This window comes from Coregonus clupeaformis, unplaced genomic scaffold, assembly GCF_020615455.1.
Source record: "Coregonus clupeaformis isolate EN_2021a unplaced genomic scaffold, ASM2061545v1 scaf1199, whole genome shotgun sequence".
Classification (NCBI taxonomy): Eukaryota; Metazoa; Chordata; class Actinopteri; order Salmoniformes; family Salmonidae; genus Coregonus; species Coregonus clupeaformis.
In genome coordinates, this window is record NW_025534653.1 from 6 (window position 1) to 144,184 (window position 144,179).

A 144,179-nucleotide genomic window follows, 5' to 3' on the forward strand; every position below is an offset into this window, starting at 1 on the left:
ACTATTAAAATAATCATTCCCCCAATAGTCTTTCTTGGTTTCAGTATTTCTGACCTGGATTAATCCATAATATGGTTAACATGATGATGCAGCTCAGAGTCCCCCAAAATCCCCAAAACCGCCATCCCAATCCTGTCCCTGACTCACCTGCCTGGTACTTCCCCATACCCACACCTCTATAAACACCCCACAGTGATGAAAGGTCGGGGTAGGGTTTCTTCGTTAACAGCGTTTACCCCCAAACCCTAATGGTCAGTTCTTCTCTTTAACTCTGTGTGTGTTCAACAGTGTTGGTATGTGGGCCTACCTTTTTGCAGTGGGTAACGTGGACCCAAGTGGCTCTCTCAGCTATTCTTATAGCGAAGGCAGTTACCAATAGGACTTGGTATGGTCCCTCCCAGCGTGACTGCTTTCTATCCCTTTTCCTCAACGATTGGATCCACACCCAGTCTCCAGGTTATATATTATGAATCACCTTGTCCTTTAATTCTCCTGTAGGACACAAATTCTTAGACATACGGTTAATGAACAATTTTCCCATGTGTTCTGCTAGTGTATTCTCTAGTTCTATGTCTGCCTGTCTGGTCCTGCCAACTGTGGCATTCTGTAAGGTCTTCCAAACACTTTCTCAAAGGGGGATAACCCATCTTTATCTGGGGTTACTCTAATTTTCTTCCCTTCACTCCGTGATAACTCTATAAAATCAATTTCCAATTGCTGGAAGGGGTACTTAGCCGGAGGATACTCACCCTGAGGTGCCATTTGTCTGCCCTGGTGATTATTTTGAGCACAGATAACACATCTTGAACAAAAGTTTAATTTTAATTTTTTATAATTAGTAATCCTGTATGCAACAAAGTGTTGTCTAATCTGCTCTACCATCCATCCCTCCTCTTGACACATGTCACTGCCCATGTGTCAATATTACCACCTACCTAAACAATCACTTAGGTAATATTGGTAATTTATCATACAATTGCCATCCCTTATTTATTTTTGAGACTGTCCCTTGCTTCTTTATTGCTCCTATCTTTCTGATCTCATTACTAAATAAATGATCTAGGTAATAGCTGTTTCGCATTAGATTGTGCCTTCCTCTGATTACTGCAGCTCATTGCATTAATTTAGTTTCAAATACCAACTTGTTGTTTATTAAAGCATAATAAAAATTAAATTTAAATGACAACATTTGATAATACCTCAACTTACTTCTATCCCGTAAAAGTAATCCAAGATTAGTACAATTGACTAGCAACAGGTATCCCTCATTCAGGGAAAGCTCTCTCTCTCTTCTGTTATTTATGGTTCAAATCATATATATTATTACCAAATTATAATCTTCTTCACACTTTTCACAGTATTATAAATTACCCTCAACTTGGTAAAATAAACTATCTTAAAGTCCTCCTCTCATGCCTTTAGAATTTACCAGTGTGGATGATTAATTAACACCAGAAAGTCAAAACAAAGTTCAGAGGCAATTTGAAATTATTAAACGAACTGTTCCATCCCATAGTATACTAAACATTACCATAATTCTAAATATTTCATAAATGTTACTTATCCCAAGTGTTCATTAAGTCCTCATGACATTTATTCTCATAAGAAATCATATATCCTAACTCCATTAAACTGCTAACCCTATCACTGGGCAACATTCCAATGAGATAAGCGAATCTCTTTCTTCTGGAAGAGAAATTATTCATTTTGTTAACCTTCAATTACCATCAGTAATCTAAAGATGGTAAGTACACACAAAACATGATACAGATATCCCCAGTCCTAACTCATCAATAATCGTTTGTATCAATCTAAGTCCTCATAACTAATCCATAAAACCACTCAAAATTTATTGAGTATACTATGATTATGTTTAATTGATTACCCTTCAGATCATATCCTCTTTAAATCTCACAATGATTATTGAACCCCTAAATCTGCTATCAACACCATAGGAAAATCTGTCTCCCCTTCTATTGTTCCTGTCGCCCCTGTAAATGTCATATTTCATTCATTAGCCAATACAATCACATACTCTGTGTAAGTAAGACATTATATTTTATCCCAGGCATCCCCTTAACATAATGCTATAGGAGACTTCCATCAATCCTGGAAGACACTATATAATACCACGTTTCATTAAGTTCACTACACCTTCTAATATAAACCTATAACCCCTTTCTATTAATTTAATCATTGCAACCTGTTGCATTGATGTTATTAAAATATAAAGCTATTGTTTAATAACTTCATACTTATAACCAATGTTTACAACTCTTTTACCCGCGAACTAGAACCATAATTTTTTTTTCTCATTTTAAATAATTGTCCCAACTCTATAGCAATTTTCAGTTCGCTATTCAATTTCTTTAACTGTTCTCTCTGATTAGGCCCTAATTAATAAAATAAATACTTGCTATCGTTGATAAGCATACATTTATTTTTATTCCTATCATTTGAACTATGTACTGTCTCTAACCCCCCCCCCCCCGCTCCTTCCTACACAACGGGGGAAGCGCGGGGACCTGCCCTAATCATCTTCCTTCTTACGAAATCATGTCATTAGTACTTGTAACCACAACCCATTACTACTTAAAAACATATTTTCATAGACATAACTAGAATATTTATCTACTTAAGCTATCTAATTCAACCTTTCACATTTCTCAATCCACCTAGTAATCTAGGTCCATAGCCCCAATGCGAAAGCTTTACCCACTGTCCCTACCTAGGTTCAAACCAGGGACCCTCTACATACATTGCCAGTCACTCCACAAAATCTGCGATCCTTTCAAGGCACGCCAAACAACCACGCTCTGTATACTTATAAGGTATCAGGCTGGTTGTCTTCTCCTGCTCTGGGGTTTGGCAGGGCTATTAAGGGATAGGATCGCTCCATCTTACCCTTACATTGCATTTGTTTAATCATGGATTCCAGTTTAATTACATCAAGTATTTCTCGTCCCCAGTAAATTCTGGGACCTCTTGTGAGGATTTGCCCCCCATGGTTGGTACTGTTAAAAATCCCTTAGCCAGCCCCACCTGACTCTTCTCCGTCTGTCTCCTCTACCTCTATTGCTGACTTTCCATATTTGTACCTCATATGTTATTATTCTTATGTTTGCTGCCACTGTATATTCCCGTATGTAACATCCCCTTATTTTGTATCTGTTTTCCTGTGGTTCTCTTTCTAATCTTTGTCTCGGCATTCCTCCTCCAGCCCCTTCTTCCTCATAGGGAGGTGGGGCCGGTGGGGGGGCGAGATTATTCCCCTGCACTCTCCTTCTCCTCACTACGTACTCATCATCTGGATTTTCTCTCCATGCCTGGTCTGCCAAGTTTGGATATAACCTTTCTGCCCTCTGCTCTGGGGGAGGCACTGAGACCTCAACCTTCACTTCTCTTTCACTCTCACTCACTTCACTTTTCTTCCTGCCTTCTTCCTGCTTTCTAGCTTCTACTAGCCACACCCTGGCTGTTTCTAAGCCCTCTCTTTTCTGTTTCTTTAGATCAGTACCACAATTTACATGCATTTGTTTAATCATGGATTCCAGTTTAATTACATCAAGTATTTCTCGTCCCCAGTAAATTCTGGGACCTCTTGTGAGGATTTGCCCCCCATGGTTGGTACTGTTAAAAATCCCTTAGCCACCTCTTCTATATAACAAGTCAATATAACAAGTAATTCAAAACAGCTTCACACCACAACACCTGGAATCACCCCTCCCTGTATAGGTATTCTTGACTAGTCTCCCAGAATTATCTCCTACTCTACGGAGGAATTTATCCCCACAATGAAATCTTGACAATTCCTGACAGTCTCATACAACAGGAATGGGTTCTCCCACTTCTCTATACAACCACCTGGAAGTTTATTTTGGTAATGGCCTATTACCTTGAATCGTTACGGACCCACCAACCTTAAATTGTCTACAACCTTAAATCGGCTACCGGCTACAACCTTAAATCGGCTACCGGCTACAACCTTAAATCGGCTACCGGCTACAACCTTAAAATTGGCTACAACCTTAAATCGGCTACCGGCTACAACCTTAAATCGGCTACCGGCTACAACCTTAAAATTGGCTACAACCTTAAATCGGCTACCGGCTACAACCTTAAATCGGCTACCGGCTACAACCTTAAATTGGCTACCTTAAAATGGCTACGCATTGATCAATTTGCTACTTTAAATTATGACGTTACCCTCAGTCAATATTTTAGCAAGTTCTCAAATCAATTTCACCAAGTAATGAATAAAGACTACTCACCTTATCCTTGCAGCCAAGATTCAATGTAGGTTTGGATTCCGTCACCGTCTCTGTCATTAATCAGGTGTCCTCTGGCCTGTCTTAACCCTTAATGTCAAAGGGCAGGACTTTCTATTTACGAATGTATCATTCGCCCGTCAACGGTTTTCAGAGTTACCTGGAATGACAGAGACAGGTATTGGATTCCGAGCTCGAAGGACCAAGCTGTTATGTGAATTATTTATCAAACTATTCTGTGTCTCTGTGCGTCTCCCAAAAGGTTGTAAGTCTTTTGGGATTTAAGTAACGGACAGAGTCCCGATCTGCATAGTCAGAGATCTTTATTCATTGAGAATTCTGCCATCACAATTTCAGAGTCCATCTTTTATACTCATGCGTCATACAAAAAATCCCTCCCCTCTGTAGGCGGGCTATAGTTTTCCACTCTAAAACCCCTTAAGTAAAACCGGACACAGGTCTCACGGGGGCCTCACACCTCAGGGTGTCCCAGCTAGAGAGTGGTCAGCTGCCTCCGTCACTGAGTGGTCAAGCAAGTTTCTCTGGTGTCCTAGGGCAGTCTCTCTCTCTCTCTCTCTCTGGGCTATCCCAGCTGGACACTCCTAAGAGCCCCTGGTACAGCACGTCACTGAGTGGCCAGAACAGACTGCTGACTGAGTGGTCCTGCATGTCTCTACGGTCTGGTCGATCCTACCTGAGAGTGAATGGACAGTATGGTCTCCCCTGGGGTCTCCCTATCGCTGAGGTACTCTAGCTGGGGTCTCCACAGAGCCCCCTGGTCCTGCCTACAGATAGCTGAGTAGTCAGCCAAGTCTCTATGGTGTCTCCCACGGGGGTCTCTCTTCCCTCTCTGGCTGTCCTGGAGGATGGATGGATGAACTGGGCTCGATGACCATGTGAAATGTGTTGTACCTGAAGTAGCGAACTGTCATCAGAAAGAGCTGAGCACCACTGGGAGAGAGGAGAGACTGCTGAGCACACAGCTTTCATAAACATCTATGAACAAACAGGCATGCAAACCGCAAACAGCCAACAGCTAACAGCCAACTTACATCTATAGCTTCTAAAATAAAGCTGTGCCATTATTACTAATATCCATCAATACCTTGAATAAATGCATACACACACGCGTGTAAACACAAACAACAGTATCAACAGCCTTACATTACTCAAAACAACAACCGTACAAGAGTCTACATCTCAACTGCAGTCACACCAACACACAGCATTGCTTGTTTCAGTAAATGGCATTTCATTGCTCCAGTCTGTTTGTGTGGGTTGTGACTAACAACAACAGCTATTTCTGTTGAAGGAGGATTTCCTTCAAGTAAATGTTGATGTTTGCATGTCTGCTCCAAGGACAGTAAGTCTCCATGAGTCCATATGAGTGTCTGTCTAAGACATGTCTATGTCCCTACGGCCAGTGTCTTCAGTAGTGGTAGAAGGCCTATTCCCCTGTGGACTGCTCTACCTACATTAGGGTTAACATAGGCTAAGGTAGCCCTTTCCTGCAGTCAATTACCAAAAGCACAATCTATGGCCTCATGGGTGGAATATTATTAATATTTTTCATAATTAGTAAAGATTTTTTTTAAAATTAAACAACGAAAATCCGGTGTTTCTATGTCAAATGGTTTTGTTATATTTCAGTCTTCTGTGATGTATATAAAGTGTAATATTATGATGCAAACTCAAAATTGAATACATTTCAACTCTATATCTGACATAGTACAGGTGTCTTTTTTTTTTCAAGCCCAAAACCATGTGTGTGAGGTGTATATGTTTGTTTCGAAGTAGATTTGTTTAAGACTACCAAGAATCCCTCTGTGTGACCCTGATTTAGCCCACTGCAGTAAAAAGGTTTTTAAGTCAGAGAGAGATGGAGAGAGAGAGAGGGTATTCTCAGATGGACTACACTAGTGTCACCAGGTTAAAACAGGCTAAGTTAGCATCACCTATCTGTCATGTACTGTATCGTCTTCCTCAAGGTTCTGATGTGTCCATCTAACAAGACTACAAGGGTGTACAGTAGCTAGAGTATGTGGTCAAGTTGCTCTAATACTGAGAAAGTAAAAGGAGGTAGTCAAACACTATCGCTCTGATGTAATGCTCTTATACTGAGACTACATCATTTCTGCTCTTAATGTCAGAGAAAGATTGAGAGAGAGAGGCGATTGAGAGATGTAGAGGTGGAGAGAGAGATGTTTTTACTACGTTTAAAAAAATACCTTTAATGGCCAATTTAAGGCACAAACTTTACATCATTGTAATTGACGTAAAAAGTAAAAACCAAGCCCCCCTCTTCGTCCACTGTACATAAAACCCCCTGATTCCCAACACCTCAGCCGAGCCCGCACCAGCCTCAGCAGCATAGCTCTGTATAGTAGCCTCAGCAGCATAGCTCTATATAGTAGCCTCAGCAGCATAGCTCTATATAGTAGCCTCAGCAGCATAGCTCTGTATAGTAGCCCCAGCAGCATAGCTCTGTATAGTAGCCCCAGCAGCATAGCTCTATATAGTAGCCTCAGCAGCATAGCTCTGTATAGTAGCCCCAGCAGCATAGCTCTGTATAGTAGCCTCAGCAGCATAGCTCTGTATAGTAGCCCCAGCAGCATAGCTCTGTATAGTAGCCTCAGCAGCATAGCTCTATATAGTAGCCCCAGCAGCATAGCTCTATATAGTAGCCTCAGCAGCATAGCTCTGTATAGTAGCCCCAGCAGCATAGCTCTATATAGTAGCCTCAGCAGCATAGCTCTATATAGTAGCCTCAGCAGCATAGCTCTATATAGTAGCCCCAGCAGCATAGCTCTATATAGTAGCCTCAGCAGCATAGCTCTATATAGTAGCCCCAGCAGCATAGCTCTATATAGTAGCCCCAGCAGCATAGCTCTATATAGTAGCCTCAGCAGCATAGCTCTATATAGTAGCCCCAGCAGCATAGCTCTATATAGTAGCCCCAGCAGCATAGCTCTATATAGTAGCCCCAGCAGCATAGCTCTGTATAGTAGCCTCAGCAGCATAGCTCTGTATAGTAGCCTCAGCAGCATAGCTCTATATAGTAGCCCCAGCAGCATAGCTCTGTATAGTAGCCCCAGCAGCATAGCTCTATATAGTAGCCCCAGCAGCATAGCTCTGTATAGTAGCCCCAGCAGCATAGCTCTATATAGTAGCCCCAGCAGCATAGCTCTATATAGTAGCCCCAGCAGCATAGCTCTGTATAGTAGCCCCAGCAGCATAGCTCTATATAGTAGCCCCAGCAGCATAGCTCTGTATAGTAGCCCCAGCAGCATAGCTCTGTATAGTAGCCCCAGCAACATAGCTCTGTATAGTAGCCCCAGCAACATAGCTCTGTATAGTAGCCCCAGCAGCATAGCTCTGTATAGTAGCCCCAGCAGCATAGCTCTGTATAGTAGCCCCAGCAACATAGCTCTGTATAGTAGCCCCAGCAGCATAGCTCTATATAGTAGCCCCAGCAGCATAGCTCTGTATAGTAGCCCCAGCAACATAGCTCTGTATAGTAGCCCCAGCAACATAGCTCTGTATAGTAGCCCCAGCAGCATAGCTCTATATAGTAGCCCCAGCAGCATAGCTCTAGGGTCCGTACAACCCACCCCTGCATCTGATGCTTCCTGTTTTCCATACTGCCATCTTCGCCTGCACCAACAAGTAAGTAGCTAAACAGTCCCTCTGCCTGTTCACTACCCTGAACCTAGGCCCTCCAACGTATAGGTCTAGTGTCAGCCCCAAGCCTAGCCCTGTACGCCACCCACCCCGGACAGAAAACTGCCCTGCCAGTCAGGAACAAATACAAAACAAATGTCCTCCTCCCCACAAAAAAAACACCACACGATCCGTGAATAATCCTTCACTGTAGATCAGCAGTACTCTTCTCTATGGAGGCTTATACAGGGAGAGAGAGAGAGAGAGAGAGAGAGTGGGGTAACTTTACATCACATATCTGTCATGGCCCCTCTCCTGTCCCTAATGATAAGGTCAGAGATGTGGATGACACGCGTGTTTACTGGAATGTAGCTTCATGTACATGTGATATACAGTATTTTTATTTGTTTCAATTCAGCACTTTATGGTTACTGCATGCTGACCTCTTTTAATATAAGATAAGATAGTACTTTATTAATTGATAGTACTTTATTCATGTATAGTACTTTATTCATTTAAAGTACTTTATTATTCTGTTAGTCTTTAGATCCACTGGGATTTCAGAAGTTTCTGAATCCATCACATTGTGTTTAACGTCATGACTCGTAATCGGTCTCCCAATTCCTCTGTAATTCCCACACTTATGACTTTCCCAAAGAGGCCGAGCTCAGAATTCTGAGGGTGTTACCTCGATCCCTCTATCCTTCTATCCCTGTATCCCTCTATCTCTCTATCCCTGTATCCGAGTTTGGGATCTAAAGCAGGGATAAAGGGATGGAGACGGAGGGAAGGAGAGAGATAGATAGAGTTGTCTTCCGGGAGTCTCCTGTCAGGTTAGAGGGAGTTAGACGTGCCTTAGAGAGCTCCTGTTCTACCTCCCCAGATTAACTACAGATTATCAGATTAACACACAGAGACCAGTCAAAGATTAGACCAGAGGAGATGTGTTTAGCCTGAGCATCCAGTGCTCCCCTGGAGTCCTAATGGAGACATTGGATTGAACACACACACACACACACACACACACACACACACACACACACACAAATGCAGGCACAGGCACACATTAACACACACACACGTGCGCATACACACGCACACACATACACACACACTCACACACACACACACACTCAAATGGAGACATGAATACACAGCTGGGGGCTTCAAAGCATGATGTTTTATCCTGACTTGAGGATGTACATGGGGGCTCAGGGGAAGTGGGTTTAGGAGACATACACATACATGCATTACACACACACACATAGGTGGATTGTGGCGGGATGTAGAGAGGAGTGTGTGAGGAGTCCACTGGGACACACTCTAAACCCTTCGACAGAGGCACAGATCACCTTTTATCTCCTAATGTAGGTTTTCACACGCTCTAATGTATACATCTCTTCTTCTCCTCCTTTCTTCCTCTCTCTTCCCCTCTCCCCCAGGTCTCCGGTTGAGTTTCAGAACGCGAGCGTCAGACGGCCTGCTCCTCTGTGCTGTGTCTCCTGGAAACCAAGAGGAGTACCTGGCTCTGCAGATCCACAATGGACGCCCCTACTTCCTGTTTGACCCACAGGTAATAAACTACAAATATGTCCATCTTTCCTGTTTCACCCATAGGTAACATACTACAAACATGTCCGTCCTTCCGGTTTGACCCACAGGCAAACTACAAACATGGCCGTTGCAGATTAAAGTACCCTCAACCTTCACATTTCAGATGTTTCTTCTAGGTGTGATACTATAGAATAGATAGCCAGTATATTATTTGTGTATCAAAAAATATGTATATCCCAATAACTGTTGTCTGATACTAGATGGTTTAGTATGAGGGAAAAAACTGATTACTGAGGAACGTAAAGAGATTTCCAGTCTGATTTCCAGGTTTCCAGTTGAGTCACTGATGATTTTCAAATTCCTGTGACTTATTAAATCCGCATTGTGTTCCATGTGGGGAACATTATGACTTATTCATCTGATAAATCCTATTGGTGGGGGGAACATTATGAATTCTTCATCTGATAAATCCTATCGTTGGGGGGAACATTATGACTTCTTCATCTGATAAATCCTATCGTTGGGGGGAACATTATGACTTCTTCATCTGATAAATCCAATCGTTGTTGGGAACATTATGACTTCTTCATCTGATAAATCCAATCGTTGGGGGGAACTTTATGACTTCTTCATCTGATAAATCCAATCGTTGGGGGGAACATTATGACTTCTTCATCTGATAAATCCAATCGTTGTTGGGAACATTATGACTTCTTCATCTGATAAATCCAATCGTTGGGGGAAACATTATGACTTCTTCATCTGATAAATCCTATCGTTGGGGGGAACATTATGACTTCTTCATCTGATAAATCCAATCGTTGTTGGGAACATTATGACTTCTTCATCTGATAAATCCTATCGTTGGAACATTATGACTTCTTCATCTGATAAATCCTATCGTTGGGGGGAACATTATGACTTCTTCATCTGATAAATCCAATCGTTGTTGGGAACATTATGACTTCTTCATCTGATAAATCCAATCGTTGGGGGGAACATTATGACTTCTTCATCTGATAAATCAAATCGTTGGGGGGAACATTATGACTTCTTCATCTGATAAATCAAATCGTTGGGGGGAACATTATGACTTCTTCATCTGATAAATCCAATCGTTGGGGGGAACATTATGACTTCTTCATCTGATAAATCCAATCGTTGGGGGGAACATTATGACTTCTTCATCTGATAAATCCAATCGTTGGGGGGAACATTATAACTTCTTCAACTGATAAATCGTATCGGCAACCTCCTCTTTTTTTCTTCATTCAAGAGAAACATTCAAAGTGTGTCAGCCTCCAATTAACTCCTTCCCTGCAGTCACGGCACATGCATACCAATCCCTAGCTAATTAGGCTACAGCCACACACACGCATATACACACACTCTCGACTCAATTGCTCTTATGATGAAAGCGATGATGGCAGACGATTTCACGCGAGTGTCCGTCAGACCACCAACTGTCTTTCCTCCCCAATAACCACCCTCACACACACACACACACACACACGATCGCACACACACACACTCAATAAGGACCTCTTCCTCCAGCTCCGCAGCAGCATTCCCAAACACATTTAGTTAGGCTAGTTTGGTAATTAACACTAGGAGTGGTGTCGCAGTCGATTAATGTCCCCTGATAGCTCCCCCATTAGTTCCCCCATTAGCCAATTCAACAGGCCTAATGGGATTACCACCACGGGGGACCTAATTTGGCGTGACACAGGAAACTGGTATGCTCCCCCCACCACCACCACACACACACACTTTCTAATGATGGAATGAATGAGCATTTTATGAAACACAGTCTCATAGAGGGATGTTTAGCTACTGTAGTGTTAGAGCTATCACTAATCATGCCTCTCCTCTCCTCTCGAGTTACAGTTGTCTTTTTAAACACTGGTTAGGGAGCACTGGGTATCTGTGTGGAATATGACACACACACCCCCCGCCCCCAGCCATACAGTAGCTATATATGATTTAGGCCGGGATTGTTGACAAATGAAAAGGTAATTTATGTTTGAGTGTGTTTACTTAAAATAACGTTCTACGCATTGCAATGCACTTGATGACAATGTGCCTTTGATTGAATCCCGGCCTTGCTCTTAACTGAATGTTATAGCAAGTAACAAAGAGGAGTATGTTTTTAACAGAAGTCCACAATAGGGATAGGCATGTACATTCACATTATTTTACTCGAATAATGTAATGAAAAATCGAATCTATTTTTAGAACACAAGGCCCGCACTGTAAAAAAAATATGTGCGCATTTATCAATATGCCAACAGTGCGCAACAATGTCTAATTTATCATAACCATTACAGAAATCAAATCCTAATTGCTAAATTGCCCCATATATATTCAGTCAATAAAAAAAACAAGTGTCACTTAAGATGAATTTATTGAAACCGAAATATCAACTGGTTATATTATATCATGGAACACAATCTTCTTGTAGAAGCCTATGGCTGTGCAATGGCATAGCCTTGTTTTGTTAATTTAGCAGACAATGCGCTCTTATTTCCCGAACCCTTATCACAGTCAAGACACACCTATTTTATAGTAAAAAAAACATGATGTAATATAACAGAATAAAATAAAATAAAATATTTTTCCAAATGTTTTTTTGTTGCCATTGTGAAGTGATGCGCATCTCCAGTCTGGAACAGTTATTCTGAGTAATCATTTGAAACAGGGCTCAATTTGGTGAGTTGAAAGAAGAAGAAAAGATGTAGGGGTACAAACCAAAATCTGTCTTCTTTTCGATATAGACGTTCAATTTAGTTTATTCTGCCTGTTGTTTGGATTAACAATTCCTCATTGCATGGTGATGAATTACGGCCACGACATCTGTTTGGTGAGTAGGCCTTGGCTTAATGATTCTGATGAAAATACGCTCTATTGTCTTTATCAAACTAATGTTTTTGCATATTTTCAGTGTGGAACCTGTCTATGTTTAGGGGGGTTATAGCCTAGGCTAACCAATTCTAAATGGCACTAGCAGTTCGTTAAGTAGCCTTAAGCGGAAAATATACTGGACGCAATTATTCCAAAACTCCAGTTCGTTGTTGGAACACATATTTCCCTACTACAATCAAGAAGTCCATTTGGAATTTATGATAAAACTGTAATTATTTAGCAAGGAATGTAGCTTGTGTATCCCATCAGTTAGATATGTTTTTATAGGCATTTTTTTCAAGTATGCCTAACAGGAACATGTTAGCACTCAGCACTCAGCACGCGTGTGTAGAGGGAGCAGTCGGAACACAATTTAGTGAGTGACACGGAGGGGAAAGGGAATTTAGGGAGAAGAACTGTGTGATGTTTGGTTTGGTAAAAAATTTTTTGTGCCCCTTAAATACAAATGGAACACTAGAGTTAAAGCAAATGAACGTTGTCTTCAAGACAAAACATTTTCGAGACACATTTTCACTTGCCTGTTCGGGCAGCCATAATGCACATTCCACCAGATAGTTTTACAGTATTTGGAGAGAAAAAACCTCCTGCTTAAAGATAAATTTTAGATGTCCGTTCGAGTACTTGATTACACATGCCCATCCCTAGTACACAAGATCAAGCTTTTCCGGTCAATGTTCAATAAAAGTCTAGGGTGCCAATGAGGCATGCGTTTTAAGTATGTAACATATGTAAACGAAACAATATGTCATTAGAATCTGGGTCAACATGACAAGATAATGATCTGACTAATGTTGTTATTAATACATGTAAATAACACACACCCACACACACACAGTAAATATACTCTGGCATGTGCAACGAGCGTTTGACAGCATTCTCTGTGTCAGTGTGATAAAGGTGCTAAGCAGGGAAGATCCACAAACAGCATGTATACAATATAGCCTCAAAGAAAAACCTGCACACTGCTCTTGCCAGTATGACTTAAGATTATTAAACACATCGGCCTCTGTGGTCAGTGACAGTATAGCCTAACACAAAGACACAGAGAAGGGTTCTAGTTGAGTCAGTTAGGAGGTCCTTTTTATGCTTCCTGATAGTGAGAGAGAATGAATAAATAAATACATGAATAATGGGAAAGTGACCGTGTGTGTGTGTGTGCATGCGGTCATGTGTGTATTTGTTTGTGTGTGGTAACCCACCCTAACAAAGTAAATTCCCTGTGTTCTCTATACGGTAAGAGATTGGGTTCAACCCCCCAAGGTTGCCAGGGCTGACTCCCCTAATGGCAGCCTTATGTGTGGGGCAGCACTTTGGATAAGTGCTCTTTATCTGGCAACCGGAAGTGGGCATAGCTATCTCCATCAGCTTTCACTCCCAAATACACTTTATTAAAGAGAGAGGGGGCGGTGGGGCACACGCACACACACACATACACACCTAACCCCTTTCTCTATTATTCCAGAGAAGGCAGAGTTGGATTCATCGGTTCTAGAAGGAGTGTTTAGTAGTGTTGCACGGTATAACAAAACTACTTTTTATAGTTTCGGTACTAACATTTTTGTTACTTCTGTCAAATGTGTCTCACGTCATATACAGATTGAGAGGATCGAGTCTGTGTAGTAATTTGTCTGAATCTAAACTAGCCAGATTACTTGTGCTTGTGCATGCAGCTGACACAGCGCAAGCCACTTTTGAGAAGCAAGTGAGAGGAGAGAGAAAAATGCAGACAGCATGGCTTCTTCTTCTTCTTCTTTTCCAACTAAAACATCATACCTCAACGCCCGCAGCTTGTTGACAAAAACTGGCTGCAGAAGCAAACTGTGGGAATACTTTGATTACAGAGCAGATGATGAGGACCAGCCCACCGAAACAACTAAACAAAATGTGTTCCAAAGCAGTGCAAGGGAGGTTTAGTTCCAAAACGACATAAAAAACAATTTTACATATGACATTTGCATTGCAATGTTGTCGTTATTCTACTAAATTTGAATTGTTTTTGAGTGACAATGACATGAACATATATTCAGCATGACATTCATGTGAGCATTATAATATCATTACACAACACAAAAGTCATGTGTAATGCACTCATAACTTGACAGCAATATACACTACCGTTCAAAAATGTGTCACTTAGAAATGTCCTTGTTTTCCATGAAAACATACATGAAATGAGTTTGAATAGGACATATAGCAAAATGAATAGGACATGTAGACATTGACAAGGTTAGAAATAACGATTTTTAATTGAAATAATAATTGTGTCCTTCAAACTTTGCTTTCGTGAAAGAATCCTCCATTTGCAGCAATTACAGCCTTGCAGACCTTTGGCATTCAAGTTGTCAATTTGTTGAGGTAATCTGAAGAGATTTCACCCCATGCTTCCTGAAGCACCTCCCACAAATTGGATTGGCTTGATGGGCACTTCTTACTTACCATACGGTCAAGCTGCTCCCACAACAGTGTCACGCCCTGACGTATAGAACTCTTGTTAGTTGAGTCAGGGTTTGGAAGTTCTATGTTATTATTTCTATGTTTACGATCTAGGTATTGTATTTCTATGTTTGGCCGGGTGTGATTCCCAATCAGAGACATCTGTCGCTCGTTGTCTCTGATTGGGGATCATACTTAAGTAGTCTGTTTGCCTACCTTAGTTGTGGGATCTTGTTCCGTGTTTAGGCTTGTATGTGTATAGCCTGAGGACTTCACGTTACGTTTTTTATTGTTTTGTTGTATGTTTATTTGAGTTAAATAAACATGTTCGCATACCACGCTGCACCTTGGTCTGACCCGTCTCTCAACGATCATGACAGAAGATCCCACCAAACGAGGACCAAGCAGTGTGCCCAGGAGCAGCAGACACCCTGGACACAGGTGGGGAAGAGTTTTTGGACATGGGAGGAGATTTTGGCAGGTAAAGGACCCTGGGCGAAGGAGGAGGCCCAGGCAGGAGAGGAACACAGAAGGCGCCGGCCGAGGAGGAAGCCCGAGAGACAGCCCCAATAAAAAATGTTTGGGGGGGCTAAAAGGGCGGTCGGGGATCGATAGAGAAGAGCCCCGACCACTGCACTCGTGGGGGCTCAAGGAGGAGTCCTCACTGGAGGAGGACTGGGCATGGAGAGTAAAAGACTGGTACAGTTGGAGATCTCTAACGACAGTTCCCCGTCCGGTACACCTCGTGCCTGCGTCTCGCACCAAGCTAGTGGTGCGTGTTCACAGTCCGGTACGGCCCGTGCCTGCTCCTCGCACCAGACCAGTGGTGCGTGTTCCCAGTCCGGTACGGCCCGTGCCTGCTCCTCGCTTCAAACCAGTGGTGCGTGTCGCCAGCCCGGTACGCCCCGTACCTGCTCCCCGCACCAGGCCAGTGGTGCGTGTTCCCAGTCCGGTACGGCCCGTGCCTGCTCCTCGCACCAGACCAGTGATGCGCGTCCCCAGTCCGTCCCGGTCCGTTCCTGCTCCTCGCACCAGACCTGTGGTGCGTGTTCCCAGTCCAGTACGGCCCGTCCCTGCTCCTCGCACCAAACCAGTGGTGCGTGTCTCCAGCCCGGTACGCCCCGTACCTGCTCCCCGCACCAGGCCAGTGGTGCGTGTCTCCAGTCCGGCCCGGCCCGTGCCTGCACCTTGCACCAAGCCAGTGGTGCATGTTCCCAGTCCGGTACGGCCCGTGCCTGCTCCTCGCACCAGACCAGTGGTGCGCGTCCCCAGTCCGGCCTGGCCCGTTCCTGCTCCTCGCACCAGACCTGTGGTGCGTGTCTCCAGTCCGGCCCAGCCCGTTCCTGCTCCTCGCACCAAGCCAGTAGTGTGTGTTCCCAGTCCAGTACGGCCCGTCCCTGCTCCTCGCACCAAACCAGTGGTGCGTGTCGCCAGCCCGGTACGCCCCATACCTGCTCCCCGCACCAAGCCAGGGGTGCATGTTCCCAGTCCAGTACGGCCCGTCCCTGCTCCTCGCACCAAACCAGTGGTGCGTGTCGCCAGCCCGGTACGCCCCATTCCTGCTCCCCGCACCAAGCCAGTGGTGCGTGTTCCCAATCCAGTACGGCCCGTCCCTGCTCCTCGCACCAAACCAGTGGTGCGTGTTGCCAGCCCGGTATGCCCCGTACCTGCTCCCCGCACTATGCCAGTGGTGCGTGTCTCCAGTCCGGCCCGGCCCGTGCCTGCACCTCGCACCAAGCCAGTGGTGCGTGTTCCCAGTCCGGTACGGCCCGTGCCTGCTCCTCGCATCAGACCAGTGGTGCGCGTCCCCAGTCCGGCCCGGCCCCCTCCTGCTCCTCGCACCAGACCAGTGGTGCGTGTTCCCAGTCCGGCCCGGCCCGTTCCTGCTCCTCGCACCAAGCCAGTGGTGCGTGTTCCCAGTCCGGCACGGCCCGTGCCCGTTCCACCGGTGCCTGGTCCAACACCGGTCAGCTGCTCCACTCCTGGGTCAGAGCAGTCCGCTCCATCGGTGCCCAGTCCAGCTCCGGTTAGCGGATCCACTCTGGAGCCAGAGCAGTCTGCTCCATCGGTGCCCGGTCCAGCTCCGGTCAGCGGTTCCACTCCGGGGTCAGAGCAGTCCGCTCCACCGGTGACCAGTCCAGCTCCGGTCAGCGGATCCATTCCGGAGCCAGAGCAGTCCGCTCCACCGGTGCCCAGTCCAGCTCCGGTCAGCGGGTCCACTCCGGAGCCAGAGCAGTCCGCTCCACTTGGGACCAGTTCAGCTCCGGTCAGCGGCTCCACTTCAGACCCAGAAGTCAGCCCCTCTCCAGGGTCGGGGCCTCCCACACCAGGGTCCAGACAGGGCTTGGTGCATCGCGGGAGGATTACCCTGTTATGTCAGGTTTGTGCGGTCGGAGTCCACACCTTTGGTGTGGAAGTTCTATGTTATTATTTCTATGTTTACGATCTAGGTATTGTATTTCTATGTTTGGCCGGGTGTGATTCCCAATCAGAGACAGCTGTCGCTCATTGTCTCTGATTGGGGATCATACTTAAGTAGCCTGTTTGCCTACCTTAGTTGTGGGATCTTGTTCCGTGTTTAGGCTTGTATGTGTATAGCCTGAGGACTTCATGTTACATTGTTTATTGTTTTGTTGTATGTTTATTTGAGTTAAATAAACATGTTCGCATACCACGCTGCACCTTGGTCTGACCCGTCTCTCAACGATCGTGACAAACAGCTCAATAGGGTTGAGATCCGGTGACTGTGCTGGCCACTCCATTATAGACAAAATACCAGCTGACTGCTTCTTCCCTAAATAGTTATTGGAGCTGTGCTTTGGGTCATTGTCCTGTTGTAGGAGAACATTGGCTCCAATCAAGCACCGTCCACAGGGTATGGCATGGTGTTGCAAAATGGAGTGATAGCCTTCCTTCTTCAAGATCCCTTTTACCCTGTACAAATCTCCCACTTTACCACCACCAAAGCACCCCCAGACCATCACATTGCCTCCACCATGCTTGACAGATGGCATCAAGCACTCCTCCAGCATCTTTTCATTTGGTCTGCGTCTCACAAATGTTCTTCTTTGTGATCCGAACACCTCAAACTTTGATTCGTCTGTCCATAACACTTTTTTTCCAATCTTCCTCTGTCCAGTGTCTGTGTTAATCTTTTATTTTTATTGGCCAGTCTGAGATATGGCTTTTTCTTTGCAACTCTGCCTAGAAGGTCAGCATCCCGGAGTCGCCTCTTCATTGTTGACGTTGAGACTGGTGTTTTGCGGGTACTATTTAATGAAGCTGCCAGTTGAGGACCTGTGAGGCATCTGTTTCTCAAACTAGACACTAATGTATTTGTCCTCTTGCTCAGTTGTGCACCGGGGCCTCCCACTCCTCTTTCTATTCTGGTTAGAGCCAGTTTGCACTGTTCTGTGAAGGGATTAGTACACAGCGTTGTATGAGATCTTCAGTTTCTTGGCAATTTCTCACATGGAATAGCCTTAATTTCTCAGATCAAGAATAGACTGACGAGTTTCAGAAGAAAATTATTTGCTTCTGGCCATTTTGAGCCTGTAATCGAAACCACAATTGCTGATGCTCCAGATACTCAACTAGTCTCAAGAAGGCCAGTTGTATTGCTTCTTTAATCAGCACAACAGCTTTCAGCTCTGCTAGCATAATTGCAAAAGGGTTTTCTAATGATCAATTAGCCTTTTAAAATGATCAACTTGGATTAGCAAACACAACGTGCCATTGGAACACAAGACTGATGGTTGCTGATAATCGGCCTCTGTACGCCTATGTAGATATTCCATAAAAAATCAGCTGTTTCCAGCTACAATAGCAATTTACAACATTAACAATGTCTACACTGTATTTCTGATCAATTTGATGTTATTTTAATGGACAAAAAAATTGCTTTTCTTTCGAAAACAAGGACATTTCTAAGTGACCCCAAACTTTTGAACGGTAGTGTATTTCAACTATATCGCGTTTGTCTGGGCTTGCTAGCAGTAGCCACTAGCCAGCCAGCAGCCATGGGTGGAGCATTGCACCCTGGGAAGTGAAATGCACTCTGGGAATCATAGTATGCTGTGTAAAATCCATTGTATTTCTATGCCATGTAAACTATTGCAATATAGAATCTTTAGAAATTAGCTTCAAAGTGTTTTTATGATGTTTTGGACCTAAACTATTTGTTTAATACATACAATTATACTGAACAAAAATATAAACCCAACATGCAACAATTTCAAAGATTTTACTGAGTTACAGTTCATGCAAGGAAATCAGTCAATTCAAATACATTTATTAGGCCCTAATCTATGGATTTCACATGATTGGGCAGGGTCGCAGCCATGGGTGCCACCCACTGGGGAGCCAGGCCCAGCCAATCAGAATTAGTTTTTCTCCACAAAAGGGCTTTATTACTGACAGAAATACACCTCAGTTTCATCAGCTGTCCGGATGGCTGGTCTCAGATGATCCCGCAGGTGAAGAAGCCAGATGTGGAGGTCCTGGGCTGGCGTGGTTACACATGATCTGTGGTTGTGAGGCCAGTTGGATGTACTGCCAAATTCTCTAAAACGACGTTGGAGGTGGCTTATGGTAGAGAAATGAACATTTAATTATATGGCAACAGCTTTGGTGGACATTCCAGCAGTCAGCATGCCAATTGCACGGTTCCTCAAAACCTGAGACATCTGTGGCATTATGTTGTGTGACAAAACTGCACATTTTAGAGTGGCCTTTTATTGTCCCCAGCACAAGGTTCACCTGTGTAATGATCATGCTGTTTAATCAGCTTCTTGATATGCCACACCTGTCAGGTGGATGGATTATCTTGGCAAAGGAGAAATGCTCACTAACAGGGATGTAAACATTTGAGAAAAAAACGCTTTTTGTGCGTATGGTATATATATGGAATCTTATATTTCAGCTCATGAAACATGGGATCAACACTTTACATGTTGCGTTTAAATTTTTGTTCAGTATATTTAGCTGTAATTAGTAATTAATCATAGGTCTAATTCATGTAATTTGACCCAATATTATGACCATAGATGAGCAAATTAACCCTGATACAGTATGTATCAAATAACATTTTAAAACAGTGTATATGTAATTGTAAAATAATTTTGGCTGCTCTGAGTATGGTTTTGCATGAGGAAAATTGAAGTTGTTCTTCTGTTATTTAATGCAGTGTTTTATTTTTGAATATCGAATATCATTTTGGTATTGAGTATTGTTTCGGTATGGAGTGTCATGATACTAAACCTTGTATCGGTATCAAAGTAAAAAATCTGGTATCGTTATAATAATAGTGTTTAGTGTATAAAGGCCATACACACTCACAGACACACACACACACACACACACACACACACACACACACACACACACACACACACACACGGTTTGGCCCTATAGGTAATGAAATTGAGCCCTAGACCCAGCCAAGCAGCCCAGCAGATGGACAGAGAGACTGAAGAGGCTTTTTGGGAGTATGACAGAATTGACCCCTCTGATCTCACAGGACCTTAATGAAACCTCCTGAAAGGAGGGAGGAAAGGAGGGAGGGACAGAAGGAAAGAGAGTGAAAGGAGGGATGGATAAAGAGAGATATTAGAAAAGACACAGGACAGATTTTGACAGTGTAAAATATCAACTCTAGTATTAGAGTGTATTATTCCCATTAGTTGAAGCAGCATACATACAAAACATGAAAACTGTATATGCCCAGCAATACAATCGCATTATCTGACACGGTCCCAACTGGTTTAGAAAGAGCTGAGTTTCTGAAGTTATACAATCTGGTATGACAACAACACAGCTTCAATATGCCTCACCCAGAGAGAGAGAGGCTTTTCCATGCCAATACTAGTCATTACAGTATTAATTGTATTAATATATTATTATCCTTATCATTATTATTGCTTTAACAGTCTAGTAGGCCTATATTCCTGTCTTATTTGGTCATCCTTGCTATATGTTTGCTTTGACAATGTAAGTTTTTTACTTTCCATGTCAATAAAGTATATTGAATTGAATAGAAAATTGAGAGAAGGAGACAGAGGGAGGAGACGGAGAGACAGACAGAGAGACAGAGGGAGGAGACGGAGAGACAGACAGAGACAGAGGGAGGAGACGGAGAGACAGACAGAGACAGAGGGAGGAGACGGAGAGACAGACAGAGAGAGAGGGAGGAGACGGAGAGACAGACAGAGACAGAGGGAGGAGACGGAGAGACAGACAGAGAGAGAGGGAGGAGACGGAGAGACAGACAGAGACAGAGGGAGGAGACGGAGAGACAGACAGAGAGACAGAGGGAGGAGACGGAGAGACAGACAGAGACAGAGGGAGGAGACGGAGAGACAGACAGAGAGACAGAGGGAGGAGACGGAGAGACAGACAGAGACAGAGGGAGGAGACAGAGAGACAGACAGAGACAGAGGGAGGAGACGGAGAGACATACAGAGAGAGAGGGAGGAGACGGAGAGAGAGAGCGGGGGAGAGGGAGGAGACAGAGGGAGGAGACAGAGAGGCAGAAGGAGGGGACGGGGTGAGAGACAGCGGGAGGAGACAGAGAGACAGAGAGAGGGGACGGAGAGAGAGAGAGGGGGAGACAGAGGGAGGAGACAGAGAGACAGACAGAGAGACAGAGGGAGGGGAGGGAGAGAGAGAGAGGGCGACAGAGAGACAGAGGGAGGGGAGGGAGAGAGAGAGAGGGCGACAGAGAGACAGAGGGAGGGGACGGAGAGAGAGAGGGAGACAGAGGGAGGAGACAGAGAGTCAGAGGGAGGGGACGGAGAGAGAGAGGGAGACAGAGGAAGGAGACAGAGAGATAGAGGTAGGGGACGGAGAGAGAGAGAGGGGGAGACAGAGGGAGGAGACAGAGACACAGAGGGAGGGGACAGAGAGAGAGAGAGGGGGAGACAGATGGAGGAGACAGAGAGAGAGACAGAGAGAGGAGACGGAGAGACAGAGGGAGGGGACGGAGAGAGAGAAAGGGAGACAGAGGGGGAGACAGAGAGACAGAGGGAGGGGACGGAGAGAGAGAGAGAGGGGGAGACAGAGGGAGGAGACAGAGACAGAGGGAGGGGACGGTAGAGAGAGAGGGGGAGACAGATGGAGGAGACAGAGAAAGAGACAGAGGGAGGAGACGGAGAGAGAGAGAGGGGGAGAGGGAGAGAGACGATAAGAGAGAGAGGGAGAGACAGAGAGGGAGGAGACAGAGAGACAGACAGAGAGACAGAGGGAGGAGACGGAGAGAGAGAGAGGGGGAGAGAGATGGAAAGAGAGAGAGGTAGAGAGAGAGAGTTTGTCCCGTCCTCGCCCCGTCCTGTCCTGTCCTGTTGTGGTGGGTGTTGTTAAGTAGACATGTGTGCTGTCTACTGGGTAGTAAAGGTGTCAGGATGCTGATATACCTTGGCATTCATACATATATTGATCTCATCATTAAATCTTCATCACACAGCAAAATGCACCGCTTTGTTGTGGGTGGGTGTGTGTGTGTGTGCGCCTCTTCTCTCTCTGCAGAGTGCCCATCTCGCCTGCTAAGTGCCGATACTGATGATGCCATGCATACTTCAGAAGAAATCACGCACGCACACGCACACACACACACACACAGACACACACAGACAGACAGACAAACAAACACACACACACACACACTCACACACACACACACACACAGACAGACAGACAGACAGACATTTACATTTACATTTTAGTCATTTAGCAGACGCTCTTATCCAGAGCGACTTACAGTTAGTGAGTGCATACATTTTTCATACTACAGACAGACAGACAAACACACACACACATGGCCAAGTGTAGGTGTGTATGTGACTTCTCTGTCTCCTCTCCCAGGGCTGGGCAGTGGGAGTGGGAGTGGAGGGTGACGGGGGAAGGAGCTACAACGATGGCCAGTGGCACAGCGTCATGGCAACCAGGAAACAGGCTGTGGGAACGATCATTGTGGATGATCAATACCAAGGTAACACTCACTGTGGTTAGGAATGTCATATTCACCGTGTGTGTGTGTGTTTTAAGCCCAGGCTCTCCTGGGTTCAATTGAGGTATTATCCAGGTTAATCTGATCACCGTCTGTGTGATTAGAAACATTTGAATACTCTAGCTCTGCACTTCCTCTCCGCTCCTCCTCTTCCTCTCCGCTCCTCCTCCTCTTCCTCTCCGCTCCTCCTCCTCCTCTTCTTCTCTTCTCCTCCTCTTCCTCTCTTCTCCTCCTCTTCCTCTCCGCTCCTCCTCCTCCTCCTCTCCCTCTCCTCTACTCAACCTGCACTCATACGGACCACAGGAACCCAGTAAACTGAGTATGTGTGTGTTGGTCTCTCTCTGTTTGTCTCATTCTCTCTGATTATGTGTTCTACAGTGGAGCTAAATTCACCTTGTACATAACATGGTTATATAGCCTCATATATCACAAGAGAATATGTATGCTGTTAATGATACGCTTCTGTCCCTAACTCTTCTCTCTCCTTCCTTCCTTCCCTCCCTCCCTCCCTCCCTCCCTCATCTAGGTAATGCATCAGCCTCCAGCGGTAGTACCATTATAGGGGAGAACACAGGGGTGTTCATCGGGGGGCTACCAGAGGACTTCACTCTACTCAGACAAGACTCAGGTAGGTACACTCACAATCACACATAATTGGTTTGTTCCTAGTGAAATACTGTAATAAGGAAACATTGTAGGAATTGGAATGACATAAAAGTCTCTCTCTCTCTCTCTCTCTCTCTCTCTCTCTCTCTCTCTCTCTCTCTCTCTCTCTCTCTCTCTCTCTCTCTCTCTCTCTTTCTCTCTCACACACTCACACCCTCCTCTCTCGCCCCTCTCTCGCTCTCTCTCTCTCTAGGCGATGCTCAGTTGGTACAACAGGCGTTCTCTGGTTGCCTTAGAGACGTGCAGGTGAAGATGATTGACAACCCCTCTGAGGTGTGGCAGCCTCTTGATTGGTCCAGAGCCACAGAGAGGGTGGTGGCCTATGAGAGCTGGGAGGGATGCCCCGCCCACACAGAGGAGGGGGCCCACTTCTTGGGACAAGGTAGCAACAAAGACCGTTTAGAACTAAGAGGCCTCACTCTCTAGTGACTTCCTGGTTTGAAGAAGAAAATCATGTTAAAGTCATTTTTAGTGAAATCTTGATATCCTCTATTATCTTTGTAACTGGCCAGTGAGGTTTGTTAAAAATACAGTATAACTGAGCAAAGACAGTAAGAATCAAGAGACTTGTTAGCGTTATGTTGTATTGTCGTATATACTTGAATGTGTGTGTGTGTGTGTCCTGTGTTAGGGTTTCTAGAGTTGAGTAAAGAGGTGTTCAGTGGAGGAGAAGACTTTGACATCTCCTTTGAGTTCAGGACGGACCAACTTAACGCTCTACTGCTGTTCTCCTACAACACACACACCTCTGATTATATACTGGTAAGTACACACACACACACACCCACACACACACACACACACACACACACACACACACACACACACACACACACACACACACACACACACACTAACCTCTCTTCTCTGTCCCAGGCTGAGTTGGAAGGAGGTATGCTGTCATTGGTTCTATCCTGGCGTGGTCACATGACCGAGCTGAGCATGTGGGCGGGGCTTAGCTACTGCGACGGGGGCTGGAACCAACTCTCATTGGTCAAACAGGGAGCTGTTATCTCAGCCTCCATCAATGATTGGTCAGAACAGCTGAGGGAGGTGGCAGGGGGGGAGTTAGGGGTGGACTCACCCCTCTACCTGGGAGGAGTGCCTCCTGAACTAAACCATGGAGCTCTGGTTAGCCACAGTCACAGACATGGTGAGAACTCACACACACACACACCTAGCTCACCTCTACCTCCCCCATCTCACCCCCACCTTCTCTCCTCTCCTGGGAAGGTCTGGGAGGGTGTGTGAGGGGTGTAACAATTCGGAGTGGTCCCATTACCGGTTCCGGTGGTGTACCGGATATTTCTGCCGTTAGTCTGTCTGCCGCCACCCGCCGCTCTGTTAGGATCAATCTGGATGGCTGCCCAGCAACCGACAGCATCTTCTATTGCCGTGGCAATGACTCTGTACTGGTGTACACGGGCCGAGAGACACAGGCCAGTGACCTGGGAGTACAGCCTTTTACAGGTAACACACCTACTGACACACACACCCAGGCACACACACACACAGACAGATGGACACACAGACACGTTGATAAGATGGCGCCGTACTGCATTGCCGCTGCTCCAACCTAACTTTATCTAAGACTGATAAATAGCTTATAAAATATCTAGGACTATCTGAGTTAACCTTGTATCCTTGTTGACCTTATCAACCTTTTATTTTTTGTTTTGCACTATCTCTATGGACACTCACAGGGCCCTACACACTCACACACACACTCACTCCATCATCTTCTCACTCACGCATAATATGCATATACATTTATACTGAGTCTACACACACGCACACCCACTCACATACAAGCTGCTGCTACTCTGTTTATCTTATGTCCTGTTGCCTAGTCACCTTACCCCTATACATATCTACCTCCATCACTCCAGTATCCCTGCACATTGTAAATATGGTATTTGAACTGACCCTGTATATAGTATGCTTACTTACTTAGTTATTGTGTTCTTCATATTTCTTCGTATTTCTTGTGTGTTTTTTCTAGTATTACATTGTTATTGATTATTGTATTGTTGGGTTTTGAGTTTGCAAGAAAGGCATTTCACTGTAATTGTGCATGTGACATTAAAACTTGATGTCACATGCACGCGCATGCACGCGCGCACACACACACACACACACACACACACACACACACACACACACACACACACACACACACACACACACACACACACACACACACACACACACACACACACACACACATACACCCTAAACCAGACAGTCCAGTGACCCCATGAAGACAGAGCAGAGGTCCGAACAGTCACGTCCATACACTATGTTCTCTCCATCAGCACTATTCTAGAAGTGGACAAAGACTCAGCAAGCAGCTTCCCTAATGTGCTTTACTGGTTCTGTGTAAATATAGATGGACCACTTTCTATAGGCCTTCATACCCCTGTCTGTCTGTCTACCTACCTACCTACCCCTGTCTCTGTCTGTCTGTCTGTCTGTCTGTCTGTCTGTTTGTTTCTCTCTCTCTCTCTCTCTCTCTCTCTCTCTCTCTCTCTCTCTCTCTGTCTCTCTGTCTGTCTGTCTGTCTCTGTCTGTCTGTCTACCTACCTACCTACCTACCTACCTACCTACCTACCTACCTACCTACCTACCCCCTGTCTGTCTGTCTGTTTGTTTCTCTCTCTCTCTCTCTCTCTCTCTCTCTCTCTCTCTCTCTCTCTCTCTCTCTCTCTCTCTCTCTCTCTCTCTCTCTCTCTCTCTCTCTCTCTCTCTCTCTCTCTCTCTCTCTCTCTCTCTCTCTCTCTCTCTCTCTCTTTCTCTGTCTGTCTGTCTGTCTGTCTGTCTGAACAGAATATAGCAGCACAGCAGAGATTCAGCTACTACCTGCCTGGTGTTCCATAGCATCACTGTCCGTCCTTAGTCACACAGTTAGATCACGTGTTTGTGTGTGTAATCTTGAATATGTGATGATTTTACGTGTGTGTGTGCGTCTGTCTGTGTACATGCGTGTGTGTGTGTGCACGTTTCTGTGTGTGCGCACTTGTCTGTGTGTGTATATGTGTAGAGTACCTGTACAGGGTGGTGGCATCGGGAGAGGGGGGATGGACCACAGGACCCTGGGAACGTGGGCGCAGCCGGGAAACAGGTAACACTCACCTGGAACACTATGTTCATGTCTGGTAGGATGTGTGACACTCAGAGATCAGAGAGAGAGAGGGGGGGGGGGAACAAGGGGGGGTAGAGAGAGAGAGACAGAGTGATAGACAGAGAGAAGAGAGAGATACAGAGTGATAGACAGTGACAAGAGAGAGAGAGAGGGGGGAGAGAAGGGGGGTAGAGAGAGACAGAGACAGAGTGATAGAGAGAAGAGAGAGACAGAGTGATAGACAGAGAGAAGAGAGCAGAAAAAGAGAGAAAGACAGAGCAGAGAAAACAAGACAGAGATAATATAACAATACACATTACAACAACAGCCTTTACCTCCTTCTCTCTCTCTCTCTCTCTCTCTCTCTCAATTCAATTCAATTCAATTTAAGGGCTTTATTGGCATGGGAAACATGTGTTAACATTGCCAAAGCAAGTGAAGTAGATAGTAAACAAAAGTGAAATAAACAATAAATATTAACAGTAAACATTACACTCAGAAGTTTCAAAAGAATAAAGACATTTCAAATGTCATAGTATGTATATATACAGTGTTGTAACAATGTGCAAATAGTTAAAGTACAAATGGGAAAATAAATAAACATAAATATGGGTTGTATTTACAATGGTGTTTGTTCTTCACTGGTTGCCCTTTTCTTGTGGCAACAGGTCACAAATCTTGCAGCTGTGATGGCACACTGTGGTTTTTCACCCAGTAGATAAGGGAGTTTATCAAAATTGGGTTTGTTTTCGAATTCTTTGTGGATCGCTGTAATCTGAGGGAAATATGTGTCTCTAATATGGTCATACATTTGGCAGGAGGTTAGGAAGTGCAGCTCAGTTTCCACCTCATTTTGTGGGCAGTGTGCACATAGCCTGGCTTCTCTTGAGAGCCAGGTCTGCCTACGGCGGCCTTTCTCAATAGCAAGGCTATGCTCACTGAGTCTGTACATAGTCAAAGCTTTCCTTAAATTTGGGTCAGTCACAGTGGTCAGGTATTCTGCCACTGTGTACTCTCTGTTTAGGGCCAAATAGCATTCTAGTTTGCTCTGTTTTTTTGTTTGTTCTTTCCAATGTGTCAAGTAATTCTCTTTTTGTTTTCTCATGATTTGGTTGGGTCTAGTTGTGTTGTTGTTGTTGTTGTCCTGGGGCTGTGTGGGGTCTGTTTGTGTTTGTGAACAGAGCCCCAGGACAAGCTTACTTAGGGGACTCTTCTCCAAGTTCATCTCTCTGTAGGTGATGGCTTTGTTATGGAAGGTTTGGGAATCGCTTCCTTTTAAGTGGTTATAGAATTTAACGGCTCTTTTCTGGATTTTGATAATTAGCGGGTATTGGCCTAATTCTGCTCTGCATGCATTATTTGGTGTTTTACATTGTACACGGAGGATGTTTTTGCAGAATTCTGCATGCAGAGTCTCAATTTGGTGTTTGTCCCATTTTGTGAATTCTTGGTTGGTGAGCGGACCCCAGACCTCAGAACCATAAAGGGCAATGGGTTCTATAACTGATTCAAGTATTTTTAGCCAGATCCTAATTGGTATGTCAAATTTTATGTTCCTTTTGATGGCATAGAAGGCCCTTCTTGCCTTGTCTCTCAGATCTCTCTCTCTCTCTCTCTCTCTCTCTCTCTCTCTCTCTCTCTCTCTCTCTCTCTCTCTCTCTCTCTCTCTCTCTCTCTCTCTCTCTTCCTCTCCGGTAGACCTCCCTGTTATTAGTTAGTGTCATAGTTTTCAGGCGTGCCCATTCTCCATCCTGCTGTTAGCAGGCCAGTATGTGTTCCAGTCACCCAGATGAGATGGAGAGGCCTGATATCTTATCATATGTTCCTCTGCCACAGCAGTCCTGTCACACACACTGGGAGCTGCTCACTATCTCGCTCACTACAACACCCAGACAAATAAACGTGTTTGTGTGGCTGGGGGGTATTGTGTGTGTGTGTGTGTGTGTGTGTGTGTGTGCCTACGTTTACATGGCAGAATAGGGTGAATTCAGGGCCATATATACAACATATAACACACATTATACAAATCCTACAATTACATCATGATAAATCATATGAGTGATATTGCCCATGTTAACTGAGATTGATAATCCTTGTATAGGGAGACACCAGAGGATTTCCCTTTTACTCTGGTATTTCTGTTAAAGACTGTTGACCTGGGATGACCTGCTACGTTACTGTTACATCACATAGGGCTCCTGCTATGTCTCTCCCTGCCTTGCCAACCATCATCATTAATACTGGGAGAGAGAGGGAGGAAGAGAGGGGGTAATAGGGAGCGAGAGGCAGGGAGGAGGAGGAGAGAGGGGCAGAGAGGCTGATTGCTGTGAAATATGGTCTATGTATTAAATTAGGGCTGAAAAAGTTACAACTCTAATAAATTGTATTTATGCTAATGGTTAGATATGATTTAGTGGCTCTATTAAAGTGAAGAATATGTGGGCTGCTTTTCTTTAGGCTGACACTCTCTCCTTCTCTCACCCTCTCTCTTAATTTCTCTTCTCTCTTTCCCACCCTTTTTTTGTTTTATCTCTCTCCCTAAATGTCCTTTTTCTCTTCTTTCTTTGTCTTTTTTTATCCTCTCCCTCTCTCTCTCTCTCTCTTTCTCTCTCTCTCTCTCTCTCTCTCTCTCTCTTTCTCTCTCTTTCTCTCTCTTTCTCTCTCTCTCTCTCTCTCTCTCTCTCTCTCTCTCTCTCTCTCTCTCTCTCTCTCTCTCTCTCTCTCTCTCTCTCTCTCTCTCTCTCTCTCTACTCTCTCTCTGTCTCTCTGTCTCTCTCTCTCTCTCTCTCTCTCTCTCTCTCTCTCTCTCTCTCTCTCTCTCTCTCTCTCTCTCTCTCTCTCTCTCTCTCTCGCTCTCTCTCTCTCTCTCTCTCTCTCTCTCTCTCTCTCTCTCTCTCTTGCTCTCCCTCTCTCTCCCTCTCCCTCTCTCCCCCCTTTCTCTCTCCAGTCCCCCAGAGTGTTGCCCCTCCCTCTAGTCTCCAGAGTGGGAGTGGCTTCAGTGTCCAGGTGAGCTGGGCCCCACCCCTCCAGGTGAGAGGAGTGATTGATAGGTACGAGCTGAGGGCCTACGACCTGGATCATCCTGACTCAACACCTGTTACTGCCTCCTACCTGTCAACTGGTAACCACACAAGTAAGACACACACACACTTGCATAAATGCATACATGCACAGAGGCACGCACACACACACGGTAGGAGGCAGTAAGGCGATAAGGCCGTCCTAATTTATGATGGTCCTGACATCCGACGCAGAATTACTCTGACAGATAAAAACAGAGGAAGCAAATGAGTGTGTAATGGGAGTAGAGTGGGGCTAGGGCCTAATTGAATTAAAAGACGGGTGAGTGAGAAGAGAGGGAGAGAGAGCGAGAGAGAGAAAGAGAGAGACACCTGGCCAATTGCAGCACGGCAGAGAGGCAGTTTAGCGCCAGTAGTCCCGCAGCCCAGTCAACACGACAGCCATCTATCCGGCACGAGCAAGCCAGAGAGCCACTCAGAGATCTCCCACTTCCTCCCTCCCTCTCTTCCTCCCCTCGACCCCTTCACACAGCCTGCCTGCCTGAGTCTCTTCTCCTCTGGTATGAATACATCTAGAGAGAGGAGAGGGCACTCCCCTGGGGGAATACCCTGGAAAACCAGAGAAAGATGGGCGGGGGGGGGTTGATGAATGCAGGAATGAGAGGAGGAGCGGAGGAGAAGAAGAAGGGAGTAATGGTGTAGCAGGAGTGACTCCCTCTCTCTCTACTGCTCTCTTTCTGCTATATATCTCTACCTTCTTATTTCATCCCTCTCTCCCTTCTCCCCTTTCCCTTTCCCTGCCCCCCCCCCCTCTCTCTCTCTTCAATGTGTGAGTAATGTGCTAGATATCAGTATTTGATAATAAAGCTGGTGCCTATTAAGAGAAGTGATGGTTATGTTATGCTGCGTTTGGAAAGCCTACACATTAACACCACTCTAGTCTGCACAGAAGAGGAGGAAGGCTTGAAATATGGAAAAGAAAAGGGTGACACTTGCCTCCCTGTCCCCTTGTCCTCTCTCTCTCTCTCTCTCTCACTCTCTCTCGCTTGCTCTCTCTCTCTCTTTGATTTGCTGTGCCTATTTCTCTCTTTCTTTCTCTCTCTCTCTCTCTCTCTCTCTCTCTCTGCTCTCTCTCTCTCTCTCTCTCTCTCTCGCTCTCCCTCTCTCTCTCTCTCTCTTTGATTTGCTCTGCCTATTTCCTTCACTCTCATTCTCTGTCTCTCTGTCTAGGCCTGTTGGAGGGTCTGACTCCGTTTACACGCTACGTTGTCACGGTTACAGCGTGCACCCGGGCTGGCTGTACCGAGAGTCCCCGTGATGACAGTAGAGATGGAGATGGGGGGTGGAGCATCAACACTCGGGAAGAGGGTACAATACACACACACACACACACACACACACACACACACACACACACACACACACACACACACACACACACACACACACACACACACACTCCTCTAATGAATGTTAAAACCAGGATGAAGCGTGTACAGTGAAGGCCATCTGAAATGGGCTGGATCCATTTAACTAGAACCACTATGCTCTTTCTTAATGACACATTGCACTAAGACTGTAATCACTCCATCGCTTAGGAGGAGGCTGTTCGAATGGCTGTGTGTGTTTGTGTGGACGGAGGGCTGTGTATAAGAATATAGCAGCTGGGTGTGTATAGAGTGTATAAGAATGTGAGTTGTGGATGGTTAGATTAGGCTCCAGGGGTCACTTAGGGTTAAGGAGTGAGTGTGTTCTCATAAATGTACTGGCCAGTATGTAGGTGTGGTTTTTGAGTGAAGTGTGGACTAGTAAAATCTAGTTATTACTGTCCAAAGAAGGTGGTTTGGTAGGAGTTTGCACTATTCAGTAAGTAGGTTAAGTTTGTTGGTCAGTGAAGGTGGTTGAATTGGAGTATGAGCTAGTTAGTGAATGAGTATGTAATAGTTAAGGAGTGAGTGAGTGTCAGTTAATGAATAAGTGTGTATATGTTGAATGGTGGTTCAATAGTACTGCATACATGTAGATAAGGTTTCTAAGCATTAGGGGGGAGGGGAATGGCAGAGTGGTATAGAGAGATGAATGCAGCACTAGCATTAATGGGCTGCATCTTTAATACCTCTAATACTGATCGATGTCCTCTTTAATTGCTCTTCCATTGTTCAGGCTGCAGGCCTGTCATTACAGCAGGCAGCTAGAGAAGATTAATTAATTAATGCCTTCCTTTACCCAGGGATCTAGTCCTGTGTAGCTCAGTTGGTAGAGCATGGCGCCTGCAACGCCAGAGATGTAGGTTTGATTCCCACGGGGGACCAGTATGAAAATGAATGCTCTCACTAAACTGTAAGTTGCTCTGGATAAGAGCGTCTGCTAAATGACTAAAATGTAAATGGGTCACCACTCTGGTGGTGGGGGGAGGATGCGAGAAGATTGGACAGTAGAGAGGATAAAATCAAGAATCAAACACTGCATTAAGAAATATTTCACACTTTTCTTTTCAGAGAGCGGTGGAGAGAAAGACAGAACAAGAGGGAAAGAGGACACCAGAGAGAGAGAGAGGGAGAGAGGGAGAGAGGGGAGAGGCTGAAACAAACAGTGGGAATAAAGACAGAATAATTGATTATACCCCTCCCTCTGATGGTCTGAAAAAGCTGGCTGCTCTCTCTCTCTCTCTCTCTCTCTCTCTCTCTCTCTCTCTCTCTCTCTCTCTCTCTCTCTCTCTCTCTCTCTCTCTCTCTCTCTCTCTCTCTCTCTCTCTCTCTCTCTCTCTCTCTCTCTCTCTCTCCTCTTTCCCTCTAATATGGTACCTATCTCATAGTGGTAGAGGGTAGAGCTAAAGCACCAGCACAGCGTCACACGGCTGAGTAATCCTCTAGCGTCTAGCTAACACTGAGTTTGGAGCAGGCAGGTAGAGGGGCAGCCTTGGTGGGGGGTCCTGAGCCCTCCGCGGCTGTACAGTGAGCTATGCAGGCAGCTTTTCAGGCCGTCATCCATTAATCTAGGTTGAGCTAAATAGCCTTGTTTAAGAGCTAATATGACGGTAGGGGTCAGTGTGCAGTAGGAAAATCAATTTGAAGTGGATGTGATTTAAAAAAGTGAGATTATACAGTGCCTTGTAAAAGTATTCATCCCCCTTGCCGTTTTTTCCCTATTTTGTTGCATTACAACCTGTAATTTAAATGGATTTTTATTTGGATTTAATGTAATGGACATACACAAAATAGTCCAAATTGGTGAAGTGAAATGAAAAAAATTACTTGTTTCAATAAATTAGAAAAAATAAATAACAGAAAAGTGGTGCGTGCATATGTATTCACCCCCTTTGCTATGAAGCCCCTAAATAAGATCTTTGTTTGTTAAATAAAGTCCACCTGTGTGCAATCTAAGTGTCATATGATATCAGTATATATACACCTGTTCTGAAAGGACCCAGAGTCTGCAACACCACTAAGCAAGGGGCACCACCAAGCAAGCGGCACCATGAAGACCAAGGAGCTCTCCAAACAGGTCAGGGACAAAGTTGTGGAGAAGTACAGATCAGGGTTGGGTTAAAAACATTATCCGAAACGTTGAATATTTACATTTTTATATTTTTGTCATTTAGCAGACGCTCTTATCCAGAGCGACTTACAGTTAGTGAGTGCATACATTTTCATACTTGGCCCCCGTGGGAAACGAACCCACAACCCTGGCGTTGCAAGCGCCATGCTCTACCAACTGAGCTACAGGGAACATCCCACAGAGCACCATTAATGGAAAGAATATGGCATCACAACAAACCTGCCAAGAGAGGGCCGCCCACCAAAACTCACGGACCAGGCAAGGAGGGCATTAATCAGAGAGGCAACAAAGAGACCAAAGATAACCCTGAAGGAGCTGCAAAGCTCCACAGCGGAGATTGGAGTATCTGTCCATACTCAACTTTAAGCCGTACACTCCACAGAGCTGGGCTTTACGGAAGAGTGGCCAGAAAATAAATAAACACGTTTGGTGTTCGCCAGAAGGCATGTGGGAGACTCCCCAAATATATGGAAGAAGGTACTCTGGTCAGATGAGACTAAAATTGAGCTTTTTGGCCATCAAGGAAAACGCTATGTCTGGTGCAAACCCAACACCTCTCAGCACCCCAAAAACACCATCCCCACAGTGAAGCATGGTGGTGGCAGCATCATGCTGTGGGGATGTTTTTCATTGGCAGGGACTGGAAAACTGGTCAGAAATGAAAGAATGATGGATGGCGCTAAATACAGGGAAATTCTTGAGGGAAACCTGTTTCAGTCTTCCAGAGATTTGAGACTGGGACAGAGGTTCACCTTCCAGCAGGAAAATGACCCTAAGCATACTGCTAAAGCAACACTTGAGTGGTTTAAGGGGAAACATTTAAATGTCTTGGAATGGCCTAGTCAAAGCCCAGACCTCAATCCAATTGAGAATCTGTGGAATGACTTAAAGATTGCAGATTGGCAGAAATCCCAGTGGCTAGATGTGCCAAGCTTATAGAGACATACCCCAAGAGACTTGCAGCTGTAATTGCTGCAAAAGGTGGCTCTACAAAGTATTGACTTTGGGCGGGTGAATAGTTATGCACGCTCAAGTTTTCTGATTTTTTGTCTTATTTCTTGTTTGTTTCACAATAAAACATATTTTGCATCTTCAAAGTGGTAGGCATGTTGTGTAAATCAAATGATACAAACCCCCCCCAAAATCAATTTAAATTCCAGGTTGTAAGGCTACAAAATAGGAAAAATGGGGGGTGAATACTTTCGCAAGCCACTGTAGTATTGATTCTCGCCGAGTGAAATTTAAACATTGTTCTGTCAGGAGAGACCGGAGTAACAACTAGACTCTGTTTCTGTCACACACACACACACACACACACACACACACACACACACACACACACACACACACACACACACTCCTGACATGGTACTAGGGAGCAAATACCCTGGATCATATTGTTCTTCATCTCTCCCTCTTCTCACCACTTTCTTATGATGTATCCATGTCTGTTGTGTTGTGTATGCCTGTATGCTGCAAAGCCCCGTTCCCTAAGGAAAAACGGTGATGTGGCATTACTCTAAAAAAAGTTATATATTACTTAGCTATTACCCGTTATTTAGTTCAACAGTAATGAATTACTTTACGTATTACTCCCTGGGAAACGTAATTCGTTAGACTACTCGTTATATCACTTTTGCGTTACACCCCAAAACAGTGTGCGTCCTCACTCAATGTAAACAATGTCAACGTTACGTTACATAGGCCTATACACAAATATATTTTTTAAATATAGAGACCTGTTGTGAACGGACCCGAGGACAGCTAGACCCATTCCGTATAAACCTGGTTGGATCCAGATCCGATCCGAGCGAGTGAGGGAAGCAGCAGAAAAGTCAATTTTTAAGCTACTGTATTAACCATAGCTGATAAAGCGCGAGGGAGAGGAGGTAGAGAGAGGTGACGCTCTAGCACGGGCTGTGCTGTGTGTGTAGGCTACATCGAGTGTGAGCGAGTGACATGGGGAACAGGGAGGAGGGAGGGAGAGATGAGAGACAGCAACCAACCAAACTGACTCGCGCTATAGTAGACTAATAGCTGCTATAGCTAGGTTATTTATCCATTATCCATTATTTATTAATATTTACTCCAGGTTACGGTGGTCCGTCCAGACGAGGAAAGGGTGTTTCGCCCCTTCAAACCAGTGCCTCCACACGGTCAGGGCTGGGACAACAGCCAACAGCTCCCGATCACCAACGTCGTAGTTCTGCTCCGCCGGGCTGAGCTTCTTGGAGAAGAAGGCACAGGGGCGGAGCTTGCGTGGCGTGCCCAAGCGTTGCGATAGGACAGCGCCTATCCCTACCTCGGACGCATCCACCTCCACTACGAACGGTAGTGATGGATCGGGGTGGGCCAGTACCGGGGCTGAGGTGAACAGACCCCTCAGGTTACTGAAAGCCCTGTCATTCTCAGCAGACCAGCGGAGCCGGGATGGCCCACCCTTCAACAGAGATGTAATGGGAGCTGTGACCTTGCTAACGCCCCGGATAAACCTCCGATAGTAGTAGGCAAAGCCAATAAAGTGCTGCACCTCCTTTACCGTGGTTGGAGTCGGCCAATTACGCACGGCTGAAATGCGATCTCCCTCCATCTCCACATCTGAGGTGGTAATGCGGTGTCCGAGGAAGGAGACAGACTATTGCCTTGGCATAAAGGTCATATTCCAACAGTCGGGCCAGCACTTTGCGAACCAGGGACACATGCTCTGCGCGCGTAGCGGAATACACCAGAATGTCATCGATGTAGACCACTACACCGTGACCAAGCATGTCCCAAAACACCTCGTTCACAAAGGACTGGAAGACGGATGGAGCATTCATCAATCCGTACGGCATCACCAGGTATTTGTAATGCCCCGTGGTTGTGCTGAATGCTGTCTTCCACTCGTCCCCCTTGTCGGACACGCACCAGGTTGTACACACTACGGAGATCTAATTTTGTGAAGAAGCGCGCCCCATGCATTGACTCAATCACCGAAGGAATGAGGGGGAGAGGATAACTAAATCGTATCGTCCTCTTGTTCAGTGATCGGTAATCAATGCAAGGGCGCAAACCGCCATCTTTCTTCTTCACAAAAAATTAACTTGAGGAGGCGGGCGAAGTGGAGGGACGTATAAACCCCTGGCACAGGGACTCGATGAGTATGTCTCCATAGCCTCCGTTTCAGCCTGTGACAGGGGATACACATGACTCCTGGGAGGCACAGCGTCTACCCGGAGGTTTATCACGCAATCCCCCGCCCGATGAGGTGGTAACTTGGTCGCCTGTGTTTTGGAAAACGCTTGCGCCAAATCGAGGTATTCGGGGGGAATGCGCACGGTGGAGGTACTGTCTGGACTTTCCACCGTGGTTGCTCCAACGGAAACACTGAGACACCTACCCTGACACTCTCGCGACCACCCCGTGAGAACCCTCTGCGGCCATGAAAAGGTGGGGTTGTGGAGTGCTAACCAAGGGATACCTAACACAACAGGGAAAGCAGGAGACTCAATAAAAGAGTATTGTGGGTAACCATAGTGACTGGTGCTGTAACCTCCTTAACAAACCCAGACCCTAATGGTCGACTGTCAAGTGCTCTGATGAGGAGTAGAATGAATAGGGGAACCAATGGAATGTCTAGACTGTGTGAAAATGACCTGTCCATAAAGTTCTCAGCTGCGCCTGAATTGACCAGCGCCTTACACTGGGGAACTACAATGTAATCAAGAAAGTGGATGGGTAGGGTACATTGCGCAGCAGAGGGCTCTGAACGAGTGTGAGTGTGGGACGTCCTCTGGCCGCCAGCAGGTTGTCCAACCGGATGGCCATGTCCACCAGTTGAGTGAAGGACAACATGTCCTCCCGTAGATGGCACTGGAAGTGGTCCACCCGGACCCAGCTGCTAGAGTCCGGAACTCCAGGGCGAAGTCCTGCGCGGTCCTCGTCCCCTGACTCAGGTGGACCAGCCGTTCAAAGACAGCCCAAAAGAGGCGAGCGAACTCCCCGTAGTTGTCCAACGCGGCTCCTCCTTCATTCCAGACCGCGTTGGCCCACTCCAGGGTTTCCCCGAGAGGCAGGAGTCAAGGGCGGACACCTTTTCCCGCTCCGATGGGGCCGGGCTGATGCTGGAATAGTAGAGCTCCAGTTGGAGGAGAAATCCCTGGCAGGGAGCAGCTGTCCCGTCGAAATCCCGTGGTCGGGATATATGGATCCCTCTGGGTGCTGGGGTGTGGGTGGCTGGATCCGGTCGTCCAGCTGGTCCTGACAGATCGGGTCCTCTTCTCTCCAGCCGTTGGACGACCTGGAGAACCCGATCCATCGCTTCTCCCAAGCTGGCTAGCATCGTCGAATGCTCCTGGACCCGTGCCACGACTCCAGGCATGCGCTCCTCTCCTGCTGACTCCATAGCGGGTGGGTGATTCTGTGATGGGGGATTTGAAGGAGTCAGGCGCAGGAGGGTAAATCACAGAATACAGAGTTTATTCTGGAATATAGAGTTACGCAGAATTGCGTCAAACAGTCCAGTGCGCAAAGCAGGCGCACTGGAACCAAACAGGCACACGGGGAAAAATATACCCCGGCAATACAAAATACACGGAGCTCAACGGAGCTACACTCTCCTCACACTAAACAATCACCCACAAGGACAAGGGGGCAGAGGGAACACTTATACAGGTACTAATGAGGGGATATGAACCAGGTGTGTGTAATAGACAAGACAAAACAAATGGAATGATGAGAATGTGATGCGGCAGTGGCTAGAAGGCCGGTGACGACGAACGCCGAAGCCTGCCCGAACAAGGAGAGGAGGCAGCTTTGGAGGAAGTCGTGACAGCAGCGATGGGACAAGACTGTAACTACCAATTGGATATCACGAAATTGGGGAGAAAAAGGGGTAAAAGTACAATAATAATAATAATAATAATTAGTGATAATCATATCAGATCTGACCCAGACCCGTGCCATCTGGATCTGGCCTTGGGTATTCGGGTACAGGTGGATCCATGAAGACCTCTAATGTTTCTAGCAGTGGAAAGGTTTAATATTACTCGATACCGCAAAATGTAATATTATTACTCTAATGCGTTACCTCCAACACTGAAAATAAAGCATTCCATTCTATTATATTCTGTTCCATTCTATTCTGTTTTATTCTGTTCTATTCTATTATAAAATGTAAAGTCCCCGTCTGTCCCTGCAGTTCCAGAGGATGTGTCCCCTCCCAGTGCTGTGTCGACCCCCTCCTCTCTGGCTGTGTCCTGGGGTCCCCCTGCCAGACCCAATGGCCTCATCACTGACTACCTGCTATACCACAATGGACAACTACTCTACCAAGGGAACAACACACACCTCAATATCACTGGTGAGAGGAGAGAACGACAGAGAGAGAGAGAGAGAGAGAGAGAGAGAGAGAGAGAGAGGAGAGAGAGAAGCAAGAGAGAGAGAGTGTGAGAGGGAGTGAGAGAAAAGAGTGAGAGAGAGAAGAGAGAGAGAGAGATAGAGAGTGAGAGAGAGGAGAGAGAGAGAAGAGAGAGAGAGAGAAGAGTGAGTGAGAGAGAGAGAGAGAGAGAGAGAGAGAAGAGTGAGAGAGAGAGAGAAGATAGAGAGCGAGAGTGTGTGTGTGTGTGTGTGTGTGTGTGTGTGTGTGTGTGTGTGTGTGTGTGTGTGTGTGTGTGTGTGTGTGTGTGTGTGTGTGGATAGTCCTGCCACTGCTTCCCTGTCAGTGCAGAGGGATGAGTGCTACATGAAAGAGGGAAGAGTGAAGAAAAACTAAATGAAAAGGGGGATTAGCATTTGAAAGAGACAGTGCATTTCTAACTTGCCAGGGGAATAACACACACATACACACACACACACACTCTCTCTCTCTCTCTCTCTCTCTCTCTCTCTCTCTCTCTCTATCTCACACACACACACACATTGAGTTGGGTAGTGTGTGTGATGTGCTGTTAATAGTGAGTGGTAATAGCGGAGCATGGTATTATCAGTAATGTGGTAATACAGTGTGTCTGATGTTCATAGTGATTATGAGGATTATGAGTGTGGTAATGATATGGGCTTAATGCCATTACAGATACAGTGCTGTATTACGGTCACCTCCTACACAGTATCCCTACTCTGGAGAAGGACAAAAGGCTGTATAGGCAATACAAATGTATGTACTAAAAGAAAATTAAACACTTCACCTATACTTAATGTAAAAATAATTAAAAGAAAAATGAATTAACAAATTGTAGATACAATTCGCTGTATGTCAGTAGTCTGTCCAGGAAGGAGAGATTTAAGCATGTTTCACACCAGATTTAGGATCTGTTTTATGGTAGATTTAACTATGAAGTAAGTCTACTCCAGCCCCATCCTCTCTTCCCCTATAGTTCTCTTCCTCTCATTCCTTCCATCTCTTACCCCACCCTCTCCTCTCTCCTCTCTCCTCTCTCCTCTCTCCTCTCTCCTCTGTGTGTGTGTGTATGTGTGTGTGTGTGTTGGCAGAGCATTGCCGTGGACCCCCTGCTGAGAGTTTGGATTCTCTGGCATTCTCTTCTCCATTCTCATTTTCTTCTCTCTCTGTTCTCTCCCCTTCCTCCTTTCACTCTCCTCCTCTCTTCCTTCTTTTCTTCCTCTCTTTCCCTTCTGTGCCCAATTCTCTACCCTTTCTTTCTCCCCCTTCCTCCTCCTTTCTCTCATCTCCTCTCTCTCCCTCCTTCCTCCCTCTGGAAAGTATTTCCTCATCTTCAAGGAGAGAGGCTCCTTCTCTTTGAAACACAGTCAGGCGCCCTGCCGCCTGCCTAACACTACAAATAACCAACAAATCAGCCCACTATGGGCTCGCTGTGTGTGTGTGTGTGTATGTGTGTGGGTGTGTGTGTGTGTGTGTGTGAGTGCGTGCGTGTGTGTGTGTGCCCCTGTGTGTGTATGTATACAACCCCTTGTCCTATTCCCTATAGTGGAAATCCTGAAGGGTGGTATAGTGTCTGCGGACTGAAAATATGTATGTATCTGCTTTCTTTTGGACTTCCAGACTATGTTTCTGTCAGCCTGATCACTACAAATAGACATTGATTTTGGACGTTTAAAAAGGTCCTGAAAAAGCTGTGAGAATAGTTGATGATACTTGATGGTATGAGGTCGGTTGATTTGCAGAGCCTTCCCCAAACTACGTTTTGTTTTTTGCCCTAGCACTACACAGCTGATTCAAATGATCAAAGCTTGATGATTAGTTGATTATTTGAATCAGCTGTGTAGTGTTAGGGCAAAAACCAAAACGTGCAACCCCTGGGGTCCCGAGGACCGAGTTTGGGAAACCCTGGCGTATACTGTTAACCTTTGAGTTGTTTCTGTTTTAACCTTGTATTCGTGGAATTAATGAGTCAAAAATAGACGTTCATCCATAATACATTGAATTTCGAAGGGAAGTTATGAGATATTGTTGGTTTCTGTATGAACCATTCTGAAGCATCTGTTAAAAATGTATGTGTGTTGCAGGTTTAGGTGTGTATTCTCCCCATGTGTTCGTGCTGAGTGTGTGTACGGCGGTGGGCTGCTCTAACAGCTCCCAGGTCACCCAGCTCACCTCCCAGCAGCCACCTGGAGACATGCAGCCTCCCATCCTCACCGTGCTAGACTCCCGCACCGTCTACATACAGTAAGTACACACACACCCCTACTGAGTAGTACACACACACACACACACACACCTCTACAAATCAAATCAAAGTTTATTTGTCGCGTACACAGATTTGCAGATGTTATCGCAGGTGCAGTGAAATGCTTGTGTTTCTAGTTCCAACAGTGCAGCAATATAGAAATTAAGAAATATCAGAACGAGCAATGTCAGAGACCGGAAATAAAACAAAATATATATATATAGATATAATGTTGTGTAAAGACGGTACGGACAGTATATTAATAGAAAAGGTGTGTACAGCAGTAGTTAAATAGGAGGAGCCATGACTAGAATACATAAACACATCTACTGAGGAGTCAAATCAAAATCAAATCAACTTTTATTTGTCACAAGCGCCAAATACAACAAGTGTAGACTTTACAGTTAAATGCTTACTTACGAGCCCTTTCCCAACAATGGTAGGGGTTGAAAAGCAGACACACACACACTCACGTGCACACACACGTGTATATATTACACACATACACATAAATATAACTGCACCACCTATGTTACTACATAATAGTAAAATAAAATAAAACTTGGATACATTCAGTAAGTATCTTGAATGTCTATGATCCTCAAAGTGGAGATGTTGTTTATAGATTCTGTATAGGATTAGGTGTGTAACTGCTCCATACACACCACTGAGGTACAGCATATGGATGTGTGTGTGTATCTCTGAGCAGGGTAATATAGTCATAAACAACTCTCTGTGTCATTGAATATGACACCTTTAGAAAGGCTGTGGACTTATAGGTAGATAGATGGCTTCAGACTGCATGGCATTGACTGTCCTCCAACACTGGAGAGAGAGAGAGAGAGACACCGAGAGAGAGAGAGTGACACCGAGCGAGAGCGAGAGAAATTGAAAGTTATTGAGAGCGGGGAGGTAGAGGGGGAAAAAAAAAAGGGAGGGGGAACAGAGAGAATGGAGAAAGGGATGAAACTGACCGGAGAGAGAGATGGACTATAGAGAGAACACAATGATAATAGAAGTAGGAGAAGAGGGAGGGATACTGAGAGAATGAAAGTGGTAAATAGGGTGTGTTTGTGGGTGTGTTTGTGAGTATGTGTGTGTCGGGGTGGCGGGAGTCGGCTTTCTGAATGAAAAGGCAGAGGGTGAACTTCTGAAGTCCTGTTTAGTACGCAGAATATTCTCCTGCACTTGACCTCTCACCTACAGACAGAGAGAGAGAGAGAGAGAGAGAGACAGAGAGTGGAACTGTATCTGTATGAGTCTCTGTATCATAGGGTGTGTGTGTGTGTGTGTGTGTGTGTGTGTGTGTGTGTGTGTGCCATTAGAGCCCCTGACCACCATCACTTAAGACACACAGCAGGAGGGCAGCACGCCACACACACACACCAGAGAGAGGGTGGAGAAGAAAGCAGGAGAGGGTGAATGAATAAGTCAGAATAAAGAAAAGTGAATGCAGACAGTGTGTCGGAGGGAGAGTGAGGCCAGCAGGTTAGGTTGAGATGCACTGATCTCTCTTTCAGGGAAATGTCAGCACTTTACCTATGATCACACAAGGTAAATGGTAGGGGTGTGAACGTTAAAACGTTTACACGAAACTGGGATCCTTAACATTAAAATCAAAGTGCAGTTATCACAAAACATATTATTTTCAGTGTCATAGCCTAACTAGACGATAGGCTATAAAGGCCTGGGAATTTAAATTGATTAAATTAAGATTTTGTGTCACTGGCCTACACACAATACCCCATAATGTCAAATTATTAAAAAAAATTTAAAGCTGAAATGTCTTGAGTCAATAAGTATTCAACCCCTTTGTTATGGCAAGATTAAATATGTTTAGGAATAAAAATGTGCTTAACAAGTCACATAATAAGTTGCATGGACTCACTCTGGGTGCAATAATAGTGTTTAACATGATTTTTGAATGACTACCTCATCTCTGTATCCACACATACAATTATCTGTAAGGATCTCAGTCGAGCAGTGAATTTCAACTACTGGTTCAACCACAAAGACCAGGGAGGTTTTCCAATGCCTCACAAAGAAGGGAACCTATTGGTAGATAAAAATAAATAAAATACATTGAATATCCCTTTGAGCATGGTGAAGTTATTAATTACATTTTGGATGGTGTATCAATACACCCAGTCACTACAAAGATACAGGCGTCCTTCCTAACTCAGTTGCCAGAGAGGAAGGAAACTGCTCAGGGATTTCACCATGAGGCCAATGGTGAATTACAGAGTTTAATGGCTGTGATAGGATAAAACTGAGAATGGATCAACAACATTGTAATACTCCACAATACTAACCTAATTGACAGAGTGAAAAGAAGGAAGCCTTTACAAAATATAAATATTCCAAAACATGCATCCTGTTTGCAACAAGGGACTAAAGTAATAGTGCAAAAAAATGTGGCAAAGCAATTAACTCTTTTGTCCTGAATACAATGTGTTATGTTTGGGGTAAATCCAATACAACACATTACGGAGTACCACTCTCCATATTTTTAAGCATAGTGGTGGCTGCATCATGTTATTTGTATGCTTGTAATCGTTCAGGACTGGGGAGTTTTTCAGGATAAAAAAGAAACGGAATGGAGCTAAGCACAGGCATAATCCAAGAGGAAAACCTGGTTCACTCTGTTTTCCACCAGACACTGGGAGATGAATTCACCTTTCAGCAGGACAATAACCTACAACACAAGGCCAAATATACGCTGAGTTGCTTACCAAGAAGACAGTGAATGTTCCTGAGTGGCCGAGTTACAGTTTTGACTTAAATCTGCTTGAAAATCTATCTATGGCAAGACTTGAAAATGGTTGTCTAGCAATGATCAACAGCCAATTTGACAGAGCTTGAAGTATTTTGAAAAGAATAATGGCCAAATATTGTACAATCCAGGTGTGCAAAGCTCTTAGAGACTTACCCAGAAAGACTCGCAACTGTAATCGCTGCCAAAGGTGATTCTAACATGTATTGACTCAGGGATGTGAATACTTAAGTAAATTAGTTTTTTCTGTATCTTATTTTCAATCAATTTTCAAAAATGCCTAAAAACATGTTTTCACTTTGTATTGATGGGTTATTGCGTGTAGATGGGTGAGATGTTTTACTTATTTAATACATTTTTAATTCAGGCTGTAACACAAAATGTGGAATAAGTCAATGGGTATGAATACTTTCTGAAGGCACTGTATGTGCACCACGGTTCTTTCTGCATGCCCCCTTCTCTCTCTCCCTCGCGCTGGCAGGATCACATTAGTGGAAACCAAGACAGTTCTCAGGGCAGGCCTGGTTGTCGAGTCGTTTGGGACAATTTTAGCTAGCCTCAACCCTTTCCTCACCTTAACCGAATTCTCCTAACCTGCCATGTTAATTCTCCTAACCTGTTGTGTAAGTTCTCCTAACCTGCTACGAAAAGTAACTTCTGCTAGTCAAAACCGGCAGACCTGCCCTGAAAATAGTATTGGTTTCCACTAGAGCCATACAGCCTCGCGATGGCTCTTTCTCTTCACTAATGGTGCAAGTGTGTGTTTAGTCTTCAGTATTTTGCGTGTAGAATACCCTAGCCTATTCATTGATTATAGGCACTGCTTTACTGAAGTTGCGAGACATTGCAAGCCAATAAATTGTGAGATACAGCATTCCATTGCAAGATACAGCTTTTGATTGCTGATAGATAGGCCTAGTGCGCGGTTATGACGCTGTCTGCCTGGTGGCCGACCTGCCTATACTGTGTCCCTCCCCTCTCTCTCCGTCCCTCCCTCGCTAGCTTGCTATGAAAGATGTAAGTGTTCGTGTTGTCGGAAGTATGACAACTAATCAGTCTCCGCCATTCCAACACTAATGAATCTTAGGAGTTGATTTCTAGGGGAATCGAATCTTGACATTCAGAAGTCAATGAATCAATTATTTTGGAGTCGACTCTCCAAAATGGCAGAGAAAGGCAAGCGACAGCAGCGAAGTCAATGCTTTGAGATGTTAAATGAGAAGCAAATGCAAACTCTGCGAGTTAGAATTGTGGTACAGTAATGGTAGTACAGGTGCAATGCTTAACCATCTGAAAGGGACATACCTTGAGACCCACACCGTTGCTAGCAGCAGCAGCACAGCTGCATTGTGAATTCGCGTGGTATTTTATTAATTCTTCTTATCGTTTTAATGGAAAACAGAATAAAAAATTGCTGTTTAAACGTTAAGAAATGTTTTCCATTTGTCACATCCCTAGTAAACGGACAAGGAGAATACATAGAGGAGATAGGAGTACACGGACCCACACACACACAAAGCGAGAGATATTTATTTTTAGAAAAGGGAGACTGGTGAGAGAAAGAAGTGATGACAGGAAGAAATGGAGAGAGAATAGAGAGAGAAAAAAGAAAAAGAGGAGCTTTGCTGTAATTTGACATTAAAGATTATATCTCTCTCTCTCTGTTTCTCTCCTTTGATGCTGCAGCTGTGGCCTGTGAGCTGAGAGGTATTGCCTTGTTAGCAGAATCCTAATAGACGAGGTGGAGGGATCATACGTGTTCAATATTCTTTTGTTGTGTTGCAATCTGCCTGTGAGAAAGGTTGAGAGGCCTGCCTGCTGGATATGCACAAAACAATATCAGCAGAAACACATTCTCCTCTACCCCCCCGCCCTCGCTTGGCCACACACACACACAGGCCACGCTGCGTTTCTGTCCAACACACGCTTACAGTACACACACTACACTCATCAGATTTAGTGTTTCCAATGTTGAAATCTCAATTTGTTACTCTTCGAAATTAATACATACTATAGCTTTTAATAGGTGTCAATTTCACATTTATATTAGCCTATATAATGTGTTTGCTCTGTATTTTCTTGTGAGTTGTTTCTAAACAGCCTTATTTTGAAATAAATTATTAAATCACTGTATAAAAAATCCTCTCTGGTTTCACTTCTGGTTTCACTACCCACAATGATATAATGAATTACTGCCACTATTGACACAGTATAAATCAGCTGAGTAATGTGATAGATTAGTTAGTCAGGCTAATTGTACAGTAACACACTCATTAGTCATACCAACCACTGGATACATTCATCACTTCTCAAAATGGTTCACATTGAAGGTGTGACTGGTGGTCCTAGGGGGGGCGAGGTCTCTCCTGAGCCCTGGGCCAATTAGAAAAATGAGTGGTCCTAAGGAGTGGTGCCTATTGGGTCTTAGGCCAATTAGAATTGAAAGTGCTCCTAACGGAGTGGCCTTCTATGGGGGTGTGGGCCAATTAGAACAAGAACACATAAATGCCTGTAATGTTTGGGAAATTAATTATTGTTAATAACAAAGAAAAATATATGTGTCCGGTTTGGTACGTGTATTGTGTATGGTGTTTTGGTGTTGAGTTGGTGTAGTTTCTTATGGGGTAAGGTTTCACTGGAGTTTTGTTGTGGTTTTAAGTCAGTTAAGATGTCTCAATAAAGAGCATCACAAGTCAAGTCTCTCTCTCTCCCTCCCTTGTTCCCTCTCTCTCTCTCTCTCTCTCTCTCTCTCTCTCTCTCTCTCTCTCTCTCTCTCTCTCTCTCCCCCTCCCTCCTTCCCTCTCTCTCTCTCTCTCTCTCTCTCTCTCTTTTCCTCTCCCCCACTCTCTCGCTCTCTCTTTTGACTGGTAGTGTACAGTGGGGGAAAAAATTATTTTGTCAGCCACCAATTGTGCAAGTTCTCCCACTTAAAAAGATGAGAGAGGCCTGTAATTTTCATCATAGGTACACATCAACTATGACAGACAAAATGAGAAATGGTGGAAAATAAGTATTTGGTCAATAACAAAAGTTTCTCAATACTTTGTTATATACCCTTTGTTGGCAATGACACAGGTCAAACGTTTTCTGTAAGTCTTCACAAGGTTTTCACACACTGTTGCTGGTATTTTGGCCCATTCCTCCATGCAGATCTCCTCTAGAGCAGTGATGTTTTGGGGCTGTCGCTGGGCAACACAGACTTTCAACTCCCTCCAAAGATTTTCTATGGGGTTGAGATCTGGAGACTGGCTAGGCCACTCCAGGACCTTGAAATGCTTCTTACGAAGCCACTCCTTCGTTGTCCGGGCGGTGTGTTTGGGATCATTGTCATGCTGAAAGACCCAGCCACGTTTCATCTTTAATGCCCTTGCTGATGGAAGGAGGTTTTCACTCAAAATCTCACGATACATGGCCCCATTCATTCTTTCCTTTACACGGATCAGTCGTCCTGGTCCCTTTGCAGAAAAACAGCCCCAAAGCATGATGTTTCCACCCCCATGCTTCACAGAAGGTATGGTGTTCTTTGGATGCAACTCAGCATTCTTTGTCCTCCAAACACGACGAGTTGAGTTTTTACCAAAAAGTTATATTTTGGTTTCATCTGACCATATGACATTCTCCCAATCCTTTTCTGGATCATCCAAATGCACTCTAGCAAACTTCAGACGGGCCTGGACATGTACTGGCTTAAGCAGGGGGACACGTCTGGCACTGCAGGATTTGTGTCCCTGGCGGCGTAGTGTGTTACTGATGGTAGGCTTTGTTACTTTGGTCCCAGCTCTCTGCAGGTCATTCACTAGGTCCCCCCGTGTGGTTCTGGGATTTTTGTCACTGTTCTTGTGATCATTTTGACCCCACGGCGTGAGATCTTGCGTGGAGCCCCAGATCGAGGGAGATTATCAGTGGTCTTGTATGTCTTCCATTTCCTAATAATTGCTCCCACAGTTGATTTCTTCAAACCAAGCTGCTTACCTATTGCAGATTCAGTCTTCCCAGCCTGGTGCAGGTCTACAATTTTGTTTCTGGTGTCCTTTGACAGCTCTTTGGTCTTGGCCATAGTGGAGTTTGGAGTGTGACTGTTTGAGGTTGTGGACAGGTGTCTTTTATACTGATAACAAGTTCAAACAGGTGCCATTAATACAGGTAACGAGTGGAGGACAGAGGAGAAGTAGAAGTTACAGGTCTGTGAGAGCCAGAAATCTTGCTTGTTTGTAGTTGACCAAATACTTATTTTCCACCATAATTTGCAAATAAATTCATTAAAAATCCTACAATGTGATTTTCTGGATAAAAAAATTCTCAATTTGTCTGTTATAGTTGGCGTGTACCTATGATGAAAATTACAGGCCTCTCTCATCTTTTTAAGTGTGTTGCTGACTAAATACTTTTTTCCCCCACTGTATATATACATTACATTCTCAGCATCAACAAAACCCTCTATCTTGTTAAGTGTGTTCAGTTGTGTTGGCTGCGCCCACTAATTGGCCACACCTGATCTTAATGAGTGCTTCTTTAATTTAAAATTGGGTCTGTTTGAAAATACTAAAATGAACAGCTTTGTATGCATAAAAAATGTGGCATGCTATCTCCATCCTGGTGTCGCAGTGGATTAATTCCATGGATAGAAAACTGAAAGTTATAGGTTTGAATCTCACTGATGCTGTGTCACAAAAAACAATTATGTGTTTGCATGATCAATGCCTAAGGAACATCATTTCCATGTGTCCTATCTGTGCTTGTAGTAAAAAAAAGGTTTGCCCAAAATAATCTAGCAGTGTTATTAAAATTCTTATTGAAACATTCAGGGAAAGTTTTAAGGAACCAGAATAAAACGTTCTCAGAACCTCCCTGCAACCTAAAAATAAACGTTCCCAGAATAGACAAAATGTTCACTTCTATTCTCAGTTTTACCAGTCAAGACATGTATGGCTTCGTTCCCACAACCAATGTGAAACCAAAAACATATGTCCACCCAACTTCCAAGGAACCAAATGTGCTAGCTGGGTAAACCATGGAAAGTCAACCCCAGCAGAGTATGTGTGTGTTTTCGTCTGGCCTGATAAAGACTGTCTGAAGAGCCAGGGGGTCTCTGCCACACCCACACACACACACACACAATGTGGCAGCATAGTGGTCGGGGAAATGGACCAGTAAAAAGGAGGTATGTGGAACTTACTCAGGCCTCGATGAAAGTCCTGCTATATTAAGAGAATACATACTGTATATATTGATACGCTCTCCCTCTCTCTCTCTCTTCCTCTCCCTCCCTCTCCTTTCCCCTCCCTCCCTCCCTCCCTCCCTACCTCCCTCCCTCCCTCCCTCTCTCTCTCTATCTTTCTTTCTTTCTTTCCCTCCCTCCCTCCTCCCTCCCTCCTCCTCCTCCCTCCCTCCCTCCTCCCTCCCTCCCTCCCTCCCTCTCCCTTTCCTCACCCTCCCTCCCTCTCTCTCTCTATCTTTCTTTCTTCCCTCCTCCCTCCCTCCCTCCCTCCCTCCCTCCCTCCCTCTCCCTTTCCTCCACCCCACCCTCCTCCCTCCCTCCCTCCCTCCCTCCCTCTCCCTTTCCTCCACCCCCGCCCTCCCTCCCTCTCTCTCTCCAGGTGGTCTCGTCCTGAGCAGGTGAATGGTGTGTTAGAGTTCTACAGTGTGTACCTGTCAGTAGAAGGGGAGGAGCCAGTGTGTGTGTATAACAGCTCTGAACTGTTTGAAGACCACACCCTCCGTAACCTGACACCAGGCACCACCTACAGCTTCACTGTATCTGTGAGTACACACATATACACTCTCAGTTAAATATGAGGATTATATTATACTGTATAATGTATTACATTTAATAACAAATTATTAAATATATTAATGTTATTACATTTATACGTAACTTTATGCGTTCAAACGAAACACTCATCTTTATTTTGTAAACCTTGTTTCCTGTTTGTGTGCGTGTGCATGTTTATATGTGTGTGTGTGTTTCCCATGTGTTTAGGCGTGTACGGGAGGAGGCTGTTCCGTCAGCCCCCCTAGCGAGGCTCACACAGAGGAGACCACCCCTGAAAACATCCCTGCCCCCTACGTCACCCCTCTCTCCCCCCACGCCCTCAACATCACCTGGACACCCCCAGACACACCCAACGGTAAGGAGGTGGGTAGGGGGAGGGGGTATGATGTGGGAATGAGGAACAATTGATAATTGGTTAGCGTGACAGAGGAAAATATATTAATTGTTTACCATTGGCTGTATAAATTCATATTATATATACTAGATATACTAGACATGGTACCCAACCCTGTTCCTGGAGAGCTACCCTCCTGTAGGTTTTCACTCCAACCCTAATCTAGCAGACCTGATTTTAGTAATCAGCTGGCTGAATCAGGTGAGTTACAACTGGGGTTGGAGTAAAAACCTACAGGAGGGTAGTTCTCCAGGAACAGGGTTGGAGAGCCCTGGTATCTATAGTACATACCATATGTACTACATACTAGACACTTGATTCCAAACTAGTTGGTCAATTAAAGAATCATAGGTGGAGGGGGAGGTTGGGCAGGGATGACATACTGAGGTACACACACTTTGTATTTGTACACTCACCTCCAGCTCCACCTATGACAGTGACATTTTTACAAAAATGGGAGATGTTTACCAAAATTGAGGGATGCTAGTCACACATCACAAATATGTTCTGGAATACTGCACACGTCACAGACACTTTTAGATAAGTGATTGTAAAATTATTGTGAATATGGAGGGAGAGAGAGAGAGAGAAAGGGAGAGAGACAGAGTGAGAGAGAGACAGAGAGAGAGAGGGGGGAGAGAGAGAGAGAGAGAGAGAGAGAGAGAGGGGGAGAGAGCGAGAGAGAGCGTTGGTAAGAGCTTTCTGCTTCTTTAAGTGGATGGCAAGTGCTCTCTTTTGACTGAAGCTGGGAACTGCAGGCTGGGAACACAGAGGAGAGAGCTGCCTATCTCATACACACACACACACATAAAAAGCACGTACATAATCAGACATTATTCGTTTCGTAATGTTCACTTTGTTTTATATGATGTATTATAACAGCTGTAAACATAGCTCAAGTACAAACGCTGACTATCTGTTATTTAGTAGATGCACTTATCAGAACAACGTATGGTAAGTGTATACAACAAAGAGGACAGGATGTCTTAAAAAACAACCATCACATGTAAACCTCCTCTGAGTTAGATATGAAATGTAGTTGTTGGTATCATAGAGACTATAAGAGGAATGCCATCTGTAGCAACACATTTGTTGTCAGGGGATGCTCAAAGACAGCGCAACGATGTCTGTACACTATGTGCAGTCACATTATGGTTTGGTACATGCTTTTAGGAGAAAATACACAGCTAAAAATGAGACTTAATTTGCTCTTGTCAAAATTATATGGTAATCAATACTCTTATTTCCAAAATAAAATATGTTCGCTTTCTGTGCTGAAAATGTTGATATCTAACAAACGTATACGTTGTTTTATTCAAACACTTTAATTGCATGTGTCTGCCAAACAAATAAATATATGCATATTTTTATCAAAGATCACACTAGTTTCTGTAACCTTCCCATCAGGGTTGAGCTCAATTCAGAATTTTTAAATTGACTCCCATTCAACTCATGAGTTGAAATTCAAATTGAATTGGCCAGAGGATGTAGAATTAAAATTTGAGTTTGAGTGACAGGAAGTAGAATTTAATTCAGTCAATTTTTTTTAGAAATTCCTCTCATAGAACATAAGAGTTTCATTGAATCTGACAGGTCACACTTCCAGATACCAAATAATATATAACTTTTCTCTGGAAACAATATTCATATACTCTTTTAACCTTAGTGCTTAGAATAGCCAATTATATTTTCTCAACAAGGCTGTAACGTAACAAAATGTGGAAAAAGGGAAGGGATCTGAATACTTTCCGAATGCACTGTATATTTGTATAGACTACACCTACAGTAATATAGAACAGAAAAGGTATTTGAATTTCACTGAATTCAATTCTATTTCCTTTCATTCAAATTCTAATTGCAATTCTGTATCCTGTTTAACCCTTTACACTCGTGGGAATTGGCCTACATATATATAGGGCTAAATGTAAATGTTTCTTACAGAAGAAATATGAAAAGCATATGCACAACCGTGGTAGTAATTGAAAGGGAACAGTTTGGAGATTATGGGACAATTATTAGAACAAAGGTCAGGACACAACAGTTCACCTGACACAAGACTGAATCCAAACATTACACTGTTGATTTTATGTGCATTTGACACACATATTCTCTGGATATTTTGTATACCTTTTAGCTAGTAGTTCAGAAAGTAGCGCTCACGAGACAAAAGTGGTCCCCAAAAATGGTGTACTACATCACATATGTGCAGATACTGTATGTGCACCACGTCGTGGTCTCTCTCTGTCACTCAAATGGCAAGGGGCTGTAGTTCGTTGGCTGGAACTCTAATTGCTAGGGGGCACGTGGGGGAAAATTTAGGGAAAATGGGACTGCACAGCTTCCAGTAAATAGTCGCTTTCAAACTAGGGATTTCGTGGCTAATTGAGTTAAGACAGTAATTCTGCTCATAGATTATGCATGTATGAACTACACATTGACACATCCAGCCCAAAGTGGGGGGTTTTCAAAATACTTAGTAGTCGCCAAAGTTAGAATGCACAGTTTCACATGTTCAGTGTGTGTGTATAGTGTGTGTACGATGTGTAAAGCATGTGTGTGTGTGTGTGTTGTGAAAGATGTGTGTATAATACATAGTGTGTATAATATAGTGTGTGTGCATTTGGCTCCATAAATCCTAAACTCCTATTAGACGTGATAAATTACAGCATTGCTAATCTGACAGCCATTTAATTTGAAAAAAACTTTAATCACAATTACCCGATTATCTCAAACTTAAAACGCCTTCCAAATACTTTAATTCTTCATAAAGAATGCTTTGTATTTTTCGTCTGGCTGCTTGTAATGTGGAGTCAATATGGACCCCATACGATTTGCTTGGTTCCACACTACTAGAAGTCTGGAGGAGTTTTTCACAATTTTCCTAGGGATTTGTTGGCTAATCCCGCTGGAGATTAAAGTGTGGGAAACATGGAGACAAGCTGGAGAATAAACCTGTTATGCATTAGGCTTCATATCAACCTGGGCTTATTACAACACTCTCACAGCCACCGATTCACTGGCTCTGCTGCCCAAATGGTAACCTATTCCCTATGGAGCTATGGAGCCCTATGGGGCTCTGGTCAAAAGTAGTGCACTAATTAGGGAATAAGAAGGCATTTGGGATGCACACCAGCTGACTATGGGACATATTAAGTGTGGAGATGTATTACTGTCTGCTTTGTGTCTTCATTTCTTTACACAGACGTGAAATGGTTTTCTCTGGGCAGACGCATAATTAAAACAGAAAAGGTTCTTACCACAAACATGATCTTTTGAGCCCCGTATGGAGGGAAAAGAGACATGCTGTTTCCTTATGTGCCTGTAATAATGTTAGGATAATTCCTTGTGATTTCGTTTACTGACAGGGTGTGTGTGTGTGTGTGTCCCTTGCATGTGTGTGTGTGTGTCCTTGTGTCCCTGCATGTGTGTGTGTGTGTCCTTGTCTGTGTGTCCTTGCATGTGTGTGTGTGTGTGTTCCTCTCCTCTAGGAGTGATCAGCAGCTATGGAGTGTGGATGAACGGTGTGCTGGTCCAGAACTCTTCCTCCCTGTGGTTCTCTGTTGACCACCTGTCTCCCTGGAGTCTACACAGCTTTAGAGTACAGGCCTGCACCTCACAGGGCTGTGCCCTGGGACCACTGGTGAGTCACACACACACACTCACACAACCATACAAACACACACACACACACACACATGATTACACATACACACACATTCACTGTCACGCACACCCACTTATTTTTATTAAATTATTTTAATAAAAGCCGCTCAACAACTACATCACATAAGTCATCTAACAGACTCTCATCCAGAGCGACACACAGAAGCAACCAGGTTCAACACACACTTACATGTAGTGTTTATGCGCTAAGCCTTTAGTTGCATACGCACATTTGCATTATGATAATGCTGCTGACGTGTGTGTGTGTGTGTGTGTGTGTGTGTGTGTGTGTGTGTGTGTGTGTGTGTGTCAGCTGGCAGGCGTTATAAAGGTGATCGATTCTAGAGTTCAATAAATGGCCGTCTGGTGACGATGACATTTGGGAGAAATGTCACTCAGGGAGTCAGGGCCTGGGATGGGCTGGGCTCTTCTCCAATATGGCTAAACATATTTAGTGTCATACACAGATCTGCCAACGCAGCACTGCATGGGCTAAGGAGGGGAGGGCAGAGTGAGGTACAGAGGGGAGGGGGCTAGAGGACAATGGAAGATAGCAGGGGCAGGGGAGGTAGAGGGGCAGGGGAGACAGGGAGGGATGCGGGGAGATTTCTGTGAAAGCACTTTTCACTAACAATTTGTTTGATTGATTACTGATGATGACGATAATAATGTATCTCTCCATGCGTGTGTGTGTTTGTCCAGGTGGAGAGGCGAACGTTGGAGATGGCCCCAGTAGGTCCCGTGGTGCTGGATGTTGGTAGTGAAGGACCGACCTCTCTCAGGGCCAAGTGGAGCCAACCAGCCAAACCTAATGGGAACATCACCTATACTCTACTGTACTCACACACAGGTAACACACACACACACACGTATGAACGTACAGACACAAGCAAGCCTGCACACAGACGCACACACACACACACGCACTCTACACAAAACTAGGTAACACACACACTTTGCACACTTAATAAATATTTGCTTTAAGGTGATTTCTATAATGAATTGTTATAAAGATTTAATGCCCACTCAACAACAGCCTACTAAGCATGACAGCAATAAAGATTGCATCTCGAAAAGCGACTTAATAACGACAATGAAATTAAGACAGAATGGGCTATTTTGCCTGTTTGTAATTTGCGTGGTGTGTATTGTCAGCGGTATTTGTGATGTAAAAAGTGCTTATTTGATAAAAGTTCTAGACAGGGGTTAAGTGCCACTTCACTCGGTCAGCTTCTGGCCCGGACTCACAGAGTAATCATCATAGACACACGCGCAAGCACACACACACACACTCTCTCACACACATTCTCTCTCACACACACACTCAATAAAGCAGATATACACTCCTCTACGTATTAATTTGGACAATGAAGCTAAAACTTTTAATTTGTCTCTATACTCCAGCATTTTAGATTTGAGATCAAATGTTTCATATGAGGCGAAAGTACAGAATGTCACCTTTTATTTGAGGGTATTTTTATACATATGAGCAGTGTTTCTCTGTAACTTTCTCACTCATCATTATTCACGATTCATTCATGATATCCGTAATCATAGTAGCATCCACATTAATGTAGAAGTGTTCTGAAACATATTATATTCTTATTTACAATAAAAGTGACTCCAAAATGACACAATACAATATTTACCATTAATTTCTAATGCATCTAAGTATTCAGACCCCTTGGATTTTGTCACATTTTATTGTGTTACAGAGTGGGATAAAAATGTATTGAATTGTCATTTTTTGTCAAATAAATCAAATAAACCTCTGGGATCGACTACAGCGGTGAGTCTTCTTTGGCAAGTCTATAAAAGAGCTTTGCTCACCTGGATTGTGAAATATTTGCCCGTTATTCCTTTCAGAATTCTTCAAGCTCTGTCGAGATGTAGGGCATCATTGCTAGACAGCCATTTTTAAGTCTTGCCATAGATTTTCATGTAGATTTACAGTGGGGCAAAAAAGTATTTAGTCAGCCACCAATTGTGCAAGTTCTCCCACTTAAAAAGATGAGAGAGGCCTGTAATTTTCATCATAGGTACACGTCAACTATGACAGACAAATTGAGAAAAAAAAATCCAGAAAATCCCATTGTAGGATTTTTAATGAATTTATTTGCAAATTATGGTGGAAAATAAGTATTTGGTCACCTACAAACAAGCAAGATTTCTGGCTCTCACAGACCTGTAACTTCTTCTTTAAGAGGCTCCTCTGTCCTCCACTCGTTACCTGTATTAATGGCACCTGTTTGAACTTGTTATCAGTATAAAAGACACCTGTCCACAACCTCAAACAGTCACACTCCAAACTTCACAATGGCCAAGACCAAAGAGCTTTCAAAGGACACCAAAAACAAAATTGTAGACCTGCACCAGGCTGGGGAAGACTGAATCTGCAACAGGTAAGCAGCTTGGTTTGAAGAAATCAACTGTGGGAGCAATTATTAGGAAATGGAAGACATACAAGACCACTGATAATCTCTCCCTCGATCTAGGGGCTCCATGCAAGATCTCACCCCGTGGGGTCAAAATGATCACAAGAGCGGTGAGCAAAAATCCCAGAACCACACGGGGACCTAGTGAATGACCTGCTGAGAGCTGGGACCAAAGTAACAAAGCCAACCATCAGTAACACACTACGCCGCCAGGGACTCAAATCCTGTAGTGCGAGACGTGTCCCCCCTGCTTAAGCCAGTACATGTCCAGGCCCGTCTGAAGTGCATTTGGATGATCCAGAAGAGGATTGGGAGAATGTCATATGGTCAGATGAAACCAAAATATAACTTTTTGGTAAAAACTCAACTCGTCATGTTTGGAGGACAAAGAATGCTGAGTTGCATCCAAAGAACACCATACCTACTGTGAAGCATGGGGTTGGAAACATCATGCTTTGGGTCTGTTTTTCTGCAAAGGGACCAGGACGACTGATCCGTGTAAAGGAAAGAATGAATGGGGCCATGTATCGTGAGATTTTGAGTGAAACCCTCCTTCCATCAGCAAGGGCATTGAAGATGAAACGTGGCTGGGTCTTTCAGCATGACAATGATCCCAAACACACCGCCCGGGCAACGAGGGAGTGGCTTCGTAAGAAGCATTTCAAGGTCCTGGAGTGGCCTAGCCAGTCTCCAGATCTCAACCCCATAGAAAATCTTTGGAGGAGTTGAAAGTCTGTGTTGCCCAGCGACAGCCCCCAAAACATCACTGCTCTAGAGGAGATCTGCATGGAGGAATGGGCCAAAATACCAGCAACAGTGTGTGAAAACCTTGTGAAGACTTACAGAAAACGTTTGACCTGTGTCATTGCCAACAAAGGGTATATAACAAAGTATTGAGAAACTTTTGTTATTGACCAAATACTTATTTTCCACCATCATATGCCAATAAATTCATAAAAAATCCTACAATGTGATTTTCTGGAATTTTTTTTCTAATTTTGTCTGTCATAGTTGACGTGTACCTATGATGAAAATGACAGGCCTCTCTCATCTTTTTAAGTGGGAGAACTTGCACAATTGGTGGCTGACTAAATACTTTTTTTCCCCACTGTAAGTTAAAATTGTAACTTGGTACTCAGGAACATTCACTCTCCTTGGTAAGCAACTCCAGTGTAGATTTGGCCTTGTGTAATTTCCTCTCCCAGTCTCTGGTGTAAAGCAGACTGAAGCAGGTTTTCCTCTAGGATTGTGCCTGTGCTTAGCTCCATCCCGTTTCTTTTTATCCTGAAAAACTCCCCAGTATTTGCCGATGTCAAGCATACCCATACCATGATGCAGCCACCACCATGTTTGAAAATAAGGAGGCAGTTACTCAGTGATGTGTTGTGTTGGATTTGCCCCAAACATAAGGCTTTGCATTTAGGTCATACATTTTTGTTGCATACAAGATGCAAGTTTTCGAATATATTTCTATTTTTCTTTTCACTCTGTCATTTAGGTCATTATTGTGGAGTCACTACAATTTTGTTGATCCATCCTCAGTTTTCTCCTATCACAGCCATTAAACTCTGTAGTGTTGATGTGTAGTTTAATACATCATCCACAGCATAATTAACTTGAAAGCTTCAAGTTCCTCGGCGTACACATCACTGACAATCTGAAACGGTCCACCCACACAGACAGCTATTTGCTGCTGTCAAAGCTATTTGCTGCTCTGGCATCCCAATGGTGGAACAAGCTCCCCCACGACGCCAGGACAGCGGAGTCACTGACCACCTTCCGGAGACACTTGAAACCCTACCTCTTTAAGGAATACCTGGAATAGTATAAAGTAATCCTTATACCCCCCTCCCCCACCCCCCCCCATTTAAAAAAAAGTGGTTGTCCCACTGGCTATCATAAGTTGAATGCACCAATTTGTAAGTCGCTCTGGATAAGAGCGTCTGCTAAATTATGTAAATGTAAATGTAAAATGTAAGAAGGCGCAGCAGCACCTCTTCAAACTCAGGAGGCTGAAGAAATTTTGCTTGGTCCCTAAGACCCTCAGAAACTTTTACAAATGCACAATTGAGAGCATCCTGTCGGGCTGTATCACCGCCTGGAACCGCAGGGCTCTCCAGAGGGTGGTACGGTCTGGCCAACGTGTCACCGGGGGCACACTGCCTGCCCTCCAGGAAACCTACAGCACCCGATGTCACAGGAAGGGCAAACAGATCATCAAGGACATCAACCACCCTGTTCACCCCGCTATCATCCAGAAGGCGACGTCAGCACAGGTGGATCAAAGCTGGGACCGAGAGACTGAAAAACAGCTTCTATCTCAAGGCCATCAGACTGTTAAATAGCAATCACTAGCCGGCAACCAACAGGCTACTCAACCCTGCACCTTAGAGGCTGCTGCCCTATATACATAGACATGGAATCACTGGCCACTTTAATAATGGAACACTAGTCACTTTAATAATGTTTACATACTGCTTTACTCATCTCATATGTACAGTGCATTCGGAATATATTCAGACTCCTTCACTTTTTCCACATTTTGTTACGTTACAACCTTATTCTAAAATGGATTAAATAAAACATTTTCCTCATCAATCTACACACAATACCCCATAATGGCAAAGCGAAAGCAGGTTTTTAGAAATTGTTGCAAAATTTATTAAAAATAAAAACTGAAACATAAGTATTCAGACCCTTTGCCATGAGACTAGAAATTGAGCTCAGGTGTATCCTGTTTCCATTGATCATCCTTGAGATGTTTCTACAACTTGATTGGATTCCACCTGTGGTAAATTCAATTGATTGGACATGATTTGGAAAGGCACACACCTGTCTATATAAGGTCCCACAGTTTAAAGTGCATGTCAGAGCAAAAACCAAGCCATGAGGTCGAAGGAATTGTCCGTAGAGCTCCGAGACAAGATTGTGTCGAGGCACAGATCTGGAGAAGGGTACCAAAAAATGTTGGCAGCATTGAAGGTCCCCAAGAACACAGTGGTCTCCATCATTCTTAAATGGAATAAGTTTGGAACCACCAAGACTCTTCCTAGAGCTGGCCACCTAGCCAAACTGAGCAATCGGCGGAGAAGGGCCTTGGTCAGGGAGGTGACCAAGAACCCGAAGGTCACTGTGACAGAGCTCCAGAGTTCCTCTGTGGAGATGGGAGAACCTTCCAGAAGGACAACATCTCTGCGGGACTCCACCAATCAGGCCTTTATGAGTGGCCAGACGGAAGCCACTCCTCAGTAAAAGGCACATGACAGCCCACTTGGAGTTTGCCAAAAGGCACCTAAAGGACTCTCAGACCATGAGAAACAAGATTTTCTGGTCTGATGAAACCAAGATTGAACTCTTTGGCCTGAATGCCAAGCGTCACGTCTGGAGGAAACCTTGCACCATCCCTACGTTGAAGCATGGTGGTGGCAGCATCATGCTGTGGGGATGTTTTTCAGTGGCAGGGACTGGGAGACTAGTCAGGATCGAGGGAAAGATGAACGGAGCAAAGTACAGAGAGATCCTTGATGAAAACCTGCTCCAGAGCGCTCAGGACCTCAGACTGGGGTGAAGGTTCACCTTCCAACAGGACAATGACCCTAAGCACACTGCCAAGACAACGCGGGAGTGGCTTTGGGACGAATCTCTGAATGTTCTTGAGTGGCCCAGCCAGAGCCCGGACTTGAACCTGATCTAACATCTCTGGAGAGACCTGAAAATAGCTGTGCAGCGACGCTCCCCATCCAACCTGACAGAGCTTGAGAGGATCTGCAGAGAAGAATGGGAGAAACTTCCCAAATACAGGTGTGCCAAGCTTGTAGCGTCATACCCAAGAAGACTCGAGGCTGTAATTGCTGCCAAAGGTGATTCAACAAAGTACTGAGTAAAGGGTCTGAATACTGATATTTCAGTGTTTTATTTTTAATAAATTTGAAAAAAAGATTAAAATCAGTTTTTGCTTTGTCATTATGGGGTATTGTGTGTAGATTGATGAGGGGGGAAAAAAACAATGTAATCAATTTTAGAATAAGGCTGTAACGTACCAAAATGTGGAAAAAGTCCAGAGGTCTGAATACTTTCCAAATGCACTGTATATACTGTATTCTATTCTACTGTATTTAGTCAATCCCACTCCGACATTGCTCGTCCTAATATTTATATATTTCTTAATTCCATGCTTTTACTTTTAGGTTTGTTTTATTGTGAATTGTTATGTACTGCTGCACTGTTGGAGCTAGGAACACAGGCATTTCGCTTCACCCGCAATAACATCTGCTAAATATGTGTATGTGACCAAAACAATTTGATTTGATTTGATCATTATTAACTTGACCATGCTTAAAGTCATAATCACTGTCTGATTTGTTATTGTTACACATCTATCAATCACTGCCCTTCTTTATGAGGCTTTCAAAAAGCTCCCTGAATTTTTTTATCTGTGCTGGAAATTCGATACTTGACTGAGGGAAAGGGGTTCTACTTCATACCTTTCAGACCGTCAGTGCGGTTGAAAGTATGGATATCCCTCGCGCTCCACACACTGTTTCTTATTTCTTCTCGCAAAGTTGGCTTAGCCGTATCGTGCAAATTGACTGCTCCGCTGCTCCCATTTTTCGGATTGCATCTTCCCAGGTCCCGGTAGGGTAAGCTAAACTCTGTGTGAGTTGTGTGTACTGTCAGTATGTCACCAACAGCCTGTGACCTGTGGGTCAGAGCGCAAAATTCGCCCTCCAAGGCTAACCTATGCCTTTTATCGGAGGATATTGGGCTTCCTTGTCTTGTGCTGACTTAGCCCACCAGCTAGTGTGTGTGTTGGCCACCGTACTCCTGTGCTAACCTTGTCAAAATATCCTCCACTGCTGTGCTTGTTATCGAGGCCACCGGGCACTAGTCGTCCTTCGACTATTTAAAACTCGAACGGGTCACTTCCGTAGATAACCACGTCTAGGAAGGTTGTTAGCCTAGCCAGCTATAAAATGCTGGTATTACTAGCATGCTACAAACTAGCTAGCTAGCTTACCAACTCAACCTAGCTGCTACTGTGTGTTGTCAGCTTGGCTTACGTCTTTTGCATAAATAAGCCTATGTTTAAACATGATATCGCTCCTGCTCCAGCCCTGTGGTCAAAGCTAGGCTCACCCAAAACTATTTTGCGGGTGCTGTACAGCTCCCGCCAGATTATTGTAGCTCTACCCCTTACTGTATATTGTGGTAGCTGTTGTATGCAGTCTCCGGTTACTATTATATTACTTAATGTGACTAATTAGTTTATTGCATAAGAAATATTTTATATTTATATTTAATAATTTATTTTCTTCACATTCTGAGCTGAGAGAACACCGGATCACCATGATGCTGGGCATGCATGGCTGCTCCTCATGTGGAGCTGAACTACAAGTAGAGGATGGTCATGACCTGTGCCCCACCTGCTTAGGCGTTGGCCACCTGCATGAGGCCCTTTCTGACCCCTGCATTAACTATGCCATCCGGCCTGTGAAGGTGAGGGAAGCGCAGCTAGCCAGAGTTGAGGGCCTGGTTTTCTGCCCCCCCAACCCCACAAACAGGCGTGGGGGCAGAAACTGAATGGTGGGGGTCGGCCATCTGCCGATTTACCCAGCAGCACCAGACCTACTGGGCATCCCACTCCTCAAACCCATTGGTGGTGATGACCCTCTCACAGGGGTAGAGGCTGCTGTTCCGACGCCGTCCCCACCATTTTCAGGGATCAGAATGACTTCAGTCACAGAACCCCTGAAAGCTTGCACCCTCAACCAGGAGATTACATCTCTGCTGGAGAAGGGCACGATCATAAGAGTAAAAGCATCAGAACAGCAAGATGGCTTTTACTCAACCTATTTCCTGGTTCAGAAGAAAGACGGAGGCTTCCGTCCAGTTCTGGATTTAAAACGGTTCAATGTCTTCCTAAAAGTTCTCCCCTTTCACATGTTGCGGACGGTCAACATTCTCCAGACCGTAGCCACAGGGGAATGGTTCACGTCCCTGGACTTAAAATATGCTTACTTTCACGTTCCTGTGTTACCGGAAACAAAGGCATTTTCTGTGGTTCACCATTCCAGGGCCAGGCATACCAGTTTGCGGTATTACCCTTCGGTCTCTCCCTGGCTCCTTGCGTCTTCACAAGATGTGTGAGCGCAGCCCTGAGCTCCCTCCACCTACAGGGGATCAAGATCCTTCCTTACCTCGACAACTGGCTCATCTGCGCCTCCTCTCACGAGTGTGCGGCCGAGGTCACAGCGCTGACACTGACCCACGTCACCACACTGCCAAAAGGTCACCTTTATTGGCATGGCTCTGAACTCCCGCACTATGAGGCATGTATAACACCTCAGCGCGTGGACAGCATTCTTCTTGTTCTGCAACAATTCCAGTTGAATGCATTGGTGAAGGTACGAACGCTCCAACAACTGATGGGCATGCTCACGGCAGCCTCCGCGGTGACACCGATAGGCCTGCTGTCTTTAAGGCCAGTGTGGAGGTGACAAGGGCTTGCTACTCTGCGGCCGTGGAGGAAGAGAGCCAACCTGACTACAGGTGTCCCTCTCGGATCAATTACGGCAAGGCGGGAAGTAGTGACGACCGACGCTTCACTAACAGGCTGGGGAGCAGTGTGGCAACACAGGTCTGTACAGTGGGAGTGGTGCCCCCGCTGGAGGAAAGAGCACATCAACGTGCTAGAACTTCAGACAGTTTACCTAGCCCTGAATCACTTTCTGCCGGTTCACAAACATGTCCTGATACGATCAGACAATACATCGACAGTGTTCCACATCAACCATCAAGGGGGAACGAGTTCTGTACAATCCCCACAGGTGGCCCAACAACTCTTGATATGGGCCCTACCACATCTGGGTGAATGGACACTTCACCCACAAGTAGTGAAGATGATATGGCAGCGGTTCGGAACAGCACACATGGACCTGTTCGCCCAAGATCCCCCTGGGCATGGACGCCTTAGCTCACACAACAGTATGCTTTCCCTCTGACCCCCCTGATCTTAGCAACGCTGTACAGGGTCTCTCAGGCTCAGCACAGGCTGCAGCTTGTAGCCCCCAGATGGTCAGGGAGACCCTGGTTTCCAACCCTCCTCAGTCTTCTGGAGGGAGAGCCATGGCAGCTCCCTCACAGACAGGACCTGCTCTCACAGTTGGACGGCAGGAAATGGCATCTCAGCCCAGACCAACTACAGCCCCAGCCTAGACCAACTACAGCTATGGGTGTGGCCTCTGAAGAGCTCGACCCTCTACTAATCGGCTACGATCCTGCTATTATCGAGACGTTACAGAACGCCAGAGCCCCATCGACTAGGATGATGTATGCTGGTCGCTGGAAGCTGTTTACCGAATGCTGCTCTACCAGGGCAGAGGAACCGGTGTCCTGCTCTGTACCTATTATACAGAGCTTCCTTCAGAAACCTTTGGACTCAGGTCACTCTGCCTCTACCTTGAAGGTGTATGCCTCAGCTATATCGGCTAACCATTTACACATTGATGGAAAATCGGCAGGGGCCCACTACCTCATCTGCCAATTCTTACAAGTTGTCCACCGGCTGCATCCCCCCAGGACCGTCCGCACGGCATCCTGGGATCTGCCACTAGTATTGGAGGCTTTGACAAAACCATTTTATCTCTGAAAACGGCTTTCCTCTTTGCTATTTCATCAGTGAAACGTGTGAGTGAGCTCCACACGCTCTCTATGAGCCCGGTCTGCCTAAGATGGAAGGCAGACGACCTAGGCGTGACCTTATGGCCCAATCCAGCCTTTTTGCCTAAGGTTTTATCACCTCTTCACATCAATCAAGCCATCGAGCTGGCGGCCTACTGCCCCCCTCCTTTCCAGAATGAGGAGGAGGAGCGAGCAAATCTCCTGTGTCCAGTCCGTTCCCTCAAACGCTATACGCAAGCCTCGGAGCACTACAGGAAGTCAGACCAGCTGTTTCTGTGCTTCGTTGGGAAGTCAAAAGGCCTAGCATTGTCCAAGCAGAGGCTTTCACACTGGGTTATGGATGTCATCACTCAGGCCTACAAGGATGTAGGGCTCCCTGTCCCAGAAGGTTTGATATGTCACTCGACCAGAAGTGTAGCCACATCCTGGGCTGTGCTGAGAGGTGTCCCCCTGAATGAGATGTGTACAGCTGCTACCTGGTCGTCGCCCTGCATGTTCTCAAGATTTTACAAGGTCAATGTCGCATCCTGCCACACCATGGACTCTGCCATTCTTCCAGTGGCACTGGCGCATTAATCAGAGGTTAGTAGTGCTATTCCTCGTGACCTTGTTGGTATCAGTCATCCATACTTTCAACCGTACTGACGGTTGAAAGGTATGAAGGAGAGCGGAAGTTACGAATGTAACTATGGTTCTACGAATACCTGGAAGATCATCAGTACTTTCCTGTCACTCTGAATCTTTTGGGCGAGAAGATTCTTTGAGACAGTGCGTGGTCTGACATACGGTTTTATATGAACCGCGGGGGCACGTCCTACCACGCTGTCACATCACTTTGTTGTTATTATTACTCGACCTGCGCAGAGCACGAGGGATATAATCCATACTTTCAACCGTACTGACGGTCTTCCAGGTATTCGTAGAACCATAGTTACGTTCGGAACTTCCGATATCTAGTCAGTTGCATTTAACCCAACCCCTCTGAATGAGAGCGGTGCGGAGGGCTGTCCTAAATGACGTCCACCGTTATCAGTGCCCACGGAGCAGTTGTTGTGGGGGTTAACTGCCTTGCTCAAGGGCAGAACAGCAGATTTTTCCACCTTGTCGGCTCGGGGATTCAAACAAGCAACCTTTCGGTTACTGTCCCAAAGCTCTAACCGCTAGGCTGCCTGCCTCTCAGATGGGCCTTACAGATGGTGTATGTATGGGGGACATAGGAAGGGTTAGTCATTCAAAAATAATGTCAACCCCTATTTCACACAGAGTCCATTTAACTTATTATGAGATGTGTTAAGCCAAATTTTACTCCTTACTTAATTTAGGATTGCCTAAACAAAGGGGAAACTACTATATTTTAGTTATGATTTTGTTATTTATCTTTAAAATAATATAATTTTTCTTCCACTTTGACATTACAAAGTATTTTGTGTAATTGTTGACAAAAAATGACAATTCAATCACATAAATAGCTTACATTTCTAAACAGTAAAACAGCTATGTATGAAAGTACCCTCAAATAAAAGGTGACATTCTGTACTGTCGCTTCATATGAAACATTTGATCTCAAATCTAAAATGCTGGAGTATAGAGACAAATTAAAGGTTTTAGCTTCACTGTCCAAATAAATACGAAGGGGAGTGTATACAATTTTTTAAAACAGACGATATAGGTAGAGAGGGGAGTTGAGAGTGAAACAGAGAGGGGTGAAGGCACACGAGGACAGCTAGAGGAGGAGAGTAGATAGTCGGTGGTAGTAATCAGTGTGTAGAGATGGTAGTGACCTCTCTCTCAGTGAGCAGAGAGACCTGTGTGTTACAGCACAGCTTTGATGTCTCCTCTGTAGCTCAGCTGGTAGAGCACGGCGCTTGTAACGCCAAGGTAGTGGGTTCGATCCCCGGGACCACCCATACACAAAAATGTATGCACGCATGACTGTAAGTCGCTTTGGATAAAAGCGTCTGCTAAATGGCATATTATTTATATTTATTACAGGAACACACAGATTAGGACAAGTGCGGAGAGGGATGAGAGCCAGGGAAGAAAGAGAAATATGGAATATTACTCTGGCTACCCTTTTGATACACACTGCCTTTATCTGTGTGTCGAGATCTTTGTGTGTGTGTGTGTGTGTGTGTGTGTGTGTGTGTGTGTGTGTGTGTGAGTGTGCATGCGCGCCTAGTGATGTAGAAGATTGTGTAGATGTGCATGTCTTAATATTCAGGACCTTTCTTTTCCTTTGAGCGTCCTACAGTAACCCTCTCTGTGTATCCATCACAGGCCTCCCCTCCCTTCCCATCTTCTCCTCCTCTATGTCCAGACTAAGGGCCCAGTAGCAGTGTAATGGTCCTGTACATGTTAGTATGGTAGTAAAACTGGCCCTTATGTCACAGACAGCCAGGAGGGACCTATTACACATGACAGGCCTGATCAACAGACACACACACACACACACAGTGTGATGGCGAGAGAGAGAGCTATTCCCCCTGACAAGGCTGGTCAAGAGGCCCAGACCAAGCCAAGCATTATTAAATATTGACTCATGTTGTGATTTATGTAGAGCTGTAGGAAGAAAGCTCTTTTCAATCACTTTCTATTCCTCACTGCTGAAAATCAGCCATCACTCTCTCTCTGTCGGGAAATATAGCACATGTCCACGGCAGCCTTTTACTCATGAGAGAGGGAGTGAGAGGGAGAGAGAGAGAGAGAGAGAGAGAGTGCAAGAGAGATATAGATAAGTAGATGGAGAGAGCGAAGGAGAGAGAGAAAGGAGAGAGAGAAAGAGAGTGAGGAAATGCAGAAGAAAACACACTTGCCGTTAATAAAACTGAGACGGATGCTTTCATGTTAGCGTTTCATTTTACAAACTGCCAACAGCAGACTAGGTAAATTGGAAGCAATTATAAGATTTAGAAAGCGGACCAGGGCCGGGGAGTTGGGGAGAGAGAGGGCTGTCTGGGGAAACCAAATCGCGTTAATTCATTAAGCTTGTTTATTTTTGCTTAAGCTGTGAAATGTTATCAGTTTTTTTTTTTTTTTGCTTTCTGTGTTTTCAGCACTAATAGAAAATGAGGAGTTGTGCCAAAGTTAGCAGTGCGGTAGCACAGCAGTCTCTCAGTCTTTCTTTCTCTCTCTCTCTTTCTCCCTCTCTCTTTCTCCTTCTGTATCTCTTTCTCTCCTTTCCTTTCCTCTTTCTTTACCTCTCTCTACGTCTCTCTCTCTCTCGCTTTCTCCTCGCTGCTCTTTCATCCAACTCTCTTTCCCATCCCGCCTCCTCCCTGCTCCTCCCCTTCTCCCCCCTCTCCTCTCTTCCTCCTCCTCCCTTCCCCTATAGGTCCAGTGAGATCTAAGTGAAATAAATTCCTATTTAATGTGTGCATGGGGCCGTATATCCTCAGATGGATTGCATTACTGTAAGTGGTGGTGTCTAGGGACCATGATGGTCAACCCCTGACCTGCCTGCCTGTCTGAATGTGTGTGTGTGTGTGTGTCTATGTGTGCGCGTGTGCGTGGTGGGGGACAAAGTGTGGTGGATTATCGATTGATCTGTAACATTTTCATTAGCAGGTGTCAAATGGGGGATCATATATAAACCATATGTGTCTGATATACAGCATGGCTCTCTGTGTGTGGTTGTATTCATCTATCGAACCTCTGTTATCTTTTAGATAGATCAGGGACCAAAGGTTAAAGCCCTTCTGGCATGTTAATGGTAATGCACCATACTTATTTCCCTAAAGAACTGTAAAGTAAATATCTTTCTGTCTCTCCTTCACATGTGACGAGGTCTGCTTCAAACAACATGAATTCAAAACTAGGATACTGATGATTCAGGTTCTCTCTCTCTCTCTCTCTCTCTCTCTCTCTCTCTCTCTCTCTCTCTCTCTCTCTCTCTCTCTCTCTCTCTCTCTCTCTCTCTCTCTCTCTCTCTCTGTCTATATCTCTCTCCCCCTCTCTCTCTCTCCATCTCTCTCTCTCTCTCTCTCTCTCTCTCTCTCTCTCCATCTCTCTCTCTCTCTCTCTCTCTCCATCTCTCTCTCTCTCTCTCTCTCTCTCTCTCTCTCTCTCTCTCTCTCTCTCTCTCTCTCTCTCTCTCTCTCTCTCTCTCTCTCTCTCTCTCTCTCTCTCTCTCTCTCTCTCTCTCGCTCGATTTCTCTCTCCCCCTCTCAGGTCCAGGTCATGATGATGGTGATGATGAAGGTGATGGTGATAGTGTGTATAATAGTAGTGAAGCAGGAAGGTGGGTGTCTGTTGGAGGTCTCCAGCCCTACTCTAACTACAGCCTGATGGTCCGGGCCTGCAACACTATGGGGTGTGTGGACAGTCTACCTACTGCTGTCTCCATGCTCCCTACAGGTAAGGTACCATAGACATACAGTATACAGTGCCTTCAGAATGTATTCACACCCCTTGACTTATTCCACATTTTGTTGTGTTACAGCCTGAATTGAAAATGGATTACATTTAGATTTTGTGTCACTGATCTACACACTATACCCCATAATGTCAAAATTGAATTATGTTTTTAGAATGTTTTACAAATTAATTACAAATGAAATGTCTTGAGTCAATAAGTATTCAACCCCTTTGTTATGGCAAGCCTAAATATATTCAGGAGTAAATATTTGCTTAAAAAGTCACATAATAAGTTGCATGGACTCAATAATAGTGTTTAACATGATTTTTGAATGACTACCTCATCTTTATACCCCACACATACAATTATCTGTAAGGTCCCTCAATAGAACAGTGAATTTCATTTACATTACATTTTAGTCGCTCTTATCCAGAGCGACTTACAGTTAGTGAGTGCATACATTTTCACACTTGTGTACTTATCAAAATATAGCCTTGCTGCATGGCTCCAGTTTACAAAGTGGGGGGAAATCTGGGTAGTATTAGTTCATGCACACATTAGCAAAACCTTACGCAACAGAAAACAAAAACAAGTATTTCTTATTGGACAAGTTCAGGTAGTCCCTTCACGTTCATTACTAGTAAATACGACCCTGTACATTTCAAACACAAATTCAACCACAAAACCAGGGAGGTTTTCCAATGCCTCACAAAGAAGGGCAGCTATTGGTTTAAAAAAAAGCAGACATTGAATATCCGTTTGAGCATGGTGAAGTTATGAATTACATTTTGGATGGTGTATCAATACACCCAGTCACTACAACGATACAGGCGTCCTTCCTAACTCAGTTGCCGGAGAGAAAGGAAACCGCTCAAGGATTTCACCATGAGGCCAATGGTGACTTTAAAACAGTTACAGAGTTTAGTGGCTGTGATAGGACAAAACTGAGGATGGATCAACAACAGTGTAGTTACTCCACAATACTAACCTAAATGACAGAGTGAACAGAAGGAAGCCTCTACAGAATAACATTCTCACTGTACTAGCAGGAGCCTTTTAGCCTGTTAAATTGTGGTTGATTGTAATTATGTTGCGTTTTATGAGCCTCTCTACAAATGGAACTAGTCACTTAAATAGCCAGTGGTTAAATAGATGCTGCACCATTCCCCTTACTTAACATTTCCTTTACTTAATGGCCGGAAAATTGATTAAAATGTTTTACACACCACACAGCATAGCCAGGCATGGGCCATTTGTGTGTGTGTATGTGTGTGTGTGTGTGTGTGTGTGTGTGTGTATGTGTGTGTGCCTGCGTGTGCTTGAAAAAGAGAAGCAGTGTGTATAAGGGTTAGGGGAAATAAACCATGGTGGTGATAAGGGTGACAATATTTACCTCTCTTTGTCGCTTCCCTTCTTCCCCCTGTTTTTCTCTTGCTTTTCTCTCTGGAATGGGAGTCAGGGAGGATGAGCGGGTGATCGATCAATAAACAATCTTAGACACCACACACACACTCACAGCTGGTTGGTGTCAGTGTTAACATTGTAATGTATGTCCAGTATGTCCAGTACATTTGTGTTAATATCCTGATCTATAGACATTCAGGCCTTTCATCTGACACTCTCCTCCTCCCTCTCTATCTCTCTCTCTCTCTCTCTCTCTCTCTCTCTCTCTCTCTCTCTCTCTCTCTCTCTCTCTCTCTCTCTCTCTCTCTCTCTCTCTCTCTCTCTCTCTCTCTCTCTCTCTCTCTGTCTCTTCCTCTCTACTTCTCTCTCTCTCTCTCTCTCTCTCTCTCTCTCTCTCTCTCTCTCTCTCTCTCTCTCTCTGTATTTCTGAATCAACGATCTCCTCTGATGTGGTGATATTCCTTCAAACATCGCACAACTCTTATTATACCAATTTGATCACACTCGTTTTTCCCTGTTCCCTCCTTTTCTTCTCCTCTCCTTTTGTCTTCCCCCCAGCCAGGCTGTGGGAGCGGTAATCCCTTGCCCCCTTCCAACGCTCTGCACACACACACACACACGCACACACACACGTACACACACACGTACACACACAGAGAGTTAAGGGGGTGCAAAAGGAGGCTGTTCTGCGGAGCAGGAGAGGAGCTGTGTGAATATCAGAAATTCTAGTGACATTCGACTGTTAAAATATGGCCCCTGTACCGTGTGTGTACCTGTGTGTGTGTGTTTGTGCATGTGCATGGATGTGTGTGTGTCTGTGTGTGTGAGTGTTTGTGTGTATGTTTATCCCTAGAATAGAATGGGACCTAATTGTGCATACTGATAAATGCCAGATCTGATCAGATGCTAATGAGATAACCATACGCACACACACACACACACACACACACACACACACACACCTGCACGTCGGCGCCACGGCAATCACACCACAACAAAAGCATGAGTCTGGAAAGTTCATCCGAAAAATGTTTCAAGTTCAAAACAAAGGCATGAGGAAGTATAAATGTTAAATACCACAGTTGTCCCCTCTCTCTCTCCCCTCTCTCCCCTCTCTCTCATGCTCTCCTCCTCTCTCTCCCCTTGGCAGATCTTTATACTTCTGTTAGGTGAACTGAAGCCTTGTCTCAATCTGTCCTTGTTATATCAAAGAACAGAAGAGGCTGAGAGCTTACCAATGAAGGGGGAACATAAAAGTGCATAGTTTAAAATGATTAGTGACACCTCTGATATACCTGTGTGAAGTGTGAAGAGGAGACAAAGGCACAGAGCTGCATACCTTTTCTCTCTCTGTGTGTGTTGGAAGGAAAACCAGTGTTTGGAATTAACTGCTCTGTCAAATAGATACACACTCATGTACACACACAAACTACAGTCTGGGATACACAGAAAACACACACATGCATGGGTGCATACATGCAAGCGTGCACACACACACACTCACGTTCACACACACACCCACACACTTGCAGGGAGACACCGACACTCACACACCCAAGCAGCAACCCTCCAAATACCCTCAAAACACAAACAAACACAGCCAGGATATCACCATAAACATTTCCGACACAAAATGAACTTTATGGTCCATTCAGACACATGACTTACTACAGTACATAGACTTCTCTAGTACTACCACTGCACTCTGGGCAAAAATGTATATTACTTTATTTGTCGAGCTGATTGAGAAAACATGATCATTTACATCAACGACCTGTTAGGTATTTTAGCCAAGCCAGTAATGATGGCTGACACAGTGTAGTACTATAGTCAAATGGGTTATTCTGGCACTAGCTGTCCTATACATACAGTGCAGTTAGAGTGTTGGCTATGACTAGTATAAGTGATTGGGCTGACTAGAAAGCAGCTATGACGTTGTGCTGGGCCCAGGCTCAATGTCTTCCCATACACTACTCATAACCATCACCACAGTTATAGGCTTGGCCACAACTACAGAGCAGGGGCAGATTGGTAATATGCCTAATGAGCCCTCTGCTGGTCCACTTCCTCTCCCACAGTAATTGGGTTGTGTTTGTATCCCTTTATAGTGCACTTTGGCACCCTATTTCTTCTTTAGTGTTCTAACTCCGGCCAAAAGTAGTGTACTAGTTTGGCACCCTATTCCCTCTAATAGTGCACTACATAGGGTTGTTATACGGACGCAGATCTAGGATCTGAGAATGTAGGAGACTGTAGGTAGGTAGGTGATGATAGATGAGATGGGTGCTGCCAACCAAGCATTTGCTGTCACCAGTCTTGGTATTTCACATCAGTCAGTCCAGATGAAGACTACAATAGAGCAAGGCTTTAGACTACAACAGAGCAAGGCTTTAGACTACAACAGAGCACACCTTTAGACTACAACAAAGCAAGACTTTAGATTACAACAAAGCAAGACTTTAGACTACAACAAAGCAAGACTTCAGACTACAACAAAGCAAGACTTTAGACTACAACAAAGCAAGACTTTAGATTACAACAAAGCAAGACTTTAGACTACAACAAAGCAAGACTTCAGACTACAACAAAGCAAGACATTAGACTACAACAAAGCAAGACTTTAGACTACAACAAAGCAAGACTTCAGACTACAACAAAGCAAGACTTCAGACTACAACAAAGCAAGACATTAGACTACAACAAAGCAAGACTTTAGACTACAACAGAGTACTGAACATGACTCAGATACTGCAGACACTCATTATTTTATTTGTCCTATCTCTTTCGTCTTTCCATTCAGTGTTTTTGCCGGAATGGGAGTGCTGTGCATTATGTAAATTGGGCATGAAACTAATTTCAGGGTGCTGACGTGAGTGATGTGCTTGACCGTGACACGCATGCAAACACAAACACACACCTACACTCCACCCCACCCGCCTTGCCCCTTCACCAGGGTTAAGTAATCTCCTTTGTTTTGTTTTTTTGGTTTTGTTGTTTTTTCTCTCCTTTATTTTTTGTGATCCGTGCTGTTTCCTGTTTCCTGTCTTCCTAAGTGACAGATGAGTCCCCAGGGTGTCTCTCGCTCTCTCCATAATCCTCTGTTCCAGTGGCCATATTGACACACGTCCCTCCCATCCATCAACACATTAGACCAATGCCTCGCCACCAAATCACTTCATTAACACACACACATGCACACACACACACACACACACACACACACACACACACACACACACACATGGGCGCAGGCATGCATTCACGCGCATGCACAAGCATGCACCCAGACAGACACACGCACACATGCTCGCACTCATGCACAAACATACACACATACGCATGCACGGACGTGCACACACACACACACACACACACACACACACACACACACACACACACACACACACACACACACACACACACACATGACTTTGTTCTCATACAGACATGATGCCTGAAAGGTCCTCTCAATAAATTCCATCTGCAAAATAATTTATCTTTGATGTATTATTGTGTTCATTATGTCCAATATGTCTGTTTTTCCTACAGAATATTGTGTTATGTATTGGCCTATCAGTATGTGTGGTGTGTAAGGATCAATAATCAGTGGTTTGGGTCTGGCCTATAGTGTAGTGCGGTGATGAGTGGAGGGCTGTGAGAGGAGTGTGTTGATGTTGATTGAACAATGGTCTCTACAGTCTGTTGGAGAGAGGGTTTCACACACACACACACACACACACATATGCATGCTAGCACACATGCATGCAAGTACACACACACACACGCACGCAAACACACACACACACACACACTATGGTGTTGATGTGTGTTCTATAGCCTCTCTAACAGTGTGATTTGAACTGGAGCTTCCAGTCAAGTGCACCTCCATGCAGACAAATCACAATGTTTTCCCTTCAGACCTTGAAGATGTTTCAGCGTCTGTCTGATCGATGTTCATAAGTGGAGAATTTAACAGTTGCCTGAAGAGGATCACAATGCAAAGGCAATGTTAATGAGAATAGAAATGTGTGTGTGTGTGTATGTGTGTGTGTGCGTGTGTGTGTGTGTGACGGTCCTTAATAGAAAGGGTTGTCAGTAGGGGCTTGTATATCTGGTCTGGGGGGGTGAGAGTGTGCCAACTCTTCTTTAGAAATGAGTCTCACATTCCTCTCCTCTCTGCTCCATCTCTCACTGCCTTTTTCTCTCTCTCTTTCTCTCTCTCTTTCTGTAAGGTTCTTTGTGTGAACAGTCTTTGTTGTAGATCAGAGAGGGAGCGCTGACTCCTGCCACTCTCTAAGACGAGAAGAGACGGAGGATGTTGTCTTTCATTCAGGCCACAAGTCATCATCTGGGGCACAAGCTGAGCTGTCTGTTCTGGTGGCCCGCAGAGAGCCCAGAGGGACAAATGACACAGTGTCGTCCTCTATGTCTAAGGACCAAGGGGATTGGTGATGATGTGAAGATGTCCATTAATTTATCTTTATCTCTCTCTCTCGCTCTCGCTCTCTCTCGCTCTCTCTCTCCCCAGCTCCAGATGGTGTGATGCCCCCGGGAGGGTTAGATGCCACCCCTGCCAGTCTGCAGGTGTCCTGGCTCCCTCCAGGCCGTGCCAACGCTCCTGGACCCCTATACTACGACCTACAGATGAGGGCTACACCAGACGGTCCTATACAAGAGTAAGACCCCTTACTATGCATAGATACACAATAAACCCCTCTACTTCTAAACATACATAGCTATACAGCAAAATAATACACAATACCCTTCAGATGAGGGCTATGCCGGATTGTCCTTTACAATGGTCAGACCCTTCATTATACTGACCATAGATAACACTATCACTACTAAAGCCACTAGCATCACTAACAGACAGAATAGAATAGACAGACTAACATTACTACTGCTGGTCAGGGCTACACCGGATAAACCACTAACAGTAACTTTTATAGCTCAATAAGTGCAGTGAGGGAAACAAGTATTTGATCCCCTGCTGATTTTGTACGTTTACCCACTGACAAAGAAATGATCAGTCTATCATTTTAAGGGTAGGTTTATTTGAAAAGTGAGAGACAGAAAATCCAGAAAAACGCATGTCAAAAATGTTATATATTGATTTGCATTTTAATGAGGGAAATAAGTATTTGACCCCCTCTCAATCAGAAAGATTTCTGGCTCCCAGGTGTCTTTTATACAGGTAACGAGCTGAGATTAGGAGCACACTTTTAATCTCAGTTTGTTACCTGTATAAAAGACACCTGTCCACAGAAGCAATCATTTAATCAGATTCCAAACTCTCCACCATGGCCAAGACCAAAGAGCTCTCCAAGGATGTCAGGGACAAGATTGTAGACCTACACAAGGCTGGAATGGGCTACAAGACCATCGCCAAGCAGCTTGTTGAGAAGGTGACAACAGTTGGTTGCGATTATTCGCAAATGGAAGAAACATAAAAGAACTGTCAATCTCCCTCGGCCTGGGGCTCCATGCAAGATCTCACCTCGTGGAGTTGCAATGATCATGAGAACGGTGAGGATACAGCCCAGAACTACACGGGAGGATCTTGTCAATGATCTCAAGGCAGCTGGTACCATAGTCACCAAGAAAACAATTGGTAACACACTACGCCGTGAAGGACTGAAATCCTGCAGCGCCCGCAAGGTCCCCCTGCTCAAGAAAGCACATATACAGGCCCGTCTGAAGTTTGCCAATGAACATCTGAATGATTCAGAGGAGAACTGGGTGAAAGTGTTGTGGTCAGATGAGACCAAAATGGAGCTCTTTGGCATCAACTCAACTCGCCGTGTTTGGAGGAGGAGGAATGCTGCCTATGACCACAAGAACACCATCCCCACATCAAACATGGAGGTGGAAACATTATGCTTTGGGGGTGTTTTTCTGCTAAGGGGACAGGACAACTTCACCACATCAAAGGGACGATGGACGGGGCCATGTACCGTCAAATCTTGGGTGAGAACCTCCTTCCCTCAGCCGGGGCATTGAAAATGGGTCGTGGATGGGTATTCCAGCATGACAATGACCCAAAACACACGGCCAAGGCAACAAAGGAGTGGCTCAAGAAGAAGCACATTATTAGCACCCCTGCTACACACACACCTTCCTCAATGGACGATTGAGACAGAGAGAGAGAGAGAGAGAGAGAGAGAGAGATAGAGAGAGGTAGATGTAGAGAGAGATAGATATATATAGAGAGAGAGATGTAGAGAGAGGTAGATGTAGAGAGAGATAGATATATATAGAGAGAGAGATGTAGAGAGAGACAGATGTAGAGAGAGAGAGCGGTACAGAGAGAGGTAGAGAAAGAGAGAGAGAGGTAGAGAGAGAGAGGTAGCGAGAAAGAGGTAGAGATAAAGAGAGAGTGAGAGAGAGAGGTAGAGAGAGAGAGGTCTAGAGAGAGGTGTAGAGAGAGGTAGAGAGAGAGGTAGAGAGAGAGGTAGAGAGAGAGAGAGAGAGAGAGCGAGAGAGAGAGAGAGAGAGAGAGAGAGAGAGAGAGAGAGAGAGAGGTAGAGATCAGTAGACGGAGAAAGCAAGTTGTGCTGGTATCTGATATGTATTAATTCCATGCTTCCTGTCAACAAATTGCAATTTAATCCAAAAAGAGGGAATTCTCATTCAATGGTAATAAATAAATGACTAGGTCCATGTATTATATATCAGCCTCATTCCCTCATCCTCCAGCACGCTACCTACAGTACGCCTCTCATTCTTACCCTGATTTATTCATGATGTCCAATAGTACTCTTCTATAGAAAGGCCCTGTCTGGGAGATTGGTGCTGCTAGAACAATAGCTGTCTGATTCATTCCATTCATGCCAATTACCAGGCGTCATATTCAGTGACGTTCTGTTAATTGATATTCCTATGTACACTACCGTTCAAAAGTTTGGGGTCACTTATACATGTCCTTGTTTTCGAAAGAAAAGGGATGCTGACCTTCTAGGCAGAGTTGCAAAGAAAAAGCCATATCTCAGACTGGCCAATAAAAATAAAAGATTAAGATGGGCAGTCTGAGATATGGTTTTTTCTTTGCAACTCTGCCTAGAAGGTCAGCATCCCGGAGTCGCCTCTTCACTGTTGATGTTGAGACTGGTGTTTTGTGGGTACTATTTAATGAAGCTGCCAGTTGAGGACCTGTGAGGCGTCTGTTTCTCAATCTAGACACTCTAATGTATTTGTCCTCTTGCTCAGTTGTGCACCGGGGCCTCCCACTCCTCTTTCTATTCTGGTTAGAGCCAGTTTGCGCTGGTCTGTGAAGGAAGTAGTACACAGCGTTGTACGAGATCTTCAGTTTCTTGGCAATTTCTCGCATGGAATAGCCTTCATTTCTCAGAACAAGAATAGACTGACGAGTTTCAGAAGAAAGTTATTTGTTTCTGGCCATTTTGAGCCTGCAATCGAACCCACAATTGCTGATGCTCCAGATACTCAAGTAGTCTCAAGAAGGCCAGTTTTATTACTGCTTTAATCAGCACAACAGTTTTCAGCTGTGCTAACATAATTGCAAAAGGGTTTTCTAATGATCAATTAGCCTTTTAAAATGAGAAACTTGGATTAGCAAACACAACGTGCCATTAGAACACAGGACTGATGGTTGCTGATAATGGGCCTCTGTACGCCTATGTAGATATTCCATTCAAAATCAGCTGTTTCCAGCTACAATAGCCATTTACAACATTAACAATGTCTACACTGTATTTCTGATCAATTTGATGTTATTTTAATGGACAAAAAAATTGCTTTTCTTTCAAAAACAAGGACATTTCTAAGTGACCCCAAACTTTTGAACGGTAGTGTATGTGTGATAGAGGAAGGGTAGGTTGATGCTGGTTGCCAGGTGTTTTATCCTAATTTTATAATTGTATATATGAAATGTTTAGAATTGTGTTTGTTACGCGCAGGGCTTGACATTTAAATGAGGAATAAGAACACAGAGAAAAGGTCTATTAGTTGATATAGACTCACATTTGAAACACTAAGATATTTTAATCAATCGTTAATCAGTCACTCAGGTGACTTTTTACTGATTTATAATTTTGGCCCCAACATTAAACTAATCTGTGTTTCTAGCATACCTTTTGAGTGCGGAGCTACTACATTTTTTGATGTATCTAATATAGGAAATATAAATTTGTATATGTGTTCCCTCGTAGACTGCTGAACAACGTGACCAGTACATTCAGCCACACGGTGGAAGGTCTGTCTCCATACACAGACTACCTGTTCAGAGTGGTGGTGTCACACACACACGGAGAGACCGCCAGTGACTGGACCAGCCTACGTACCGCAGAGGACAGTGAGTACACACACACACACACAAATGTGGTTTTAGGACATAAACCCTAACATGCTATGTATGATGTATACTGCCTTATACTCATAGGAATACATGCACTTAGAACACACACACATTCTTTGAAAAGTCACGTTCTCAAAACTCACATACTACAAGCTCTAAAACGACTGATAGTTAATGTCCTTATACACAGACAGTACAGGGATTCTCTCTCTCACACACACACACTCACACGCATTCACATACACACAAAATAGATATAGAGAAAGAGAAGGAAAGGGGTGGAAAGGAGAAATAGAGAGAGAGAGAGAGAGGGAGTAACCTCTGAACCAGTGTAAAACAATAACAAAGAGTTGACAAACATATCAAATGTGATGTAAAATAGCTCATGTTAAATAGGTGGCTGTGGGAAGTGGTGGTCTTATTCTTTGTGGCCTTGGGCTGAGCAGTGTGTGAGTGTGGGAAAGAGGGAGGGAGGGAGGGAGAGTATATTGGTGTACAATGTGTGTAGGTGACCTAGTCAGTGTCATTGCTAGCTAATTGCTGTAATATAATCACATTAGACTCTCTGCAAAGTTATACATTAATTACTAGTCTGTTATCACATACATTCTAATTATAGCGCCACTATCTGCATACATTCAGGATGCGTTGTATTAAGTTGCATCACTTTCTCCTTGCTATGCAGAATTAGCACCCCTGCTACACACACACCTTCCTCAATGGACAATTGAGACAGAGCTGCTTATGGGAATATTCTGTCTGTGTGTGGACAGTAGGGCTATGTCCATCACTCAAAGCTCTCTTTGTCTGTGGCCCTAACAGAGAGAACATGTGTCGAACACACACCGCTATATCAATCAACACCTACACACTATTACCTCTGGACTCTTTTTATTATTATTTTTTAACCTTTATTTAACTAAGTTAAGAACAAATTCTTATTTACAATGACGGCCTACACCGGCCAAACCCGGACGACGCTGGGCCAATTGTGCGCTGCCCTATGGGCCTCCCAATCACGGCCGGTTGTGATACAGCCTGGAATCGAACAAGGGGGTCTGTAGTGACGCCTCAAGCACTGAGATGCAGTGCCTTAGACTGCTGCGCCCCTCGGGAGCCCTACATACACACACACACTTCTCCTTTGTGACTTTTATAGAGGCGTTGTATTAGCCAGAGTCTGTGATGCTATGATGTTTTTACCAGAGATAAGACCTTTATATTCTGTATGTTCCCTGTGAAACAACACAACGCGGCATTCAAGAGCCTCAACGCTACGAGTCAGCGCCCGGCCACCTCCAGAGAGGATTATGGGAGATGCAGTATTTTAATGTCTACTGGCACCGCTAATAAACAGTCCCTCACATCTCATCCCCCCCCCCACACACACACACACACACGTCTCATCATTGGGGCCCATCAGGGTGAAATAGTAGTTGAGTAAAACCACACTAAATTAACAGAGGCAAAGAGTCTAGGAGATTCTTCAAAGATAATGTGGCTGAGAGAGTGATGGAAATGGAGGAGGGGTAGAGGACAGGCAAGGTGACAGATGAGGGGAAGACAGGATAATCATGGACCATATTTCCTTTGAATCTCTGGAAGGGTCCATGTCTGCTCTTTGGCTATATCTTTTTTTGAATAGGCGTTGCGTTTTATATTTGCCTCTGATTTAGAAATGGCCTTGGAGATCTAGGGGCTCTGCAAGGGTCTGTCCCATATACAGCTTATGTACAGGACAGGGACACACACACACACACACACAGATGCACGCACACACACACACTCACGCACACACACACACACACTTACCTACCACACATGAGCCACTGTTAGTTCTAGCCACAGTGGGCTTGTAGCCCAGAGTGGAAGGTAGCGTTTGTTACTTATTGGCGAGCCTCATTCAACAGGAGCACAAGGCGGAGGAAGAAATTCTTCAAGCTTCCAGATAGTATCCTTACAATTAAAGATAACTGGGAAAATAATTGTTTATATTTAATAATCTTTCATATTTAAAATGATATACCAGTTGAATATTTGGTCTATAAATTGAATTGGTATGCAGAGAACAATATAAAGACATCAATAAGAAAATACACCGTCCTGATAGGAGACACTGAGACACAGAGGAAAATGGAATCTACAAAGGAATGGAATCTTAGTTAATCACATAGCTAGAATTGAACTGAATCAAATGTGATGTGGAGTGAATTTAGAATTCAAAGCGTGATTTACATGTTCATGTAAGCCCTCGTCATTCACATAACAAACCCAGCTTGACACAACTATGTTCTGTTTGAAGATAGTAATCCTACTCATTAATTAATTCATACATATTGAAGAGATTTTTTTTTACACTAGTTAGGTGAAGCACCTCATTGTCCTTGGAGCACAGAGTAGTTGTAGTTAATTAAATAGTGTATGTTCATTAGTGTTTCATTAAATAGTGTATGTTGATTAGTGTTTCATTAAATACATGAATTCTATGTATAGTGTCATTATAGCTTCTTTCTTCTTCCTCTGTCGCTCTGTGGAGATGGTGCGCACACACACATGCACACACATATGCACACATACACACACACGCACACACATGCACACACACATGCACACACATATGCACACATACACAGCCACGCACACACACACACACATGCACACACACACACACACACACATGCACGCACACAAACACACACACTTTTCCTTTCTTCTTTCTGAGTGTGTGTGGAGAACAGGGGTTTCACCTATCCAAGACAGATGAGACGTCAAGTATTCAAGAGGGTGCCTCGTTTCGCCTTTTTATCATTCCATAAAAATGTTAGATCCATCTTTTTAATGTAATTTCTTCCATGACTTCTTACTCCTCGAACCTGACAGCTAGTCCTGTGAACATAAACTTTGCCATGTTCCTTATCTTTGTCTCTCATGTTCCCAGCTAAGGACTCTAGGCGTGTGTGTGTGTGTGTGTGTGTGTGTGTGTGTGTGTGTGTGTGTGTGTGTGTGTGTGTGTGAACATGATTTTGAAGACATTTTGACCTTTATATCATTCTATCTGCTTAGCTAATACATGACTACTGTAAGCCAAGAAAATACTATTAAGAATCGTATGTAATCTATATCTGTGTGTGAATTGCAGAGATGTCAATCTTACTACAACCAATTTAATTGAAAGGAATATGACTTCATAATAATTATTAAGTATCAAATTAGCATTATTTATGTCCATATTCAGTTATGGTATTTTCTTATTCATCTCTATGCATGTGTGTGTATGTGCGTGTCACAGGAGGTTGGTGGCACCTTAATTGGGGAGGACAGGTTCGTGGTAATGGCTGGAGGGGAATTAGTGGAACTGTAACAAATACATCAAATACATGGTTTCCAGGTGTTTGATGCCATTCCATTTGCTCCGTTCCAGCCGTTATTATGAGCCATCCTCCCCTCAGCAGCCTCCACTGGTGTGTGTGTATCTGTGTCCCTGTGTCTGTGGATATCCCTTATACTGTATACTGTGTATATATTATTTCACTTAGTGTAAGGCGGTACAGTAATGCTAAGGTTAACCATGACCGAATTACAATAGAGAACATACAGTATACACCTCCTGAATTTCTAAATATCTTTTATTTTTTCATTATGTGGCAGATTACTGGAAATGAATTGAATACATTTCTACAGGGACCGATCGTACGGTCTTAACTTCCCTATGACCGTAAACCCTGTAATTTGTGCTCTTTAACATCAGCCAGCCTGCTCACCTTCAAAAGCCTCATCATCTCCTTCCACAGACCTCTGCGATGCAAAACATTATCCCCCCATCTCCCTCCACCACCCGCTGCCCCCCTCCCGGCCTTGTCACTTGATTTTGTTATTACTATGCTAACCAAATCCTTATAAATGTGATTTAAGGCTTGGCGGCACACGCTCTTGTTTAGCCTTCTGCTGTGGCAATTTACGGCGCCAGGGAGAAGGAGGGAGGGAGGGAAGGAGGGAGAGGGGGGAGAGGAGGGAAGGAGGGAGAGGGGAGAGAGGAGGGAAGGCCTCTCAAAATATTCGTAACGTCCCGCCACTACATCTGTTCAGCAGAGGCTGATTGGGGTAGAGTGGTGTTATTGGGGTAGAGTGGTGTTATTGGGGTAGAGTGGTGTTATTGGGGTAGAGTGGTGTTATTGAGGTAGTGTGGTGTTATTGGGGTAGAGTGGTGTTATTGAGGTAGAGTGGTGTTATTGGGGTAGAGTGGTGTTATTGGGGTAGAGTGGTGTTATTGGGGTAGAGTGGTGTTATTGCAGTGTGTTCTAGCCTGCACCCGGAGAGCAGTAAAGCATCAATAAAATAAAAAGCACCTGCATCTTAAAATACATTTCAATTGAAAAACTTAACAGCCCTTCAAATTGCAGAATTTAATACAGACCAGTAAAGCCTAAATAACACTCTGGGTCCTCTGTGCTGCTAGAAGAGAAGGAGAGGGTGGCTGGGGAGTCGAGGGATCTAGGGGTGGGGTGACATGGGTGTGTGTGTGTGTGTGTGTGTGTGTGTGTGTGTGTGTGTGTGTGTGTGTGTGTGTGTGTGTGTGTGTGTGTGTGTGTGTGTGTGTGTGTGTGTGTGTTGACGTGCGCGAGCGCATGTGTGCATCCATTTTTGTATGGGTGTGTGAGGGGGAGTGTTCAAATTCAAGGTGACTTGATTGTCTCATGTGGTAAAATTATTTACAATTAAGGCCTCTACTGAGTCTCAGCAGGTTTAATGGAGACCACAGACAGACAGACAGACAGACACACACACACACACACACACACACACACACACACACACACACACAGACAGACAGGAGAACAGAGACAGACAGGCAGACTGACATGCACAGACAGGCAGACTGACATGCACAGACAGACAGACAGACATACAGCCAGACAGACAGTTAGGCAGACGGGCCGGGCCTCCTTGCTTATTCCCGGCGTCTCCTGGACCTTTGTGGTAATTGAATCAGGGAGAGTGCTGAGTGGAGCAAGCATAAAAAGCTGTTAACCCAAAGGTCAGCGCTGTGCATTGTTTATTTATCAGGGCTAGGAGGGAGGCAGGAGGGAGGCTAGGAGGGAGCCCTGCACTACACAGCCACAGCCCTGACACACTGCCTGGGAAAAAATCACCCTGCTACGCTGGAACGCAGCTAGGCACTGACACACACTTGAAACACACACACATTCAGTTGCACACATGCACACACAAGGGCTTGAATCACAAATAAGTTACAGGATTGGGGGGGAAAGGGTGTGTGTCAGGGTTAGGTGTTGGGCTTCTTCCCGTAGAAAGATGGGTGAGTCATGGGTGAGAGCGGTGTCATCTAGGGTGAGAAGAGGGTGTGAGGTGGGTTACAGTAGGGGAGGGGAGGGGGAGAGAGGGAGGAGAGGGTGAGGTAAGGGTTAGTGCTGGGTGAGGGTGAGCTAAGGTGATGGCGAGGCTACCTCCCGCTATCTCCCCCTCTGGTCCCGGTGCCATCTGGGGGAGCCTTTAGCAGTTCACGTTAGCACTTAGCAACGCAGCACGCTCTGAGCACGCTCAATCACCTTGATCCGCCTGCCCTTGCTGAAGCGCCATTACCCTGCTACTGTGTGTGTGTGTGTGTGTGTGTGTGTGTGTGTGTGTGTGTGTGTGTGTGTGTGTGTGTGTGTGTGTGTGTGTGTGTGTGTGTGTGTGTGTGTGTGTGTGTGTGTGACCATTACCCCAGTACAGTGGGATGTAAATGGAGAAGGAAAACATTACCTTCAAATGAGCTTTCATAGGGCAGAAATATCAATCAGATCAGGTAGGGTGGAGAGAGAGGGAGTGAGGAGGGATGGAGGGAGGGAAAGAGAGAGAGGATGGAAGGGGAGAGGGAGAGAGCGAGCAAGGGAGGGAGGAGGAGGAAGGGTAAGGAGGGAGGACACAAGGAAGACACAGACATACAGACAGACAGACAGACAGACAGACAGACAGACAAGGAAGGAGGAAAAATCCAACTATTTCCATGGTTGACATATTCCTCCTTTTTAAATGTGAAAGCAAGAGGAGAGGAGAGGGAATGAAGAAGGGTAAAGACTAGGGTTGCAAAATTCCTGGAATGTTCAATAAATCCCATGGTTTTCCTGAAATCCCAGTTGGAGGACTCCCAGAATCAGGAGGGAATAAGCCAGAAGTCCGGGATCCTCCAACCAGGATTTCTGGAAAACCAGGGAATTTATTGAATGTTTCAGGAATTTTGCAACTCTAAAAGACTCCTTAGACCAGCGTTTCCCAAACAAGGGGTCGCCTGATTTGAAAATGTATGTTTTTTGTAACTAACCTCCGGTAGCCGCAAGATGCAGTTGTAATAAAAAGAGCGGTTTCTGTTTTCTTCATACAAATGTGTCTCTATCTTTTGAACGGTTTAAGCTACAAAATACACGGGCCTCCCGAGTGGCGTCACTACAGACCCGGGTTCGATTCCAGGCTGTGTCACCATAGGGTCCCATAGGGCGGCGCACAATTGGCCCAGCGTCGTTGGGGTTAGGGAGGGTTTTACTTGGCTCATCGCGCTCTAGCTACTCCTTGTGGCGGGTCGGGTGCCTGCAGGCTGACTTTGGTCGTCAGTTGAACAGTGTTTCCTCCGACACATTGGTCTGACAGGCTTGCGGGTTAAGCGTGTGGGTGTTAAGAAGCGTGGTTAGGCGGGTCATGTTTCAGAGGACGCATGACTCGACCTTCGCCTCTCGTGAGCCCATTGGGGAGTTGCAGCAATGAGACAAGGTCGCAATTGGATATCACGAAATTGGGGAGAAAAAGGGGGTAAAATACCAAAAAGCTACAAAGAAACACTATAGATACAAAAGTATGTGGACACCTCTTCAAATGAGTGGATTTGGCTATTTTAGCCACACCCGTTGCTGACAGGTGTATAAATTCGAGCACACAGCCATGCAATCGCCATAGACAAACATTGGCAGTAGAATGGCCTTACTGAAGAGTGACTTTCAACATGGCACCGTCATAGGATGCCACCTTTCCAACAAGTCAGTTTGGCCTGCTAGAGCTGCCCCAGTCAACTGTAAGTGCTGTTATTGTGAAGTGGAAATGTCTAGGAGCAACAACGGCTCAGCCGCGAAGTGATAGGCCACACAAGCTCACAGAATGGGACCACCGAGTGCTGAAGTGCGTAGTGTGTAAAAATAGTCTGTCCTCGGTTGCAACAAATCACATTTTATCAGCATACAATGAATTTCTAGGCGATTCTGTGTTTCCAACTTTGTGGCAACAGTTTGGGGAAGGCCCTTTCCTGTTTCAGCATAACAATACCCCCATGCACAAAGCGAGGTCCATACAGAAATGGTTTGTCGGGATCGGTGTGGAAGAACTTGACTGGCCTACACAGAGCCCTGACCTCAACCCCATCGAACACCTTTGGGATGAATTGGAACGCCAACTGTGAGCCAGGCCTAATCGCCCAACATCAGTGTCCGACCTCACTAATGCTCTTGTGGCTGAATGGTAGCAAGTCCCCGCAGCAATGTTCCAACATCTAGTGGAAAACCTTCCCAGAAGAGTGGAGGCAGTTATAGCAGCAAAGGGGGGACCAACTCCATATTAATGCCCATGATTTTGGAATGAGATGTACGACGAGCAGGTGTCCACATACTTTTGGTCATGTAGTGTGTTATGACCCCATCACTGAAAGATAAGACTCTCAGGAACACATATGTGTCTTCTGTTTCCCTCAAGCCACACAGGACTTAGTAGAACAGAGTGGACAAGACCAGGTACTAAATCAAACTGGGGAAATGTTGTTTCTACACATAATATCATATTAAAGTATTGTTTGATGATCTTCTGAACTTCCCAATACCTTTCTGATGCATTTCAGTCACTTCAAACCATACTTTCTTGAAATAATGTCAAAAGTACTGTCAGATTGATTTGTAATAGACTGTCACAGCCCAATTAAAAAAGTAAACATTGGCCTTTGATTACATCACTTTTTTTACCTGGTGTGGTCGCAAATGTTTTTTTAAATTTCAAAATGGGGTCTCGGGCCAAAAAAGTTTGGGAACCCTTGCCTTAGACTTAGTCAACGGAGGACAAAGTGAACACAGAACTCCCCTGACAGACCACACTCCCCCTAGTTAGCCCCTGACAGACCAGACGGACAAACCAGTTTCACTTATGGTATGTTGAGAAGCTATGGGGTAACGCAAATTTCAAGGGGGTGAGGCTATTCAAAGGGGATGCTAGAGTTTCAAGTTTCAAGTTTTAATGTCACTTGCACAATTAGAGTGAAATGCCTTTCTTGCACGCTCCAAACCCAACAATACAATAATCAATATTAATGTAGGACTAAGAACATAAGGTATATCATAACATTAAGGTAGAACAAAAATACATAAGAAAATAAGAAATAAGAACAGGAGAAAGTAAGAAGCTATATACAGGGTCAGTTCCAATACCATATTTATAATGTGCAGGGATACTGGAGTGATAGAGGTAGATATGTGTAGGGATAAGGTGATTAGGCATCAGGATATATGATAAACAGAGTAGCAGCAGCGAAAATTACCGTGAATATGCCTGCCAGTTGAGCTGCGCATGCTCTGAGAACGTGCCCTGGAATACCGTCCGGCCCGCAGCCTTGCGAGTGTTGACCTGATTAAATACCTTACTCACGTCGACCTCGGAGATCGAAATCACCCTGTCCAATGGGTCGGTGGGGGCCCTCACACACTGTACAGTGTTGTTATTGTTGAAGCGTGCACAAAATGCATTGAGTTTGTCTGGAACAGAGGCATCGTTGGGCAGATCACGGCTGGGTCTTCCTTTATATTCCGTGATGGATTGCAGCCCCTGCCACATGCGGTGGGCGTCGGAGCCTGTGTAATATGATTCCACCTTATTCCTATATTGTCCTTTTGCTCATTTGATGACTCTGCGTAGGTCGTAGCGGGACTTCTTGTACTTCCTGTCTTCAGCCGTCGCCTCAGGGTTGTCTGCGGTAGCCCAGTCCTTTAGTTTAGCGCCAACAACATCTGTGTTAATCCAGGGCTTTTGATTGGGGAAGCAGCGAACCTTCAATGTCGTCGATGCATTTCCTTATGAAACCGGTGACGGAGGTGGTTAGCTCGTCGATGTTATCGGCGGAGTCTTGGAACATGTTCCAATCAACGCTAGCAAAGCAGTCCTGTGGCATAATCTCTGATTCTGATTACCATTTTTCAACAGAGTGAGTCACTTCCTGTTTGAGCTTCTGATTTTATTTTTTATTTATTAGGATCCCCATTAGCCGTCGCCATTGGCGACAGCAAATCTTACTGGGGTCTGACACATGACGAAAAATACATTACAGACAAAATACTTTACAATTTACATACAATTAAAAACATTAACATGTAGTGTGTGTGTGTGTGCATCTATTAGTTCCACATACATATCAGTACATACACACAAGAAGTAGGTTACATGGGGGAGAGGCGTTGTGCCGTGAGATGTTGCTTTATTCGTTTTTCTGAAACCAGGTTTGCTGTTCACTTGCGCTATATGAGTTCCATGCACTCATGGCTCTGTATAATACTGTACATTTCCTTGAATTTGTTCTGGACCTGGGGACTGTGAAAAAAACCCTGGTGGCATGTCTGGTGGGGTAAGTGTGTGTGTCAGTGCTGTGTGTAAGTTGACTACGCTTCATTGTAAACAGGAAGCAGGAGTGCAGAGTCATGATCTGATTTGCCGAATGGCGGACGAGGGAGGGCTTTGTATGCTTGCTTGTGGGTAGAGTGACAGTGGTCTAGGACTTTATCGCTGTGGGCATCACGTGTCTTAATGACGCAGAATTAAATTCACCGGCGACAAGAAAGGCAGCCTCCGGATGTACGTTTTCCTGCTTGTTTATAGCCTTGTACAGTTTGTTAAGTGCCAGCTTGTTGTCATGACTGTCCTGGGAGGATCCAAATGGGCAGATCAGGTTCGCAGGGAGAGCTTCTTCCAGACCCCCTCCCACCTGCAGAGGGGGGGTGGGGGGAACTGTGGGGTTTTGACACCACACGGCCTGTCGTAAATTTAAGGAGAAGGAGTCTCTCTCTCCCCCTCCAGTATTAACGAAAGGAATGTCTTTGTTAACAGACTTTTCCCGCCGAAACTCTAACACGTTCAAAAGTGATTACTGGAACAATATTTCTAACTTAAGAACGTGGGGAGTGGTCAGAGGAGGTCTATAGAACAATAATGTCAATTGGGTTGTTATTTTGTGATGTCATTAAAAATGATATAAAGGAAATACTGTAACTTAGTAAGTATACCCACTATATGTACAACGTTTTCATCCGATGCGTTGTGTATGAAATATGAAAAAGGATGAAAGTATTTTTGTTAAGATAGGAATGTGATTTTAGGAGTCAAAAGAGATAATGGCTTATCTATAAACTTTGCACAGAGAGCGTGTCAGCCTGACGAAACAGCCCCTTTCGACCAGAGTGCATAAAGGCTTGATAGAGAAATTAACCTTTAGACCAGAAAGATGTCGAGCTGCAGCTCATGTTCAAAGTGATTAAAACCCTGAATTTCAACACATTTACATTACATTTTAGTCATTTAGCAGACGCTCTTATCCAGAGCGACTTACAGGAGCAATTAGGGTTAAGTGCCTTGCTCAAGGGCACATCGACAGATTTTTCACCTAGTCGGCTCGGGGATTAGAACCAGCGACCTTTCGGTTACTGGCACAACGCTCTTACCCACTAAGCTACAATTTACATACAAGGGTTGTCTGCGGTAGCCCAGTCCTTTAGTTTAGCGCCAACAACATCTGTGTTAATCCAGGGCTTTTGATTGGACACGAGGTAGAGACGATAAGTCACCTCCCGGACAATCACTGGACAATCACTGGACAATCACCGGACAATCACTGGTACAGCTGATTAGCTGGGCAAAGTATCTAGAAAAGCGAATTTAAGTGGGACCATTATACTACTCTATCCAAACCATCCTACTAAGCTACTCTCATCACCTCACTTGGGAACCATCGACACGGCTGGCTAGCCTATATTCAAAGAACCAATCTTCCAGAACGAGTGAAAGGAAAATCCATTCTGTAGTTCTGTTTAGGACTACATGACAAGTCACCGGACATCAGACAACTACAGAGGACCACAACAATAGAAGACTTGTTGTAACTGTTGGACAATCAGAGCCTTACGAGCGAGCCGCGAGAAGGCCCGACCAACTCCCTTTCCAGGGTGGCCCGGTTCAGAGAGAGAGAGCTACACGGCGGCACCTCACGTAAATACATTCATGATTTCTTACTCCAAGCAGGCGGAAGTTCATGTGCAAAGTATAGGAGAAATATAAGTGAGAGTAGTTTCTAAATGTACCAACGTTAAGTGTCTCTGTCCCTGTTTCTCTACCTCTCCCTCTTTTGTAACAAGCAATCATGTTGTTGTCAGTCCGCTAGGGACCTGTTGTTAATGTATTAAGTGTGTATGTTATCCTGTGTTACCATTTAGTTAGCTAGTAAATAAAGAATTAAACCAATTTGTGTAGTACTGAATCATAAGTAAGGCTGTGGTTTTTGCAGATGCAAGGAGGTTATGACGTTCAGAATGATGATATGATAAGAGGTTATGATTACTAAGTTGACTGTTTATCGATGTGATAGGTATAGACCTTCTAGAGTTTAATTCGGGAGATGGTAACTCTTTAAACAACCACTCTCGTGGTGCCCCAAATTAATTATTACATGATTAATTTAATTGGGTAACAATTAAACATAGTTAGTTAATTAGAGAAATAACAGTCATCAGATTAATGTTAAAAGTGACGTGACGACATTGTTATACAGTATTTCTTATCCTGAGGTGGAATGTATACAACAGTCACGATAACTGCTGAAAACTACCTCGGGAGGTAGAAGGGTCAGTATTTGATCATCAGGTATGGCGAAAGGCCTTCAGAGGAGACTCGTTGCGCTTCCGTATTTTTCTCTTTATTTAGACAGTGAGGAATGTAGAGGGGAAAAAGTGGGAAAGTGTCTCTGGTGGGATTCGATCCTAACATGTGCAAAGTAGACTGCAGCTCTACCGCTGTGCCACGCTGCCGCAAACTAAGGCCTTTAGAGCCTTGTTATCGGCCCTTGTTTCATCAGCTCACCCTGTAATAAAGACACTATTTTCAGTGTATGTGTACGTGTGTGTTTGTGCATGTTGTCCATCGATGTGAATGTATGTGTGCCTGCATTCCTGTATGTAATTATGAAAATGACCGGCGCTGTCGTACACTAGATGTGGGTGAAGGATTCCTTGGTGTGTCTGTGTGTGTGTGTGTGAAGGAATCCCTATTGTGAGCGCTTGGCGGTGGGAAGTGTGGCAGTAGCCATTCAGTAGAAATGGCCAGTCACAAACTTGAGTGATTACAATATTTCCTCCGATTCAGTGCCATCTCTCCCCAGCTCATAGTTGATATCACTGCCCATATAACCTCCATTTAATAAATACATAAATATAATTTTCTGTGTGGCCGTGCCAGAGCGTTCTGCTGGCCCCTGGCGCTCGCTAAATGAGCTGATTTGCACATCGATGTGTGTGTGTCCTCCATTCTAATCCCAGGAATAGGGCCCTCCAAATCACTGTTTGTCCTTGTGATGTCACTCTTGACGTTCCGTTGTCAAATGATAATTCCGCCGCACTAATTCCCCCTCTCTTCTCATCTCCTCGCTTCTCATCACCACACACACACACACACACACACGTGCACAAGGCTTTTCTTCCATATTGCTGAAAAAATAATCCCTCTTTTTCCTTTGTTCTTTTCCACTAAAACGCTGTAGTCACTGTAACAGGCATTTTCATGTTTGAAATTATGTATACTGAACAAAAATATAAACGCAACATGCAACAATTTAAAGGATTTTACTGAGTTACAGATCATATGAGGAACTCAGTCAATTTAAATAAATTCATTTGGCCCTAATCTATGGATTTCACATGACTGGGAATACAGATATGCATCTGTTGGTCACAGATACCTTAAAAGAAATGGGCCTCACAATGGGCCTCAGGAACTCGTCACGGTATTTCTATGCATTCAAATTGCCATCGATAAAATGCAATTGTGTTTGTTGTCCGTAATTTATGCCTTCCCATACCATAATCCCACCGCCACCATGGGGCACTCTGTTCACAACAATGGTAGAGAAATTAACATTCTGGCAACAGCTCTGGTGGACATTCCTACAGTCATCATCCCAATTGCACACGCCCTCAAAACTTGAGACATCTGTGGCATTGTGTTGTGTGACAAAACTGCACATTTTAGAGTGGCCTTTTATTGTCCCCAGCAACTGTGTAATGATCATGCTGTTTAATCAGTTTCTTGATATGCCACACTTGTCAGGTGGATGGGTTATTTTGGCAAAGGAGAAATGCTCACTAACAGGGATGTAAACAAGTATGTGCATGAAATTTGAGAGAATTAAGCTTTTTGTGCATATGGAACATTTCTGGGATCTTTTATTTCAGCTCATGAATCATGGGACCAACACTTTACATCTTGTGTTTATATTTTTGTTCAGTGTAGTTTGCTAACACCTGTCCTAGACCAATGAGCCACTTTAGTAGACGGACTGGATTTGGTGTGTAGGGTGTTCAGGGAAAGAGGAAAAAAACAAACTGATCAGGTTGGACATGGCAATCATGAGAGCGAGAGTAGGGAGTTTGGGAACCATTCTAACCCTGTGTTTATTGTTGTCTGTTTTGTCTCCCTCCCGCCCGCCCTCCCTTCTCTCTCTCTCTCTCTCTCTCTCTCTCTCTCTCTCTCTCTCTCTCTCCTTCCCCCACTGCCCCCCAGGTCCAGGTCCCGTGGACCCCCTGTGGTGTCAGCCCTCCAGTCACATAGTGCGTCAGTCTCCTGGGCCCCCCCAGCCCAGCCCAACGGGGTGATCACCCAATACACTCTGCACCTGAACTCCACCCTGTCCCTGTCACACAGCACTGCTACAGTACCAGGCAACACTACCACCTACATCCTCCATAACCTCCAGCCTTACCAACTCTACAGCCTGCAGGTGGGTGGGGTGGGGGGGATGGGTTGGTGGTATGGATGGTTGGGATGCATAGATGGATGGATGGATGGATAGAGCAGTAATACATTAATTAAAACTATTGATGATTAAACACATTAAAGTCTATGCCTGTCTAACTGTATTGTCCTCTGTGGTGCTGTTAGTTGGAGGCCTGTACCACGGCAGGGTGTACTCTCTCTGGGGAGTTCCAGTCCTTCCATACCCCTGCTGCCCCACCGGAGGGGGTCCCAGCCCCCCACCTTTACTCTGACACCCCTACCTCAGTCCTGCTGTCCTGGGGAGCCCCGGAGAGGAGCAACGGAGAACTGGAGGGGTGAGACATCATAATCAAATCAAATCAAATTTTATTTGTCACATGCGCCGAATACAACAGGTGTACAGTCGTGGTCAAAAGTTTTGAGAATGACACAAGTATTGGTCTTCACAAAGTTTGCTGCTTCAGTGGTTTTATATATTTTTGTCAGATGTTACTATGGTATACTGAAGTATAATTACAAGCATTCCATAAGTGTCAAAGGCTTTTATTGACAATTACATTAAGTTTATGCAAAGAGTCAATATTTGCAGTGTTGACCCTTCTTTTTCAAGACCTCTGCAATCCGCCCTGGCATGCTGTCAATTAACTTCTGGGCCACATCCTGACTGATGGCAGCCCATTCTTGCATAATCAATGCTTGGAGTTTGTGGGGTTTTGTTTGTCCACCCGCCTCTTGAGGATTGACCACAAGTTCTCAATGGGATTAAGGTCTGGGGAGTTTCCTGGCCATGGAGCCAAAATGTCGATGTTTTGTTCCCCGAGCCACTTAGTTATCACTTTTGCCTTATGGCAAGGTGCTCCATCATGCTGGAAAAGGCATTGTTCGTCACCAATCTGTTCTTGGATGGTTGTGAGAAGTTGCTCTCGGAGGATGTGTTGGTACCATTCTTTATTCATGGTGTGTTCTTAGGCAAAATTGTGAGTGAGCCCACTCCCTTGGCTGAGAAGCAACCCCACACATGAATGGTCTCAGGATTCTTTATTGTTGGCATGACACAGGACTGATGGTAGCACGCACCTTGTCTTCTCCGGACAAGCTTTTTTCCGGATGCCCCAAACAATCGGAAAGGGGATTCATCAGAGAAAATGACTTTACCCCAGTCCTCAGCAGTCCAATCCCTGTACCTTTTGCAGAATATCAGTCTGTCCCTGATGTTTTTCCTGGAGAGAAGTGGCTTCCTCGCTGCCCTTCTTGACACCAGGCCATCCTCCAAAAGGCTTTGCCTCACTGTGCGTGCAGATGCACTCACACCTGCCTGCTGCCATTCCTGAGCAAGCTCTGCACTGGTGGTGCCCCGATCCCGCAGCTGAATCACCTTTAGGAGACGGTCCTGGCGCTTGCTGGACTTTCTTGGGCGCCTTGAAGCCTTCTTCACAACAATTGAACCTCTCTCCTTAAACTTCTTGATGATCCGATAAATGGTTGATTTAGGTGCAATCTTACTAGCAGCAATATCCTTGCCTGTGAAGCCCTTTTTGTGCAAAGCAATGATGACGGCACGTGTTTCCTTCCAGGTAACCATTGTTAACATAGGAAGAACAATGATTTCAAGCACCACCCTCCTTTTAAAGCTTCCAGTCTGTTATTCTAACTCAATCAGCATGTCAGAGTGATCTCCAGCCTTGTCCTCGTCAACACTCTCACCTGTGTTAACGAGAGAATCACTGACATGATGTCAGCTGGTCCTTTTGTGGCAGGGCTGAAATGCAGTGGAAATGTTTTTTGGGAATTAAGTTAATTTTCATGACAAAGAGGGACTTTGCAATTAATTGCAATTCATCTGATCACTCTTCATGTCACGTTCGTTTAAGGACGGGTCAGACCAAGGCGCAGCATGAAGTGCATACATGTTTATTACAACGATAAACACATGAACAAAACAACAAACAACGTAACGTGAAGTCCGAAGGCTAAACACAATACAAGCCTCTAACACGGAACAAGATCCCACAACCCATGATTGCCAATAGGCTGCCTAAGTATGATCCCCAATCAGAGACAACGAGCGACAGCTGCCTCTGATTGGGAATCACACCCGGCCAAACATAGAACTACACAACCTAGAATGCAACATAGAAATACTATCATAGAATATCCACACCCTGACTCAACATACAAGAGTCCCATGAGTCAGGGCGTGACACTTCATAACATTCTGGAGTATATGCAAATTGCCATCATAAAAACTGAGGCAGCAGACTTTGTGAGAATTAATATTTGTGTCATTCTCAAAACTTTTGACCACGACTGTAGACCTTACCGTGAAATGCTTACTTACAAGCCCTTAACCAACAATGCAGTTCAAGAAAGAGTTTAGAAAATATTTACTAAATAAACTAAGATAAAAAATTATAAAAAGTAACACAATAAAATAACAATAACGAGGCTATATACAGGGGGTACCGGTACCGAGTCACAGTGCGGGGTACAGGTTAGTCGAGGTAATTTGTAGGTAGGGGTAAAGTGACTATGCATAGATAATAAACAGCGAGTAGCAGCAGTGTAAAAACAAATGGAGGGGGGGTCAATGTAAATAGTCCGGGTGGCCAAGAGATTATGGCTTTAATAATACTCTATTCCCCATATTGTGCACTACTTTGGACAGCATCATGTGGCCATAGTAAACAATAGTGCACTCTATAGGTAATATTTACATTAACTACAACCGTTACGAACATTTTATGAATTTCAGTTTCCATCTGTGTTCTCTTCCTGTATAGATTTGCATAATGTATTTTTTATAATAATCCTAATTCCTCTTAATGTGTTTGTAGATGGGTGGTGGAGAGGAGGGTGAGAGGCACCCAGCAGGTATCTACAGTGGTCAGACTGCCACCGGCCCCTCCTCCCCTCTCCTATCTGGACCACTCCTCAGCCCTCAGCCCCTGGACCTCCTACCAGTACCGCCTAGTGGCCAGCACACAGGCTGGATCTAACACTAGTACCTGGGCTAACATCACCACCAGACCCTCTCGCCCTGCCGGTCTAGTCCCACCACGGGTAGATGTGCTGGGGCCAGACTCACTGCAGGTTGGTGGTTGTGTTGAGGTGTGGCCCTCCTGTAGCTCAGTTGGTAGAGCATGGCGCTTGCAACGCCGGGGTTGTGGGTTCGATTCCCACGGGGGGCCAGTATGAAAAATGTATGCACTCACTAACTGTAAGTCGCTCTGGATAAGAGCATCTGCTAAATGACTAAAATGTAAATGTAAAAAATGTGTGGGTGTTGGGATTTTAGTTTGACTTTTGGTGCTGTTACCAAGCCAATAACAGACCATATCTCAGCTAACCAGCCAATAAGATGTATCTACCTCAAATTGTGGTAGACATTCTTTGAAACACTAGAGTACATAGGCCAATGTCATATTGGTATTCATGCTTATATTGTTTGTAGTCATTTTGAACAGTTCCCTCCCTGAGCTCTCTCTCTCTCTCATATAACGCACACATACACAGTTACAAAACTGTGTTTTCAGACAGTCACTAAAATCAAGGTCCCCTTCAGGAAGTAGGTGGGGTCACGACCCTGTCTGTAGTGACTTCCTTCCTGTCGGCCATATTAACAAAACTCTAGCTAAGCATGAATGAAGACGTCTAAATTAGCCCATCACGTCCCGCCCACACACACACGCATGCATACATACATTCATATGCACACGCCCCTGCGCTAATGCTAACTGTATGAAAATGCTAATTCCTGTCATAATTTCAGACACACCCCTGTCGTTACGATGCTTTAGGGGTCAGAGGTCATTTGTTTGTTCGTGTTTCTTCCTGGTTCAGCCCAATTACACGCTTCCTGTTTATATCTGACCTTGGTAATGCAAAAAGACAATAGTGTTCACTGGGACCCAGGTATAACTCTCTCTCTCTCTCTCTCTCTCTCTCTCTCTCTCTCTCTCTCTCTCTCTCTCTCTCTCTCTCTCTCTCTCTCTCTCTCACACTCTCTCTCTCTTTCTCTCTCTCTCTCACACACTCTCTCTATCTCTCTTTCCTTTCGTTCTCTTTCTTGTTCCCTTCTGCCTCTCTCTTTAAAATCATACTGGAATCCGAGAATCCAATCCTTTTCCATTCATGATTACTATTTAAATCTCAGACTAAGCTTGCCTTTACCTCAATCCTACCTCAGCCTCTTCCCAGAACATGAGTAATTCCATCCACGGTGCTATCAGTGTTTTAAGGTGGTATAAACCCTAGCAGTGTGCCTGCTGGTTGAATAGAGGGGTCTCCAGAGAGAGAGAGAGAGGGCTTGCTAGCAGGGCCTTGCTGCCTGACAAATACCATTCAGGGGGAATTCATGTCACCAAACAGGCTTTGCAGCTTAGCGGTCGTCTTTGTACCAATACACCCACAGACTCCACACACACACACACACACAAATGGGGTCTACACGTACACACACAAACACACACACACACACACACACACACACACACACACACACACACACACACACACACACACACACACACACACACACACACATACACACTTCTCTGTCTCTTCCTCTAGTCTTGAGAAAGTGCCAGGAACACAGACTGAAGTGCTAGTGACTTCAAACAAAGAACAATTTACATAAACTAGTTTGAATAATTCATTTCCCCCAACCCTGACTTCTATTTGTCGTTGTTGTTGTTTTTTCAGACTATTGTTGTTTCATTAATTTGTTAACAGCTGCGTTTACATGGTTAACGAGGTGAGAAGAGTTACACGTGTAAGATGCTAAGACTGGCTCTTCTATTTGCATATTCAGCAGTTTATTCTGCAGTTTATTTATTTACCAACAGACTGGTTCAGTGGTCTCAGTGTGTTTTGTCTGGTTGTCTTAGCAATCACTGGGGCTTCCTGCAGTCTAGTGTTGGTGTGCTTATTCACAGCTAGTGGTGATTTGTTACTTATTTTCTTTGTATTTTATTCCTTTGTTTTTCTAGTTATTTTGAAATTGAACGAAATTGAAGTGAATGCCATCACAGACACACCCACACCCACCCACACACACACACACACACACACACACACACACACACACACACACACACACACACACACACACACACACACACACACACACACACACACACACACACACAGCCCTGAGCACTTACTTATAGTAGAGTGTGTGTGTGTGTGTGTGTGTGTGTGTGTGTGTGTGTTTGTTTGTGAATGGCTCTTTCCTGTACCTGTCAGTCCCAGGCCTCTGTCTCTCTCCTCTCTGATCTCCACTATCCACAGATTACATCAGGGCATTCAATCTGGAAATTACATCCGCAAGCACCCGCACTCTGGCAAATGAGCTACCTAACGCCACCCCACCCCATGCGTGTGTGTGTGTGTGTGTGTGTGTGTGTGTGTGTGTGTGTGTGTGTGTGTGTGTGTGTGTGTTACGGGTCACACCATTACCTCACCTTCTCACCTATTTACCGAAAATCAGAGCAGTTGAATTCCTCTTCCTAATCACACATTCCATATTTTTCTACAAGCTCCGCTTTTAACTGCATAGCAATTCCACACACTTTTAGCCTTTTTATTAGCTTTTTTAATTCCCTGAAATGCTGTCAAAATCACATGCAGGCAGCGCTAGCTAGGCAACATGCTGTAGTTTTTGCATATAACAATTCCATTACTGCGGTTTCATTATTTTAGCATGTTGGACTGCAGGGATGAACCCTGTTTTAAATGTGTTGAAGGGAATCTGCCACTCAATGTCAGGGTGTCTCTCTCTCTTTCTGCATGGTGCAGAGCTGTACGCAGACACACACACACACACACACACACACACACACACACACACACACACACACACACACACATGCATGCATGTAATTCCCATACATACATACACACGTAGGCATGCGCAAGCACACACACATGCGCTGTTTGCACGCACACACACTGTACAGTACAACATCACTTCCTGGAACTCATCCATCTAAAAGCATTCTAAAGCACAGAACATTCTGAGCGGCCAATCACAGGCCTCCCTCGGCCCCTTGCACCTCTGCACTGCACTCTGGGAGAGATGATGTCAGTTGATCGTCAGCTGCATACTAACAGCCTTCAGTGTTTCCTTGGTAAGAATTGAGAATATCCACATGACTTTGTGCGTGTGTGTTTATGTGCGTGTCTGCGTGTGTTTGTGTGTGTGTATGTGTGTGTGCCTCCCTCCCTCTCTCCTCAGGTCATGTGGTCCCCTCCTGTCATCGCTAATGGAGAGATCGACCGCTATGAGATCCGCCTTCCCAACCCACGCGTATCCCACGACGACCTGTCCAACCTCAGCGTCACGGTAACAGACCTGGTGCCCTACACTGACTACCTGGTCACCGTCCTGGCCTGCTCCTCCGGGGGTGGCCTTATTGGGGGTTGCACAGAGAGCCTGCCCACTGCCGTGACTACACTACCCACAATCCCCCAGGACCTGGCACCACTGGCAGTGGTGGCCATCAGTGAGTCCTTCCTGGCCATATCCTGGCAACCTCCCGACAGGCCCAACGGACCTAACCTCAGGTAAATGTTGTATTATTTCCAGGCCAATTAGTTTGGGGAAACTCAGGCGTTTTAGTTGTGAGGTAGAGATACACAACACAAATATAATGCAGAAAGGTACATCTGTGTGTAAATGTGTGTCAGGTTGTAAAGTAGATGATGATCAGTTAGAGATCAGGCAGCTTGCTGCAGCTGCTGTAGCTGAGCCCCAGTATGCTAACATCAGACAGAGCACTAGCATCCAACATCTACATAGCAGTAGCATCCAACAGCTGCGTAGCACTAGCATCCGACATCTACGTAGCACTAGCATCCAACATCTATGTAGCACTAGCATTCAACATCTACATAGCACTAGCATCCGACATCTACGTAGCACTAGCATCCAACATCTACGTAGCACTAGCATCCAACATCTACGTAGCACTAGCATCCAACATCCATATCAGTATTACTCTGAATAGTCTCACACACTCTTCACTGAACCAGACAGAGACTTGCGTTAACATGAGTGTTAATTATCTAACTCGTTATCTGTGTGTCAGTGTACCACTTTAGTTCCTACTCTATTCTCTTCACGATTAGGAGCAGTCTGTTTTCATGGTAAACCATTACAATTCATGAGTACTTTCCCGACCACAGCTCAGATCAGTGTGTTTGTTTAAGTTGGTTTATAAAAGCTGGAATAAAGATCTTCTGATTGCAGCCCACATTAACATCACTGTGAGAGAGAATAACACTAACACCACAGAAAACAGAGGATAGAGATGGAGAGAGAGATAGATAGAGAAAGAGATAGAGAAAGAGACTGCAGAACAGAGAAAGAGTAATAAAGAGAGGGATAGAGTGAAGAGACAGAGAGAGGGGTAGAAAGAGAGAGAGCAAGAGAGAGAAAGAGAATAGAGTGATAGAGGGAAATAGACTGTGTGTGTGTGTGTGTGTGTGTGTGTGTGTGTGTGTGTGTGTGTGTGTGTGTGTGTGTGTGTGTGTGATTATCCGTGTGTTTGGTATGGTCCTCAGATACGAGCTGCTCAGACGTAAAAGCCGTCAGCCGCTGGCCGTGCAGCTCCCGGCAGATCTCCATCGCTGGTTCAATGTTTACGCCGGAGACAAATTGTTTCACCAAGATAAAGGCCTTAGCAGGTGAGATTATCAAAATTAGCTTTAGAGCAAACCGCCACCACTGTGTACAGAGCTGTTTCGCGCTCCGATGTCATCTTTTAATGCCGCTCAAAGATACATTAAGCAAATATTCAAATAATGAAATTGTTTTGTGCTTATCTCTGGCTGGCATTTGGCAGCAGCTGATTTTGTCCCTGTGCTTGCTAAAAGGCTTCTCTCTCCACTACTGATGTTTACTCTAGCTTCAAGTTAGACACTTTTAGATACATAAGCAGTTTAAGCAGTTTTATGGACTTTCGCTGCTTTGCTGGCCTAAATTGTTCATAGTGGAAATATAATTGGTTGCCGTTGAAGTTGGTGTTAGCCCTTGTTGCTAGTAATTATTATGTAGAAGATATTGTACCACTTTTGAAACAGAATGTGTTTTGGTACAGTATGTGTGTGTGAGTGCATGTGTGCGTGTCTTTGTATGTGCCTGAATGCGAGTGTGTGTTGTCTAACCTTTGCCTGGTCCGTTTTGACGCTGTAGGTTCACATGGTACCAGTACCAGTTACTGGTCTATAATGACGTGGGCTACTCTACAGGACAGCTGGCTACGGGTGTTACCCTGGCAGGAGTACCCCTCCACCCGCCCTCTCTGTCTGTCCAGACCATCGACCACACATCCATACACATCAGCTGGACAGAACCCTGTAAGAAGCTATATCTTAGTGCCATATATAATTCTGTCATGATAGTCTAAACTAGAACTGTTATTCACATAAACAGGACCTTATTCAGTAGAGTAGGACGAGCCTACCATACTGTTCTAGGAACATTTTCCATATAGTCATTTTCCAAATTGTCATTTAGCAGACGGTCTTATCAAGAGCGACTTACAGGCGCAACTAGGATTAAGTGCCTTGCTCAAGGGCACATCGACAGATTTTTCACATAGTCGGCTCTGGGATTCGAACCAGCGACCTTTCGGTTACTGGCCCAACGCTCTTAAACGCTAGGCTACCTGCCGCCAAATGTTGATTATGATAATGAGTTCTCCGTCAAATGTCTCTCTCCACCCCTCAGCTCTACAGGATCTCCAGGGTGAGGTGGAGCTCTACACCCTCAGGGTCGAATCCTCTCACCTCAGACGAACTCTGACCTTCCCACCCGGGGTCGATTCCATGGTGATAGGTGACCTGCAGCCCAACACGCGCTACAGGGTTTCCCTGCAGGTGTCCAATGGGGCTTACAACACTTCTAATACCGAGGTCTACTGTACTACTGAAGACGGAGGTGAGAAGGGTGTGTGTGGGTGTTGTGGGTGGTGTTGTGAAATGTGTTGGAGTGTATTGTGAAATAGAAGGTCCCAGTGATTCTAATACCACACCAACCCTATTAGCACAGACCAGCACCCTGATCGCAAACCACATCTACACCAAGACCCAACCCCTCTAGAACCACAACAACACCACCACGACCTAACCCGTCTAGAACCACAACAACAGCACCATGAGCAAACTCCTCTAGAACCACACCCAGACCAAGATCTAACCCCTCTAGAGCCACACGTAGACCAAGACCATGACACGACCAAGACTATTGAAAGGTGCTCTATTCAACAATTCCACCTTCAAATAGACCTTAATATCTATGTTGTATCTGTAGTAGTAAATAAATAGAATTCCATACATTCTGAAAAATGCGTAGAGCACCTTTAAATGAAAAAAAATAACAAACAAGCCCCAGACCAAGACCCAACCTCTTGCTATCGAGACCTTGACAAGACCCTATTAAGGGCAATATTCTCTGGTCACAGAAACACTGAAAGTGAAATTAGAATCTGCAGCGCAAATTATGTTGTAACTTTTCTTAAACAAAGTTTACCAAAGATTTAGTTACATTTACATGTATATTTACATCATTTAGCAGACGCTCTTATCCAGAGTGACTTACAAATTGGTGCATTCAACTTATGATAGCCAGTGGGACAACCACCTTTAAAAAAAATGTTGCTTCCGTAGAGGTAGGGGGACCAGCAGACCAGAGGTGGATGAACGTAGTGCCCTCGTTTGGGTGTAGGGTCTGATCAGAGCCTGAAGGTAAGGAGGTGCCGTTCCCCTCACAGCTCCGTAGGCAAGCACCATGGTCTTGTAGTAGATGCGAGCCTCAACTGGAAGCCAGTGGAGTGTGCAGAGTAGCGGGGTGACATGAGAGAACTTGGGAAGGTTGAACACCAGACGGGCTGCAGCGTTCTGGATAAGTTGAAGGGGTTTAATGGCACAGGCAGGGAGCCCAGCCAACAGCGAGTTGCAGTAATCCAGACGGGAGATGACAAGTGCCTGGATTAGGACCTGTGCCGCTTCCTGTGTAAGGTAGGGTCGTACTCTGCGAATGTTGTAGAGTATGAACCTGCAGGATCGGGTCACCGCTTTGATGTTAGCGGAGAACGACAGGGTATTGTCCAGGGTCACGCCAAGGTTCTTTGCACTCTGGGAGGAGGACACAATGGAGTTGTCAACCGTGATGGCGAGATCATGGAGCGGGCAGTCCTTCCCCGGGAGGAAGAGCAGCTACGTCTTGCCGAGGTTCAGCTTGAGGTGGTGATCCGACATCCACACTGATATGTCTGCCAGACATGCAGAGATGCGATTCGCCACCTGGTTATCAGAAGGGGGAAAGGAGAAAATTAATTGTGTGTCATCTGCGTAGCAATGATAGGAGAGACCATGTGAGGATATGACAGAGCCAAGTGACTTGGTGTATAGAGAGAATAGGAGAGGGCCTAGAACTGAGCCCTGGGGGACACCAGTGGTGAGAGCACGTGGTGCGGAGACAGATTCTCGCCATAACACCTGGTAGGAGCGACCTGTCAGGTAGGACGCAATCCAAGAGTGAGCAGTGCCGGAGATGCCCAACTCGGAGAGGGTGGAGAGGAGGATCTGATGGTTCACAGTATCAAAGGCAGCGGATAGGTCTAGAAGGATAAGAGCAGAGGCGAGAGAGTTAGCTTTAGCAGTGCGGAGAGCATCCGTGACACATAGAAGAGCAGTCTCAGTTGAATGACCAGTCTTGAAACCTGACTGGTTTGGATCAAGAAGGTAATTCTGAGAGAGATAGCAGGAGAGTTGGCTAGAGACGGCACGCTGAAGAGTTTTGGAGAGAAAAGAAAGAAGGGATACTGGTCTGTAGTTGTTGACATCGGAGGGATCGGAGGAGGGGTGCAACTATCGCTCTCTTGAAGACGGAAGGGACATGGCCAGCGGTCAAGGATGAGTTGATGAGCGAGGTGAGGTAAGGGAGAAGGTCTCCGGGAATGGTCTGGAGAAGAGGGGATAGGGTCAAGCGGGCAGGTTGTTGAGCGGCCGGCCGTCACAAGTCGCAAGATTTCATCTGGAGAGAGAGGGGAGAAAGAAGTCAAAGCATAGGGTAGGGCAATGTGAGCAGGACCAGCGGTGTCATTTGACTTAATAAATGAGGATCGGATGTCGTCAACTTTCTTTTCAAAGTGGTTGACGAAGTCATCCACATAGAGGGATGAGGGAGGGGGAGGAGGAGGGGGATTATGTAAGTCGCTTTGGATAAAAGCGTCTGCTAAATGGCATATTATATTATTATTATATATTCAGCAGGGAGGAGAAGGTGGCAAAGAGCTTCCTATGGTTAGAGGCAGAGGCTTGAAATTTAGAGTGGTAGAAAGTGGCTTTAGCAGCGGAAACAGAGGAAGAGAATGTAGAGAGGAGGGAGTGAAAAGATGACAGGTCCGCAGGGAGTCTAGTTTTCCTCCATTTCCGCTCGGCTGCCCGGAGCCCTCTTCTGTGAGCTCGCAATAAGTCGTCAAGCCACGGAGCAGGAGGGGAGGACCGAGCCGGCCGGGAAGGTAGGGGACATAGAGAGTCAAAAGATGCAGAAAGGGAGGAGAGGAGGGTTGAGGAGGCAGAATCAGGAGATCGGAGGGAGAAGGATTTAGCGGAGGGAAGAGATGATAGGATGGAAGAGGAGAGAGTAGCGGGAGAGAGAGAACGAAGGTTGCGACGGCACATTACCATCGGAGTAGGGGCAGAGTGAGTAGTGTTGGAGGAGAGCAAGAGAGAAAAGGATACAATGTAGTGGTTGGAGACTTGGAGTGGAGTTGCAGTGAGATTAGTAGAAGAACAGCATCTAGTAAAGATGAGGTCAAGCGTATTGCCTGCCTTGTGAGTAGGGGGGGACGGTGAGAGGGTGAGGTCAAAAGAGGAAAGGAGTGGAAAGAAGGAGGCAGAGAGAAATGAGTCAAAGGCAGACGTAGGGAGGTTAAAGTCACCCAGAACTGTGAGGGGTGAGCCAGCCTCAGGAAAGGAACTTATCAAGGCGTCAAGCTCATTGATGAACTCTCCAAGGGAACCTGGAGGGCGATAAATGACAAGAATGTTAAGCTTGAATGGGCTAGTGACTGTGACAGCATGGAATTCAAATGAGGAGATAGACAGATGGGTCAGGGGAAAAAGAGAGAATGTCCACTTGGGAGAGATGAGGATTCCTGTGCCACGGCCGCTCTGACCAGATGCTCTCGGGCTATGCGAGAACACATGGTCAGACGAGGAAAGAGCAGTAGGAGTAGCAGTGTTTTCTGTGGTAATCCATGTTTCCGTCAGCGCCAAGAAGTCGAGGGACTGGAGGGTAGCATAGGCTGAGATTAACTCTGCCTTGTTGGCCGCAGAACGGCAATTCCAGAGGCTGCCGGAGACCTGGAACTCCACGTGGGTCGTGCGCGCAGGGACCACCAGGTTAGAGTGGCAGCAGCCACGCGGTGTGAAGCGTTTGTATGGCCTGTGCAGAGAGGAGAGAACAGGGATAGACAGACACATAATTGACAGGCTACAGAAAAAGGCTACAATAATGCAAAGGTGATCGGAATGAAATGAACTAAACATCTGGGAAAGCTAGAGAGCGGGGCCTCCCACACTTACCTTTCACTGAAACACTCAAATATAACTCTCCCAACTTCCACTTTAGAAATTATAATTGTTGTAAACTACAGGGGTTCAATGTTTTCTAGGAATAGGCTCTAACTTAGTTTATTCAGCTAGCTAATGGTACAGTATTCTTCCGTGAAAACCGTCCAGGGCACCGAATCCTATGACGCCATAGCCAACTAGCATGCCAGCCTCCAATAACACGGTTTAGCATCAATACTCGGTTACAACAAACCAGTGTGTTAACACGCCAAACAGATAATTCATGTCCGTGTCTAACGTTGTGTAAAGTTTTGGATTAGTTTTGACAGTTTGAGTGAGTACGTCGTCAACTTATTCAGCCAGTTAGTTAGCTAGAATAGTTAGCATACTAGCTAGCCATTGCTCTCTGCCAACGAACCATCCCTCCTACGATGGCACGAAACACACAGAGAGAGCCAAGCTAACGTTAACTAGTCACCCATGTCCCGAATTCCCTTGAACGACTCTTGTTACCAGTATGTAAAAACAAAACAAAAATAAATGTAGGTTATAACTTACCCTTAGTAGCTACTGTTAGCCAGTTAAGTGCAAAGCTAGCCACTGAATCGATTCAGCCAGTTCGCATCTGTCCCAACGGAGAGAAAGCGTCTCCAAATATTAAAGATAGGTCGTTCCAGCTATTGTTTAGTTAGCTATCCAGGTAGCAACAAGATAGCTACATTTCGAGTACAGTAGATACTAACTACCTAACGTTAACGCTTCAGATAATGAGGTTAGAAAAACAGCTGAATGGTAGGTAGCTAGCTGGCATAATTACAGGTACTCTTAAGCGTGAAATAACATTGGAAACAACTGTCCACAGTTGCTAATAGTTACCAGTAGCTACCCGCTAGCTAGCTAGCTTTATTGGTCCAAGTCGGTTAGCTAGCCTCGTGCTTCATCGGGCTCAGCCGAATACAATAATTACCTTCAATAATTACCTACAATAACCTACAATAACTACCTAGATAAACTACCTACAATACCTAACTACAATACCTACCTACAATCTAAATACATGGTTTAAGCTTTACTCGACACCATTTAAGAAGCCAAGCTTACCTCCCGCTCCCGGTACATTTCATCTGTACAAATGAAATGAAATGAAATTAGATTTGTCACGTGCTGAATACAACAGGTGTAGACTTTACTGTGAAATGCATACTTATGAGCCCATTCCCAACAACGCAAAGTTAAAAAGTAAGAAAAAATTGGAAAAATAAATTAGCTAATAAAAAAATACAAAGGAAATAGTAACACAATAAAATAACAACAACGAGGCTATATACAAGGAGTACCGGTACCGAATCAATGTGCAGGGGTACTGTCACGATCGTCGTAGGAGTGAGTAGACCAAGGCGCAGCGTGTGAAACAAACATGACTTTAATGAGTTAAAGTATACAAAACAAAACACGACTCGTGAAGTCCACGGTGACACGGAAGGATAAGGAACAAAAACCCACAAACACAAAGTGAAACACAGACAGTTAAATATGGCTCCCAATCAGAGACAACCAGCACACAGCTGACACTCGTTGCCTCTGATTGGGAGTCATTCATTCAAACATAGAAATGAACCCAACAGAAATACCAACATAGAAATACACCCAATGAATGAACACACCCTGGCTCAACATAATGAGTCCCAGAACCAGGGTGTGACAGTACCCCCCCCTAAAGGCGCGGACTGCGACCGCGCCTCAATAAGAGCTAAACAGGGGAGGGCTGGGTGGGCATACCTCCTCGGCGGCGGTTCTGGCTCCGGCCTTGCCCACCACCCTCCAATCAACCCCCCATAGCGCCCCTGGTCCGGTCTGACCCCGCTGGCTGGATCTGGACTGGACATTGACGGAGCGGATTGCTTACGCTCCGTTGTGGAGCAGCTGACCGGTCTTACCAGGCTGACGACTCGCACCCCGGGCTTGGTGCGAGTAGCAGGAACGGGCTGAACCAGGCTGACGACTCGCACCCCTGGCTTGGTGCGAGTGGCAGGAACGGGCTGGACCAGGCTGACGACTCGCACCCCTGGCTTGGTGCGAGTGGCAGGAACGGGCTGGACCAGGCTGACGACGCACCCCGTAGGCTTGGTGCGTGGAGCAGGAACAGGCCGGGCTGGGCTGGCGACGCACACCGTAGGCTTGGTGCGTGGAGCAGGGACAGGCCGGGCAGGGTTGGCGACGCACACCGTAGGCTTGGTGCGTGGAGCAGGAACAGGCCGGGCTGGGCTGGCGACGCACACCGTAGGTTTGGTGCGTGGAGCAGGAACAGGCCGGGCTGGGCTGGCGACGCACACCGTAGGCTTGGTGCGTGGAGCAGGAACAGGCCGGGCTGGGCTGTCGACGCACACCGTAGGTTTGGTGCGTGGAGCAGGAACAGGCCGGGCAGGGCTGGCGACGCACACCGTAGGCTTGGTGCGTGGAGCAGGGACAGGCCGGGCAGGGCTGGCGACGCACACCGTAGGCTTGGTGCGTGGAGCAGGGACAGGCCGGGCAGGGCTGGCGACGCACACCGTAGGTTTGATGCGTGGAGCAGGGACAGGCCGGGCTGGGCTGGCGACGCACACCGTAGGTTTGGTGCGTGGAGCAGGGACAGGCCGGACCGTACTGGGAACACACACCACTGGCTTTAAACGGGGATCAGGAACGGGCCGGACCGGACTGGCAATACACCTCAGTCCCTCTCGCCGTGCCTCTACGACTTCCTTCCCTCCTCTCGCCAATGGCTCCCGTAACCCGGTGGCCTTCTCTCCTCTTCTCCTATTTCGCCCTGTGGCAGCCTCCTGCTGCCCAGTCGCCCATGCCGTGTGCCCCCCCCTAAAAAATTCTTGGGGGTGCCTCTCGTCCGTCCGACGATGGCACTGCTGACGCCGCTGCTCCTCTCTCGCCAGGGCCTTGATCCTACCCCAAGGTCCCTTGCCCCCGAGCATGTCCTCCCAGGACCACACTTTGCCCACCTGGGCCATCGCCAGCCTCTCCATCTCCTTTCCTGGCGCTTCCTCCCATGACCAGGCTGCCTGCTCCTGGACACGCTGCTTGGTCCTTGTATGGTGGGTTTTTCTGTCACGAACGTCTGGGTAAGGAGTAGACCAAGGCGCAGCGTGTGAAACAAACATGACTTTAATGAGTTAAAGTATACAAAACAAAACACGACTCGTGAAGTCCACGGTGACACTGACCGATAAGGAACAAAAACCCACAAACACAAAGTGAAACACAGACAGTTAAATATGGCTCCCAATCAGAGACAACCAGCACACAGCTGACACTCGTTGCCTCTGATTGGGAGTCATTCATTCAAACATAGAAATGAACCCAACAGAAATACCAACATAGAAATACACCCAATGAATGAACACACCCTGGCTCAACATAATGAGTCCCAGAACCAGGGTGTGACAGGTACGAGGTAGTTGAGGTAGTTGAGGTACAGTTGAAGTCGGAAGTTTACATACACCTTAGCCAAAGACATTTAAACTCAGTTTTTCACAATTCCTGACATTTAATCCTAGTACAAATTCCCTGTCTTAGGTCAGTTAGGATCACCACTTTATTTTAAGAATGTGAAATGTCAGAATAATAATGATTTATTTCAGCTTTCATCACATTCCCAGTGGGTCAGAAGTTTACATACACTCAATTAGTATTTGGTAGCATTGCTTTTAAATTGTTTAACTTAGGTCAAACGTTTCGGGTAGCCTTCCACAAGCTTCCCACAATAAATTGGGTGAATTTTGGCCCATTCCTCCTGACAGAGCTGGTGTAACTGAGTCAGCTTTGTAGGCCTCCTTGCTCGCACATGTTTTTTCAGTTCTGCCCACACATTTTCTATAGGATTGAGGTCAGGGCTTTGTGATGGCCACTCCAATACCTTGACTTTGTTGTCCTTAAGCCATTTTGCCACAACTTTGGTAGTATGCTTGGGGTCATTGTCCATTTGGAAGACCCATTTGCGACCAAGGTTTAACTTCCTGACTGATGTGTTGAGATGTTGCTTCAATATATCCACATAATTTTCCTTCCTCTATTTTGTGAAGTGCACCAGTCCCTCCTGCAGCAAAGCACCCCCACAGCATGATGCTGCCACCACCGTCCTTCACAGTTGGGATGGTGTTCTTCGGCTTGCAAGCCACCCCCTTTTTCCGCCATACATAATGATGGTTACGCGTCTCCTTCCTGAGCTGATGAACGTGGTACCTTCAGGCGTTTGGAAATTGCTCCCAAGGATGAACCAGACTTGTGAAGGTCTACAATTTTCTTTCTGAGGTCTTGGCTCATTTCTTTTGATTTTCCCATGATGTCAAGTAAAGAGGCACTGAGTTTGAAGGTAGGCCTTGAAATACATCCACAGGTACACCTCCAATTGACTCAAGTGATATCAATTAGCCTATCAGAAGCTTCTAAAGCCATGACATCATTTTCTGGAATTTTCCAAGCTGTTTAAAGGCACAGTCAACTTAGTGTATGTAAACTTCTGACCCACTGGAATTGTGATACAGTGAATTATAAGTGAAATAATCTGTCTGTAAACAATTGTTGGAAAAATTACTTGTGTCATGCACAAAGTAGATGTCCTTACCGACTTGCCAAAATGATAGTTTGTTAACAAGAAATTTGTGGAGTGGTTGAAAAATGAGTTTGAATCACTCCAACCTAAGTGTATGTAAACTTTCGACTTCAATCGTATGTACAGTGCATTCGGAATGTATTCAGACCCCTTGACTTTTTCCACATTTTATTACGTTACAGCCTTATTCTACAATTGATTAAATTTTTTTTTTCCTCATCAATCTGCACACAATACCCCATAATGACAAAGCGAAAACAGGTGTTTAGAATGTTTGCTAATTTATTAAAAATAAAAAGCAAAATACCTTATTTACATAGGTATTCAGACCCTTTGCTATGAAACTCGAAATTCAGCTCAGGTGCATCCTGTTTCCATTGATCATCCTTGAGATGTTTCTACAACTGTATTGTAGTCCACCTGTGGTAAATTCAATTGATTGGAAAAGCACACACCTATCTATATAAGTTTCCACAGTTGACAGTGCATGTCAGAGCAAAAACCAAGCCATGAGGTCGAAGGAATTGTCCGTAAAGCTCCGGGACAGGATTTTGTCGAGGCACAGATCTGGGGAAGGGTACCAAAAAATGTCTGCAGCATTGAAGGTCCCCAATAACACAGTGGCATCCATCATTCTTAAATGGAAGAAGTTTGGAACCACCAAGACTCTTCCTAGAGCTGGCCACCCGGCCAAACTGAGCAATCGGGGGAGAAGGGCCTTGGTCAGGGAGGTGACCAAGAACCTGATGGTCACTCTGACAGAGCTCCAGAGTTCCTCTGTCGAGATGGGAGAACCTTCCAGAAGGACAACCATCTCTGCAGCACTCCACCAATCAAGCCTTTATGGTAGAGTGGTCAGACGGAAGCCACTCCTCAGTAAAAGGCACATGTGAGCCCGATAGGAGTTTGCCAAAAGGCACCTAAAGACTCTCAGACCATGAGAAACAAGATTCCAAGATATAACTATTTCGCCTGAATGCCAAGCGTCACGTCTGGAGGAAACCTGGCACCATCTCTACGGTGAAACATGGCGGTGGCAACATTATGCTGTGGGAATGTTTTTCAGCGGCAGGGGAGACTAGTCAGGATTGAGGGAAAAATGAACGGAGCAAAGTATAGAGAGATCTTTGATGAAAACCTGCTCCAGAGTGCTCAGGACCACAGACTTGGGTGAAGGTTCACCTTCCAACAGGACAACGACCCTAAGCACACAGCCAAGACAATGCAGTAGTGGCTTCGGGACAAGTCTCTGAATGTCCTTGTGTGGCCCAGCAAGAGCCCGGACTTGAATCCGATTGAACATCTCTGGAGAGACCTGAAAATAGCTGTGCAGCGGCGCTCCCCATCCAACCTGACAGAGCTTGAGAAGATCTGCAGAGATGAATGGAAGAAGACTTGAGGCTGTAATCGCTGCCAAAGGTCCTTCAACAAAGTACTGAGTAAAGGGTCTGAATACTGATGTAAATGTAATATGTAAATGTGATATTTCTGTTTTTTATACATTTTCAAAAAAATCAAAAAACCTGTTTTTGCTTCGTTGATGAGGGAAACATGTATTTAATCCATTTTAGAATAAGGATGTAACGTAACAAAATGTGGAAAAAGTCAAGGGGTCTGAATACTTTCCAAATGCACTGTACATGTAGGTAGGGGTAAAAGTGACTAGGCAATCAGGATAGATAATAAACAGAGTAGCAGCAGCTTATGTGAAGAGTGTAAGTGTGTCTTTGTGTGAGTGTGTGTGTGTTTGGTGTCAATATGCATGTGTGTGTGTGTGTTTTATGTGTGTGAGCATATGTAGTGTGTGTGTGTGTGTGTGTGTTGGAGTGTCAGTGTAGTATGTGTGAGTGTGTGGGTAGAGTCCAGTGAGTGTGCATAGAGCCAGTGCAAGAGGGGGTCAATGCAAATAGTCCGGGTAGCCATTTAATTAACTGTTCAGCAGTCTTATGGCTTGGGGGTAGAAGTTGTTCAGGAGCCTTTTGGTCCCACACTTGGCACTCCGGTACCGCTTGCCATTCGGTAGTTGAGAGAACAATCTATGGCTTGGGTGTCTTTGACAATTTTTAGGGCCTTCCGCTGACAAGTTTTTGAGGATCTGAAGGCCCATGCCAAATATTTTCAGCCTCCTGAGGGTGTGCCCTCGTCATGACTGTGTTGGTGTGTTTGGACCATGATAGGTCCTTAGTGTTGTTGACACCGAGGAACTTGAAACTCTCAACCCGCTCCACTACAGCCCTGTCGATGTGAATGGGGCCATGCTCGGCCATCTGTTTCCTGTAGTCCAAGATCAGCTCCTTTGTCTTGCTAACGTTGAGGGAGAGGTTGTTGTCCAGGCACCACACTGCCAGGTCTCTGACTTCCTCCCTATAGGCTGTCTCATCGTCGTCGGTAATCAGGTCTACCACCGTCGTGTCGTCGGCAAACTTGATGATGGTGTTGGAGTCGTGCGCAGCCACGCAGTCATGGATGAACAGGGAGTACAGGAGAGGACTAAGCACGCACCCCTGAGGATCAGCATGGCAGACGTGTTGTTGCCTACCCTTACCATCTGGGGGTGCCCTGTCAGGAAGTGCAGGATCCAGTTGCAGAGGGAGGTGTTTAATCCCAGGGTCCTTAGCTTAGTGATGAGCTTGGAAGGCACTACAGTGTTGAACGCTGAGCTGTAGTCAATGAACAGCATTATCACGTAGGTGTTCCTTTTGTCCAAGTGGGAAAGGATAGTGTGGAGTGCAATAGAGATCGCGTCATCTGTGGATCTGTTGGGGCGGTATGCGAATTGGAGTGGGTCCAGGGTGTTTGGGATGATGGTATTGATGTGAGCCATGACCAGCCTTTCAAAGCATTTCATGGCTACAAATGTGAGTGCTACGGGGCAATCGTCATTTAGACAGGTTACCTTGGCGTTCTTGGGCACAGGGACTATGTGAGGTCTGCTTGAAACATGTAGGTATTACAGACTGGGTCAGGGAGAGGATGAAAATGTCAGTGAATACACTTTCCAGCTGGTCAGCACATGCTCTGAGTACGTGTCCTGGTAATCCGTCTAGCTCTGCGGCCTTGTAAATGTTTGTTTTTTAAATTCAATTATTATTATTGTATTTTGGGGGAGGGTGGATCAGCTTTAATATTGCAGATAAATTATGGCTTCTATCAATGTAATTATCTACATCATTTCCAATCCCCCATATATTTTGGGGGAAATATATATATATTTGTTTATGTATTTTCCTTATTTATTAGTTTCCCCTTAAACCTACCATCACTCCCTTAATTGGCCTTGTGAATGTTAATCTGTTTAAAGGTCTTACTCATATCGGCTACGGAGAGCGTCATCACACAGTCGTCCGGAACAGCTGGTGCTCTCATGCATGGTTCAGTGTTGCTTTCCTCAAATCGAGCATAGAAGATATTTAGCTCGTCTGGTAGGCTCACGTCACTGGACAGCTCGCGGCTGGGTTTGTAATCCGTGATAGTTTGCAAGTCCTGCCATATCCGATGAGCATCAGAGCCGGTGTAGTAGGATTCGATCTTGGTCCTGTGTTGACGCTTTGCCTGTTTGATGGTTCGTCTGAGGGCGTAGCGGGATTTCTTAAAACTGTCCGGATTAGTGTCCCGCTAATTGAAAGCGGCAGCTCTAGCCTTTAGCTCAGTGTGGATGTTGCCTGTAATCCAGGATTCTGGTTGGGATATGTATGTACGGTCACTGTGGGGACGACGTCATCGATGCACTAATTAATGAAGCCAGTGACTGATGTGGTACAGTTCTCAATGCCATCGGATGAATCCCGGAACATATTCCAGTCTGTGCTAGCGAAACAGTCCTGTAGCTTAGCATTCACTTCATCTGACCACTTCCGTATTGAGCGAGTACTTCCTGTTTGAGTTTTTGCTTGTGAGCATGAATCAGGAGGATATAGTTATGGTCAGATTTGCCAAACGGAGGGCGAGGGAGAGCTTTGTATGCGTCTCTGTGTGTGGAGTAAAGGTGATGTAAAGTTGTTTTTGCCTCTAGTTGCACAGGTGACATTGTGGTAGAAATGAGGTAAAATGGATTTCAGTTTTCCTGCATTAAAATCCCTGGCCACTAGGAGCGCTGTCTCTGGGTGAGCATTTTCTTGTTTGCTTATGGCCCTATACAGGTCGTTGAGTGCGGTATTAGTGGTTTGTGGTGGTAAATAGACAGGTACCAAAAAATTTGATGAAAGGATATTACAGTTCTTCAGATCACGTTGATAGGATAGTCTCGAACGGAGCTCGTCCAGTTTATTTGCCAATAGAAAGTGCAAGAGGAGGTTTATCCACTCTCCAACGTAGTCTCGTCAGGTATCCGGCACGCCGGCCTCTATAGCACCGCCTCCTCCAAGTGTCGGGGATTTAGGCCTGGTCCAGGATAATCAATATGTCCTTCACCTCCGACTCATTGAAGTAGTAGTCCTCATCCAAATCGAGGTTAGTGATAGCTGTTCTGACGTCCAGAAGCTCTTTTCGGTCATAGGAAACGATGGCGGAAACATCATGTACAAAAATAGTTACGATACACTATCGGAGCTCCCGTTATTTAGAACGTAGCGGTGCATTAGTTCACAGCGCAACAGGAAAACGTTGCCCTAAATGTAGAAAAATAAGACCCAGACCAAGACCAACCATCTTAAAACATAATCTTCCTAAACATTAACCATTGCATGCCCATCTGGCTTGCAAGATCCCTTCACACTACAAAGACTACAGTGTTCTTTAATACCATTAGCGTAGACCCAGACCAAGACCATGGGCATTTAAGTGGTCTCCAGTGGTCTCAAGATCAAGACCACAAGATCAAGACTCCATCTCTGTAGGTACTGTGGGTTTTCTCTTATCTTTCTCTCTTTCAAATGTTCAATTTACATTTAAGGGGCTTTATTGGCATGGGACACTTATGTTTACATTGCCAAAGCAAGTGAAAAGTGAAATAAACAATAAAAAATGAACAGTAAACATTACACTCACAAAAGTTCCAAAATAATAAAGACCTTTCAAATGTCATATTATGTCTATATACAGTGTTATAACGATTTATTTATCTCTCTCTCTCTCTCTCTCTCTCTCTCTCTCCTCTTCTCTCTCTCTCGTTCGCTTACTCTCTCTCTCTCTCTCTCTCTCCATCCCTCCCTCTGTCTCTCTCTCTCCACCTAATCAGATCAGCATTTTTATCTCATATGTATATACTGTATTCTATTCTACTGTATTTTAGTCTATGCCACTCCGACATTGCTCGTCCTAATATTGATATGTTTCTTAATTCCATTCTATTACTTTTAGATTTGTGTGTATTGTGTGTATTGTTGTGAATTGTTAGATACTACTGCACTGTTGGAGCTCGAAACACAAGCATTTTGCTACATCCGCTATAACATCTGCTAAATATGTGTATGTGACCAATAAACTTTGATTTGATTTGAAAAACATTTTAAAGTCATTAGCTCCTAAAGCTGGGCCACGGGTCATTTAGCTTAGAGGCTCCAGGGGTCCTTCCATTACATTATTCTACTGCCGTAAGGCCAGAGATCTGTAACCACTGTTATACACACACACACAGTCGCACACAGTCACACACACACAAACACATACACACAGATAATTAAAAAGCCAGGCGCACATTTTGAGTGTGTGTGTGTGTATGTGTGTGTGTGTGTCTGCGTGCCTCCATTCATGTGTTTGTGTGTGTCTGGTGTTAAGTCTTGCGTTGATAATGCTATCGTGGAAGTGAAATGTAGTGCAGTGGGTTGGGTTTGGATAATTGTGTCAGGAGGGAATTACAGTTTTTTACGATTGTTTACACACTAAAATTAAAATTTCCACACAATTAGCAAAATTGTACTCCAATGAGCAAAACACCTCCACAGATTTGCACAACATTACACACAATGTCCGCCTCACCCTTTTTGCAAAACATTACACACAGTGATTTGTAAAACTCTACACACATTTTCACACCTTAGACACAGATAAGGATCGTGAGGTTACTTCCTTGTAATTACAAAGCACCGGATTGCCAATTACCACACTAATGAACGAATTGGATAAACACATCTACCAGGTGTGGAAGCACACATGTGCTAATTTGAAAACGCAGCACTCAGGTGTGCTATAAAAGGCAGCAGGTGAGTTCACCTGTCTTCAACAAAAATGGAAGGAGTTAGAAGAAGAAGAAGAGTGAGAATGAGAGGGGGAGCTCAAAGAGGAGATGAAGGCGGTAGAGGAAGAGGAGAAGGAGGTAGAGGAAGAGGCATAGGTAGAGGAGAAGAAGGTAGAGGAAGAGAAGGAGGTAGAGGAAGACACCTAGGTAGAGGAAGAGGTAGAGAAGGACTTGAAGAGTTGATAGAACCTGAACAAAGAAGACGAGGACCAAATTTGACTCGAGAAATCCGTGCAACACTTATTGACCATGTTATCAACCATGGACTGACACTGATGGAAGCTGGACAAAGAGTTCAACCAAATCTCAGCAGAAATACTGTTGCGTCAGTAATTCGGACATTTCATCGAGAAAACAGGTAAGCTAACCACACAGTATACATTGAAACTGAAGCTTGTATAATCAATATTGTTTACTGTGACATTTGACAGTAGGCTGCATATATATATATATATATATATATATATATATATATATATATTTATTTATTTATTTATTTTTATCTTATTTTGTTTTTACATAGGATTGAGGGTCGAGGACACCAAGGTGGAAGGGGCCCTATGTTTAGTCGTGCACAAGAGGCCGCCATTGTGAACATGGTTTTGGCCAATAATTGTATCCGGCTACGAGAAATCCAAGCCAATATCATCAATGATGACAATATTTTCAATAACATCCAACGAGTCTCTCTGTCAACATTAGGTTGAATCCTAAAGAAAAATCAAATATACATGAAGCAACTGTATCGGGTACCATTTGACAGAAATTCAGAGAGAGTGAAACATCTGCGCAATGAGTATGTGGAGGTATGCATTGTTCATCTGACTATGGTGTGGTATCATGCACTGCTCATAATGTTCTGTCACAAAAAAATACTGTGCTATAGATATTGAATAGCATCCTATTTTCTTTAATGTGTTTCAGAGAGTCTTGCAAATGGATGCTGCTGAAATTCAACATGAATTTATATATGTGGATGAGGCTGGATTTAACCTTGCAAAAACAAGAAGAAGAGGGAGAAATGTAATTGGGCACAGGGCAATCACCAATGTGCCAGGGCAGCGAGGGGGTAACATCACCCTTTGCGCTGCTATCACACAAAATGGGGTCCTCCACCACCATGCAAATCTGGGACCCTATAATGCAAATCTGATACTTGCATTTCTTGACCGATTGCATGAGATTGTCACAGCATTACACCAAGTGGACCAGATGCGGTACATTGTCGCTTTGGGACAATGTCTCATTTCATCGGGCTGCTCTAGTCCAGAACTGGTTCCATGATCACCCTGATTTTGAAGTTTTATACCTTCCCCCATACTCCCCCTTCCTGAATCCTATAGAATAATTTTTTTCAGCGTGGCGGTGGAAGGTATATGACCTGCGGCCTTATGACCGTTTGCCCCTCATTCAGGCCATGGAACAGGCATGTGATCTTATTGAAGCAGCTTCAGTGCAGGGGTGGATTCGTCACACAAGGCGATTCTTCCAACGGTGCCTTGCCAATGAAGACATAGCCTGTGATGTGGATGAAATGTTATGGCCTGATCTAGCCAGACGGAGAGACGGATAGTTACAGTATTCTTGTTGCTTTTACAGTAGTTTTCTTTCATTTCTGTTTACTTTTACTTTACTTTTCTTCAGAGTCAAAGTGTATGTACTGTAATTCATGCAGTAATTTTTATTTGTCTACGGATTTTATTTGTTTACAGTAATTGATATCATTGTTGGTTGATTACTGTAACTGATTATGGTAAGAAATACTGTAAGTATTGAAATAAATACTTGAAATATTCAGTCTGCAGCATCAAGTGTTGTGCAGTGCTTGGTAAGGTTATAGTAGGCCTACAGTATTTGTCTACATTCTCCTTATATCTCAAAACAAATCATGAATAATGTTGTGAGTTTCTCACTATTTTTTGTCACCTAAATTATCTCTCACATACAGTAAGAATGTCTGGCCAAAAATCTTTTTTTTTTTTTTTTTTTTACAAATGTGTTTTTTTATTTATCACAGCAGTGTGAAACTGGCTGCAATAGTGTATGATCATTGATGACTGTGTTGGTTAAATGAAAACAAATAGCATTTTCACAAATATGTGTATATGTTTTGACTGAAGTGTGTATGTTTTGACTGAAGTGTGTCATTTTGCAAACAATCTAGGAATTTTGCTAATTGATTGTGGTGTTTGGATAATTGTGATTATATTTTCACAAAAAGAACTCTGTTTTCAAAATCGCGTGTAAACAATTGAAAAAAACTGTAATTGGGTAAGTGTGTTCCCTCTAAGAAGAATAGATTGGAGATGTTAGTCATTGTGTCTCAATCTATCTGGGCCGCTGCTCTGTGAGCTGGGCTGTGTGATATCATAATGATCATTGGATGAACGTTACACAGGGAAAGTGGCAATATTCTCACTGTGAATCAGTCAGTTAGTTAGTTAGGTAGACACAGGGTTTAATTGTGTATGCGCTGGCGTAGGGAGATGTATCTTATGAGGGATGATTGGCCCTCTCTTCAGTGTGTGTAAGTAACAGCAGGACTGGGTCTCAGAGACAGGGTGTGTATCCCCTAGCCCGGTTAACCCCCGGCCCTGCCTTGTGCCTCTCTTTGCCCTCGCAATCTGCAGGAGGGATTCCATTTCCCACTAAAGCCTACTAGGACATACATACACTTTTTCTCCCTCTCTCTTTCTCTCTCTCTCTCTCTCACACACACACACACACACACACACACACACACACACACACACACACACAGTCTTCTGTTTTCTGGATGTGGAGGGGATACAGAGATGAACAGGGAGAGAAAGAATGATAGAAAGAAAGAAAGACAGTGTGATTTATAACTCGAGTTTCAACCCGTATGTGTGTGTGTGTGTGTGTCTTCCCAGAGCCCGAGGGAGTGTTTCCTCCAGAGGTGGTTCCAGTAAACAGCAGTACAGTGCGTGTGCTGTGGTCTCCCCCTGTACAGGCTAACGGAGCTGTGACTGAATACTCTGTCTATCTAGACGGGACTGTACACGGTACTGCTGATAACACATCAGGATCATACTTATTGGGAGGACTGCTGCCCTTCACTGTCTATGAGATAAAGGTACATACACACACACTCACCTCTGAATCCTACAGGTTTGAAGGACTTCTGTTCTTGATGGTGTACTGTTTTGTGTGTTTTTATGTCAAAGGTGAGGTGTTTGTTGTGTATTACAGGTGGAGGTGTGTACTGTGTATGGGTGTGTGAAGAGTAACGCTACTCAGGTGACTACAGTGGAGGATCTACCTGCTGACATAGCACCTCCACACACACAGGTGCTCAGCCCCACGTGAGTTAGCCTCTGTGTGTGTGAGTGTGTGTGAATGCTTGCTTGTGTGCAAGTGTATATGTGTGCATGTTCATGCATGCATGTGTGTGTGATGGCGGATGAAGCCAGAAGCCTTTCCCCCGCTCTCTCTCTCTCCCTCTCTCTCTCTCTCTCTCTCTCTCTCTCTCTCTCCCTGTCTCTACCTGTCATAATCAGGAGGTGTGTAACTTGTGCCCCAGTAGAAAACGAACCACAGATCGATGGCCCTGACATGTCCCTCTCTGGCCTACATGAGCCCCAAACACTTCATTAATTCGCCACGCTAGATTTGCCAGAGTGGAATTTAATCAATAGTTAATTAATTAATTCTGACGCAAGCTACGTCCGGCAGAGAGAGAGAGAGAGAGAGAATTGTGGCACGGCTTAGGGTGTGATTGAAATATGACAAGTATCGCACATGCTAGTTTACACACACGCACGCACGCACGTGCACACACACCCAAATAGACACACACATACACACACGGACAGTAGTAGAAGTGTGTGGGTTTGTGTCTCCTTCATGGTTAGTATCTCCCAAAGGTACAGTAGTTTAAAATATAAACTCCCCCTTCACTCTGCCCCCTCCCTCTCTCTCTCTCTCTCTCTCTCTCCAACTCTCTCTCTCTCTCTCTCTCTCTCTCTCTCTCTCTCTCCAACTCTCTCTCTCTCTCTCTCTCTCCCTCCTCCAGATCAGTGAGGGTTGAGTGGTCTTCTCCAGGCCAGCCCAGTGGTATCATGCTAGGCTACGAGGTGTGTAGGAAGACGCTGAGACCCTGTGGGGGGGCCGAGGGGGGGTCAGGGGTGACCCAGGGGGGTGAGGGGTCAGAGGTCAGATGCTCCTACCTGCAGTGCGCCGCCTCTCAGCGGGTGTGTGGGACGTCCTGCTACCAACCTCAGAGACAGGTAACTCCCTCTTTACACATAGAATAAGTTGTTGCCCATAGAATGTAATAACATAATGGTAGTAACATAGTAACTCCCTTCATGTATATCATGTGTATATGACAAATAAACAAACTGGAAATCCTTACTCAACTCTGGTTCTCGAGTAAAAGCGCAACACGGGGCAGCACATTTGTGTTCCATTCCAATACTAGCACAGCTAGTTGACTAGTTAAATTATTATACTTTGGAGGAAAACATCATAATTCTGAACATTTTCTCAGAATTGTGCGACTTAGAAGTAAATCTCATGTAAGAGGCTAAGAAGTACTATGCATAGGGGCCCAGGTGTGCAAGTATAGGGATGTAACAAAACTGCCCCCCTTGGGATTTGAGAAACGCTGGTGTAAAGCTCTCCTGCTATAACACAACAGACACAGTCAGATGTTTGAAACAGTTTTATTTATGCAGGAGATACAGTCATCATCCTCCTCCCAGCGATTGTTTTCACTAAACAGATTAACTTGTCGTCTGACGATTGCTGCAATCCTCATGTCATTGAAAGCCTGCCAACTTGGCAAGCTACCCATACGCCATACGTCTGTCCCCTCAGCGCGGGAATCATGCGACACACACACACACACACACACACACACACACACCCACACCAGGATGATGAAGACAAAAGAACCCAGGTGTACCCAAAAGAACACACACTTTATCCCATAATACAGTCGAGTCATTACAGAGGCACAGGCCCAGTGGTGTAGAACAAGAGCAGTACACACAGCAGCCATTTTATATACTCTACCTGAACACAGGTGGAGGGAGCACGGCATGTTGTACACAGCTAATTAACTCTCTCTCTCTGTGTCTTTCTCTCTCTCCACCCCACCCCCCCACCCCACTCTCTCTCTCTCGCTCTCACTCTCTCTCTCTCTCTCTGAGTCCCTCTCTGTCTCCCTCTCCCTTTCTCTCTCTCTCTCTCGCTCTCTTTCTTTCTTCCTTTGTGTGTGTGTGCGTGTGTGTTCTCCAGGTGTGTTGTGATGGTGTGGTCTACACCAGTAAGCCTCTACACTTGTGCTGTGAGGGGCATTACCTGCCCTCACCAAACTCCTCCCACACTGTGTGCTGTGGTGGGAAGCTACTCCGACCTCTTCCGGACCACCAATGCTGTGGAGGATACTACATTCCTGTGGCAACCGGTGAGTACCCATAGGAAATAATTTAGCGAAATCTATAGTTGTTAATGTTCTGCCTCACAAGAAAACTACATTCAGTGAGGGAAAAAAGTATTTAATCACCTGCTGATTTTGTAAGTTTGCCCACTGACAAAGACATGATCAGTCTATAATTTTAATGGTAGGTTTATTTGAACAGTGAGCGGCAGAATAACAACAAAAAAATCCAGAAAAACGCATGTCAGAAATGTTATAAATTGATTTGCATTTTAATGAGGGAAATAAGTATTTGACCCCTCTGCAAAACATGACTTAGACTTAGACTTAGTACATGACTTAGTACAAAACCCTTGTTTGCAATCACAGAGGTCAGACATTTCTTGTAGTTGGCCACCAGGTTTGCACACATCTCAGGAGGGATTTTGTCCCACTCCTCTTTGCAGATCTTCTCCAAGTCATTAAGGTTTCGAGCCTTACATTTGGCAACTCAAACCTTCAGCTCCCTCCACAGATTTTCTATGGGATTAAGGTCTGGAGACTGGCTAGGCCACTCCAGGACCTTCATGTGCTTCTTCTTGAGCCACTCCTTTGTTGCCTTGGCCGTGTGTTTTGGGTCATTGTCATGCTGGAATACCCATCCACGACCCATTTTCAATGCCCTGGCTGAGGGAAGGAGGTTCTCACCCAAAATTTGACGGTACATCGTCCCTTTGATGCGGTGAAGTTGTCCTGTCCCCTTAGCAGAAAAACACCCCCAAAGCATAATGTTTCCATCTCCATGTTTGACGTGGGGATGGTGTTCTTGGGGTCATAGGCAGCATTCCTCCTCCTCCAAACACGGCGAGTTGAGTTGATGCCATTTTGAGTTCCATTTTGGTCTCATCTGACCTCTGTCACGTTCGTCGAGGAGTGAAGGAGACCAAGGCGCAGCGAGTGAAAAGAACATGTTGACTTTATTTACTTAAAGCAACCAAAAACAACAAACCAAAGCGACGAATGTGAAGTCCAATAGTGACAATGACTAAACAGGAACAAAAACCCACAAACCCAAAGTGAAACACAGACAGTTAAATATGGCTCCCAATCAGAGACAACCAGCAAACAGCTGACACTCGTTGCCTCTGATTGGGAGTCACTCAGGCAAACATAGAATACACCAACATAGAAATACACACATAGAAAATAAACACACCCTGGCTCAACATAATGAGTCCAAGAGCCAGGGTGTGACAGTACCCCCCCCTAAAGGCGCGGACTGCGACCGCGCCTCAACTAAACAAACCAGGGGAGGGCTGGGCGGGCATACCTCCTCGGCGGCGGTTCTGGCTCCGGCCTTGACCACCACCCTCCAATACACCCCCCATAGTGCCCCTGGTCCAGTCTGTCGACTCGCACCCCTGGCTTGGTGCGTGGAGGAGGAACGGGCCTTACCAGGCTGAATTCTCGCACCCCTGGCTTAGTGCGAGTGGCAGGAACAGGCCGGACCGGGCTGGCGACGCGCACCGTAGGTTTGGTGCGAGTGGCAGGAACAGGCCGGGTCGGGCTGGCGACGCGCACCGTAGACTTGGTGCGGGTGGCAGGAACAGGCCGGGTCGGGCTGGCGACGCGCACCGTAGACTTGGTGCGGGTGGCAGGAACAGGCCGGACCGGGCTGGCGACGCACACCGTAGGTTTAGTGCGTGGAGCAGGGACAGGCCGGGCTGGGCTGTCGACGCACACCGTAGGCTTGGTGCGTGGAGCAGGGACAGGCCGGGCTGGGCTGTCGACGCACACCGTAGACTTGGTGCGGGTGGCAGGAACAGGCCGGACCGGGCTGGCGACGCACACCGTAGGTTTAGTGCGTGGAGCAGGGACAGGCCGGGCTGGGCTGTCGACGCACACCGTAGGCTTGGTGCGTGGAGCAGGGACAGGCCGGACCGGGCTGGCGACGCACACCGTAGGCTTGGTGCGTGGAGCAGGGACAGGCCGGACTGGGCTGGCGACGCACACCGTAGGCTTGGTGCGTGGAGCAGGGACAGGCCGGGCTGGGCTGTCGACGCACACCGTAGGCTTGGTGCGTGGAGCAGGGACAGGCCGGGCTGGGCTGTCGACGCACACCGTAGGCTTGGTGCGTGGAGCAGGGACAGGCCGAACCGGGCTGTGGAGACGGATAGGAGGCCTGGAGTGAATAGCGGCCACCACCCGTCCTGGCTGAATGCCTACCCTCACACACTCTGTGTGAGGCATCCGCACAGGACGTACAGGGCGGTGTACCCCTGGCCTGGTGGCCTTCTGGATCAGCCCCCTTTTCTCCTCCGTCAGCCCCGTCGTCCATGCCGTGTGCCCCCCCCTAAAAATTTTCTGGGGTTGCCTCACGACCGTCCGACGACGACCCTGATCACGCCGTAGCTCCTCTCTACGGCGCGCCTCCACCGTCTCACTCCATGGCCGGCGATCCATCCCGGCCAGGATTTCCTCCCAGGTCCAGGACCCCTGCCCGTCCAAGATCTGCTCCCACGTCCAGGCTGCCTGCTCCTGGACACGCTGCTTGGTCTTGGTATGGTGGGTTTTTCTGTCACGTTCGTCGAGGAGTGAAGGAGACCAAGGCGCAGCGAGTGAAAAGAACATGTTGACTTTATTTACTTAAAGCAACCAAAAACAACAAACCAAAGCGACGAATGTGAAGTCCAATAGTGACAATGACTAAACAGGAACAAAAACCCACAAACCCAAAGTGAAACACAGACAGTTAAATATGGCTCCCAATCAGAGACAACCAGCAAACAGCTGACACTCGTTGCCTCTGATTGGGAGTCACTCAGGCAAACATAGAATACACCAACATAGAAATACACACATAGAAAATAAACACACCCTGGCTCAACATAATGAGTCCAAGAGCCAGGGTGTGACAACCACAACACTTTCACCCAGTTCTCCTCTGAATCATTCAGATGTTCATTGGCAAACTTCAGACAGGCATGTATATGTGCTTTCTTGAGCAGGGGGACCTTGTGGGCGCTGCAGGATTTCAGTCCTTCACGGCGTAGTGTGTTACCAATTGTTTTCTTTGTGACTATGGTACCAGCTGCCTTGAGATCATTGACAAGATCCTCCTGTGTAGTTCTGGGCTGATTCCTCACCGTTCTCATGATCATTGTAATGAATACTCGGACAGAGTGGTAAGATCCAATCGCAGAATAGCGATGCTTTATTAGAGTACAGACAAGGGAATAGCTTAATCGTGGTCGGGCGGGCTGTGGTCAAAACCGGGCCAGGCATAGACAGGCAGAGGTACCAAAGGAGCGGGCTTAGTCGTAGTCGAGGTCACAGGCACAGGATCAGAGAACGGTAATCACTGGGGTAGACAAGTAGAGGATTAAGCAATTCGGGGAGTCAAACAACAAGAAACAGGTCGGATACACGGGTAATCAAAAACAACAAACTCTCTCTCTCTCTCGGAACAAAACGCTTAGCAAGTCACAATGGAACAATACCTCGCACCGACTGAACTTCTGAGCACACCTTAAATCCTACACTAATTACTGACAGGTGTGCTCAGAACTCAGGTGAACCAGATCGAGTCTGATGACTCCCCCTCTCTGTAGATCGGGGAAGTGTCAGACTCTGTCTAGACCCAGCCAACCCCCGATCCCTTACAGTATCCCCCTCCCCAGGGCCGGCTCCTGACGGCCTTCTACCTCTACCGGGTGGTCTTCCTCTGGGTCAGGGTCCGGGATGATCTGGGTGTTCAGCGTGGAAAGTGGCCTTGAGAGCGGGGTCTAGTATGTCCTTAGCAGGAACCCAGGACTGTTCCTCCGGTCCATATCCCTCCCAGTCCACGAGATATTCGATGCCCCCTCGTCTCCGTCTTGACTCCAGTATCTCGTGGACTGTATAGGTGGTGTCCTGTTCATCCTCCAAAGGTGGTGTAGTAGGTTGTTGAGCGATTGGTGGATACATCGGGCTATAATGGACAGGTTTCAACAGGGAGACGTGGAACGTTGGGTTTATCCTGTATTGTCGAGGGAGTAACAGACGGTAGGTGACAGGGTTAATACGTCTCTGTACTTTGAAGGGACCAATGTACCTGGGTTGGAACTTCTTGCAGCTCCGTCGGAACCGCAGGTCTCGGGTAGACAGCCACACTCGTTGCCCGGTTTGATAAGTGGGAGTAGGTCTCCGGCGTCGGTCGGCATAGGTCTTTGCTGCTGTGAGGCTTGACTGAGATGTTGATGGGCCGTCTCCCAGACCTGCGACTCCGGACGGAACCACTCGTCCACCGCCGGTACCATCCCGGGTGCGGTATCCCACGGGAACAGGGGTGGTTGATACCCTAGAACACACTGAAAGGGCGTTAGACGTAGGGGAGGTGTGAATGAGTGAGTTCTGAGCATACTCTACCCAAGGAAGGAATCGGCTCCACTCTTGCGGCTGCCGCGAACATTGTTGCCGTAGATACTTCCCAATTTCCTGGTTGAGCCGTTCTGTCTGCCCATTGGCCTGGGGATGATATCCGGAGGTGAGGCTCACCGAGATGCCCAAGCGTTCGCAGAAGGCCTTCCAAACCCGGGATACGAACTGGGGTCCCCGGTCGGAAACAATATCCTCTGGAACACCAAACTGCCGGAACACCTGGTTAAATATAGTCTCCGCCATCTGAGTGGCGTTAGGTAAACGGGTCATGGGTACTAACCGACACATCTTTGAGAATCGATCGATGACCACGAGAATTACAGTATGGCCCTCTGATTCTGGTAGGTCGGTAACAAAGTCCATCGCAACGTGCGACCAGGGTCGTTGAGGAGTTGGCAATGGCATCAGCTTACCCTCCGGTAGTGCTCGAGGCGCCTTGGACTGAGCACATACTGGGCAGGATAATACGTAGTCTCGGACGTCATCTGTGAGGGAATCCCACCAGTATTTTCGACTGATGAGTCGGGTAGTTCGAGTGATTCCGGGATGACCAGATCCTAGCGACGTGTGGCACCATTCCATCAGTTGAGGTCGAAGCGGAGCTGGTACAAACACCTTCGACACCGGGGTTTCTGGAGGGGCTGGTTCCACTTGTAGGCTCTCCTGAATCGTGTCATCGATAGCCCACCTCACAGGACCAGCACGGCAACTCATGGGGAGGATAGGTTCTGGTTCAACCAGTCTGTCCGCGCGCTCGAACCGTCGGGAAAGCGCGTCCGCCTTACAATTCTTGGACCCGGGAATATAAGAGACAGTGAATTGAAAATGGTTGAAGAACAAAGACCACCTTGCCTGTCGGGTGTTCAGTCGTTTAGCACTGTGAAGATACTCCAGATTGCGGTGGTCCGTGAGCACTTGGAACGGATGAGCTGCTCCCTCCAGCCAATGTCTCCACTCCTCCAGTGCTAACTTCACCGCCAGTAATTCACGATTTCCCACGTCGTAGTTCTGCTCGGCCAGGTTCAGCTTCTTCGAAAAAAAAGCACAGGGTCGTAATTTGGGCGGCTCACCTTGGCGCTGGGATAGCACGGCTCCAACTCCAACCTCCGAGGCGTCCACCTCCACGATGAACGGCAAGGTAGGATCCGGCTGACATAAAATGGGGACGGTGGTAAATCGTTGTTTCAATGTCTCAAAAGCCCGCACTGCCCCTCCGTCCATTTCAGACCACGCCCCTTGTGGCTGGTCATCGCCGACAGGGGGAGCTGCGGTGGTGCTGAAATTACGCACGAACCGTCTATAGTAATTGGCAAACCCCAAGAATCTCTGAAGCTCTTTCACCGTCTGGGGTTGAGGCCAGTCTCGTACAGCTTGTACCTTGGATTCATCCAGTCTTACCCCCGTCGGGAGTGAGTATGGCCCCAAGGAAGGAAATCGTCGTGACATGGAACTCACTCTTCTCGGCCTTCACGAACAGAGAGTGTTGGCGGAGTCGGTCCAGAACCTGTCGTACATGGGACACATGTTCACTCAGAGAGTTAGAGTAGATTAGGATGTCATCAATGTACACTATGACGAAACGATCAATCAAGTCCCTAAAAATGTCATTCATGAACGCCTGGAACACCGAGGGCGCGTTAGTAAGTCCATAGGGCATGACACAATATTCATAATGTCCTCGATGGGTGATGAAGGCGGTCTTCCATTCATCCCCCTCTCTAATGCGCACCAGATTGTACGCACTCCTGAGGTCCAGTTTACTGTAGATGGAGGCCTGCCCCACCTGCTCGAGGGCTGCTGGAATCAAAGGAAGGGGGTAACGATTTTTAATGGTGATATCGTTCAAACCTCGATAGTCTATACAAGGACGCAGTCCGCCATCCTTTTTCTTAACAAAGAAAAAACTGGATGCCGCTGGAGACGTAGATGGGCGAATGGCCCCTTGCTGAAGTGCCTCGTCAATATACTTGCTCATTGATTCCCGTTCCGGCTGTGACAAAGGGTAGATTCGTCCGCGAGGAGGTGTAGCCCCGGATAGCAGATCAATTGCACAATCCCAGGCCCGATGCGGTGGTAACACGGTAGCCCTCTCCTTGGAGAACACCGGCGCGTAATCCTGGTACTCTGTAGGAACAACAGTAGACACCGCACCCTTCGCATCCTCCACAGTAGACGTTTTGCAAGGTAAAATGAGGCACTCAGCCCTACATACCTCACTCCAAGCCGTGATATCGCCAGATTTCCAGGAGATGACCGGATCATGGGTAACGAGCCAGGGGTGGCCGAGGACTAGCGGCTCCCGTGGAGCGGAGATGATGAACAGAATGATGTTCTCATGGTGCAGAGAGCCCACTTGTAACTTGATTTCCCCGGTACGGTGCGTAATGAACCCAGTGCCCATGGGCTCACCGTCTAGCGCGTTGACTCGCAGGGGAGGTTGAATTGGGATAAGTTGAACTCCCAACTCCTCAGCAAGACCCATATCCAGAAAGCTGGCCGCCGCTCCGGAATCAATAAGTCCTTCCAACCTGCGCACTTTCTCTCCGACAGATAAGGTAACAGGTACATACGTTTGTTTAGATGTAATGTTCAACACGGGAGTCTCACTCACCGGTTTGGCAGTTCCGAGGCGATATCCTGGGGTATGGTTAGGTCGTACCGGACATTGACGAACGAAATGACCCGACTGACCACAATACAGGCATAGTCCGTCTTGCCGACGTTGTTGTCTCACCGACCCTTGTAGAGGTGACCGTCCCAGTTGCATAGGTTCCTCCTCAGATTCTCTCCTCCGCTCTGTCGATTGCATAGGACCAGTGATCGAGGGCTCCCGAACTGTGGATGCCTTGTGTTGCACTATAAGATTATCAATAGAAATGGCTATTTTGATAAACTCATGTAGCGCAGTGATATCTCCTCGACAAGCCAACTCAGTCTGTACGTCCTTGCGCAGCCCTCTTCGGAAAACTGTGAGCAAAGCAGTCTCGCTCCATCCGCTACCGGCTGCTATAGTACGGAACTCTACAGCGTAGTCGGCTACTGTGCGACGGCCCTGCTGAAGTTAGCATAGTTGGTCTCCCACACTACGCCCAGATACTGGGTGGTCGAACACCTCTTGAAACAGTCTCTTGAACTGAACTTCCGCATTCAGCTCGGGGACCTCAGCTGCCCAAAGCGCAGTAGCCCAATCCAGTGCTCTTCCCGTTAGCAGAGAAATCATGAAATCCACCCTGCTACGGTCATCGGAAAACATAGTACGATTATATGACATATACAGGGACGTCTGGAGTAGAAACCCCTGACATTTGCCAGGTTCCCCGTCGTACCTTGTAGGTAGGGAAATCGGAGGTGCATGACGAGGACTGACCGTGCTCGGTGTGGTGCCTTCAGCCGCACCAGCGTGGAGTAGCTGTAGGAGTTCATCCATCCGGTTCTCCTGTATCTCCCATCGCCTCTGTAATTCCGCTGGATCCATGGTAATGGCGAGGTATTCTGTAATGAATACTCGGACAGAGTGGTAAGATCCAATCGCAGAATAGCGATGCTTTATTAGAGTACAGACAAGGGAATAGCTTAATCGTGGTCGGGCGGGCTGTGGTCAAAACCGGGCCAGGCATAGACAGGCAGAGGTACCAAAGGAGCAGGCTTAGTCGTAGTCGAGGTCACAGGCACAGGATCAGAGAACGGTAATCACTGGGGTAGACAAGTAGAGGATTAAGCAATTCGGGGAGTCAAACAACAAGGCACAGGTCGGATACACGGGTAATCAAAAACAACAAACTCTCTCTCTCTCTCGGAACAAAACGCTTAGCAAGTCACAATGGAACAATACCTCGCACCGACTGAACTTCTGAGCACACCTTAAATCCTACACTAATTACTGACAGGTGTGCTCAGAACTCAGGTGAACCAGATCGAGTCTGATGACTCCCCCTCTCTGTAGATCGGGGAAGTGTCAGACTCTGTCTAGACCCAGCCAACCCCCGATCCCTTACAATCATTGCAACTCCACGAGGTGAGATCTTGCATGGAGCCCCAGGCTGAGGGAGATTGACAGTTCTTTTGTGTTTCTTCCATTTGCGAATAATCGCACCAACTGTTGTCACCTTCTCACCAAGCTGCTTGGCGATGGTCTTGTAGCCCATTCCAGCCTTGTGTAGGTCTACAATCTTGTCCCTGACATCCTTGGAGAGCTCTTTGGTCTTGGCCATGGTGGAGAGTTTGGAATCTGATTGATTGATTGCTTCTGTGGACAGGTGTCTTTTATACAGGTAACAAGCTGAGATTAGGAGCACTCCCTTTAACAGTGTGCTCCTAATCTCAGCTCGTTACCTGTATAAAAGACACCTGGGAGCCAGAAATCTTTCTGATTGAGAGGGGGTCAAATACTTATTTTCCTCATTAAAATGCAAATCAAGTTATAACATTTTTTAAATGCGTTTTTCTGGATTTTTTTGTTGTTATTCTGTCTCTCACAAATCAAATAAACCTACCATAAAAATTATAGACTGATCATTTCTTTGTCAGTGGGCAAACGTACAAAATCAGCAGGGGATCAAATACTTTTTTCCCTCACTGTATATCGTTTCCATCTGTTTCAGTTTCACTTCTCTTCAAAATGTTTTGGGAAATAAACTGTTTCCAGTATTTGAAACTTAATCACAATGTTTTCTTACCATACGAACAAAACAAAAACTGACAGATAACTCCTCCTCCTCCTCCACCTCTTCTTCTTCTTCTTCCTCCTCCTCCTCCTCCTCCTCCTCCTCCTCCCTCCTCCTCCTCCTCCTCATCCTCATCCTCTTCTTCTTCCCCCTCCTCTTCCTCCTCTTCTTCCTCCTCCACCTCCTTTCCTCCTCCTCCTCTCCCCCAGGTGAGGTGTGCTGTCCTGACCCGGGACAGGGGCGTGTGTCGGTGGGGATGGGTGACGCTTGCTGTGGCCGGGTGCCCTACTCCCCGTCAGGGGGGCAACTGTGCTGTGGAGGGGTGCTCCATGATGGCTACGGGTCCCAGTGCTGCGGTGGTACAGTCATAGAGGATACCCTGGTCTGCTGTGGAGATGCAGAGAGAGGGATGCCACACACACCTTTAACAGGTGAGAGATTTACACAAGCTACGCCACACACTAAATACACAGGCTGGTCAAGAAAGAGACATTGATTTCGGACGTTCAAAAAGGTCCTGAGGATGTCGATGTATGCCTTCGGCGCTCACCCAAAAAAGGTTTACAGTACTTGATGACACTTAATGGAAACAGCGCATTATTTTTTATTATAAACTGTTTGGTTCGAGCCCTGAATGCTGATTGGCTGACAGCCTTGGTATCCAGTTTATAATAGCGATAAGTCACCTCTGGGGTTTGTGGTATATGTTCAATATACTACTTTTATTTTATTTTTTTATTTTTTTATTTCACCTTTATTTAACCAGGTAAGCCAGTTGAGAACAAGTTCTCATTTACAACTGCGACCTGGCCAAGATAAAGCAAAGCAGTGCGATAAAAACAACAACACAGAGTTACATATGGGGTAAAACAAAACAAAGTCAAAAATACAACAGAAATAAATATATATACAGTGTGTGCAAATGTAGCAAGTTATGGAGGTAAGGCAATAAATAGGCTATAGTGCAAAATAATTACAATTAGTATTAACACTGGAATGATAACTGTGCAAGAGATGATGTGCATATAGAGATACTGGGGTACAAATGAGCAAAATAAATAACAATATAGGGATGAGGTAGTTGGGCGGGCTAATTTCAGATGGGCTTGTCACGGTTCAGACAGACGACAAGAGGACCACAATTGCGTCACACCAGAAAGTTTATTTAAACTTAAGGGGAAAGGGATGTAGGGAGTGAGTGAAGGCTCCAGGGGTTATCCCGTCCGATGTGCTGGGTCTGTGCCTCCCCCCAGTGGCAGCGATGCGTCCGATGACGCCGGTGGTTGGTGGTCCAGAAGTCCTGGGGGGGGGGGAGGAAACACAGACACAACGGGGCGGAATGAAACCAGGCAGCAGTACAGTTCAAGGGAAATCCAAAAATACGTAGTAGCAAGGCAGAAGGCTGGTCAGAGTTACCGGGATTGAAGAGTAGTCAGGAGTCGTAATGGCAGAAGCAGGTCTGGATCTCCTGAGGCAGAAGAGTATCCAAAAACCAGGCAGGTCCGGGGTCACAAAACCAGGGTGAGCCAGAAGCGCGAGCAAACAGGTTCCGGGTGTGAGCTTTGCAGACGATCTGACACCGGAGAGCTGAAAGACAGGGCCTTAAATACTGGGAGAGGTTAGTGGGTAATGCAGCGCAGCTGGCAGAGTAATTAGAGCCGAGCAGAGCAGGGACAGGTGGAGCTAGTTAGGCTGAGTAGAGAGAGCTCATGACAGAACCCCCCCCCCAAGGGACGGCCCCAGAAGTCCCAAGAGCAACACCACGCCGGGCGGGAGGAGGGGAGCCGGAGGAGGGCTAGAACTCCTCCGAACGGTCCGAGTGAACGTCCTCATCCTCGGAGGAAGCCGGAGGGCCGTGGTCGGGAGATGGGACAGGTCCCGAGACAGGGTCAGGCACAGGACAGGAAGCCGAGCGGGCCGGACGGTTAGGGACCCCTCTGGGGCGGCCCCTACGGATTGCAGGTTGATCAGGATGCCGTTGGTGGAAAGCGGTGATGAGAGTCCTATCCACAATCCGACTAGCTGGCACCCAGGTCCTTTCCTCAGGTCCATAGCCCTCCCAGTCAATGAGGTACTGGAGACCCCTACCCCCTCCGTCTGGACCGAAGCAGGCGGCGGACGGTGTAAACCAGACCACCTTCGACGAGCCGTGGAGGAGGAGGACAAGGCGCAGCAGGGACCAGCGGACTCCTGGGCACAGGCAGGGGCTGCAGCAATCCGGCTGGGGGGCTGGCAGGACGACTTGTGTTGGTTGCAGATGGGGCAGGCTTGGACGAATTCCCGTACATCCTTCCTCAGAGAGGGCCACCAGAACCTCTGGGCGAGCAGGTTGTAAGTGCGGGTGGAGCCAGGGTGACAAGCTAGGCGGGAGTCATGTCCCCACTGAACGACCTGGGACCTCAGGTCTTCGGGGACAAAAAGGCGGTCAGCTGGGCAAGTGCTGGGACCTGGCTGGTTACGGAGAGCCTCCAGCACCTGTTCCTCAACAGCCCAGGTCAGAGCTGCAACGATGCAGGGACTTGGCAGAATCGACACAGGGTCCTTGGAGGGGTCAGGAGCGGAGTTAGTAGGTACTGGCCGAGGGGGTAGTCGGCGGCAAGCAGGCAGGTTCGGTGGCAGTCCTCTCCCCACTCCCTGATCACCCCGGTCACCCAGTCGAGCTGAGGGTTGTGCCAGGCGGAGCCATGGGTAACCCAGGATGAGGGGTTGGCCTGGAGAGGGGAGCAGGTGAAACTGGATAGTTTCTTGATGGTTTCCGGACAGACCCATCGATACCGGGGCCGTGACATGAGTGACCGATCCGAGTAAGTGTCCGTCCAGTGCCCGGGCAGGAATAGGAGGTGTCAAACGGAGGTTCTCCAGTCCCAGTTGGCGTGCCAGCTTGATGTCCATTATGTTGGCTTCGGCGCCAGAATCCACCAGAGCAGCCAGGGTGTGAGTTGAGTCAGGGAGGCGGAGGTGAACTTGCAGCAGGGGTTTGCGGTCGGAGGACTGGATGGTCATTGAACTCAACCGGACTCCCCCTATGCCCGGTGAGCTTCGGCCCTTTAAAGGGCAGGTTACCACACGATGTCCATCACCTCCACAATAGAGGCAGAGGTTTGAGGTGAAGCGCCGCTGGCGCTCTGCAGGAGTGAGAGAGGCTCGCCCAATCTCCATAGGCTCAGACTGATCAAGCTGACCTGGGTGAGTGGCAGTAGATGACAGGAACCCAGTCGGATCTCTCCGAATGCCGGTAGTAGGTGGACCTTGGCGCCCCCTCTCACGACGACGGGTCTGTATCCTACTGTCGATCCTGACAGTCAGTGCGATGGCTTCATCAAGAGTGGAAGGCAGTTCCTGGGAGACCAACTCGTCCTTGATATAGTCAGCCAAACTATGGAAGAACGCGTCCACCAACGATGGTGTGTTCCAAGAACTTCGTCTAGCCAGGGTTCGGAAGTCGATGGAATGGTCTGCGACTGTACGTCTGCCTTGTCGAATACTGAACAGTTCACGAGACGCCTCTGCGGTTGGTGAATCCAGGTCAAACACCTTCAGCATCTCCTCAGCAAACAGGTCGAAGGTTGCACATGCGGGGGTTTGACGTTCGAACTCTGCTGTTCCCCAGAGTCGAGCTCGGCCCGTCAGGTGAGTGATGGCATACCCAACCTTAGCCCCCTCCGTGGCGAAGGTCCTTGGCTGCAAGGAGAACTGAAGTCGGCAGCTAGTCAGGAATGGCCGGACCTGGGTTGAATCGCCGTTGAACCGCTCGGGGTTTCCAATCTTGGGTTCCGGAGCAGCGGCTGCAATGACCGGGGCAGGTAACTCGGGGGCAGGGCTGGTGGGCAGACTGGCTGGGGTCAGGTTGGTGAGGAGTTGAATGATCATGGCGAGTTGTTGTTGCTGCTGCTGGGACTGCTGCTGGTGCTGCTGGAACTGCTGATGCTGTTGGTAGCCGGCCTGAAGCAGAGAGGTGATGTCGCCGCTCATGCGGCCTAGCTCTCTCTCAGTGTGTTCCAGGCGTAGCATAGCGGTGGGTTGCTCAGGTTCTTCGGTTTCCATGTCGGGGGAAGTGTGCGCTGGGTCCATGATGGTCAGATCGTACTGTCACGGTTCAGACAGACGACAAGAGGACCACAATTGCGTCACACCAGAAAGTTTATTTAAACTTAAGGGGAAAGGGATGTAGGGAGTGAGTGAAGGCTCCAGGGGTTATCCCGTCCGATGTGCTGGGTCTGTGCCTCCCCCCAGTGGCAGCGATGCGTCCGATGACGCCGGTGGTTGGTGGTCCAGAAGTCCTGGGGGGGGGAGGAAACACAGACACAACGGGGCGGAATGAAACCAGGCAGCAGTACAGTTCAAGGGAAATCCAAAAATACGTAGTAGCAAGGCAGAAGGCTGGTCAGAGTTACCGGGATTGAAGAGTAGTCAGGAGTCGTAATGGCAGAAGCAGGTCTGGATCTCCTGAGGCAGAAGAGTATCCAAAAACCAGGCAGGTCCGGGGTCACAAAACCAGGGTGAGCCAGAAGCGCGAGCAAACAGGTTCCGGGTGTGAGCTTTGCAGACGATCTGACACCGGAGAGCTGAAAGACAGGGCCTTAAATACTGGGAGAGGTTAGTGGGTAATGCAGCGCAGCTGGCAGAGTAATTAGAGCCGAGCAGAGCAGGGACAGGTGGAGCTAGTTAGGCTGAGTAGAGAGAGCTCATGACAGGGCTGTGTACAGGTGCAGTGATCGGTAAGGTGCTCTGACAACTGATGCTTAAAGTTAGTGAGGGAGATAAGTGTCTCCAGCTTCAGAGATTTTTGCAATTTGTTCCAGTCATTGGCAGCAGAGAACTGGAAGGAATGGCGGCCAAAGGAGGTGTTGGCTTTGGGGATGACCAGTGTGATATACCTGCTGGAGCGCATACTACGGGTGGGTGTTGCTATGGTGACCAATGAGCTAAGATAAGGCGGGGATTTGCCTAGCAGTGATTTATAGATGGCCTGGAGCCAGTGGGTTTGGCGACGAATATGTAGTGAGGACCAGCCAACAAGAGCGTACAGGTCACAGTGGTGGGTAGTATATGGGGCTTTGGAGACAAAACGGATGGCACTGTGATAGACTACATCCAATTTGCTGAGTAGAGTGTTGGAGGCTATTTTGTAAATGACATCGCCAAAGTCAAGGATCGGTAGGATAGTCAGTTTTACGAGGGCATGTTTGGCAGCATGAGTGAAGGAAGCTTTGTTGCGAAATAGGAAACCGATTCTAAATTTAACTTTGGATTGGAGATTCTTAATGTGAGTCTGGAAGGAGAGTTTACAGTCTAACCAGACACCTAGGTATTTGTAGTTGTCCACATACTCTAGGTCAGACCCGTCGAGAGTAGTGATTCTAGTCGGGTGGGCGGGTGCAAGCAGCGTTCGGTTGAAGAGCATGCATTTAGTTTTACTAGTGTTTAAGAGCAGTTGGAGGCTACTGAAGGAGTGTTGTATGGCATTGAAGCTCGTTTGGAGGTTTGTTAACACAGTGTCCAATGAAGGGCCAGATGTATACAAAATGGTGTCGTCTGCGTAGAGGTGGATCTGAGAGTCACCAGCAGCAAGAGCGACGTCATTGATATACACAGAGAAAAGAGTCGGCCCAAGAATTGAACCCTGTGGCACCCCCATAGAGACTGCCATAGGTCCAGACAACAGGCCCTCCGATTTGACACATTGAACTCTATCAGAGAAGTAGTTGGTGAACCAGGCGAGGCAGTCATTGGAGAAACCAAGGCTATTTAGTCTGCCAATAAGAATGCGGTGGTTGACAGAGTCGAAAGCCTTGGCCAGGTCAATGAAAACGGCTGCACAGTACTGTCTATTATCGATCGCGGTTATAATATCGTTTAGGACCTTGAGCGTGGCTGAAGTGCACCCATGACCAGCTCGGAAACCGGATTGCATAGCGGAGAAGGTACGGTGGGATTCGAAATGGTCGGTGATCTGTTTGTTAACTTGGCTTTCAAAAACTTTTGAAAGGCAGGGCAGGATGGATATGGGTCTGTAACAGTTTGGATCTAGAGTGTCACCCCCTTTGAAGAGGGGGATGACCGCGGCAGCTTTCCAATCTCTGGGGATCTCAGACGTTACGAAAGAGAGGTTGAACAGGCTAGTAATAGTGGTTGCGACAATTTTGGCGGCTAGTTTTAGAAAGAAAGGGTCCAGATTGTCTAGCCCAGATGATTTGTAGGGGTCCAGATTTTGCAGCTCTTTCAGAACATCAGCTGTCTGGATTTGTGTGAAGGAGAAGCGGGGGGGGCATGGGCAAGTTGCAGCGGAGGGTGCAGAGCTGGTGGCCGGGGTAGTGGTAGCCAGGTGGAAAGCATGGCCAGCCGTAGCAAAATGCTTGTTGAAATTCTCGATTATTGTAGATTTATCGGTGGTGATAGTGTTTCCTAGCCTCAGTGCAGTGGGCAGCTGGGAGGAAGTGCTCTTATTTTCCATGGACTTTACAGTGTCCCAAAACTTTTTGGAGTTAGAGGGCTGTGGGCTGTGTCCAGACACTCCGTGTTGCGTCGTGCCCTTAGCCGTGGTAGATTGGCCATATACCACACTCCCTCTGGCCTTATTGCTTAATTATCGTGATGAGGTGATGTTGAAGGAGTCAGGCGCAGGAGGGTAAATCACAGAATAACAGGCTTTATTCCGCAAATACAGAGAAAACACAGAAATGCGTCAAAAACACTCCAGAGCGCAAAACAGGCGCACTGGAAAGTACAAGGCACACAGGGAAATATCCCGGCGATACAAAATACACGGAGCTCCACCGAGCTTCACTATCCTCCACAATAAACAATCACACACAAAGACAAGGGGGCAGAGGGAACACTTATACAGGTAATGATGAGGGGATATGAACCAGGTGTGTGTAATAAACAAGACAAAACCAATGGAATGATGAGATGAAGAGCGGCAGTGGCTAGAAGGCCGGTGACGACGACCGCCGAAGCCTGCCCGAACAAGGAGAGGAGGCAGCTTCGGAGGAAGTCGTGACAGTACCCCCCCATTGATGCGCAGCTCCAGCAGCGCACCGACACTGGCCTTGGGGACGGCCAGGAGGATGCGGAGCAGGGCGAGCCGGATGGCGACGGTGGAAATCCCGCAACAGGGTGAGATCGAGGATATCCCTCACCAAGACCCAGCACCGCTCTTCTGGACCGTATCCCTCCCAATCCACGAGGTACTGAAGGCCCCCCACCCGACGCCTCGAATCCAGGTTGGAACGGACGGAGTACGCAAGGGCCAACTCGATGTCCAGAGGGGGCGGAGGGACCTCCCGCACCTCAGACTCCTGGAGTGGACCAGCCACCACCGGCCTGAGGAGAGAAACATGAAACGAGGGGTTAATACTGTAATCTGGAGGGAGTAGTAACCTATAGGTAACCTTGTTTATTCTCCTCAGGACTTTGAACGGCCCCACAAACCGCGGGCTCAGCTTCCGGCAGGGCAGGCGGAGAGGCAGATTCCGGGTCGAGAGCCAGACCCGATCACCCGGGACAAAGACCGGGGCCTCACTGCGGTGGCGGTCAGCGTTGGCCTTCTGGCGACGCACGGCTCGCTGGAGGTGGACGTGAGCAGCGTTCCACGTCTCCTCCGCATGCCGAAACCAGTCGTCCACCGCAGGAGCTTCGGTCTGGCTCTGATGCCACGGTGCCAGAAACGGCTGATAACCTAAAACACATTGAAATGGCGATAGGTTAGTGGAGGAGTGGCGGAGAGAGTTCTGGGTATATTCGGCACATGGCAAGAACACCGACCACTCCCCTGGCCGGTCCTGGCAGTAGGACCGCAGGAACTTACCCACATCTTGATTCACCCGTTCCACCTGCCCATTAGACTTGGGGTGAAACCCAGAGGTCAGGCTGACCGAGACCGCCAGACGTTCCATGAACGCCTTCCAGACCCTGGATGTGAACTGGGGACCCCGGTCAGACACTATGTCCTCTGGCACCCCATAGTGCCGGAAGACGTGAGTAAACAGGGCCTCCGCAGTCTGCAGGGCCGTGGGGAGACCGGGCAGAGGAAGGAGGCGGCTGGCTTTTGAAAAGCGATCCAAAACGACCAGGATGGGGGTGTTACCCTGAGAGAGGGGAAGATCAGTGAGAAAGTCAATACACAGGTGGGACCATGGCCGTTGTGGAACTGGTACGGGCTGTAACTTACCCGCTGGGAGGTGCCTAGGTGCCTTGCTCTGGGTGCACACCGAGCAGTAGGAGACATACACCCTCACGTCTTTAGCCAAGGTAGGCCACCAGTACTTTCCAGTCAGGCAGCGCACTCTACAGCTGATACCTGGGTGACCAGAGGTCACGGACAAGAGACGGCACGTACTGCAGCCCAGCTGGACACTGAGGTGGAGATGGCTCTGTGCGTAACGCCCGCTCTATGTCTGTGTCCATCGCTCTATGCCCATTGCTGTCGTACAGCCGTGACAGTGCGTCTGCCTTCACGTTCTTCGTACCCGGGATGTAAGACAGTGTAAAATCAAAACAGGTGAAGAATAGGGCCCACCTGGCCTGGCGAGGGTTCAGCCTCCTCGCTGCCCGGATGTACTCCATGTTACGATGGTCCGTCCAGAGGAGGAAAGGGTGTTTCGCCCCCTCGAGCCAGTGCCTCCACACGGTCAGGGCTCTGACAACAGCCAACAGCTCCCGGTCACCAACGTCGTCGTTCTGCTCCACCGGGCTGAGCTTCTTGGAGAACAAGGCACAGGGGCGGAGCTTGGGTGGCGTTCCCGAGCGTTGAGATAGGACAGCGCCTATCCCTACCTCGGACGCATCCACCTCCACTACGAATGGTAGTGATGAAGCGGAATGGGCCAGTACCGGGGCTGAGGTGAACAGAACCCTCAGGTTACTGAAGGCCCTGTCAGCCTCAGCAGACCAGCAGAGCCGGGACGGCCCACCCTTCAACAGAGATGTGGTGGGAGCTGCGACCTTGCCAAAGCCCCGGATAAACCTCTGATAGTAGTTGGCAAAGCCTATAAAGCGCTGCACCTCCTTTACCGTGGTTGTAGTCAGCCAATTACGCACGGCTGTAATGCAATCTCTCTCCACACCTGAGGTGGTAATGCGGTATCCGAAGAAGGAGATGGACTGTTGGAAAAACAGACACTTTTCTGCCTTTGCATGAAGGTCATGTTCCAACAGTCGGCCCAGTACTTTGTGAACCAGGGACACATGCTCGGCGCGCTTAGCGGAATACACCAGAATGTCTTCGATGTGGACCACTACACCGCGACCAAGCATGTCCCGAAATACCTCGTTCACAAAGGACTGGAAGACGGATGGAGCATTCATCAAACCGTACGGCATCACCAGGTATTCGTAATGCCCCGTGGTTGTGCTGAATGCTGTCTTCCACTAGTCCCCCTCTCGGACGCGCACCAGGTTGTACGTACTCCGAAGATCTAATTTTGTGAAGAAGCGTGCCCAATGCATTGACTTGATTACCGATGGAATGAGGGGTAGAGGATAACTATAACGTATTGTCCCCTTGTTCAGTGCTCGGTAATGAATGCACGGGCGCAGACCGCCGTCTTTCTTCTTCACAAAAAATAAACTTGAAGAGGCGGGCGAAGTGAAGGGACGTATGAATCCCTGGCGCAGGGACTCGGAGACGTATGTCTCCATCGCCTCCATTTCAGCCTGCGACAGTGGATACACATGACTCCTGGGAGGCACAGCGTCTACTCAGAGGTTTATCGCAAAATCGCCCGGCCGATGAGTTGGTAATTTGGTCGCCTGCATTTTGGAAAACGAGGTATTCGGGGGGAATATGCACGGTGGAGGTAGTGTCTGGACTTTCCACCGTGGTTGCACCAACGGAAACACCTAGACACCTACCCTGACACTCTCGCGACCACCCCGTGAGAACCATCTGCAGCCATGAAAAGGTGGGGTTGTGTAGTGCTAACCAGGGAAGACCTAACACAACAGGGAAATCAGGAGACACAATAATAAAAAAAAGTGACTTGCTCTCTATGGGCCTCGTGCGTAACCATAGTGACTGGTGCTGTAACTTCCCTAACGAACCCGGACCCTAATGATCGACTGTCAAGTGCTCTGATGGGGAGTGGAATGGATAGGGGAACCAATGTAATGCCTAGACTATGTGCAAATGTCCTGTCCATAAAGTTCCCAGCTGCGCCTGAATCGACCAGCGCCTTACACTGGGGAACTACTGTGTAATCAGGGAAGTGGATGTGTAGGGTACAGTGCGCAGCAGAGGGATCTGAATGAGTGTGGGTGTTTGATACCTGGGGTGACGCGAGAGTGTCCTGCCTGCCGCCTCCAAACCCAAAAGAACGCTGACGACAGCGTGCAGTGAAATGTCCTCTCGTGCCATCATAGTGACACTGGTGCTGTCGTCCTCCGCTCTCCCGGATCGCCGCACCACACAGCTCCATCCTCTCGTGATCCGGGTTGGGGGGGTGATACGGACAGGCCCCGTCCAGGACGTCCTCTAGAAGCAGCAGGTTGTCCAACCGGATGGCCATGTCCACCAGTTCATTAAAGGACAACGTGGTGTCACGGCAGGCTAGCTCCTTTCGGACATCCTCTCGCAGATGGAACTGGAAGTGGTCGATGAGGGCCCGCTCGTTCCACCCAGACCCAGCTGCTAGAGTCCGAAACTCCAGGGCAAAGTCCTGCGCGGTCCTCGTCCCCGCGTCCTCGTGTTGGCCCACTCCAGGGCTTTCCCCAAGAGGCAGGAGACGAGGGCGGGCACCTTCTCCTGCTCTGAGGGAGCCGGGCTGATGGTTGAGAAGTATAACTCCAGTTGTAGGAGGAATCCCTGGCAGAGGGAATTTCTCCCGCCAAAATACTGTGGTCAAGATATATGAATCCCTCTTGGTGCTGGGGTGTGGGTGGCTGGATCCGGTCATTCAGCTGGTCCCAAAAGATCAGGTCCTCTCCTCTCCAGGCGTTGGACGACCTGGAGAACCCGATCCATCGCTTCTCCCAAGCTGGCTAGCATCGTCGAATGCTCCCGGACCCGTGCCAAGACTCCAGGCATGTGCTCCTCTCCTGCTGACTCCATGTCAGGTGTGTGATTCTGTGATGAGGTGATGATGAAGGAGTCAGGTGCAGGAGGGTAAATCACAGAATAACAGGCTTTATTCCACAAATACAGAGTTACGCAGAAATGCGTCAAAAACACTCCAGTGCGCAAAATGCTACACTGGAAATTACAAGGCACACAGGGAAATATCCCGGCGATACAAAATACACGGAGCTCCACCGAGCTTCACTATCCTCCACAATAAACAATCGCACACAAAGACAAGGGGGCAGAGGGAACACTTATACAGGTACTGATGAGGGGATATGAACCAGGTGTGTGTAATAGACAAGACAAAACCAATGGAATGATGAGATGAGGAGCGGCAGTGGCTAGAAGGCCGGTGACGACGACCGCCGAAGCCTGCCCGAACAAGGAGAGGAGGCAGCTTCGGAGGAAGTCTTGACAATTATTTAGTTTTAAGCCTTCCCCAAACCATAGCCCTAACCTTAACTACTCGGAATTAATACCTAAACTTAACCCTTTGAGTTGTTTCTGTTTTAACCGCTGTAACCACGTGGAATTAACCCTGTAACCACGCAGAATTATTGAGTCAAAAATCAACGTTCATCCAATTACGGCGAATTCCGAAGTGAAACTATGAGATCAGGTTGAAATACAACACACATGCGCACACCTATAACATGTGAGAGATTTACACAAGCTACAACACACACGCACAATAAATACAACACACACACACACAATAAATACAACACACACACACAATAAATACAACACACACACACAATAAATACAACACACACACACGATAAATACAACACACACACACACAATAAATACAACACACACACGATAAATACAACACACACACAAAAAATACAACACACACACACAATATATACAAAACACACACACACAATAAATACAACACACACATACACATAACAAATGTCTGTCCTACCCACATCCACGTTACACTTCCCCAGAAGGTTTAGGCTGGGTCCTCAGTGAGTTTAAAATTACACTGGGGAGAGAGATGGAAGGTATAGGGGAGGAGAGTTTGAGAAAGAGAAAAGGGGATACCTAGTCAGTTGTACAACTGAATGCATTCAACTGAAATGTGTCTTCTACATTTAACCCAACCCCTCTGAATCAGAGAGGTGCGGGGGGCTGTCTTAATCGACATCCACGTCATCCGCGCCCGGGGAACAGTGGGTTAACTGTCTTGCTCAGGGGCAGAACAGCAGATGTTTTACCTTGTCAGTTCGGGGATTCAATCTAGCAACCTTTCGGTTACTGGCCCAATGCTCCTGAAGGGTGGAAGAGAGGGACTTGCTCTCTTTTGGGGTCGACTCTCCCCTGTGGTGTCTCTGAGCGTAGGCCCCAGGCACAGATGGGTAGGGTATGTGTGTGTGTGTGAGTGTGTGCTTGTCAGTGTGTGTGTGTGTGTGTGTTTGTGTGTGGGGGGGGCCCACAGTGTCAGACATCTTTGTCGCGGCAGATGATAGAGCGGGCAAGAGATGGCACCGGCGAGGGCACTGCCAAGCACTCTGCAGGAAACACACACACAATTCACACACACATTCACACACAGCAGGGTACACACTGCAGGAGTCAAAGTGCACACACTGCCAGACTTGGACACGGCACACTATTTATCACACAACATATAAACAAGGACCCCATAAGGATGTGTTGTATAGTATCATTAGTCTCTCTCCTCACAGATGCTCTTTATATTGTACTGTACCATAAAGTACTCAAGAGTGCTCAAGTCCTTTCTGAACCGGGTAACAGGCGTGCGAAATTAAACCACGAGGAAACCATTTCACTAAATGTCCAATGGAATGTTTTGATTGCCAGTTTTTTTCTGCCAAATTAACAGAATTCTCAACAGTGAAGATATATGCTGTGATCAATTCCTGAGTCACATATTGCAATATCTTACTTTAATACACTCTTACTCCCTCTTGCCCTCTTCCTCCTTCCTCTCTTCCTCCTTCCTGTCTTCCTCCATCTCTTCCTCCTTCCATCTTTCATTAGCGTTATCTTCCTAGAGTGAGCATATGCTTCCCTCTTCCTCCTCTTCCTCTTCCGCTCTTCTCCTCCCTGCTCTCCTCTTCCTTCTCCTCTTCTTCCTCTTCTTCCACCGCCTCGCCTCCCCCTCCTTTCCCACTCTCCTCTCCTCTCATCTCTCATTAGCGTTAGCTCTCCCAGTGAGAACATATGGTTTGATGGATAGTTGGGCTAGCTCGGTTAGAGATGCTAAAGGCCATTTGCCGGGTGCCTGCACTGTCAGAGGGCCCAGGGCCGCCGCTCCAGCCCCGACTTGAGCGTCTGCTGCTCCCCGCAAAACACACACACACACACACACACACACACACACGCACACACACACACACGCACACACACACAGCAATACTTATTATAGGGTGGGCTACTTAACCTTGGCAACAACACTTTCAAGACACTCTGAAGGATTCGTCCTCAGCAGGACATGGCTGCTGAGAAGTTAATGTTCAGTTACAGTGGCTTGCAAAAGTATTCACCCCCCTTGGCATTTTTCCTATTTTGTTGCCTTACAACCTGGAATTAAAATGGATTTTTGGGGGGTTGGTATCATTTAATTTACACAACATGCCTACCACTTTGAAGATGCAAAATAATTTTTGGGGTGAAACAAACAAGAAATAAGACAAAGAAACAGAAAACTTGAGCATGCGTAACTATTCACCCCCCCAAAGTCAATAGTTTGTAGAGCGACCTTTTGCAGCAATTACAGCTGCAAGTCTCTTGGGGTATGTCTCTATAAGCTTGGCACATCTAGCCACTGGGATTTTTGCCCATTCTTCAAGGCAAAACTGCTCCAGCTCCTTCAAGTTGAATGGGTTCCGCTGTTGTACAGCAATCTTTAAGTCATACCACAGATTCTCAATTGGATTGAGGTCTGGGCTTTGAATAGATCATTCCAAGACATTTAAATGTTTCCCCTTAAACCACTCGAGTGTTGCTTTAGCAGTATTCTTAGGGTCATTGTCCTGCTGGAAGGTGAACCTCAGTCCCAGTCTCAAATCTCTGGAAGGCTGAAACAGGTTTCCATCAAGAATTTACCTGTATTTAGCGCCATCCATCATTCCTTCAATTCTGACCAGTTTCCCAGTCCCTTTTGCAAGGCACTGTAGCCTTCCCTACTTTTGGGAGTTTTACCAGAATTACTTGTTTGGTCTGTTTGTGTGACTGTGGAAGAGAATAGATGCTTAGCATCTCTAAATGTTAGAGAGGAAAAAGGCAGCCAATTCAGCTTGAAAATCCAAATGAATTTTAATCAAGAAAGAAAGAAAGAAAGAAAGAAAGAAAGAAAGAAAGAAAGAAAGAAAGAAAGAAAGAAAGAAAGAAAGAAAGAAAGAAAGAAATAGTGGGGGCTAAAGAAAAAGATAGAGATGGAGAGAGAGGAGGGATGGAGAGAGAGAGGAGGGATGGAGAGAGAGAGAGGAGGGATGGAGAGAGAGAGGAGGGATGGAGAGAGAGGAGGGATGGAGAGAGAGAGGAGGGATGGAGATAGAGAGGAGGGATGGAGAGAGAGGAGGGATGGAGAGAGAGGAGGGAGAGAAGGGATGGAGAGAGAGAGGAGGGATGGAGAGAGAGAG

General features: G+C 46.1%; 2 protein-coding genes across 2 annotated transcripts in view; both read left to right on the forward strand.

Annotated features, from left to right (window-relative positions):
* Nucleotides 1–9,370: 9,370 nt before the first annotated feature.
* Nucleotides 9,371–73,754, forward strand: LOC123486424 (usherin-like; the record flags this gene model as incomplete). The annotated part of the gene is made up of 18 exons (XM_045217731.1): nt 9,371–9,501; nt 22,695–22,821; nt 23,366–23,467; nt 23,699–23,887; nt 24,137–24,267; nt 24,382–24,658; nt 24,739–24,975; nt 26,546–26,626; nt 29,574–29,759; nt 30,877–31,014; nt 38,384–38,545; nt 40,666–40,825; nt 49,197–49,359; nt 49,580–49,727; nt 53,255–53,406; nt 54,132–54,279; nt 67,712–67,897; nt 73,564–73,754. Coding segments are annotated over 18 exons (2,909 nt in total), but the record flags the coding sequence as incomplete, so codon positions are not given.
* Nucleotides 73,755–87,544: 13,790 nt separating this feature from the next.
* The window catches only part of LOC123486425 (usherin-like), a gene marked incomplete at its 3' end in the record, with an annotated part of 76,593 nt that continues 19,958 nt past the window's right edge, over nt 87,545–144,179 (forward strand). Inside the window, exons 1-13 of the mRNA XM_045217732.1 lie at nt 87,545–87,629; nt 91,488–91,672; nt 91,834–92,003; nt 94,503–94,758; nt 97,904–98,232; nt 99,232–99,354; nt 99,863–100,026; nt 100,400–100,609; nt 117,923–118,125; nt 118,242–118,354; nt 119,065–119,278; nt 120,294–120,462; nt 129,707–129,928. Coding sequence (XP_045073667.1) covers nt 87,545–87,629; nt 91,488–91,672; nt 91,834–92,003; nt 94,503–94,758; nt 97,904–98,232; nt 99,232–99,354; nt 99,863–100,026; nt 100,400–100,609; nt 117,923–118,125; nt 118,242–118,354; nt 119,065–119,278; nt 120,294–120,462; nt 129,707–129,928 — 2,443 coding nt within the window. The remainder of the gene's footprint in view (nt 87,630–91,487; nt 91,673–91,833; nt 92,004–94,502; nt 94,759–97,903; nt 98,233–99,231; nt 99,355–99,862; nt 100,027–100,399; nt 100,610–117,922; nt 118,126–118,241; nt 118,355–119,064; nt 119,279–120,293; nt 120,463–129,706; nt 129,929–144,179) is intronic.